At 42.5% G+C, this 140,692-nt stretch overlaps 2 protein-coding genes across 5 annotated transcripts; one reads left to right on the top strand and one right to left on the bottom strand.

Annotated features, from left to right (window-relative positions):
* The first annotated feature begins 7,452 nt into the window (after positions 1-7,452).
* Positions 7,453-9,339, top strand: FAM181B (family with sequence similarity 181 member B). Its single transcript, XM_032680799.1, has one exon. It carries the CDS (start codon positions 7,497-7,499, stop codon positions 8,535-8,537), a length of 1,041 nt encoding a protein of 346 aa, XP_032536690.1. The 5' UTR covers positions 7,453-7,496; the 3' UTR covers positions 8,538-9,339.
* Positions 9,340-19,714: 10,375 nt separating this feature from the next.
* ME3 (malic enzyme 3) lies at positions 19,715-138,039 on the bottom strand. 4 transcript variants are annotated; one of them, XM_032679958.1, is made up of 14 exons: positions 137,750-138,030; positions 73,231-73,364; positions 71,660-71,809; positions 53,245-53,320; positions 49,737-49,898; positions 46,863-46,966; positions 36,925-37,034; positions 25,445-25,542; positions 24,162-24,275; positions 23,431-23,536; positions 22,707-22,849; positions 21,344-21,517; positions 20,818-20,916; positions 19,715-19,998 (listed from the first exon to the last, which is right to left on the bottom strand). In XM_032679958.1, the coding sequence occupies exons 1-14, from the start codon at positions 137,942-137,944 to the stop codon at positions 19,837-19,839; spliced, it is 1,827 nt and encodes a 608-aa protein (XP_032535849.1). In that variant the 5' UTR covers positions 137,945-138,030; the 3' UTR covers positions 19,715-19,836. The 4 variants fall into 4 exon arrangements, with proteins under 4 accessions (XP_032535849.1, XP_032535853.1, XP_032535851.1 ...); XM_032679962.1 differs by lacking the exon at positions 137,750-138,030 and adding an exon at positions 128,782-128,823; XM_032679960.1 differs by lacking the exon at positions 137,750-138,030 and adding an exon at positions 88,774-88,880.
* Positions 138,040-140,692: the final 2,653 nt, after the last annotated feature.

Here is a 140,692-nt window from a genome sequence, read left to right as displayed (position 1 = left end):
TGTCTTTATGTATTTATTTGTTCATTTAATGAACTAATTTTTTTAGATACTGGTACATGGTGCTGAACAACACTTTTACAGATGACTCTGCTGCAAATATCTCATAACTGTAAGACAAAGAGCAAACTTTCCTTTAGGTAAATACCTGTGAGAAGAGGGATCTGTTGTTGTGTGCCATGACGTCACACATAGAATCATAGAATCACAGAATGGTTTGGGTTGGGAGAGACCTTAAAGATCATTTAATTTCAACACTATGCCATGGGCAGGGACACCTTCTACTAGACCAGGTTGTTTAGGATCTCATCCAACCTGACCCTGAACACTTCCAGGGCTGGGGCAGTCTGAGCTTCTCTGAGCAATCTGTTCCAGTGCATTACCACCCTCTGAATAAAGAATTCCTTCCTAATGTCTAATCTAAACCTGCCCTCTTCCAGTTTAAACCCATTACCTCTTGTCCTATCACCATATGCCCTCATAAAAAGTCCCTCTCTAGCTTTCCTGTAGGACTCTCAGGTAATGGAAAGTGCTGTAAGGTCTCCCTGAAGCAGGCTGATTCATCAACTGAGCTGCACCAGGTTTGATTGAGACATAAAGGCATAAGAAGAATTACAGTAGCATTGCCAGGGTCACAGATACCTGAAAGCCACCTCCAAGTCAAAGAGGAGTCACCTCCAAGTCAGCATGGCTGAAGCATCATTTGGGAGTTACTTAGAGTGGGAGAGAAGGCTGAACCCAGGCCATGAGAGGGCTGGAAGGACAAGCACAGTTCAGCTCATAGGTACATGGAGGGAAGATGTCACAAGAAGACTTCTCTCTGAAGTGCTGTTGCCAAGCTGTGTATGACCACACGATCATACACCAGACAGCACCTGGCCCTCCTGTGCTCTACCCTGTGTTGTGGATGGATCTCTGAGAAACACCTCAGTGCCTTTGGTTTCAGTGGCCATTTGGAGATACATGAAGGCTATTTTGCAGCATTTGCTAAATCCTCACTATTTGCATCAGGTAAGATTTGAGGAGTTCTTGTCCTCCCCAAAGCCATGCGGACCCTTCTCAAAGCCATGTAGCACCTCTCCAAAGCCTGTCAGGAACAATGAGATCAAACAAACTGGTTCCTGACAAGCAAAAAGACTAGAGGAAGGACAGTTTGCAGCAAACAAGGTGGTACTTAATATTACTTGCTGTTTCATTGCATTTCATGTTTTCTTTCTACTCAGCTCTTCCAAGCAGCACCCTGCATGACTAGCAAAAATAAAGTAAGGATTTTGATCCCAAACCCCATGCATTTACCCTCAGAAATGTCTCTAACTGAAGATAAAACCCTGAACATTTCAAGGAATACACATGGACTGAGGGAAAAAACCAAGAAGAAATATTTCTCAATAGTATGAAAAGTGATTACTTTTCTTATTATTTTTTAGTATCTCTGAATGTTTCTTCAAAGTATATTTCTACCAGTAGTCAAGTGTCAGACTATGAGCAGGACCTAATTAAACAAAATTACAATTTCAATCCCCAAACTCTTTCCTGAAGAAGTAAGTGGTGTTTTTTGCACAGCTCTTGCAGTGGTGACAGAGTCATCAGCACAAGAGGTGGCTTATCAACTTATCAACTGCGCTTTTTTTTTGGCAGACAAGTTCATGTTTTCACAAGTTTTGTGGGATTTTGATCTACACCAGGTAATTTATAATCAAATTTTAAATGATTATGGAAATTTAGGTGGAAGGCTGATACACTTCAGGTAATAGTCTTCCTGAATGCTCTATTTTGAGAGAGTACAAAAAATATTTAACTCACTGAAGGCAACTTCAGTGAAGAGCTGAAAGCCTGATGCCATCACCTTATATATTATATACAAGATTTGAACAAAAATCACAATTAGTATGAAGAAGATGAGGGTTTCTGCAATTGAGAAGTTTATATAATGAAAAAAATAGCTAAGTTGTGAGACAGTGAAAGCAACACAATTTTTTTAAGGCCATGCTGAGGTTTCTTTTCAGATGAGCTGCCCCAGGAATTAAATTTGGACATGGTCCCTTCTCCAGTGCATGCTTCTTCTGATCTTCTTGTCCTTAAACTTCCAGTCTACCTTCACATAGATTCTCTTCACAATATTTCATATATAAAGTACATAACAGAGCTGTGGAACAGTATTTGTAAATGCCCAGATGAAGGAAGAGCTGATTCACCATTAAGCAACCCCACTTTTACACTGGAGTAACCTCACTGAAATAAGGAATTCCACTCTTTTAAATCCAAGAGTTGGGTCAGGCTCAGCTGAACGACGGACTTTCCTATTCATCCAGAAGATTAAATATAATCCCCCCACGTGTGTCCATTTTTGAGCTGATTCCTGCACACCTGATATGGGCAAAACAACTATTGCCTTATGAGCAACATGATCCCAGAACTGGAGGCTGAAGGACTTGATTGCATAACCCCCCGAAATTTCAGGAAATACTGGCAAACTGGAAATAAAGTCTCTCCCTAATGACTTTATGAACTCAGCTCCAGCGGAAACTTTGGCTATACGAAGTTGATTGGATGAGGGCTTGGAGTGACACTTTATTTCTTTTCCAAGTCTAAATTGAATATTTTTTTTTAACTTTCTTGCTTACAATAAGCATATAAAACCCCCTCAGGTTAAATGTGTCCACCTCAGACGCTTGTGTTTAGTTTAGAATACTTTGCTGAAACCCAGAAGACTCCAGTGGCATCTTAGAGCTCAGCCCCATCTGGGCAAGGACCACAAGAGCCTATATGGTATCTACTGATGGAGCAATGATCCCCTAAACAGACAATACAGCTTCATGCTTTACGTTTGTACAGCTATTTCCAGTGTGATGCAGGGCTTACAAACACATATGACCCACTCACCAGTGCCACCATAGTTACCAAAACCTGCTTTGCCCTTTCTTCTGGAGGGAATATATTCCAGGAGAACCTGAAACACTGAGATTGAAACAGGGGAAAGGAAACGAGACAACGGCATCCAGAAGCTGCAAGTGGAAAGCAGGGCTTTGTTTTCAGGGTGCTTAGTCTTCAATCCTGTGTTCACTAATAATTTAATTTGAATAAAATAGCATCTCAAAGCAGCCAAGACTGTTAAGGAAAGAACCATGTATGAACACACATCACTTGAAGGAGTCTACAGTGATTTAAGGCAAGTAAAAACTGGATCTACATAAGCCACGCAATCTCATATCTACAAAAAAAATACTAAATTTAGGTTAAGGGGACTAAATTTGGCTTAAGTAGAATATACCTTTCATCCCTCCTTCTGATTTTATTGAATATTTTATTGCAATTCTTCTATCTTTATTAGTGGGGAAGAAAATTGGTATGTTTTAAAATCGTTCCCACTGTTGTGAGTATAAACTTCCTGAAGATTTTAGCCTGTTTGCAAGAGATTGAGTAAAATAAAGATTTTTTTTTTTTTTTAGGTCAACATTTTCTTCTGGCAGACTGAGCCTGAAGTGCACTTTATTTCCCTTTAATTTAACAGCTCCAGCAGCTTTTCCAGTTAAATCGACTGTTCATTATTGAGCCCATTTATGAAGGGCTGTGCAGTGCAGTTTAATGAATCCCTGGCACAAAGCTCCCTTTCAGTGTAGGGAAAGAATAGCAGCCTATTTAGGTCCTGTAGGGCTGTATGTCAAAGGCTGCCTATAATACTTGTCAGGGAAGGGCAGAAATTCCCACTGATATAAGAATGTGCAAGAAATCAACTTTCACAACCAACTCGCCGATTAAGACACGATCAGGAAATGAGACTGTAGGTTGGGAGTGGTGACACCTGTTTGGGCAGCCAGATTTTCCCATAACTCGACAACCATATGGGCCATACGACCAGGAAGAGAAAAAAAAAGTCTTCTCTCCCCTGTCACAGAGATTTTCTTACTTTCACGCTGCCTTCCTGATGCCATGATGAAAGGAAAATGAGTGTTGTGAATTGTCAGGGCTGTGCTCAGTGCTGGATTTGGTTTGCCTTCTCTAGGGGAAAGTTTTTTCTAGTGTTCATAGAATCATGGAATATTTTGGGTTGGAAGGGACCTTAAAGATCTAGTTCCAACACCCCTGCAATGAGCAGGGACATCTTCAACGAGGCTAGATTCCTCAAAGTCCCATCCAACATGGTCTTGAATATTTCCAGGGATGGGGAATCCACCACCTCTCTGAGAAACCTGTGCCAGTGTTTCACCACCCTCATTGTAAAACATTTCTTCCTTACATCAGCCTGAATCTACTTCCTTTTAGTGATGATGCACAGCATGAGACGTTTCCTTCAGGCTGAATCCTAGTGGGATCCTGCCCCTGCATGGCAAAGGATTTATCCTGGTGTTGGACACTGAGACGGGCAGTCCCACAAGCGTCAGGAGGGCAGACAGAGTTTCTGCAACTGTCTGTAGTGAGGAACTGCTCCACACAAGTGCTGGCACTAACACAGCTCTCAGATGTGCAAGGCTTCCTTGCTTCTCTAAGTTGCTCTCTTCTTTCTGGACAGCTTGGTCTGTAAGGATAACAAATTGTCTTTCTTGCGAAGGGCTTGATCGTGTGGGCGTGAGCTCAATCTGTGTCCTGTGCAAAGCATTAGTGACCACGGCATGTCACTGCTCCCTTTGCTTCACTGAGTGACTCTGCTGCCACTCTCTCTAAAAAAGGCTTAGATTGGTGCCAAGGGCATTGCTCTGGAAAGCCTTGTTTCAATTCCCAAAATTGCTTGAGATGATGCTCACTACAATGAGCAAGAAAATGAAAAAAAAAAAAAAACGGATAAACATCCTACACAAAAGTGGGCAAGAAAATAGCAATAGAGCCCCTGGAGCTCCTTAGTGAGTGCTCAGTTCTCTCCTGTGGGATGGAGGTTTGTGAGGAGGGAAGCACTTCTCTCACCTCACTCACCTCAGTCTGATGGGGGAAGAGTGTAGGGACAAGGATATTCTGGTCCAAAATTTTCGCTTAGGGTTGGGATTATTTTGTGGGTCTGATCCCAGCACTTCCTGGACATTAGACCCTGCCAGTGAGCTGAGATAGATCGCTGGTGGGGCCTGAGAGTCACCCTGCATGGGCTGAGCATCAGCATCCTGAGGGAGCAGAGGCAGAAGACAAGCATTCACTCATACAGTTGATGGAAATGAGTTTTGCAGAAATAACCAAACTGCTATTTTCTTGAAAAAAAATCAAGTTTCTTTGCAAGTTGTTGACATCATGTGGCTTAGCAAATTTCCCTCCAGGCATTGCCCAACTTGGGGTAATCAGCTCTGCCTGAGAGAACACAGAGAATAAGCATGTTTAATGCAATTATGAAGGCTTTTTAAATCTCCAGATTGGGTTGAGAATATGTAAATTTGGCTGCTTAGCACAAGTGAATGCAAACTTTCCTTTGCATGCCTGACAATTGTTTTAATACTCTCCAAGTTTTAGGAGGTAATAAAGTCTCCTGCTAAACCGTAGCTGAGCTCTCAAAGCTGTTTAATTGAATGAATTCAGCCTTACAGAAGAGAAGCCAGGCCTTTCAGCTCTTTTTTATCTAAGCCACCGGATATTTAGCCACTCTGCATATAATACCACGCAGACTCATTAACAAATCCTTTAGACAGGGTTATTGCTGGAATATTGCTGCTATAATGCTGAAGCAGATACTAATTTGAGGACAACTTCGTTGCTGCTCTATTTGAGTCATTTCATGTTGCTTACATAAGAAAGGGTCCCAAACTGGTTGTACATCCAGCGAAGAATAGTGATCCCCATTTTCTAGACCCATGTGCAGTTTGAAGTAGCCTCACAGTGGATGCAAAACTATCTAGTGGAGCACACAGGGGATATATATGTTGTTCTTTACATTTCCCCATCAATAAGGGAGCTTGGAGCAGGCTGCAAAGCTTGACAGGGCTTGACAGGGCCTGAGGGTAACAGCTCGGGTCACTAATCCCCATCAGTTGTATTCGAGCTAAGTAGTTTAAATCCACCTTCTGTGTAGACATACTCATTCTGACATGGACAGATATATAGATTTCCCATAGCCCTCTGCCTACTAGGTTTTTTTTGCTTCAATTACACAGTTGTACTCAGAGCAACTCCCCAGATAAGTGATTCTGGGAGGTTCCAGTTGTTTTGCAAAGGACACTCGGTCCAGATCTGCTGGCACCAGAGCCAAGGCTGTGCCTGGGACTGCGAGGCTCTCCCTGCCGCTGGGACCCTGCTGAGACCTGCTGAGATGCTGGTTAGAGATCAAGAAAATCAGCATTTTTGTTTTGTAGAGGATCTTGAGCCTTTTTTTCCTCTCATGACATATGTGCTTTCTCCTCTTTGCTTCTTGCAATACTTGCTTTGCATTCAACAAGTGTTTGAAACCACAGTGAAGTGAATTTGGCTGATTTTTCCATTTTACCACCAAATACAATCCTAGGAGCCTGTTTCCCTTTCTTTTGCAGAGTTTTGCTTTCTGTTTTTATCTTCCAGTACAAAAATGCTGCATGAATTGATATAGACCACGAAAATTCACTTTATTTCATTCACAACCAGATATGAATTTTTATTCAAATTTGGATGTATAAAATCACTGCAAATAAATCCAGAGCTGAATTGAGGGTTGTTCTGCATCAATGTAAGAGTTTTCTGAAGGAAAATAAAAAAAAATACCTTTCCCCCCCAAAAAAAAAGACAAGATAGTTCCTTCAGGAGCCACTTCACTAATTTTTCTATCTTCCATGTGATAGTTTTATACCACTGTCTCACTAAATCCATGCAAGACCATAAACAACCTGGTCTAGTGGAAGGTGTCCCTACCCGTTGTAGGGGTGTTGGACTAGATGATCTTTAAAGTCCCTTTCAAACCAAACAATTCCAGTATTCTGTGATTTTAACTGAATGCACCCCAGTAATTTAAAATCTCTACTGGATTACAGCACTGGATTTTCTCAGGACTTGCCTAGGAACATACAATATTCCGTGTAATGTGCATACTAATGAGCTTGGAAAAAAAACACCCTTTACAAAGTAATTTTGGTTTGTGCATCCTGGCGGCCGTGAGGGCAAGAGCATGTCCCCATGCCGTAGCACCCAGAGCCGTGCAGGTGACCCAGCACCACCGGGCTGACCCCAGGTGAGGAACACGTTTTCTGCCAGCTGAGCAGCTGCAGGACTGGGGACAAGACTGATGGGGTCTGGGGGATGCTGTGCACCTGCTCCGGAGTGACTGTATGTGTCTGCTCGGGGGACGCCTGTGTACCTGTCCCAGGGGGTGTGTCTCCGTCCCGGGAGTGACGGTCATCCCGCCCCGCCGCGGCCGATGTTGCCGCTCGGGTCGATGGGTGGGTGGGTGCAGCCGGCCCGGCCCCCGGGCACCCAGCGAGGGAGGGCCGGGCCAGCCCAGCTCTGATCCCTCCTCCTCCTTCCCCGTCCGCCGCCTTTTCCCCGCTGCCGCCGCCGCTGCTCGCCCGGCGCAGCGCGGAGCCCGTCGGAGCTCGGGGCGGCGGCGTTCGCCGCCGGCCATGGCCGCGCCTGCCGCGCTGCTCAGCCCCCACCACCTCCTGTCCTTCTGCTTCCCCGCCGCCGGCGGGCTCCTGGGCTATGCCGACCTGGAGAAGGGCTACGAGGGCGGCGGCGGCGGCGACGCGGGGGACTTTAGAGAAGCCACCCGAGACCTGCTGAGCTTCATCGATTCGGCCTCCAGCAACATCAAGCTGGCGCTGGACCGGCCGGTGAAGTCGCGGCGGAAGGTGAACCACAGGAAGTATCTGCAAAAGCAGATCAAGCGCTGCACCGGCATCATCGCCGCCGCCGCCCCGCCGCCCGCCTCCTGCCCGCCCGCCGCCTGCTCCACCCGGCCCCCGCCGCGCCGGGAGCCCGCGCAGGCGGCGGGCAGCAGCCTGCAGAGCAAGAGCCTGGCCGCCCTCTTCGGCTCCTTGCAGCGGGGCCGGGGAACGGCGGGCGGCGCCGAGGCCAAGGCGGGCGGCGGCGGCGGCGAGAAGGCGGCGGGCGGCCCGCGGAAGGTGCCGCTGCGGGACCGCAACCTGCCTCCCTCCTTCTTCACGGAGCCGGCGCTGCCCGCGCCCGCCGCCCGCGGGCCGCCCGCCAAGGAGCCGGAGAAGGGCGGCGGTGGCGCCGCGGAGGCGTCCGAGTTCTTCGAGCTGCTCTGCCCCGAGTACGGCGCGCTGCTGCCCGAGCACGCCGCGCCGCCCGATGCCTTCGGCGGCCGCTTGCCCGCCGAGCTGGGGCTGGAGCACGGGCTGTACGAGCTGCCGCTGCCCGCCGGCCCGCACCCGCTGCTGGGCGGGCTGCTGTACCCCGAGCCGCCCTGGAGCCCGGCTGCGCCCTGCAGCCCGCCCAGGAAGGCGCCGCCCGAGCCGCTGCGCCCGCTCTACGCCGGCGGCCCGGAGCCGGTGCCTGGCGGCGGCGGCAGCACCGAGGAGCCGGGTGGGCACCTGCCCGCGGGGTTCGCCCCCTTCTTCCCCGAGTGCCCGCTCGCCCCGCCGCAGCCCCCCTACGACTACGGCGCTGGGTACCACCGCGCGGGCTACCCCGGGCTGTAGGGCGGCGAGGCTGGGGGTCTGCCGGGACGGGGAGCGGAGCCCGGAACCCGCCCGCGGGGCTGACGGACGCTGGGACAGCGCGGAGGCCGTACGGGGATCCGCAAGCCCGAAACCGCGGCCACGGCCCCCGCAGGATCCACCCTTGTGCACTGCCAGTCGCCTCCTCCTGCGTTTTGGGGGACGCTGCAAATAAAATGTGAAACTTTGGGTTCCTTCAGGTGTTTTTGTAGCGGCCGGTGCCCCCCTTTTTCGTCCTCCAGGCCAGGACTTGGCTGGCTCTAGGCAGGCGCGTTGGTGTACTTGTAGGTGATGTGGGGACGGGGGCTGCGCTCCTCAAAGGCCGTGGTGACCGCTCGTCAGTGATTTCAGTCTAAACCTAAAGCTCACGTCAACACTTGAGGTGCGTTTAACATTTTTCCCAGGCTCGTGTTCATCACAAGTGCTGGCAGGTGTTCAGCTGAGGTCACAAAGGCAAGAAAATGAAAGCGAAGCAAAATTTAAAATGCTGCTACCAAAACTCAGTGTCCTGAAATTTTAACAACGTCTTGCAGGATCTTGCAAACGGCAGTTTAAAGCGATACGTAAGTTAATTGATGGCTTAAGTTCGGGACAAAAATTTACTGTAACCACTACGGCCATGTGATTCCTACAGACTGCTGGATTTCTTCCAGGAATGTGTCAAAGCTCAGAAAGCAATGCGGCTCTGTCTCATTATGTACAGGAGATTATTTGATAATCATTTAAGTTATGTAAAAGAGTCTATGATAGGTCCTATAAAAATAAAGCTACACAATAGATCCGAGATCTGTGGTTGTTACTGCCGTTGAAACGCTCCGTTCACGGGGCTTTCACCGCGCCTCCATCCTCTGTAATGGTTTCTTGGCAGGAGTTAAGACAGGCAGTGGGGTTTTGTCTTTCCTAAATCTTTTGAAATGCCGTATTTTACCCACAGCGACCCGTGCTTGTTTTGCCTTCATTTGTACCGGCTGTTTCTGTAACTTAGTAGAAAGAAAGGAGCAATAATACACTACAAATCCAAGGGATGAAAATTGTTACAGTTATGAAAACAGATCAAAATACTCAGAGGTTTCCTATTGAGATGCAAGTTTTCAAAGGCAATCCTGCAGTCTGGCTCCCTGCCAGCCCCAAGTGGATTGTTTGTTTTTGAAACGGGATCCACATACGGATCAGCTTGGGGTTTTACCTTCGGTGGTGACAAATCCTTATGCCTTCTGCCTTTTGAAAGATAATGTGGAAGGTAAAGCAGTTTTCTTCATTCTTCAGCCCAGATTTAACTTTTCAGGCACTTAGGGTCAAGATGTGGAGAGGTGAAGCAAAATCTTTTGGAAATAAACTGAGGTAATTTTTTTCAGAAAATGGTTTAATTTTACTTTTAAACAGCAAGAGCTGTAACTGCTGCTGCCAATTTCCTCCTCAAAAGCTGCCCAAAGGCTCCACAAACTGTACGCAAAGGAACCACTGTGGCTGAAGGTCCACAGCACTCCAGCGTCTTGCTAGCTGAGTGCTGTTAAGGAAATGCACTTTTCAAGAACGGTTTTGCAGTAGTTTATTTCACTAAGCTTCGCAAGAGCGTGTATGAGGATAATTGGGCAGCCTGTCCAGCCAAGGTAGCTACAAATTAGGTTAATCCTATCCTGCTGCTGGTTTTGATGATGGGGCAATGTCCTACTCCGCGAGCTCGGTCCTGCCTTCTTCATTTTGGCAAACCTCCCAGTTTGCATTCGGGAGCTGTGTGCTGCCAGCTCCCAGCAGAGCTTGCGCCTAACCACATTTGAGACTACCTAGGCAAGACTAGCTAGGGGATTATTTGTTATTTCAGGTGATGTGGTTTTTTTTCTTTGGTTTTTTGTTTTGTTTGTTTGGGGTTTTGTTTGTTTAGCATCTGCTTCACACATGTGAATTTGCAGCATATATTGGCAGCTGCTTGGGGTATTTCAGCTTGATGGTGCTGTGCTAATAATCTTGTTGCCCAGTTTTCTCACCTGAGTTGTCTGCCCAAGATCTGTGCTTTCAGCAGAACAGACAAAGGATGGGGATGCTGATAATGCAGTGGCCACTGCTAAGGAAAGAAGCCTTTTTTCACGTAGGATGTATTTATCTCACAAGCTCAATATGCAGATGTGTGTTTTAACTGGGGAGCTAATCCTAATAGACCTTACAGCCTGTCCTCTCAGATCTCTGGTTTCAGGTGTCTTTCACTGACTCTCAGGTTTCAGCAGGATTTTGTTCAAATAATGTCAAAAAGAGGTCTTCAGGAATAGATTCTGGGATAGACATTGCAAACCTGAATGGTTTGGTTGCCCTCAAGTCTCAACTTTTTATTCCAAGGGGCCATGAAGTGCCATATATCTGACCTGCCAATCTTTTTTACTCATTTGGTGTTCTGCTGCCTTATAGGTGGTGCTGTCATGCTCAGAAGCTGAACATCATCAGCCTTCTTGACTTAGACCTTGTCTACAACCAGTGGAGAAGTGGCTCTGTGGGTGTCAGCAGAGCCGGGCTGGTACAAGGCTGGTGTGGCAGCCCATTCCCAATGCTGCCAGGTTGGAAGGGTTCTTTGTGGGTTTGCAAGAAGCTGGGAGCAGGATTCAGGAGTCAGCCTGACTGAGCAGCAGTTGCAGATGTCTCTTCAGCTTAGCCTCTATCCTGCAGCAGTTCCTCAAAGGGGGATGTTTAGTTTATAGGAGCTTGCAGTGAAATAAAAAAAAAAAGAAATCTAGCATCAGTGTTCTTCAAAGTATGGCTATATTTCTGCCAGAAGATGTATTTGTATTTGAGGAGTACCTGGCATGAGAAGTCCAGTAAGGCTGGAAAGGAGCTGACAACACAGACCAAACAAAGGACTTCTGTGTAACTCCTGAGGAGCACTGGAGCCCCTCTCCACGCTCTGGAGGCAGTGAAGGCACCCAACCAGCCCCGGGGTTGCCATCTAGTGAGGCTGCATCTTTGATCTCCTTTGTGCATGTGTGGGCTCTTTTTGTTGGTTGTTTCCCCCCCCAGATTGAATAGTGCAGGCACTGAAAACATCACCTAACAGTCTTACTCAGAAACACCCTTGAGAAATTGTTTTCTCCTCTGAAACACTGAAGAACATCATCTTAAGAATCTGCAAGAATAAAAGCTTTTGTAATTGCGCAAGATATTTTGGGGTTTTTGATGCACTTTTACGAGGAGTCTGTCCCAATGAACTAAAGCTGATTCTTTTTAGCTTTTCTCTCTTAAAAGAAGCGTGTCCCTTTGAAAGGAAATGAGTGCTGTTTGGTTGGATCGAGGTCAGACTACCAAACTATTTCACTTTACAAAGCCTGCACTGAGTTCCCCAGATACACTAAACTCCATTTTGTTGCGGGTGTGTTTTACACATATTACCTAATTTTACTGGAGATTTTGATGATAAAACATACACGTATTAACTTCATGTGCAGTCAAAGTTGATAAAGGGGAATGACAAGAACCCTTCATTCTCTTTTTAAATTAGGGAATCTTACTTTTCCTTAGTGGTGATTTATTGATGAATAACTAAGGGTTCACCATGAATAGTGACTACTGCATCTCAGGATTTTGTGACTTAAACATCTGTGTTTTTCCCAAAGCAACTTCCAGAAAATGTTTTTTAAAACAGGCTCATTAACTATTTCATGGCCTGAGCTTGGGATTGCTCTAATACAGCCTGACCATCGATGATTGGTCACCTGGGATGAGCTTACATAGTTGATAAAATCATGTTAGTAAAAAAGATACAGAAGCTTATTGTAAACTCTTTTTGTTTTCTGACTTTTTAAATAAACTGCATTTGGCAACAGTGCAAAAACTGAAGGTAATTCTGCAGTTATTGGCAGCGGGAGAGAAAAAACGTGGTGGAGCAATTCTGTAGTGATGTGCAAGAAATTCAGCTGGGAATGTGAGAGTTCAGGACTACAAACCTCTTTGAAATGAGAGTTGGGAATGCTTTTAGGGTAGCTTTGTGTCAGCTGAAGAGACTTGTGAACACTTGCTTAAAATCCAATGGTTTTTGTAACATATTTACATAAAAGAGTAAATATACAGTTTATTGCAGTGACCCCCTCTCCCAAAATCTGTGTGGGTAAAGATTGGCAGAGGATTGCTGAAAGGTGATGCTATGAATATGGAAGGTGAGGGGAGAACTATTTTCTCTGTTTTATGATATTTTTCAATATCTTACCGTAACCTTGATTATCCCCTCTCTCGCTGGCAGAGAACTACTTCACCAGCCTGTAGGTTTTTAAGCTTTTTGGATCCCCTCCATATGAAAGGTAAATGTACTGACAAAGCCTTATTTTTCAGGTTGTAGTCCACAGACTCACAGTTGTCCAGAGATCACAGACTCAACATCACTGCGTTGCTGTCAATGGGAAGTATTTTTAATTGCTTGAATTGGCTGGTGTGGGATTTGAGGAATATGCAGCATTTCCCAAATGATCTTTCATCTCTCCTTCTCTGAAACGGGGGATAACATCTTATTTATACAATCTGTGTCACTCTTCCAGAGGCAGCTAAAACTCCATGATAAACCCTGTGCTCCCTCTAGGTATTCCCCAACAATGTTGGGCATATAAGAAAATGTGGACTTGTCAGTAGTAAGGGAGGGATGAGAGGATTCAAGCTTTGTAGTAATGGTTTCTGCTGCTTCTGTCAGTGCATGTTTGGTGTGTTAGGATGTCTCCTGGTGGGCATTTTAGACTGCCTCAGCCTTAGCAGCTAATTGTAATTCAGTCTGTAGGTTCTGCTGAACAAATTCTGGCATATCTTGCTGTGCCAGATGAAGAGGTGACTGTCCCCATTTTCTACCCTGCCTCTGCTGTAGGTGCCTCCCCTTAGCTGTGTGCTGAAGGGAACTATACCTGTGCCTCCATTACTCCAGCCTATGATCAGTGCCCAAGTGAATCTTCAAGAAAGAGTTAGAGTGAACTGGGGGCTGCATGGCAGCCTAAGAATGGCTGGAGCTCAGCTCAGCTGTTTCAGCCACAGCTCAGAGAAGCAAATCTGCTGGCAGACTGGGAATGAGTTAAACCTAAGTCTACTGTAAACCTAAACCCTACTGTACTGGGTACAGTAGTATCACTTTACTAATAGCTCTACAGCTGTTAGTAGAATATAGGGAATACAGACTGCTTTCTGTTGGAGAAGCAGGGCATAATTGTTACAAATTTTGTTTAGCTTTATAAAGGATACAGGCCCACTGCTTCAACCCTCTGTGTACCTCCACAGTGGTGAAAACTCAATGAATGATTTTTTAACTTGATGTTGCCAAGATACTCTTCAAACAAAAGAATCCTGCCTGAGAAGCTGCTGGACCAGGGACGGTGGCACAGGAGAGGCAGTGGGCCAGATTTTGTCTCTTTTAATTTTCTTAATTGCAGAATGTGATACAGGCTCTTCTATACCAAACAATGAAGGATGAATTTATAGGGACTGATCCCCATGACTCATTTCAATGACGTAGCAGACGTGACCCTTTCTGTCATCCAAACTGCACAGTAAAGAGCTCAAGCCTGTGCCAAGTGTACTAAGATCTCTATTTTGGGTTCAGGTGGAGATATCAATCCAGGGTGGCCTTGAGAACTATCATGGACCCTCCTGTAGCACGACATCCATGCTTCTTTCTCCTCCCATGTCTCTTTGATGTGTTCAGCTCCTAAGCTACCTGGAGTGCTTCTTTGGGTATTGAGGCTGAGTGCTCTGAAAGGTGCTTGAGGTTCACAGTCAATCTGTGAGATCTCTGGACACTCCAGTGATTTTCCAGAACAAGCTGCAGGAGTTACAGATTAAAATAACACTTGCTGCTCTGACTGCTGGCTGCATGAACACAACCTGTTCACAGTCACAGGTGACTGTGAGCTGAGCTGGACTCTAGCAGATCTTGTTTCAATAATACTGGCCAGTGTTCCCCTCCCATTCCAGCAGTCTCCTCGCTGTCACTGGCTTGGCAGCTAGATTCGTTAGTTCTGGAGTAAATGGCAGTGTTATTCTCAATAAACAGAAAGCAGAGATCAGAGGGGTAATATTTGGTATGAAGTCTAAATAAAGAGGAAATTCCATCCTTCTACCACCATTTTTCACCAGCAGGTAACTAATAAGGAATAATTTTTTGCATAGAAACGCTTCACTGTAGAACTGGACTCTAAAGAACAGCTATAATTGCTTCTGTGCACTCCAATAATTGAATATAAATCAATTACCACCATTTTAGGTATTTGAACAGCTTGCTCTATGAAGAAAAACCTTTCTTTCCTGTTTAACAGCCAGACCTTTAGCTTCTTTGTTTATCCACATATCTGGGACAAATGATTCAAACTCAGTCATTAATTAGTGATTTTATCAAGATTTTCTTTTCAGGATGGAAAGGTCAGTGCACCCTTGAAGCGTCAGCAAAACAAATGTCTCCCACTTCCACACAAAGTCAAGGCTTGTGAGGAAGAAACCTCAGAACATGCCTTAGAGAGTAGAGGCTTAATTTGGTGTCACTGCTTGTAAGAACACGCCTGGTGTGTTAAGTACAAAGGTGATGGCCAGACAGCCTGAATTTTATCCAAAAGTCTGTGATGATCTTTTTATGGCTTAGATAATCCTTCATGCCTAGAGCCAGCTGACAGAACATCAAGCACAGGGGTTAAAGTAAAAGTCAGGTCAGAGGAGCATGGTCCTGACTTCAATATAATTTACTTTTATTGTAGTGTTCAGAGCCCCTCTGGTTGTCAGAGCTGCACGCTGGCTCCTGGATGAGCCCACGCTACAGCCTGTGGCAACTGCAAGAAATGTGCTGTCTAGGCCAATAGATGAGCCCTGCCAGGGAAGGAAGAACATGTTTTACTGCAGAACAAATGCTACCTACAAATGACTAATCCAGACCAGATGGGATTATAAGTAAGATACAGTTTTGTTAAATAAGATGAGACTCGAGTGATGAAGCAAAGAGAAGTGAACAGTTTTTCCTGGCAGAGGTAATTCAGATATCAGGCTTAGTGTCATGTTTGGATGCCGCAATGATCCTTTCTAAACTTGAAATAGGTATTAATATTGCCATTGATATATTTTTCTTGTATCTATACTATTTTTATCACTGGTTTCAAATCACCTCATTTTTCAAAAGAAAAAAAAAAAGAACAATTTAGGAATAGAGACATGTCCTGCTGCTGAGAGAAGAATTGGGAGCAGATGGAGAAACCCAAAATGAGCTGCTAGAACTATCCTTGCTTTAAATTAGAAGACAAAACACAGACAGCAGCTAAAAGTCCTACAGTATTCAACTTGAGTTTTTCCTACACTGATTTAGTCTCTTCTACTAGGAGATGTGCCTTGTAGGTCAGGCAGCCACCAGCTCTGATTCCAGTAAGTATTCCCTCTACAGCACATTATTCTTGTACAAGACTGGACAAGAAAAAAATATTCATTACCCCTGCTTAAGTCCCCGTAAAATGTGAGTTACCACCGACAGGAGCTTCTTAGCTAGGGAAAAGCTGCGGATAGAAGTCCTCTAGAGCCCTCAGGTGGTTCACTTTGCATCCTACATGTACGGTGGGAACACATCGCCACGGGTTTTGGTAAAGAAGCTCCCAGACGGGGCATAGCCTTCCCTCCCAGAAAAGGGTCCCACCCAACTTGTGTGCTGTCCCCAGCCTCCTCTCCCCTTCCCTTCCAGCCCCACCAGCGCAGGCAGGATGCGCTGTCTCCCGGCAGGTTCTTCAGCTACAGGGCAAGCAAAAGCACAGAACGAGTTTCAGATGGAGGTGCAAAGCACCTCCTCAGCCCCTGGAGAAGACAGAGGCAGCTGCTCTGGCAAGTCACTGACCAGGTCAGTGTGTGCCCACTGTGAGAGAGTGACGTGACAGCAGGATACCTGAGGGAACAAGTGTGCACGCTGCCAGACTGTGGACTTTGGCTCTCCATGTCTGGCTCCTTCTCGTAGGTAATGATAGGGAAGAGCGTCTGACTCCTGCTGTCCTCCAGCTGTCCTCCAGCCCGAGTGCCGTGGGCTAAAACTGCCCCAGAGCTGCTGGTCATGGATACCAGGTGGAAGGGGCTGTGCTGCCTGCCCCAGGGGCTGAGGGCGGACAGAGCCAGGAGGAGTGAGAGCTCAAGTGATAGAGTCGTTCTCTGCTGCCTTCTCTCCCTGTGTGAAGCATCTGGGTGGGAAGGCAACTGGAAAAGAGAAAGGAAGCCCTGCAGGAACACATACAAGAGCAGCGCTGTGGAACTCTTGAGGGAGGCTGAAGAGGAGCTGCTGTTCTGTTTGAAGTCTTTCCTGCAGGGGTCTTCTTCCCAGTACCAAAAGACCCTTCTCACCAGTACCAAGAAGTCAGTGCTGCTGTCCAGCTGTAAGCAGAGGAGTGCATCCTGAGCGTTTCCTAGGAAGAAATCCCATGGCTTAGTGAACAACAGAGTTGCTACCAGGTGGAGGGTTTTGCAATGTATTTATTTGCAGGAGCTGGGAAAGGAAGATGGGTTATCAATCCCCCATCCCACAGGTTTTTGTATAGGATGAAGCCAATGTGTGGAGTACCACAATATAACAGTTGCCTGAATGGCCTCTCCCTTTTGCAAGGAAGCCCAGGTGGACCCGTCATCCTGCTCCAAGCAGCTTTTTGTCTTGGCTCAGCAGGCTCTCTTCTTCCTGAGCTGCTCACTGACCTGTCCCTGTAGCCTGGCATCACTCCCTGTTTGTTCTCTTGGCCAAGGCCAGGGAGGTCTTGGGGCTTTAGGAAAGGTAAGGCTTTTTTTTTAAGGAAAACTCATCTTTGTGGCAGGCACAAGAAGAGCAGCACCAATGGCAGGACCACTTCCTACACAAGATCACTTTCTCTCTTGCCCTGTCACCCAACAAAAATCCCCCTCAGGAACCTACCCCGACATTTTGGACCACCCAGCGGTGTCTCATGGAAGTGGCAAGAGAAGACGGATGCCCACCCCGGGTGCCTGTCTGTGAACGGCCCGTACTGGCCGATCAGTCCCGAGGGAACACCTGCCCCTGAGCGCCGCGAGTGCCAGCGCACAGCTGACAGCACAGCTCAGGGCTGCCGCGCTGTCCCGCACCGTCCCCCTGCAGCCCGTGCCTTCGGCTGCACAGCGTCTCACCGTGCGGGGAGCACAAGCTGAGGAGAAGACTCTTCCAGCTGTGTGTCTGCAGACTGCTGCCAGCATGGGGCTCCTGTGGGATGCCAGAAGGGCAGCAAGGGACAGAGCTCGGATGGAGACCTCTGTCTGAGATGGACACAAGGGAAGTGGAAGAATACCTCCTATGTGTCTGTGTCATTAGTGTTCATGTTTCATGAAGGAGCAGCAATAGAGAGCAAGAGAGGAGAAGAGTCTCTAGGCTATTTCCAGGGTCACAGGGAATAGTTTTAGAGAGGGTCCAGGCACGGGAGGGAGTTTCAGATTTCCCCCAAAACAGCCATGGCCTCTGCCACAGGAGCTGGGGGCTCAGTAACCTTGGACAACTGCATTCCTGTGACATGATATAGCGCTGCCTGTTCCTGCCTTCCTCAGAACATTGTACTGCACTGTGCTCAAGAGACCCTGCTTTTTCTGTTTTACAGTCTGGCAAAAAAAAAAGCAGGCATTGAATTAATCTATAAGGACATTGTCCTCCTGTTCTTCCACGGAATTGTGTTTTACTGCAAGATTTGTAAATTCTGCACCCTGGATTCATTGGCCACCTGCTGAAACCTCTCTTTGATGTGTTCCACTCCACCAGCACTGCCATGGGTTCTTGGGAAGTGCTCTGAAAGGCCATTGGCACTGACTTCCCCATGTGGGTTTGACTCATCTCCTGCTTGAGACAGCTGTGCCTTGCCCTTGCACAGAGCCAGGCAGTGCTCCTGCCCAGGTACAGGTGCTCATGGGGTAGCTCCTGCTGCTAATAAAGAGGGGCTGATGCTGAGGAGAGCAAGCTTTTGACAGAGGGCAGCTTCCTGCTCAGCAGCCCAAGGCTCACTGCCTTGGTTGGCAATGCAACTCTCTCCTGGGAATGGTTTCACCTGGAGCTGTCTCCTGCAGAGGCCAGGGACAATGGGTTTGGCTGTTTCAGACAGAAAGAACACCTTTCCCAGATGGCTTATTGGTTGCGTGTTTCCCAAGTAAAAATGTTTTCTTCTTCTGTCTTTGGCTGCTGACTCTGACACTGCTGGCCCTTTTTCTCAGCTTCTTGGGCCAGGTTGTGCCAGGGCATGCCCACTGGTCAGAAAGGAGTTGTAGGGAGACTTTTTCCAAGGACTAGATCCTGTTGTCTTCTTGTTTCCAGGACTAGGGTCTATGTAGCACCTGGGAGAGCTGTGGGAAAGGGCTCTGTGTGAGCAGGGAGAACCGGGAAGGGAAGAGCTACCAGCAATCCCTCTGTTCTATCCCAGTTACGGTCAGGAACACTGTCATTCCACTGGGACAGTATTCAGTGGGGCATAAAAATTTTGCAGGGCTGGGAGAGGCCTCCCTGGAACTCTGTGACACAGATAGACTGAGGAGGGCCCTTGGCTGGTTGCAGTGCTTCCTCAGCAGCATCCAGCAGGAGATGCACTGATGATGTGATGGCTGTATGTGGGTTCAGGGATACGCTTGGTATACCCGCAGGGACCCTGTGGGTCCCTTGACTCCTGTTCCCTTGGAGAGCCACCTGACTTGTGGAGGGGAGGGAGTCTGTTGTCCCCATGGGGTTGAGGGAGGTTTTGGAGTTTGTTTCCATGGTGGGTGGCAGATGGCAGTGCCAGGCTGTGTGACCCGTGCACTAGCTTAGGTTGGTTGAAACTCCCCAAACATCAAGGACTTCGGAAGCAGAAAAGGGTAGTACTCCCCAGCTCTCCCAGGGCAATGTATACACTTCCTATCACATTCAGAGAGCCACAGGCAAAGTGTGGCTGTTGAGTGTGAGGGATGACCATACATGCAGCTGCCACCTATGGAAGTGGGGGTCTGAACTTCTTGTGGGCACTTCCACTAGGAATGGGACTATGTGCTTCTGAGGTGGCCCAGGTAGCTTATCCCAAGGCAGCTGAGCTGAGAAGGGGCAGTACGTTAAGCAGTCAGCAATATGCAGTGCTGACTGACTGGGATGGGCTACAGCTCTCTCCTTGGAGTATTCCCTGTCCAGCTTGGAATCTGTTTTATTCCCTACTGACATGTTCCCACAGAGAAAAAGCAGCAGCAAATAAAAAACTACTTGGATTAATTTACTTTTACCATTCTGCAAGCCTGGAGGTGCATTTATATCAGCAATGACATGAGCCATGGGATCTGATGGCAAAAATGAGAAAACAGTTCTCGCAAAACCTTATATATTTTGTGTTTTCATGGCTTCGGGGGGCCACCTGTAATCATCAAGAAGAAATGATTCATAATCGGGACTGTAAATGAACTGTTTCACAAAGGCCTCCTTGTCTGCTGGCTCGGGGTACCAAGAAGCGAGGCCTTGCTTGTAGGCCCAGTCAACAATCTGCAAAAAGATAAGCAAAGCGAACTGGTAAAACAACATTGGCATATAACAAAGTTGAAACCAACTGCAGTTTGGCCCTGGCTGTATTTTCCCTCTTCCCTTCTCTCAGAATTGTGCCCTTTTTTGCTTTTTTTCTCGCTGTGCAATACTCTGAGTCAGCTGCACTTCAGGCCTTCACAGGGAATGGAAGTTGCCTGCAACTACTGGCTGGTAAGAAATGCACACCCCAGCCCTGGCAAAATGGTTGGGGTGTGCAATTGAAGGGGAGCAGCCCTTTAACCACCTCCGCTTGCACCCTTAAGCTCCTCAGCTACGCTATGCATCCATCAGTAATCTCAGCAGGCCAATGTGATTCTCACTGGGTGTCTCTGAATGGGAATTACAAATTTGATGTAAACAGGGAACCAAATCCATAATTAGACAACAATCCCAGATCTGAAATAGTATTTAGTTACTTAGGCCCCTATTAAATAGAGAAGGAAAGGTTCAAAATAGCAATTTGGAACCTAAAATCTTTTGGCAACTTGTGTCATGTTTGAATTTGACTCTAAATCTCATTTTTTGAAGTCCTGAGTTCTCACAGCTTCAAGCAATAAAGCAGAGCTGTGTGAGCTGAGGCACCCAGAATGAGAATATATTTTTCACATTTGGGCTTTAATGATGGAAGAAATCAGAGCAGCAATTCTGGCTAGAAGAATTCCTGAGAATCATTGCTCTAGGCTTTAGAATAAGTTAAAAAAACCACTAAGCAAAAACGATGCCAAGGCAATTCCTGCCCTCCCTACCAAGAAAAGTGGAAATAAGAGTGGAAGTACTCACTTTCACAGCAATTTTGCGAGACACGTCTCTGATGCTGCCCAAGGGGGGATAGAGTCTTCCTTCTGCAAGATTCTGCTCAGTCACCTCAGCAGCAATAGCCTAGAAAGAAAAGCAAGCTAGTTTATAGAGACGGACTCAAGCACATACCACATTCCCTAGCATATGGTAAGTGGCTGAAACCTCAGCAGCATCAGAGCTCGGACTATTTCTGAGTGGGAACTTGTGACCTGTTCAAAATACATGCGTGTACTCATTTCATTACAGACTTCAAAGTGGAGCCAGAATGGTGGAGGTGCTGTGCTAGGACAGCAGTTGTGGAGAAGGAGGAGAATCCTGTCATGGCTCCTGCACCTGCAATGGAAACTTGAACTTTCCCTGAGCTGGAAAAAGGCTGCAGCTTTTTGCTACGCTGTGCCATTTCCACTCCATTCCTTGCCCTGGGCCAGGTTCTTGAAAACACCTGAAGTAGGTGCATGTGCCTCTTATTATCTTTTCTTAAAATATTAGTTAAATGCCAGTTGCAAACCTCTGCTGTCATGAGGAAGATATCATCAGAGATGTGCCGGACTCCGCAGGCAGTGACTCCCAGTGCCACTCCTGGGAAGACATAGGCGTTGTTTCCTTGGCCAGGGAAGAAGGTCTTTCCATTGGGCAGGGTTACCTTTGGGAACGGACTCCCACTTGCAAATATTCCCCGTCCCTGATCAAAGAGAGAGAAAGAGGCATCCAGATTCAGAAGAGAAATCTTAGTTTTGCTGCTCACCATGAACTGTGCTTGAGGGACATCCGTGACTAAGTGGACAAATCTCCAACCAGTCAGTGAGAGGCATCTCCACCAGAGGCACCGCCAGCTGACACTTCTGGAGTACCTTGTCCCCAGAGCCAGGAACAGGGCCATGGACAGGGCCACTGAGCACTGAGTGGGTTTTTGCACTGCAAGTTCTCTGACCTTCTGAGGAGTTTCTCTATCCATTTATCAACCATCTATGGAGTATGAAGAAGGACTCATGAGGGATAAAGGTCTGGGGCTGTGTGATTGCTCTGGCCATAGGCAGGTGGTGGGGAGGGAAAGGAAACACTGAGACAAGGAGTCCTCTCATGCCAAGTCAATCCATATGACAATAATTCTTCATGCCAAGTCAATCCATATGACAATAATTCTTCAGTGACATTGGGTCTAAGTTGGGTGATGAAACCATTACATAAACAATTAGGTGACACAAACTGCTAAGGATGAGACATCTCAGACAGCTGTGGGTGAAGGAGGCAAACACTTTCTTTATCCAAAGTAATTTCAGTTGGTAGGGACCCAAATCCTGCTCACAGCAAGGTCAGCTATGATATCAGACCAGGTTGTTCAGGGCTTTATCCAGTCTGGTCTTAAAAACTTGAAAGGTCAGAGACTGCAGAAACAATCTGGGCTTCTCTTCCACCTCCTGACTCTCCTCCTCACAGTGTAAAAGTTTTTCTTTATGACCAACTTGAACCTCTCTTATTTCAACTTAGGCACACTGTCACTTGTCTGCCCACCATGTACCACTGTGGTTTTCCTTGGTACAGTCATGGCCACAAGTGTATCCAGAGCACCCAGCTTCCCTCTGCTGAAGTCCAGTACACAGAATAGTTTGGGTTGGAAGGGACCTCTGGAGATCATCTAGTCCAGTCCCCACCAAGGCAGGATCACCTAGAGCAGGTGACACAGGAACGAGTCCAAGTGGGTTTTGAATGTCTCCAGAGAGAGATATTCCATGACCTCCCTGTACAGCTGGTTTCAGTGTTCTGCCACCCTCAACATAAGGAAATTCTTCCAAATGTTGAGGTGAAACTTCTTGTGGTTTAGTTTATAGCCATTTCTCCTTTTCCTGTCACTGGGCACCACCAGAAAGTACCTCGGTGAGGCGGTAGCACTGCTCCGCTGTGCACTCCGCTTTACTTGTGGGGTTGCTCAGGGCAAACACAATGGGCCTCTCATTGAAGGCTGCCATGTCCTTCAACAGCTTCTCAGTGAAAGCTCCTGCAACAGCTGCGACACCTGAAACAACAACAGCAGAGTGAGGCAGTGCTTTCTGACTGTCTGACTTTAGTGCGTTGGGCTGATCCCACTGGAACGCCTCTACTGGAAAATGAACCATCGGAGGGAACAGGCTTAATCTCTGGAGATAGAGGTGAAGATGTTTCTTTCTCATATTATGGCGAGATTAAAAGCCTGTCTCAAAACAAAGCCCTCTGCTCCTCTGGACAGAGTGGGTGACAGTGTTTTGGCCAGTCTGATTGCATCACTCTGACTCCCAAAGACCTGCCTGAGGTGCCTGTTGTCATCCTTGTCCTGCCCAGCCTGCCAGAGCCATGTTTGTTGCTGAGAGCCTCAGATCCTGCCTCCCCTAGCACCTCCCTCTCCAGCCCTTTCTGGAAGGGCTCCTACAGCTCCAAAGGAGAGGAAGCCTGTGCCCCAGGGTTGAAGAGGAAAGGATATGGAGAACTCAACTGAAAAAAATGGGGGTAAAAGAAGCTCATTTTGTTTTGACTAGGAAAACAAAAGGAGACTCTAGAAGAAAGACAGAAACTCTCCTAAGAACTGAATTGACATGAAAATTTTTATTAAGTGAACTCCACCTATAATTGCTGTAGGTTTCACTTTCTGCACAACCTCTTCCAATGAGTCCACACTGGGATGATCCTGGGCAAACAGTTCTTTCTCATGGTTCAGGTGGCTCCTGCCCTGTGAGAAAAAAGGAGGAGTCAAGCTTTGGTCTGTTGGCAAAAGTTGGAGACATAACTTAGTAACTCATCTTCTTCAGTTCATTTCATCTCTCGGCCCTCTACCTGAACCAGATTCCACAGAGCAGGACCTCAGCATGAGCCAGTCAGGCATTGAGGTGTTGGTGTAATGTCACATTGGGCTGGTCCCTGCTCCTCTCACCCACCAAAGTACATTGTGTGGCTGGCATACACTTGTACGTAAAATACAAGTCTCCTCAAGTCTGAGGAGGGACAACTCTGAGAGGACACAGGGAGTGCAAAACGCAGCTGGGCCAGGCTGGGCATGACGTCGCTGTTCTAATACCCCATATGACATGCAATACTTCCAGCATTCCTTGGGACTATGGCTAGCAGTGTACCACTTTAGATGCCCAGCCCAAAGCGTTGCCTTTAGAGCAACCAGTGCTGCTGGCACACTGTTGTCCCCATGAGACCTAGTCCTCCGAAAGCAGGAACAGCTCTGCAATAAAACTGCAGCCTTTACTCCAGGGCTGAGCAGGGGTCCAAGGTATCTGCCTGCTCTGGCCTCTCTAGCTGGCATGGCATGGCAGGGGAATGGGGCTCAGCTCTGAAGACAAATTCACCTTCACAATCAGTCCCTTGGAGTCTACCATCCAAATTTTTTTGATGGCATCATCTCGTGAAATTCCTTCCTTTTCCATGGCCATGAGGATGAGATGAGCTATGCCCATTGCAGCCTGAAACACAGTATATAAACACTTCATTGGGGTATCATCATCTTTTGTGGGGGAAGATTTTAAATGAGAGATGGGTTGGGTCATCCCCCAGCACTGCACAAAGCAGAGAGACTTTCTGCTCCATGGCTGTACAGTGCCATGGCATGGGGCTGATTTTAGCATTGTAGGTGCTGCCATAAATAAAAAACCTCACAATCATTCAGTAGAGTAGGCTGCAGGTGGAGCTGGAGCAGTGGAGTTGGTACCGTGACAGGTAGAGGCTGTCTCCATCATTTGAACCAGCTGCTGCAGGGGGGGGAAAGGGGCAGACACTTAACAGTGTTGCTGGAGATGCCAGTACAGAGGAACTCACAGCCAAGTGGGAGTCCTGTAAGAGGAAAGTCTTTCTCCCATTTCTGCCTGGGAAAGCAGCCCTGAACATGCTGTGTGTGTGTCTGTGGTCCTACAGCTGTGCCTGGCCCTCCTGCCCCATGGGGACTATAACAAAGCAGAAGGGTCTCTGCACCACAGGGATGGTGACCAGCACAGACGTGTCTGCCAGCAGGGGTGAAGAAAAAGAACAAGCCAGCTTTGTTTCACTGTGGGATAGAAAAACAGTAACAGAGCTTCCCAAAGTTCCACCATGGGCAAGAGCTGAGATAGGTCCTGAACCGTTAGTCCACAGATAAGGCTTTAAAGGCTTTTTCTTCCCCCTCTCTTTGAGCAAGGTGCCATACAGACTACCTGATGTCTGCCATGGGGCAATATGACTGACTCCAAAAAGCAAGTTGTGCTCTCACAGTCCTGTGAGTCTGAGTCCTTTGAACTCTATCACTAAAGAAGTTCTGGTTTACCCTAGATACCAACCCCGAGGACTCAAACCAGCCTTCTTAATATTCTTGTGGCACTCTGCCTCATAAATGACTTCTGTAAAGGTAGTCACTGCATGGGCAGCCTCGTAGTATCCAGGGAGTCTGCCCAGGACTTGTGGGCTAAGAAGTCATTGAAAGATGGTTGGTAACTTCCACCTAGCAGCAAGATCCACCTGTGGGGCCCAATCCTGCCCAGTGACAAGGAACCTGCTTCTGTACTTTGTTTTCAAGAAGTCAAGCCTTGCAGGAAGTTTCATAGTTGACTTTTCTCTCTCTAAATTTGATCATATTTAGGAATGAGCTTAAAAACATTCTTACCTCTCCAGCTCCCTGGAAAACAAACCTCTGGTCAGAGAGCTTGTTCTTTGTGATCCTTAAGGCTGCAAAGATGCCAGCGACTGCAACAGATGCTGTGCCTGAAAGAGAGAAACACCATGAGATGGACATGCTGGCAAATGGATTGTCTACCCTGCTGACACACTGTTAGAAAGACTGTGGTAGAAACCATTCTTAGATTCTGTCATTAAAAGATCAGAGTGCCCTCCCTGTGCTGAAATATTAATATTCAAATTTCCCTGCAAGGCAGAAGAACACAAATTTCCCTCGATGTAGAGTCAAAGGGACACTGAATCCTAGAATGTCAGAAGAAGTTAATACCTGACTCCCAAGGGTTTAAGATGCATGTGACTTGTCTGAGGTCACATAAAACATCTGTAGGAGAACTTGGGGCCCCTTGTCTCAAAATCCTTTGTGATCATGGAGTTACCATCCTATTCTCCTATTTACCTTCACAGCCCAGCATCATCATTTTTTTTTTTACTCCCCTAACACTCTGATACCTCGACTCAAAGCCATCATGCCTTGCTGCCAAGCATGAAGGAGTCATTCAGAAAAGGAGTGAGAAATATTGCAGTAAATGGAATGCAGAGTCCTGCTGTTACAGCCACCATGATATCTACAGCTTTCCATCCTTCAAGGGAGGCAGATGTCCAGACAGAATAAAGCTTTCTTTACCCCACATAAATCACATGCAGTATTAATCTAATGTCCTATCCCAGATGAAGGAACATGGTGGGAAGAAATCAAATAAGGCACAAGCTAATAAGGATTCAAGCACTGGTGGTATCTCAGGTCACCTGGGCAAGCTGGATGCAAGTGTTAAAGGGGACCTAGGAATGAAGGAGGAAGTTTGATCACAGAATATGTAAAGCTGGAAGGGACCCATAAGGATCATCCAATCCATTGGTTTTATTCCTCAGCATTTTAAAGGATACCAGTTTGGATGTGCCCCAGTTCTGATCTATCCCCAACTCTAATGCTGGTCTCTACAGCCTCATCTTTAGAAGCTTTGTGAGAAATCAGGGAGTCCACAAGTTAACGAGTTTTGTGTGGGTGGTCATGGGAAGGGCAGGCAACAAACACTTTTAGGCTAAAAACCTGATTTCACCGAATTTCCAGCATTTCCTATTTTCTTGCCTATGTAATCAGCCAGTGCATCAGGGTTTCAAGCAGCCAGTGCTTCAGTGAGGTCCCCTGCCGGGTCCTTAGGGCCTGGGGTGCTGCCAGGCAGCAGGAACAGGCTGGCTGGGAAACAGCAGCTCATGAGCAGACATGACCACAAGCAGTGACACCAGCAGATGGAGCTGCCTTGTCTCTCAAGGACCCAGAAAACAAATTCAGCTCTACCTGCTCCTTTTCTTTAGTGTAAAAACTACAGCTAAGCTAGGAATCTACTGGTATATCACTGGGGAATTATTCACTCTTTTATTATTTCCGTGCAAGCAGAAAACCTAGTGGGAGCATAGTTACTCTGCCAGAAACGTAATTTAATTGACATGGCTCATCTTGTTTAGGGAACCTGTATAAGCCACTCTGACGAAGAAAATCTTTATTGGCCAGACCAGAAGTATTATTTAGTACCATTTGTTCTCCAACATTTTATGCTTATAACTCAGATGAGTTTAGTTCTCCAAAAATTAATAATTAGCCTCCCTTAAGAGTGATTCTGGTTTAGCAGAGGTGACAGTGGCCACATTCCTGCAGCAAATGTTACTACCATGGTGTCCACACTGGTACACCAGTTGCAGAATGGCAGCATCACTTCACAGAATCATGGAATGGTTTGGGCTGGAAGGGACCTTAAAGATCATCTAGTTCCAACTCCCCCTGCCATATGCAGGGACACCTTCTACTAGATCAGGTTGTTCCAAGCCCTATCCAACCTGGTCTTGAACACTTACAGGGATGAGGCATCCACAACTTCACAAGGGCACTGCAAGAATTCATGTCTTAAACAAAAAATAGACTAGACTAAAAGTTGACAGCTTTGTAAGCTTTTTTCTTGCAATGAATCACTTGAGACACTTGCTTCAGCACCCAGGATGAATTCCCTCCATTAGCTCAGAAAATAGTTTGTATCATTACATTTCCAGATCCAGACAACCTGAGTCCAGTCCTTTTAAAAGGGAGTTGATCAGGAGGGAACCAGGCACTGTGTGCCCTGCTGCTTCAGTATTACCATGTCAGACAACTGAAGCAAGTGTATAAAGGATTTCTTCTTGCTTCTCCTGCAGTAAATCTCTGCCTCTTAAAGCTATATTTAGAGTAATGTATTTGCCTGGTGAAATGCCATTGGACTAGAAAAATTACAGAAAAAGATAATGAACATTCAAGGAATTTAAAAGAACACCACAAAATTGCCTAGTTTTTAGATTTTGTGTTTTATGGGTGTCACATATCTAGTCCATGCTCATTCTTTGTATTTTGGTAAGTCTGTAATCGGCAGGACTGCTTGGTGTGCTGCCATGCCAGATGCTAAGGATGGGAGTCTAAACAAACATGTATTATCCTGCTCATGCTTGTGCTGAAGCACACACCTGAACTGGGTCAAAAGAAGTGCACCCTAGAAGAGTAACTACCACCATATTTTTGTAAGAGAGACACGATAACTGCAATACATGTAGATGCTTCTGTTGCAGACATCTGAACTGTGCAGGAAGGGATCCCACTGTGGCAGTTTTAACTGCAAAGAAATGGGGAGAGACCAGGGTCCCACAGTTGTCAGCCATGCCAAGCTTGTGACAGGCAGTAGAGTATGAACATCTGTGTACACTCACACATGTGCACACACTATCTCCCAGGCCTACTTTGCCTAGAAATCCCCACATCCCTTTGGGGGTGGGAGTGTGAAAATGATCAGAGTTAAAAATCCAGAAGTAAAACAATTACAGTGTGACAGTGTGTCAGGTCACAGCTAGAGCAGCAATAAATGCCAGGAAAATATTTAAAAGAAGGAAATGTAGCTGGAGAAATACCTTGTTTCTCTTGGTCCTGACCCAGGAAAAATTTCTTTATACCCTGTGATTGTCAAGAAGTCTGATGGGACAAATGCTGCCATCTGCAAACCCATTTAAGTGGAAAATGCTCTTGGGAGATTCAGTAGAGGGACTTGAGGTATGTTTTAAAGATTTCACTAGCACAAATTTGAGAAGTGAGGTGTAGGGAAAAAAAGGGGGCATGGATTCATTCTGCAGGATAGCATGCATTTTACAGAGCAGGGACCTGCGGGACTGGGTGTGCCATTACTCATCCCCCTGCACTTGCACTGCAGCTCTAACAGCAGGACTCTATTCAGCGTTGCCACTCCTAATACTCCTACTCTCTCTCCAATGTTTTTCTAATCCTCCACATCTCCCAAACTGCATCTCACCCCCATTACCCAAGTAATAAAGTTTCTGTACCTTGGCCTTAGCTCAATATTTTTCTTTGATAATTACAATTTCTAAGCATGGAACAACAGAGCATCTCTATGGAAGAGAGTTCACAGCTGGTTCATGTAATGAACTGGCTAATCACTGTGCTTCAGTTCTGAAAGAATGACAAAATCAGACTGGGGCAGGGAACTCCTCACCATGAGTTGTGTCAATTAAAAAACAGTCATCCTTTGACATGCTGGTCTATCTGTTTTCCAAAGAGACTGAATGCTGCTGTTGTGGATAACTGCTTCCCTAAGTAACTAGCAAGAGCCAGCTTGGCTGGTCTGTATCTGAGGTAAAATATGGAGGGGCAGAGAGAGAAGAAACGAAAGTGCTTGCAAATCTTCCTTTCTGTCCAAGACTCAAAGTGAATACTGAACACAGTATCACAAAACAGCAAGCAGACTGCAGGAGACACTCTGCGAAGTCCAGAGCAACAGGACTAGCACAGAAGAGAGGCATTTAAAACTAAGGTACACTCAGGAACATGGCCATCCCTGTTGGAATTAACTTCTGGCACTCAGGCACATTCAGAATATTGTAAAACATAAGGAAACCCCCTCTGGTTTGATATTGTTGATGTTCCACATCTAAGTGAAAACAAGCCCCAGTAGATGTCAGTAGAGCTACACTGGAGTAAAACACGGGAAAAGGATCTGCTCCACACTGCACAGATGGAAAAGGGTGCAGCACAGAGGCACCCATGCCCGGGGAAGTTACCCTTCCTCAGAGTGGGGACAGCAGACAGAGGGATGAGCAGCATTGCACATGGAGTCACGGGCAGCACTGGCATGTCACCAGGGAAAGTACAGCCCAGTGAGGATGTCAAGGCTGTGCTCTGGGTGACAACACCCAGTGGCTAAGCAAGGGACACGGGGGGAAGCATGGACCCTGTGGGTGCTTGGAGGCAGGAGTCCCCTCACGTTAAAGGCTGTCACTGCCCAGTCCCCTGGCCCAGAGGGCTGACTGAGGTGAGCTGAGCATCCCCACCTGATGCTGAATCCTTCCGACAGCAGCAGTGATGGGAACTGCAGCAATACCACTGCCTGTTTCTTCACACAACACCTGTGTGGGTGGTTTCCCCTTTTCCACAGCACACTGGTGGAAGAGATGGCCAAATTCAGACTGATCTTTTATTTTTGACCTTTGACCTGCCTGCTTACGATTTGCCCTGTCAAAACCATGCCAATATGAGGGCCCAGAGAACAGCAAACTCCAGTTTAACAGCTCCAGGAAAGGGCAGCCAAGAAAATATCTCTAGATTTATGGATGAGGAGGAAGCATAGGGCTTTTCCAAATCCTGGTTCACATTAACTCCCTGCAGCAATCCCGCCCATTACTGGAAAGCAGAGTGGAGCTTGTCCAGATCCACTCCAAATACATAATTAAAAGTCAAACACAACAAAGCTGGAGCAAAAAGCTGTCGAAGTGTTTGCAGCTCAAGGTCTTCCCCTACATGGCTGCGGGCTAGTGTTAGCCTTCCCTCAAAGGGCCTCTGTAAGGCATTAAGAAAATAAACCTAGAAATGATGTGGAGTACATCAACAAGAAGAGAGGTAAAATGCAAAGCATTGATGCTCAGGAAAGAAACTCTCTCTTTAATAACACCAGGGACACTGGTGACCCAGAAGATGTGGTGGCATGAAGAAGAGCTGCCTGACAATGGAGAGGCCTAACGTAGGTCATCTCTAGGTGCCTGCTTTTAATCCTTCCACTGTAAAGTGCTAGGACTATACTGTGCCTCACCATAACCACAGGTTATAGCCACCGCAGCACTGTCCGGCAGCACTGCCCTCCTTCCAGCCTATGCAGTGCCAGCCTGCACACCAGTGTGCCAACCACAGACCAAGCCCCCGAGCCCACACAGGCAGAGGCTATCAGGCATGTCAGCACTCTGCAAAAAAGAATCCCTGTCCCCATTGCAGCAGCAGAAATTCTGTGGATGCTGTTCCATAACCACAAGCTAAGCTAAATCAGAACACAGCCCTGTTCTTCTGTTCATTTTGCCTCTTTAGTCTGGACTTAAAATATCACAGCTTAACACAGAGGTGATCTGTGCTGCTCTTCACTGTAAAGGAGGAGTTGCAAGTGGCATCCAGTGAACAAGAAAAACAACAAACAAGAAAAGCAGGAGAGGGAAAGGAAACAAATGTCATAATCCCCAACATGACAGAAGATCTTTACAGAGCTGCACCACCAAGCCCAAGAAATGGGGGCCCATTTACAGACTGGACTCCCTACTGTTCTGAGCTGCCTGGGCAGCAGTCAGTGTGCGACTTCAACACAATCCTAGGAGCCGGCCCTTAAGTAGTAAATGTAGTAGCACCAAGGGAAAACACAGGAGCCTCTCTGCTGCAGGGCACAGCAGGTCCAGAGGGAATGGTAATGGTGAACCTCTACAGGACTAAGAACATCTCCTCACCTATCTCCAGGCTGGGTAAATCCCCAGGGAAAGTGTGCTGCTTGAGAGTTGCCTGGCAGGACATTGCCTGCTTTGTCCTACAGTTTGGTATTGTACTGCACTCCCTTCCTATTGTGTTTCCCCCCTCCTCAGCTTCCTGTGATAATTACCAATGCATTTTCCATGCCAGCTGAAACAACAAAGTTAGAAACTGCACCATTTTAATCTGCTGAAATTAGTTACTGCTGAGCCAAAAACTCCTTTCACCTGCTTCTCACAGCACATGCAAACATGACTGCGAAACAGGCCACATTTGCACAGGATTGATTTCCAACTTGCCCAATGTTTTAAGTTGCTCAGATTTGTGGCACTGGAGTCAGCCTGTTCCCAGACTCAGCTGAGGTTTGGAGCACTGTTTTTTCATCCCAGACACTGTTTTCCGAAGTGTCCTGGAAAGGTTATGGAAAGGTTATCTGCTAGGATAATGAGAAAAAGTGGTTGGTGGGTCAAGAGATTTTTTGAGGCTCATGAGCAGTCACATGTCCAACAAACAAGGGGAATCATTGCTCTAATGACTAGGGAAAAACTCAGAGAGGTTCTGTGAAAGGGAGACTCTAAATGTTGCCTGCAGACTACTTTAGTTGTGGAGGGACTAGGGAAATACAAAAGGCCAAGGGTTTTTAATGTGACTAGTGATTTGGGGGATCTCATCTTGAAGTGCCTTGAAGAGGTCTCATTTGAATGGTGTAGGTGTTCAGGAGTTTAGAAATCCAGTTTGTTTAGTGTCTCAAACTATATACATCTGAAACTCTCAAATTGGTGGTTCTTTGAGATAAATCAGTTATATTTTTATCAGGTCTAGTTTTAAAAGACTGCTAAAGATGGCCAGAGCCAGGAGATAACATGGTTTATGCTTTTGTGCACTGTTCTCTCTGCCTTGCCTGTATGCGTGAAAGGCTTTTGAATTACATGATCAGATACAATTAATTAAATAACAGAGATTTCTTCGTTTTTCTGCAATTCTGACTAAATTTGCAGAACAACTTCTGCTGTTCAGTACTGAGTGAGCACCACAGAAAGCAGCTGAGTCAGTCAGGAATTATTTGCCTTGGGAGATCCATACTGTTCTCATTCATCTTCATGTTCCTAGGTGCACCTTCCAGAAGATTCACTTTGTAATCCCCAGATACTGAGGTTAGGTTGACTGGGCTAAAATTCCCTGCATCCTTCTTCTTGCCTTTCTTGATGATATGTGTGACATTTGCCTTTTTTTTTTTTAGGAATTAGGAATCTCTTTAATTATCAAAACCTTTCAAAGAATGACTTTGTAATGCTGTTGGACACATATCTCAGATGCATCCATAGATGCATCTCATCAGGTCTCATGGACTTTGCCTGTTGAATAATCCCTCCTAAATAGGCAGAAGTCCATAGAAACCCTGTAACTTTGCACACCTAAGGTTCTCAGCACAGAACTAGGACTCTGTGTGCTTTCTCTGATCTGCATGAGGCCTTTGAAATCATCTTCCAAAACATCCTTGTAGCCAAACTGGAGAGATACAGACCGAACAAGTGGACAATAAAGAGGGTAAAAAAGTGGCTGGGCTGTTAGACTCAAAGGCTTGTGGTCAGTGGTACAAAGAGGCCAATACTATTTAAGTTTTCCTAACAACCTGGATGATAAGACAGAGTTCACTCTCATAAAGTTCATGGATGATCATAAATTAGGGATAGTGACTGATATAGTAGTAGATATAACAGTCTCACAAGGATCACAGCAGGCTGGAGAAATGGGCTCAGGGAAACCTCATTAAGGTCAGCAAAAGCAAATGCAAAGTCCTACAGCTTTGCAGAAGACTTTGGGGTAGTGGTGGACAGCAAGCTGAAGATGAGCCGGCAATGAGCCCTTGGGGCACAGAAGGCCAACAGCCTGCTAGACTGTGTCAACAGAAGTCTAGGCACTTTTATTTCAGCATTTTTGAGGTCATCCCTAGACTAGCATCTCCAGTTGGGGGCTTTCAGCACAAGAAATATATTGAAAAACTGGAGTAAGTCCAGAGGAAGGACACAGATATGACCAGGGTATACAAGGAACCTGAGTTTGAATGGGCTGTAGAAGACTAAGAGGGTAACTAATTTCTGTTTACAACCACTTAGTGTTTGTAAAGAAGCCAGATTCTTCTCAGAGATGCACAACAAAAAACTGATAGGCAACGAACACAATTTGCATCTAGTGAAATTCCAAACAGATATTAGGGGAAAACATGCACAAGGAAGATGAGAAAACTTTGGAACAGGCAGTACAAAGAGATCGTGAATACCCAGCCTTGTAGACATTGAAAAACATTTGGCTGGACAAGGCTCTGAGGAACCTGATCTAATGTCAAAGTTGGATCTAAGTTTGAAATCATCTTTTATTTGAGTGATGGCTGGGTGATGTCCAGAAGTCCCCTCCAAACTAATGTCTTCAGTAAACTTACGTAATTTTTTGTATGAAGCGGGAATCCAGAGATGCCTCCTTCAGGGATTCACCAGACTCGACACCTTTGTAAGAACTTCAAGTTGTCTACTTTCTGTTTATCACTGTGAACAACTAAGTGGATCAAAGAGCAGAAAGAGAAAGAGAAGGAGCTAAAGCATTCTTATGTCCCTTAGATTTCTTATGTGCTTCACAGCTTGCCCTGGTACTTTACTGAGAAAAATGAAGAAGTGACAATCAATTTTCTCCCTTAGAGCTGAAACTGAAGCTGTTGCCCCTTGCATGAACCCAGACAGAGCTGGGAAAGGAGTGATGTCATCAGCCCCATAGAGGAAGGAGAAGCACTCCCTTAATGGGAGCTCCCACGTGGGCACTGTGAGCCAGCTCCTGCTAGCTCCCAGGCTAATGGCTTTCAGGCTAAGAACAATCACCCTGTCCCAGTTTGTGGTACCTGGCAGGCATCCTGCTCAGCATCAGCAGGCTGGCTCCAACTGGAACGAGTCTGAGTCACTTTCATTCTGTGGGGTTAGGATGGGTTTGGTAATATGGTAATTTGTAGGACAAAAAAAAATAGATGTTAATATTAAAACTGTTTTTCTGTTTGTGTAGGCCCTGAGGCAGCAAGAGGGAGGCCTAAGGGAGCTTAAGAGAAGCAAGTTATACTTCTTTCCCACATCGCAGCTCTGTGTGTGTGTAGACACACTGCATCCAGAGTCCCATTAACCAATGGGCAACAAGTTCAAATTATTATAGCTCAGGCCTGATCTAACTTGCACTGCTTGTACCTAAGATGTGTTTTTAAATCAACATACTGAAAACAATACTGGCTCAGAAGCTGGGATAATTCAGGCTTAAGGAGGTCTGTTCCTGTTTCATTTAAGTAAAATGAATCAGGCCTGCTTAAAAAAGGCTTTGTATCATTCTCATTAATCATTTAAACACCATTTACATTGAACTCTCCCACTTCTTTAAGTAGGCTAGTCATGAAACACCAAGTCTGAGGCAAACCCAAAGAACTGGAGGGTGTAAGTGACAAAATGCCACTTTCTACCCTTCTCATATCATATGTGGATGCAGAGAGGTGTATTAGGGTGGGTAAATCAGACTACTCATCCTAGCTTCAACTCTATTATCTCTGCCATGACTCCAAGAGAGTTAACTGTGTACATCCAGGTTACTTCAGCTTCCCAAAGGTCCTCAAAACCCTGACCTGGATTTCCCTTTTCTTTCTGACAGTTACATAAAAAAAGTCTAAACCAGTGGCTTGCTTTCTTTGACTCATCACTTGTTGTGTAAAAGATCAGCAGGATTTCTTCCCTTATCTACTATTGTGAAAACAGTGACAGCTAAATGCTTTATTTGAGAACATAACAAAGTGTTACTACTAAGAGGTAAAATCTTACTGTTTCAAAAGGTGGAACTCCAAAGATTTTTCAGGGGACTTGACATCCGTGTGCTGTGACACACATTTAACAGGGGAGAATCAGATAAAGTCCATTCTATGGCAATACTGTTTTAGAGCATCCTCTTGGATGTGGTTTGCTCCTCAGCAGGAGTCATTACCAAGAATTGTCTGAGGCATTCAGCTATGACATATGGCCAAAAGAAAACTATAAAAAATACAGTCTCCTGCTTCCCACTCAGAATGTTCAGTTTAGCATTAATATGCCCTTTTTTTTTCCTCTATTAATCCAAAAAACCTTTCCAATTCACTAAGAAAGTTTTCCAGCTCATTCTAGTTCTGCCTAGAAAACCTACATCCAGGCCTCGATGTGTGACTTGCCACATCACTTGGCCTCTTTTCTTTTTCACTGCTGAGTCCCCTTTGATTTGCTGAGAGAGCAACTAATCCAAAATAAATCTTTTCAACACTGGCTTCTTATTAAGGCCTTCATCTCCCCATCTTCAGAAAAGTTTGAATTGTTGGTTCCTCCTTTCAAGACTTCAATTAAAAAATGTATCTCTGGGTTCTCTTTTTCTGTGCTTCCCTCTTCACTGAAAGTTTCTGTGAGTGGCAAGAATACCTGATGAATCTTCTTTTACAAGAGCATCTACCTCCCATTCTCTGAAATGCCTTAAGCTCCTCTGCTTCTAAACGCTCTTCACAAAAATGTCTTCAAGCAGGTCCATGCATCCCATTACACCAACCATATTCCCACAAGCCAGGGTCTTACTCCTTCTTGTGCCATGACAGATAGGAAGAAGCTGCTACACACACTGCCATATATTGCTAGATAAGTAGAAGATGCAGAAATAGCACTGGAAAGTCTGCTCACAAAGGAACCACCACTGTGTGAAAAATAACACTGATATTTCTTCCACTCAATTCCACGTACAATTGAGGATAAACTCAGTGTACTGCAAATAATTAAATACACCACTGGAAATTTCAGGCAGGACTAAACAAAAGAAGAGATGAGGGGATTCACAGGAGAAGAACTGGTTGCTTGTAATCACTTGGGAAGATCCTGTCCCTGTCAGATGGGCAAACAGCTCTTCCAATAGTTTAAAGCAAAGTCAGCACCAGACCAGGATGCAGATTGCATCCGTCTGGGCATTTGAGCAATCCTGTTGACTGCTGAGCCTCTCAGGGCCTGGGAGACATGCTGGCTATAACCCCAGCTTTGCTGCTGTCATTTCTCTTTGACACTGGAAGAGTTATGTTAATCACTCCAGGGGAGAACAGATTTGTTCTCAGATTACTGCAGAGTTAGCATCCATGGAGAGGAAAGAAGCTGGTTTACCTTTACATTTGTTCATAGAATAAGGAAGACAACAGCAGAGGGACAATGCCAGGATCAGCTAATGACCACCTGGCTCATGGAAATGGAAAGCCTTGCAAAACTGTTAAAACATCATCATTGTTTTAGCTAAATTATAGAAAATTAACGGAATTCTCTAAGTTACCGTAATAATCTAAAGCACATAGTCCATTTTCTCCCTTGAACAATGTCTCTGCAATGAACAGCTAAATCCCTAAAAGTAATGGAGACTCAGTTTTCAACTCAGACAGCTGTGCTTTTGGTTGTATTTTTAAATGCTTATGTCTAAACTCTAAAATTTGTTTGACAACTGACTATTGTATAATAAACAGTCTTGTGATATTAAACACCTCTTCTCATGACAAGGTGAAGGTTAAATTTGATTTTCCTAACAGTACTTACCCTGAATATCATCATTGAATGTACAGTATCTGTTGCGGTATTTATTGAGGAGACGAAAAGCGTTAGCATTGCCAAAATCTTCAAACTGGATCAGACAATTCATGCCGTACCTGCAAGGCAAAGGGTAATTTAAAATGGATAAAAATATTTACACAACATGGGATAATACACACCATCTTTCACTAGGTCAATGTAGCTAGAGACTCCAGTGCAGAGATAAAAGTATCATGAGAGAAATGCAACACAGTAACAGCAAACAGGATCACACCCTCCCCAAGGTCCACACACAGAGAAATGTGGAGTCAACAAGAATAAACTGTATTCATAATTCAAGTGGCTTCTTAATATGCATACCTATATATATGCATCTTTGGACTTTCGGTACAAAAACTTTTCAGAGGAGCTTTTTAAATCAAAAGAGATGCTCTTTGGTATTGCAACTGCCATGTCGCAATACAGCGACTCTGACTGCAAAGGGAACACCAGCTAAAGGGACACCACCGAGTGCCCACTTCAAATGCAGGTGGCCAAGAGAGACAGAAAATCTGCCCATAGGATGCCATGGAGTGTGTGTTTCATGGTGCGACTGAGTGCTTCCTGGTGTGATTTCAGGGTCACACTTCTGCGCTTTGGAAATGTTTCTCTCCATTGAGGTGCTTTGCAGGAAACCAGCATGCAATGACAGCTAGTGACCTGTAGAGTGAAAAAGCAGGAAATATTTGCAAACTTTCCATAATTTTCCAGTAATTTCAGGACAAGTGTGCTGTTCATAAATTGCGTAATATTCAGAATGCTCCATATCTATACATGTTCAGCACTTTGTATGACTCTAGTCTGCATTAAAGCTTTTCAAATAAAATCTAAAAGGGCCATAAGTCCTCATTTCTCACATGTAAATGTGACAGGGCAGTGAGAGATGCTCAGGAAATGAGTAATGCAACTATCAGCAACTTCTGGGTTGCAGGCAGGTGAAGGGGCTCTAAATAGCTGCACTTTGTTAGAGACCTAAACCATTCAGGGACTGTAAGTAGCGCACAGGCAGCATCACCTTACATGCCTCCCATTCAGACTTTCCTCCTTTGCCACTGAAATCTGAGGTAGGGACACCACTGCTTTAGCCTAGAAATTGATACTGGATAAAACATACTCCATTTGAGAACCGTGGCTTCTGTCATGAAAAGGTCTTTTCATGGCACTCACAGTGTGGGTAATCAGGCTCTCCTGGAAGGGCCTTGAATTTTTTATTATTATTATTTTCCATTTCAAGTATGTCTGTCAGTAAGGAGACAATGATAAGCACATGCATTGTTCTCCTTTATTTGTCACTATGAGAAACTCACTTCATAAACCTCCTGGTCTCAAAAAGGGACAAGGGTTGGCTCTTACTTCATATTATCTTGTGCTTGCTTTTAGAAAAGGATCACAATGGGGACAGAGTTTTTAGTATGGCCTGTAGTGACAGCATAAGGGATAATGGTTTTAAACTAAAAGAGGGTAAATTCAGACTAGATACAAGAAGAAGAATTTTTACAATGAGAGTGGTTAAAGACTGACACAGGTTACCCAGAAAGGCGGTGGATGCCCCATTCCCAGAAACAGTCAGGTAAGGTTAGACTGGGCTCCAAGCAACCTGGTCTAGTTGAAGATCTAGATGCTCCTCTTATTCATCATTTGAATGTGTAAGGAAAACATGGCTAAGATGGAGATGACACAACACCCAGAACAGTTGCTAAGATCTCATAGCAAAGAATGAGAAAATCTTTATGCAACTTCAGTTGCTATAGAAACTATTTCTCAGTCTTATTTATTCATATCACTGAGGAAGTAACATTACTGACTTGCTTAACAAAACCAATGATCTCAGCCAGCATTAATGTATGTGTGCCCAGAATACCCAAAGAATATTTGGGTAGTATCTAAAAGTAAAATGTAGCCAACTTTGGACTGGAGCATGGAAGACCTTTAATATGCAACGTTAGGAAAAAGTCCAACTCAGGTGAGAAGGTGGAGAATACTTGTTATTGCAAAGGGAAAGGGTAGCCAGAGAGCCGCCACATGTACTGTAATTCAGCCAACAAAATACAGTGCAGAATGGGATTTCTTCCACTACTTTTACATATCTAAAGGTTGGTTGTGTAATGCTCAGCCGGACAACTCTGACAGCCCTCTCAGACACTGGAGAGAAAAGGCACATCCAATAGCAACTCCTTTGAAGTAGTCTAAGTGGAAAATAAAGTAGATAACAACTCTGGAGATGCTTCTTCCTTCACAGTCTCTGTGAAGACAGACTAAAATGACCAACTTAAATTGAGATGTCTAACTTTAGACACCTAAATTAGGAGAGATAATCTAATATTATCTAATTATCACAACTTGTTAGGAAGATCTTAAATATATGTCATGCACTGTAGGTCACTGGCTTATCACCCTTTCAACTGCAATGCTATGCTGCCCTTCGGAGTCTGCAATTTCTTTGTTGATCTGCTCTATGGAAATTGCCCTGGTCTGTTCCTTGTGATCCCCTGTCAGCACACAGAGAAATACTTGAGGATGGAATTAATAATACTGGCCAGTCTTCTTCCATCATAATATTTTTAAAAAGAAAACTGGATTTTGACAAAACTGATTTTGCAAAGTTGCTGTTTCATTGGAAACATTGTATTTCCTATTAAGAAACCAAAATTAATGAATTCTTTTTGGAGGAATCACTTTTAACGAGGTAGGCTTTCAGTGAACCATGTAAAAAATTTTGCTCCGTTTGACCTGTGACATTTGATATGAATGCAGTCCCAGTTAGTACTCACATGATTGCTGCCTATAGGTACAGGAAAAAGTGATTGTAAAGAGAGTATTTGAACAAGGATTTCTGAAGATCCCCTCCAAGACATATAAATATTCTTAAATTTACAGCTAGATTTGAGGCTGGCCCTGCAGAGAGATCTCGTAAACTGCTGTGGTAGAGAGAGACTCCTGAGGTCAGTCTGGTTGGCTTGTTGCCAGTTCTCAGAGATTCTTCCCCCAATCCATGTGACTCCTAACTTTCAGCTCAGAGCCTGAAGGAGATTTTGAAGCCAAGAGCAGCAGGTCACATCAGGACTGAATGTTTTCCAGTCCAGGAAAGGCATAGCCAGCTAAGGTTGGCTCCCTCCAGTAATCTCATCCTGACTGTCAATGACTCATCTTCTCTAGAGCATTCTATCATCTTCTTGGCATCTGGGACGTTATACAGCCAGGATCCGACTGCCTTTATCTAAAAGGAAACCTCAAATGTAGACTATCAGGATTTCAGACTGACAAGGTATATTAAAACAGAGTAAGTGTCATTCTCCACTTTGGTTTCTTTCATTCCCTAGTTCTTTCTCTCCCTTTCAAAAAAGGAAAGTTTTATTTCTTGATTGATTTTGGATTCAAAGCATTCCCATTCCTCTTGGGCAGCCTGTGGTGTGCAATTCTTGGGATTTCTGCAGTTACATGTCTCCTTGTGGAACTAGAGCTTTCCCCTCAGCATGAGTCATTCCTACACTTGCAGGCTGTTGAAAATGATGCTTGGACAGAAGTGTTTTTGAAAGAATTCAGACATGCTGAAACTTGTAACTGGTGACACTGCAAGAGTCATTATTTAATACCATCACCATGTCTCCTGGTTCACTGTCGGCTGCCAGACCACCATCTGGGGCACCCTGTTCTCTGCCATCTCTGGAATTAATTTACCCATTTTATAAAATTGGAAACAAAAAGATATGCTTTGTCAGTTCTTCCTCATCCAAAAAAATTACACTGGTCTTTCATGGTAATGATTATATTGCTGTCTCATTAGTTTGCATATTTTGTGATTTTGTGCCGTACATAATTATGACCCGAATTCTGGCTCTCTTACCTTGCAAAAATCTTCCTGTAAAAATAGCCTCCCTGGGAAATGCTTTATAGAATGGTCCCATACACTAATTTTAATCCAATCACCAGCCTTTGCATAGCAAATCTTGTACAAGCAGTGCTTTCAATGAAACAATATACTATTGATTAAAATAATAGTACAAGACAGTCACCCTAATGAAGGGTGACTTTAGGAGCTAAACACTTATAATATTACCAGTCTGTTGCAAAAATTATCACCTGAAAATCTTTATTAAAAAATTATCCAATTTCTGGAAAACACACAAACATAGGATTCATGCTTGATTATCACTGTATTGTTGTTCTGGTACTGTTACTATCAGCCTAGAGCTACGCAGAATCTCTGGGCTATGCTAAGAGAAAAGATGCTGTTAGCAAAGTCTCTATCCCCTGTAGAGGATAATACACATTTCTCTTGGATGACCACATGGAACAAGTGGAGGAACAAAAGTGTGAAACAAAAGAGCGTGAATCCCAGAAGAAGGAGGCAGATGCTTTCCTGATGACATTGCTATTAGTTTCTTCAAAAGACTTCTCAGTTGCCTAAACAATCTCATTACGCAACTTTATCCTTTCATCCTCATTTGTATGTACCTCTTTGAGTTCACCCAGACTCATTACAAGCCATGAGATCAGAGAGTTAAAAATTCATGAGGCAGCAGGTACCATTTGAGAAGCATCTGACCAAAACGGTACAAGTCAGAACTTCAAGGGAGGCCTGAGGACTGTGCAGCACCTTTGCTGACCAAAAGGGCATTTTCTTTGACAATGATCGGGGAGTATAATATATTCCTACATGAATGGAAAAAAAAATTACTTGCAAGAAGGTCCGGTTCCTTTATGGAAAAAATTACAAGAAGGAAGTTCCAATCCCTGTCTGAATTTAACGGTTTGTAACACTGTTTTCAGTCATTCATGATGCAAGGAATCTGCTTTGAGGAGCTGCAACTACTACTCATAGTCTTAGATAAAACCAGGCAGAGAAGAACCAAATTGATCTTGCCCTTGTCCAGGGTATAAGCAGGAGATGCAACCATATGAGTGCTGACCCTCAGATGTAGCCTTGAGCTACCCTCTGACAGACAACAAGGAATGGAGCCTCACCACCTGCCTTCTGCACAAACAGAGCTTCCACAGCTGCATCTTTCTGAAACTGCTTTGTTAAATCTGGCTTAGGTGGAAAAGCACAGATAGAAAGCCTGGAGCAAAGGCCTTTGTGATATCTGTAACTGTGTTACCCCAAAGGATTTGAACACAGGGTAATAAAAGTCCATTGCAACAGTGATCCCATTGCAGCACATCTGGAGCTCAATCATTCCCCAGTAGCAGAAAATCAAGCTAATGAAACCTAAATATTGTTCTTTGACTTAAAATATCATCTGGTGACTAAAAGCAGATTACAGATGCTGGCTGATGAGCTTATCCCACATCAAGGCAGGATAACGGAAGAGCTGGGGTGGCTCTTCCCATTATCACCACTTCTCCTTCATGGATAGTGTCAGAGTCCCTCTGGCCATGGTAACTGGGGTAGATGGGCAAGGAGAATATCCATCTTGTATTCCCATGAGGGCTGGAGTTGGTCTATACCACCAGCCCTGCCGGGGCACCAGTGATAGATAGTGTGCAGGCTTCCTAACAGACGCAGATGCTGAGGAGCAACTTAGGGTGTTAGCAGTATACATGAAGGCTTTGTTGAGGGATCAGAGCCTAGAAACTTAAGTCTAGTCTTTCAGGATCAACTAACCAAGTTAACTACAGCATGTGAAGAAATAACATGGGGGCACCTGTACCGCTGATTTTGTTTCTGAAAAGTGATGGTGAATTTGTGATCCATGACCCTGGAGAATTGCTGAAACAGAAGTCGCTTCTTTTCAAGCAGGTTCTGCTTGTTGGAGAGCACATGAGACCTGACTTGGTATGTTAGTGGGTAAAAGTACTGGGAAGGGATTAGACAAAGAGAAATCAGGTATAAAACAAGCACAACAAAAAATAAACTCAGAAGAGCTTTCTTTTCCCATTTTGAGAAACTGAATGCTTGATGTCCTGATGCCTTCTGTGCTCTACCTTATGGCACAGGCCTGTAGAAAGTTTCTGTTTCCCTGGTCACTATGCTAATAAGCAGTGATGGGAAAGGAAAGGGGAGTAAAGTTATAACAGGTTAATGAGGCTTCTGTGACAGAATTTGCTGGTGTGCGGAACTGCATTTGTAGAGTCTCAGGCTGCACGCTCCATATCTGCCAGCAAGTGACTGAGGCTGGAGTTCAAAATAGAGGCTGGAGCTCTGGGACAGGCCATCCATCAACACGTCTGGCCCCTTGGAGCCACCAAGTTGTACTGTAACTGTATGATGAAAGCTAGAGAAGGAGCAATTGGAATAGGACAGATATGGAACTGGTCTCCAGTTTCCATACCAGTTTAGGAAAAGAGGAGAAAGAGGGAAACATTTACAGAGGTAGTTTGCTTTGAAAGAGAGCCTGAGAATTAATGCATATTGTTACTGTAGATGCTGGGCTGAAGTCCTTCAGAGCCCAGAGAACACACTTCAGCACAACACATCTCTCATGGTGTTTTAATTTCAACATTAATTTGCTCATATAGTCAAGACCCAAAAATCCTGTGGTTTATTTCGATTATGATCCTTGGACAATTCAGGTGAATATTTACTTCAGCCTACAAAAATGTACCAGTTTAAGAGTAAGAATAAATTGTCCTTTGCCACAGTAACTGAGGGAAAACTGAAGCAGCGCATTTTTCCGTGTGAAGCATATTACTCATTCTGAGAAAACAGCAATTTGTCAGGCTGCTTCACACAAATACAGGTAGGCCTAATGGGCCAAATTCTGCATTTAATTGCCTTCCAAGAGAAGCAGAATGGATAGCTTGGAGCTCTCCTTAAACAGCTCAGTCAATTCACATGTTTTAGGTGAAAGAGTAATGAACAGAGGTTTAGGCATCAGGAAAACATGAGAAATGTATCCAGCTTTTTCGGAAAGGGCTTTTCTTTCTAAAATTGCCCAGAAATCACCCTTTATTTCAAAATACTGGAAGTGCTAACTCTGAAGCCTCTGACACACTCCTTGTTTTATTACTAGGCGGCTATTATGAGACCAGGAGCCCTTTCTACTGACTGTATAGGTCTCCAGCAATAGAAATTTGACATCTGTTTGATATTACTATTCCATTAGAAAATTAAAGCTTCATTCCCCTGGCCTTTTTTGTGGGCTCTGACACATTCCACTTCAGTGACAAATGTCTCTTGAGCCAGGAGTGATTTGACAGGGTGCGAGGTACTCCTGCAGAGGAACTGACAAACGGTTTCCATGAGAAGTTGAAGTACCCTCAGGAAGTAGACAGAATTTCTGCATAAACAACAAGGAGAAAAGGAAACCCCCCAATTGCACAGGATTTGTGGCAACCCAAAAGGTTCCTCCCCAGACAACTGAATTTGCATGTGACATTACAGACTTGCATAACAGATCACAGCAGCTCATATTCACAGGTTTCCTCGTAAGTGGAAGCAGCATGTTCTTGACCTTCTGAACAATTTCTACTTCCTCTTGTAACAGAAGCAAGAGCTCCTACTGGGTTGAATCCAGCCATTCCAGTGGAAATTTGAGACCAAATGAACCTGTTTTATATGAGTTTGCCAAACCCAGGCTGATAGAAGGATTATTCACCATCCCAGAGCTCCCAGAGGATCACACTCCAATAATGCTTTTCAATACGCTGGTGGTCAGGATGATAATAAAGGGTAATGGTTCCTTTCTCTCAAGAATTTCCAAATACTTTACAGATGTGAAAGGAGAAGTGTAAAGCAGAATTTCCCAGTCCCACTTTGTTGAGAACTTTGGGGGGGCTTACTGTATTCAAGCAATTCATCCTGGCTAGGGGAAACAGAAAAGCTGTGACAAAGGCCCCAGGAACTTGATTCCCAGTACTTGGATGAAAGCCTTAGACATGACATCACCTCCTCACAAGATAAGAGTTCATTGTTTCATGGTCTTCTCCCTTCAGTGTAGAGATTAGCTCATGTAAACTAAACACAGGAAAATAACATCCAATCCTTCCTCTCCAAGCGCAAGCACAGAAAAGGCAAATTGTCTTTCTGGCCCTTTCACAAACAGCACAGGAATAGTAGGTGCAATCAGCTTTGCATTCAATATCGCGAGCATAAATCTCAGAGCCAAATTTATGATGGCTGAGACCATCATCTGTGTTGTCATTCTATTGTTCCCTTTCTGTCATCAACACCTACACCAAAACACCCTCATGGTCTTCAGGCCAGAAGGAAGTGGGACAGTTTCCTTGATGGATTAATTAGTGACTACAATCAAAACAAACAGAAACCCCACAAATCAACCCTGATGACTCTTAAATCTTTTCTACTTGCAGAGTCTCTTGTGATTTCTTAGTTGTGTTTTCTACGCTCTAAGATTTTCCCACTAGATAACCCACAAGCGTCTAACGTAAGACTACCCTGTAATAAAATGGCATTTCAGTCAAGCTTTTTTATCAGAAATAAAGAAGAACAAACCAGAGCACAAACAAGGAATTCTCTCTGCAGTCACCTGTATGTATTTTTAATCCAACAGGCAAGGCAGTGTTGTTGTGTTCACATTCACAGATACAGGGGCTATAGCAAATATCTTTACACAGTAAGTGGGCGATCGCAGCTGGGCAGGTTGAGGCACTGGCTGGCTGTCACATGGCACATGTCTACACTGTGCTGCTGAACAGCAGAGGAGAGGCTTCTGCCTAACCCCCTGGATGTGCACAGGGTGCACCATAACACTGCACAGATGCTCAAACTCTCCACGACACACTCGCCCTCCTCAAAACTTGATTTGTCAGTTGTGACTGAATGGTCTTCTGCATTTCTGCCCCTATTTCCTACATCCCTTCACCCATAGCCAGCTCGGCAGTCAGACTGTGTGTGTAAAGATGTGCTTCTCAGTGGATGGGTAGGTGCTGTCATCAGACACTGGTCACGATGTTTCCTACCTCCAAGGAGACATGCTGAACTGCATGCTGATGACACACGTACCACCCACTCCCTTCCATTTGTGCAGGAACACACACAGTCCAGCAGCCAGCTGGAGACACAGACAGAGGGAAGATCAAACATAGCTCCTTCAGCTGTGAAGAAAAGACCATAGGACACATAGGCAGGCAGCAGCCTGGTAATCAGGCACAGACTGCAGCTCTCTGCTGCTCCTTATCAATATCATCTGCTGCTTTAGGGAAGGCAAAAAAAGCTGCTTAGGGGCTTGGAGTTTTCCAAATATTAATCTTTTTTCCTTAACAGTTGTCCTCACTTTCTTTCTTATGGTAACCTCTCCATATAGTCATGGAGATTTTAATACATTTTCTTTTATTTTTCAGAGAGAGGTGCACACACAACAGGGCTGAGGCAGTGCTTCTGTTCTTTCCAAATAAAATTCCGCGGTACATCAGAGACCCTCTATCCCAGTTAGTAAGTAAGAAGGGAAATATGCAGTTGGTCTGTCCCACCACTAAAAGGCCAATGCATGTAATCCTGGCCTTCTCACTCCACAGACTTAAATGCCAACAGGGAAGTTCCTATTTTAGACAAAGCAATAGACAGGCAGTCTGCAAACTCCACACCGTGGGAAGGAACATAACCACTTCCATTTAGATGATTTCCTTCACGATGGTAAGAGCTAGAAACTTCCTTTATAAAACGTAAACAACCCAAAGTTTAGGTTCTGACTCTACTGAATGAGGCTCATAAATGCATGATGGAGGCCAGATACAGCCCACAGGACATATGTTTGACACCTTTGGCCTATAGGGACAGGAAATGGTTATAAATAGTCAGTCCCATTTCAGTTCTCCGAAGACAAATATTTTTGACATGAAGTGCTCAAGCACAAAGAGTCATTTGCAGACCACCCAGGAGACTTGAATTGAAATGACCTTCCTCTGCTTGGATGATCAATTATACTAATGTTTATTTCACAAGTTGCAACATTTGCTCTTAAATGGAAGCAGCCCAGAGGAGCCATGTATATAACCCCACTTACTTGTTGGTAACTGCCTGCATAAACTCATCAATCAGTTCGTCGTACTGTTTCCCACGAACCCTCTTGTGTTTCAGTCCAATATAGAGTGGATCACTCAGGAGAGCCTAGGACACAAAGCAATTCTGTTGACATCTTCTCTTCCACGGATGGATAGAGATTTATGTCCCAGCCTACCAAAAATGTTTGTCTGATATGGTCGTATTAATTTTACTTACTATGCAGTGAAGGCCAGCTCACACATCTCTTCCCAAGCAGAAAGTGTTTCCATAGGAAGCTACGGACTATCTTGTCTTGTAAATAAAGTCAGAGGGATATAACACTTCTAGACTGCTGTAGGAAATGCATCCCTAGAACAGCTCTACCAAAGGCTCTCTGCCAAGGTGCCTTGCTCCTAGTGAATAAAACTGACCTTGCGTGGGGAGTGTTCACTGTGGATTCAGTTCTTAATTTTGCACTGAGGTTACCAGGAAAGTTGATCATAAACAGTGCTTTGAGAATGAAGATCGCCTCAAGTAACTTGAAATTACATGCGTAGTTTAGGCCTTTAAAGTGACAGCCCAATGTTGACCACAATCAGTGATCAGCTACCAAAATGTTTCCAAGACCTGCACCTACCTAGCACTCACCTCGGTTATCTGGTAGGTGTCAAGGAAAGGTATTTTCATATAACAGATAAATTTACATTTTGGCTCCCAATAGGACCATAAAAACAGGCCATTCCTCCAACCAATCCAGCAGGTGTTGAATCAGGACCCATAAGCCACCTATAAAGGACTGTGTCAGCATGGAAATAGCTTATATTTGGGAGAAAATTACAGGACAAACAGTGGCAGGAGACAGATGGGCCAAGATTTCTGTGAGTCACTGCAAAGCAACTCTTTCCCGTCCAATATCAGCAACCGAACTATACACATGATATGGGCATGAGCCATCTCAAACCTATTGTCCTGCAGCCATATGGCTGTAAGTATTGGCAGGTATGCTAATACCAGATCTGTTTTTACAGCCATAGCTGTTTTCCCTTAGAAGGAAAGATGGAAGAGATTTTCCTTTGAGTTTGATACATTAGCTCTTCAGGGCCACGGAACAGGAAGGAGACCCACTTGTATTCCTTCACTGATTGCTCCTACAGTACCATGTGCTTTGGGGCCTGTTCATGGAGTATAAAATTCTCCCACAGACAAAATTCTCCCACAGACAAGCTGAGAAGTGCCAAGATCAGAAAAAAGACTGATTTGCTGAAAGTGTATACAATGTATTATGGACCGTCAGAAAAACAAACTGGCAACTGATTCTAAAAATATAATACAACTGCTGTACTTACTGTGTTCTACCTGAAGTTCCTGTGTTAGCAACAGGGTCACCCCTGGCTCACCAGATATTAATAGGCAGAGATGAACAGGATGAATGCCTATAAGAGGTGTCATATTTATGCACTGATAAAGGAGCTTATTTGTGGGACAGGATGGGCTAGGATGTGCTTAGGGTTCAGTTAATCTGGGCTTATGCACAAAAAAAAGCCATTAAATAAATAAACAAATTATTTATATTGTGAAGAAATATATTGTTCATATTGTTGGACATATCTTAATCTCAGATGCAGAAATTACCTCAACAGAGAAGTTTCTGGACACGTAAGTTACATCTGATCTTGGGCGGAACAAAAGTTCCCAACACCGACTCTGTGATTCCTTTTTTCTGATGCCATCTGACCCTTGGAGAGGCCTAAAAATCATTGGTGCCACTTTGGATTTTAGTGTCCCGTGGATGCTGAGATAGAAAGAGATAGTCATGCACAATCAGAAGCTTCCCTTGGGAAGGGAAGCACTTTCACCCAGCTCCCTCTGGGGGGAAACTCCAGCTGGGGGGCTCAGAGCATGCTAGCACTGGTGGTGTGCAGACCAGCATGGAGGAGAGGGAAGAGATTGTGGACCCAAAGTCAAGTACAATGCTCTACTGACTAGAGACTCCAAAAAGTGAGAGACTGAGACTTAATTCCCGCTTTAGCCTCAGAGGGTCCAAGACCAGAGTTCCCCCTTTTCAAGAAAGACCATGGATCAGGCTGAGATGAGGACACCCTATATTCCGTAAGTCCATGACAGGCCACTATGCTAAAGGGACAACATGAGGAAGGAATTAAAGCTCTTATACCCCAAATTTGTTATTCCTCTCAAGAAACCTGTGTTTGGTTTACGTGAGGTCATGTGAGGTACAAGTACATTCTACAAAAATGGACAGACCCAGGCCATCACAAATAGCTATAGGATATTAATTTTAAAAAACACATCCTCACAGATGTCCATTCTGGCATTGCTAAAATGTTTCACTTTGGCCTTTCTGAGCCAGAGTCATAAGGTAAAAATCTGCAAACAGATGGAGTCTCCTTGCTTGGTTATCATGTGCAGTAACATGTGCAATCTGACAAAACAGTGAAATTAATCATTCCCAAACCACTCACCAGGGATTCTCCATTTCTGGAATATAGTCACCTCTACACAGAAATGAATATCTGCCTGTTTATTCACAATTACCAGAGGAAGAATAAATCCAGGATTTCCCGCAAAAAGCCTATCAACTCACCTTGCCATGCTGAAAGATGGAGCTGACCCTTCAGCTCCAGCTGGTAACACTCTAAGTCTTCTCACTGGGGGACCTTGAGTCTATTTAGTGTTTATTTCAGTTCCTCATAAAAGTAGAAGTTTCTCATGCATTAAACAAGAATTAAACCTTCCCACTTCCCTGCAGTGCTGGTCTAGTCATTGTCTCATCTTGGATGTCTCCGGCTTTGCCTCCATATTTAGGGAACTGGACTCAGTTAAGCATTAATCTCAATTCTTTCTCCCCCCATGCCAGATTTATGAAAAACTGTCTTACCTCATTGTCTGTGCCAACATCGAGCAGGACAGGGAGACACCGTTGTGGGTGAACTCCACCACAAGCTGTGTACAAAGCAAGCTTCCCGACTGGGATACCCATGCCGTAACTTCCTAGGTCTCCTAAACCAAGAATCCTCTCTCCATCTGTCACCACGATAGCCTAGGAGGATCAAAAAAGACTGTTATATGGGGTTGCCAAGGCTCTAGAAGCAAAACCAGCTCCACTGTTTTCACACTAATGCCATTTGCAAATGCATTGCATGGTGGGTATGTGCTCCTTTTACATGACACATGTTAATTAGCTGTTAGGGACAGGGGGCTGCTCATTTCTGGGGGTAGAGAAAATGTGGTTGATGGGTAGCTGCTCACAGTGTGAGAGAGCAGCAGCTCTGCTTGCCAACACTTCGGTTTGCTTGTAGCAAAGCCCAACCAGCATGGCTTTTTGTGCATCCTCAGCTGTATAACAAGAAGCATCACAAAAGAGATCTGGCCTTGGTTTTTTCATTTCTTTTTCTAGAAAAAGAAAATGTTCATGCTTATGAACTGCATCTGTGGAAGAAACAGGCTCATGTCTTCACACAGTTGTAGAGTAGCTGTGGAGTAGCCAACATCAGATAAACAAAACAGAACTCACTGTAACTGCGTGCCTTTGCCTCTGGTCTCCCTGACTGTGAGACAGGTAGAGAAAAGCCATCATCATGGGCAGCACCATGGACTGCAGAGGAGCTCCCAGACTATGTATTTGATACTAGGTCTTTTTTCCCCACCCAGCTGGGAGTTAGCAAATGCCATTTAACTCTTTGTGCAACTAGTTTTATGCATTTCAGCAATACTGTATGGTGCTACGTAACCAAAAGCTCTGATATATAATTTTAGGTTTTTCTTGTTATCATATAGTTTCTTTGTGACAAGAAGGGAAATAAAAGTCCGCATAATGCTGCCCAAATTAGAAGCCTAAAGTTGAGTTGTTCAACCCACACTGTACGTTGAGACCTCAGGAGGCAAATGACCACGAAAATCTGACTAAACTTCCCAATTTTTAAGTTCACTACTCCATTTGTTGGTTTTGTCCCATGGTCAGGAACTCTTTGGGGCAGTTCTGAAATCCAGTAAGTATAGGCATATATTGGAGTCCAGTCCCACTGTGGGAGAAAAGCTGTAAATACAATAATGAATTCAGCTTTCAGCACTGTCCCAGCAGCTCAGGTAACAGAGTGCTCACAGCAAATGGTTTATCAGACTGAGGGGGACTCAAGTGCACAGCTTATGTTGGATTTCAAAGGAGAAGACTGCAAAGAAGTTCTTAATTTGCTGATCTGCAAAGTTAAGGCTAAACTTAAACTTGGGACATACACGTGTGTGCTTTAGTAAGAAATAAGAGAATTGGAGATTAGAAACTATCTCAATAGATGTACTTCCTTGGGGAGTAGGGGGGTAATAAAGATGCATTGGTTTGCTGCTGTGATGGAGGAGCATTTTGTTGTTTAGGAATGGAATAAACCTCTTGCTGCACTTTCTGATTTCAGGGAGAATTGTACTCGTCTATTTCAGTGTCCTTTCTTATTCAACAGAAACTGTACACACGTCCCATCCATTTTTTTGAACATTTTTCTATTTTCATTTCCTTCTGAGTCAATGTGAAGCATTAGCAATGAGAAAGTCTCTTTTGAGTGGCCTCCATCTGGTTTTGGGTGTGCACTCACTCTACCACACCCAGAGAATGCAATTGGGACCGAAAGGCAATAATGGGAATAGGAAGCAGCAAGCACATGCACTGCTACAGGTTTATCCTGAAATTATATGGAGTTAATATTTAAACTATGAAGAGAATATTTAAAAAAAAAATTAAGTTTTAATGAGTCAAAGTATTTCTCTGGAGCACCAATCCCCATGGTAGGATTCATTCACTATCCTGGAAGAGACACAAACCCCTCACATTCCTACATAAGTATGTCCATAAATGGTTTCTTCTTGCTTGCTCTGCTTCTGGCACTGTGATTCTTTCGGGGCAGTCCAGATTTGACAGGAGGGGTGAAGGCAGGGCTCATTAGAGCTTGGCTAAGCTTTGCTAGGCTGAGCAGAGCACCAGCATCCTTCCAGCCCTTCCAGGCAAGGAAATGCAGGCCTGTGGCCCAGATTTCTCTCTTCTACAGTGAATACTGTTGCCATGAAACTCTAATGAGCCACATGGCAAAATGTGGACAGCATCTCCAGGTATTTCTACACAGTCTTTAATGGAACTTAGAGGTGGTGGTGTTCAGCCTTTTCAAAAAAACTGAGTCCCTCCAGGGACTTAGGTACAGTCCAGGTGCCTCTCTACTTAGCTCAAAATCTTGAGTGTTCCAGTGCCTACCAGTTCAGGCATGGAGAATAGTGTGCACAAAGATACGGGGAACCCTGTGGTCCATAACAGCAATACTGATAAAATTAGCTGCCTCTGTAGTCTGGCAAATCTGGAAAGTAGATAGTCTGAACCTCTTTCATGCATCACTGCCCTTCCTATGGTCTGTTCTTGGTGTCAGAGAAGGCTCTTTCAACAACGGTCCGTGATCTTTCTATGCCAATTTCCCCATCTGCAAAAAGATGTCCATTAGCCATAATGAGTTCTGCTCACAGTCCTGAGTTGGAAGCAAATGGAAATACTGAGATCTTTGGACAGAGCAAGGACAAAATACCTAGTTTGCATCAGTTCTCCACAGTTCCAAAGTTATATGAATGTGATCACTTTTTCTGAAAACATGTTAAATTTCTTTCTTTTTTCCCCTTAGAAGTGGAAAACACTTGCAAGATTTTCTCAGCTGCCAAACTTTTTTTTCTGAAAGAAGCAGATGACTGATAGGGGACTAAAGCTCTGTCAATAGCCAGGGAAATTCCCAGGCACATGTACTTTCAGACTGATAGAAGGAGGTGAGGTGACTGGCAAGACCTGCTTAAAGTGTTGACTATTTCATGCCAGGGACTTGCCCAGCCCTGAGCTCTAGTGAAAAACACTTCACAAGAATACATTTTGGGTGGGGTGTCAGTAATATTTTCAGCTGCTGGATATCAAACATGATTTGCAGAGTCGCCAGTGTTCTTGATGCTGCATGACTCACTGGATTTGGGAAGGAGTCCTACAGAGATATCTTAAAGAGCTTTGGTACATCTAACAAGTTACAAGTTAGCCACACAATTCTTCAACACACATATCTTATTTTTTCACTAGGACTCCTATTCTGTACAAATTTATTATCATGACCATTTTTTTTTGACCAAGATCCTGCTACCTTAGAAAAAGTTGTTCTTGACTGCATACATACATAACAAGAGTCTCTGAAGTCCCAACTGGACTAGAAACTGAAGCTCAACTGGAATCCAGCCTGAGAATTCTCTGAGGAAGGGAGTAATTCTTTGCTTGTCCTTTTAAATAGCCAATTCTGAAAATGATGCCAAGCAGTTACATTAAAAACCCCATTTTGCATCCAACTCCCTGTAATTTCCCAGTCTGCAGAAGGCATGACACATACCTTAACGTTTTCTTCAGGCCAAGAGTTTAGCATTGTTGCAATATGGCCTTTGTCATGGATGGTGATAAACAATCCGCTAAGAAAGAAAAAAAAAGAAAGAAAGAAGAAAAATAAGTCTTGTAATAAAATTAATAACTCCAAGATAAAATAAAACAGGTGAACTTGAAAATGCAGGGAAGTGAGCTGCTGAGCAAGAAACCAGGCAACTCTCTGCATTTAACCCTTGTGAAACATTGCTTTGGGAGCAAACTCTGCCTTAGCGCAGAAGGGTCTTCTAGTTAAACCAGTTCTGATGAGCACAGGGGAGGCTTCTGGTTTTGCCATATGAGTTGTTACATATGGCTCCTCTTTCCTGAGGAGCTTATAGCTGGCCATTCAAACAGTGAAAGCATGATCCTTCTCACACAGTGAGAAGCTACTGCAGAGCTAGAGATTTTGGGTCCCCTCTCTAGTGAACAGAACTCCAATTGGATCACTTGCTATGGCATTTGCTTAGATGAAGCCAAGCCTGCTCTTGTAACACTGCTTCTGTTTTTTTCATTAAGATCTGATCCTAGTTTTTGACACTGACCAAATGAAAACCATGAAAAATTAGAAGTGAAACAGAAAATTAAATGTTTGGATGTTACTTCAGTATGGACAACAGCATACCTAATTGCACTAAGGGTAATCACTTCTCAATGCAGAGGTCTCCAAGGTTTAACCAAAAATGCCTTCTTTTTAATAAAATTAGGCGCTGAAAAAGATCATTCTTGAAACAGGTTTTAGACTTGTGGCTTACTTTTTTGCTTCTTTGCTATTGTTACCAAAAATAGTAACCTTAGCAGGGATTCTTCCAATACCCAGGACAGCATTATTTACATTGACTGATCTCTGCTCTGATATTTTGGGATTTTTTTTGAAGTTCCTTTTAGGCTACTCTAACTCCAAAAGAACCAACCTCCTCCATACCTGTCTCATTCCTTACACTGCTCGCAATGTTGTCTAATCAGCACAAATCAAGGGCTCTAACTTGAGGACTCCCCTTGGCAGGAGAAGGCATCCATTTTTCTTGCCTTGTTATCTACTCACAAAAGCAGGAGCTGTGCCAGCAACTAGTAACACTTGGAACAACACAAAGATGAATTTTTGCTGCTTATATCTGTCACTATTGCTCAGCCCTGGAAAGTTCATATCTGGTCACAATTTGGGGTTCTAATGTGAAATATTAGGTAAAAGAAGCTTGAAAATAACCTCCATTGTAAGTCCATAAGAGTGATGGATAATCAAATATAATTGGGCTACTCACTCTGGCAAGGGCTTATCTCACATGACTCTTCTAGGGGGCAGATATCTTCCCACAGTCAACTGAGGGATTCTTAATGAAAATGCCCTTTACTTCCAAAAGAAGAGAAAATAAAAGTGCTGACTTCAACACTGATCAAGTCACAATCACACAGACAGATCAGAAAGGCAAAAAAGGGAAAGTAATGGTTCATTTATTCAGCATAATTCTTTAACACTGTGCCAGTAACCAACGAACTAATCACATACACATGGCCTGTCTCAAAGGCAGTATTCACAGATGTCAATCTTCATAAAAAGGGAGTACTGTACTGCTGCCATCTACATTTAGAAAGCAGTTACTAACTAGGAATGAAAAGTATAAATTAGAAACAACGTTGCAAATAATTGAAGTTGTGATATGCTTTTAAAAAGAATGGTATTGTTTTAAGTTAACTTTTTCATCATGGCTAGGCTTCGCGAACGAAGATTTGGGGAGTTAACTTTTTAAATACATAATAAAGACACTTATTACCTAAGTGTCTAGCCATGTGCCTCATATATTCACATCTCTTCAGTACTGAAGGGAGTCCACCAGCTATTTAACCTTTGAAAGACATCCTCTGCTCACAGCAGAAGCTGAACCCAATTGTTCACCCACCGCTGGTCCTGTGGCTCAATGGAAGGGTGAGCTGGTTCATACAAAGTGGAGAGAGCAGATACCCATGGCCCCCTGACTCTGACCTTGTATGAGGAGGGCAGTGGGCTGCTCTCCAACCCCTGCTCCAGATATGCCAGTAGAGAGACTTTAGCCTGGACCTTCCAAAATCTGATGACTGCTCTCACTATACTCCTTAGCTTACACAGCTGTCATTGGCTTGGCTTAGATAACTAGGTTGGTGACTGAAAGCCAAGCATGGGTAGACACCCCTGTCAGAATTTGCATTCCTTCCCTTAATATTATGTATTTGATGTTAATTTCTCCTTACTTTCCTTCAGGCAAAATCAGATGGCTTAATTTGGACTAACAATTAACAGCCTAATGGCACTACCAGCTTTGAAAGGGAATCCTTCAGGAGCAGAAATGGTGAACCATCTGGGGAAAGTGACCTCTCACTGACACAACCACATCACGAAGTGGGCACGTATCTAAGCAAGCCTCTTATTTCACTAAGGCTGAATCCAAGAGCCAAGGGCCCAGTTTCAATAAAACACAAAAGTTTCCAATGCCTTTAGGCATCCAGCTGAAGCATTCCTGAACCTGGCTGAGGCTCTGTGGACTCCCATTAGGTGTTCAAGCATTCAGAAGGGGATCCTGGTAGTGGTGAGCTGGAAGTCCCTTTGCAGAGTGAGTATGCAGTGAACCAATTCTGACAAGCAGTTGAGCGATTTCACAGTGTTTTTAAGATGCAAAGAGAGGTAGACACATGTCAGACTTCAGAGTCAGGGGTCACAGGCATGTCCTCCTTTCGTATGATCACCAGGAGAGCGGTGCTCTCCCTCCTGACAACAACCATTACCCACAGAGATGAGTTGGCCAACTTGTCAAAATAACATGCCTCAAATTGGCAGAAGGTTAATCTTTCCTAAAATCCCTTCTGCAAGGCAGGCAGAAGGAACAGACAAGATCCACAAACTTAACTCAGCAAAAGTTTTGCTGATGACTGAACAGGGAAGAGTAGCAGTCAGGTTTCTCTCAAGGATACACAGATTCTTTATTATGAGGGTGGTGAGGCACTGGAGCAAGTTTCTCAGAGAACCTATTGATGCCTCATCCCTGCAGGTGTTCAAGCCCAGGCTGGATGGCCTTGAGCAAGTTGGTCTAGTGGAAGGTGTCCCTGCCAATGGCAGGGGGCTTGGACTAAAGGTTCCCTAACATCTTTTCCAACCCAAATGATTCTATGATTCTCTGATTATAAGAAAGGTAACAGGAGCAAAAGATTATTTGTGCCTTTGAGAACAGCAAGGTAGAGCTCTGAATACTACAAGTTGGTCTGTGTGGACCAGTAGTAAATAAGAAACATTCAAGTGGCAACAAAATGAATTAACTTGATTTTTCTGCAGAAAAGATGCAGCCTCAACATTCTGAAAGAGGAATGAAACCTCAGCAACAGATTCTGCCTTTATCATCATGCCTTCTTGATCTCTCTCGGGATTGCAGTTGATAAATTGCTTCAAAGAAACAAAAAGAAATGAAGCAGTTTTCCTTTAGTTTCCTTGGGACTCAATAACAACGATTCAATTAAAATAAAATGCTAAAAATATAAGTAATTTTGATCAAGTCATGTAACATGGGCATTGTGTGGAGTAGAGACACAACCTGTTTTTCCAGACCAGAAAACTCACCTGTGCCCAGGAACCTGCCATTCTACATGGGTTCAGTCATGCACGGGGACAAAAAGACAAGAAATAGAGCTTAGTAAAAATTAACTGCCCCAGCAATTTCAAGTCAGAATATAGACACTGTATCACTATTTCTGGTTAAATAGTAACCTTCAGAGAGCTGTTAGCTTTGTGGGGGTAATTAAGAGTGGGGAGTGCTTCAATCTGCATCCATTAGGGTTTCAGAGCTGCAGTCTCACATTCAGTTCAACAACATCACAAGTTTCACTGTATCTTTTAAGGTGGAAGTCAGACTAGATGTTATTGTGCCACTGAGTACATCTGTAGGAAACTTCAAGGACAGTTATAGCTTCTTAATTTGTCACTGAGGCACTATTTCTGTGTGGATGTCAGGCAGTCCAGTCAGGCTCCCCGAACTGGCCTGCAGGATCCATCAAACTGCAGGTCACTGCAGAACCCATCAAAGGGCTTGAGTATATTCACCCAAACTATACAAGACCTTTTCTCATCCCTAAGCCAGGGACATCATCTTTTCTGGTGTTGTCCTGACTGTCTTTACAGAAGTATTTCAGGAATACTAAAGCTACACAATGTACCATGTGAGCCATGAGAAGAATCCTGCTCTGGTTCTCAGTACTGATTAGATCTTGGCCATCCTGATGAACTTCTGAAAGTCTCACGATGAAGACAATCCCTTAACTGCAAGGTTCACTTTAGAAAGAGTTTGGAGACAAGGAAAACATGGCACATTTGATGCCCAGAGGAAGTGGTGCTAGATACTGGTGATACCTTTTTAGAATAACATTAATATTTTTTTATAAGGACATGTAGTGATAGGACAAGGGATAATGGCTTTAAACTGACAGAATGCAGGTTTAGATTAGATATTAGAAAGAAATTTGCTACTGTGAGGTTGGTGAGGCACTGGAACAGTTTGCCCAGAGAGTCTGGGGACTCCCCATTCCTGAAAGTGTTCAAGGCCAGGTTGGATGTGGCTTTGAGTAACTTGATCTAGTGAAAGGTGTCCTAACCTATGGCAGGGGGGTTGGAACTAGATGATCTTTAAGGCCCCTTCCAACTCAAACCATTCCATGATTCTTTTAGACATTTGGGAAGGAATTAGTTTAATATCTCAGATATTAGGAAACAGAATTATTCTTTAATCCTTTCATTCAATAAGCAGTTACTTCTTTAAAAAGGCTAAGTAGTGTGCACCAGATATTCCTGGTCAGCAATACTAACCTGTGAGGTACCTCCCATTACAAAAAACAGTGAAGCCAGCAGTGCTATCTCTAAAGTGCTATTGTTTATTTACAGGGAATGTTCATTTCCCAAAGCACAGAGGGGAGTGAAAAACATTATGCAACTTCTTTCCTCACATATCCAAATCTCCTCAATTCTCTCCTACTCAAAGTCTCCCCCCCTCTCCTAATCACTTTTCCTTGGCAATTACCAGTGCTTCTGTGGCTGTGTTTGCAACCCTCCTGGTGTGGTCTTGACTCACTTTTCTAGCCCACGGCTGCCTCTGACATGAAATCAAACAGAAATTCAATGCAATCAAACGCAATCAATGTCTTTGCTTTATCAAGCCCCATAAAGTATTTGGCTAATGCTATGCTCTTCTTGCAGTCTTGGCCTGTGCTGTGGATTTGGGCAGCACTCCCGTAACTTCAGTTCCCTATTTATAGTTATACAATTAATGGCCTCTTTATACTTACCATATGTCAGTAAAAGTCAGCAATTATACCTACCAACTTTACATCACACTGGTCAAAAGCCATGAAAGAGAAGAACAGATGATGACACTGGATCACTGATATGTACAGTAGCATGAAGCGAAAGGATGAGGATGCCAATCTTTGCTTCACAAAAACTTCCCTTAATAGCTGAGATATAAAATTATTGTATATTTATGTCCCTGTGGAGGAAAGAGACACCACTAGAAGGACCTCAAAATCTCCTGAAATTACAGGAATTGAAAAACACAGTCCTCCCAACTCAACTATTGCAGCTTCATCCTTCTTTTTCTTCCTCAGTCCTCCAAAAGGACTTTTCCCTGGAGAAAGAGATACTTCTCCAGTAAGGAGGAATGTATTTGCAGCATTATTCACTATTTACTCACACTGCAATGGTCAGGCTTGCTCAGGGATTGGTATATAGCATGATGAACACAAATAAACCTCAATTGCAAACTCCATGTGCTTTTTGCACAGCGATCAGTCCACCGTTTATTGGATCTCAGAAAAGAGATGTCTTCTTTAATGGGCTACCAGGCTTTGCCTTACATAATTACTTGTTCCTGAGAAGAGGAACTGATGAAGGGAAGCAGATTAAAATAGTAGTTGAGGTCCCTGATTCTCTAGATACTTACACACTGCTTCTCATTCAGCCATCAAATGGTCCTTCCAAGGAATCCGGCTCCTCGTGTGTGTGCTGCCATACCAGTATGGAGTGAATTGCAGGACTAGACCATGAATATGGCAACAAAAGTCAGGCTTTGTTACTTAATTTTCTTTGCACTTATTAATTTCTTGTTGGGTGCTATCAGGGGAACTTGTTCCATAAGTGAGGAGATGATAAAAAGTATTAGGTGAGTTAGCATTTAAGGAAGTGCACATATTCCCAATACTTGTATCAGACAAGCAGGCATCATGAGTCAGTGTTTTCATCTGGATAGGAATTGCTCATTCTCAGAACAAAAATGTTCAGGACAAGGGTTAAGCGTCTCCACTTGCAACCTGAAGGTGAGGAAATTCTGTGCACAGAAAAGTCCTTGAGTGTTTTAACTTAATAGGGCCTGGACTTCCCTTAGAAGACACAGGAAGTCAGTGGGAAAACATGGCTTAAAAAAGCAACAAACAAAAGAGATGAGTCAGATTTTTGCCAGCATCACAGCCTGCACCAGGCTGCTGTTGAACAGCCATAAAAAAGTTGTGAGACAGCAGTCAGAAACCTACAGTGAGGTATAAGGTTGGACAGAAAACAGTTCTGACAGGTATGGCACAAGTTGACCTTCTGATCACAGCCACTGCCTTATAGAAAGGCATGATGCTCTTGGAAAACCACGAGCAAGACTGTCTCAGAGTAATGTTGAAATGCATATATCAAAATTATTTTAACACTCAGGAAATTAAGAAACAAGTTGGCTTGCTGGTGTGGAAGGATGCTGACTGGTGCTGCATGCCACTGTGCTCTTTGCAGTCTGGCTGGATTATGCCCCTAGCCCAGCTGACTGGTATGTATTTTGTCTGTCCAAGGCTGCAAAAGGGACACACGCGAGGGAGGGATCAGCTGATGGACTCGGCTTTTATTGCACACTAACCACAGAAGATTCTCACTGCTGTGCCAGAGAACAGGCTGGAGAACCCTTCTCTGGATTACAGGTCAGCCTGTGCTAGAGATGCAATAAAATGTGCTTACAGTAAAGCCCTACATTTGGATTTATTTAAATACACTTTCAAAAATCATACACAAAATTTACAGGTTGAGCAATACGAGTCTTTAGAGACATTTCCACCAGCTGTACCCCCACTGTTGATTTTTTTTTCTTCTGGTCTCTGCCAGAACAAGACAAAAAGCTTCAGAATAACAAAATAAACTTTGAAATTGCTTGGCTGTTTTAGGGAGCTTGAGATTACAAATGCCTGTGGGCTACAGGCTTTGGAGAGACAGTATGTGCTAGCATGCACTGATTTGTCTAAATACAGTACAATTAATCATCAGATTGGACAAAATCTCTGTGGTGATTCATCAGCTATATTTTGCAGATTTGTTTATAATAAAAGCCAAGAACTTTTTGTTGTTTTAGATAATTTTCTTTGTAAATTGTAGGATGCTGAACAGTACCCTGAGGTACTGATGAAAAAATAGAAACCAAGCACAATCAACTATTAATGATATCTGTACAGAGATTTATAAGGCAATATATCTATAATTTAAGTACACTAAAAGATTTAATTTCAAATGATCTGCAAGGTGAATGATAGCATTACTACTATAAATTTCCTTAGTGTTTTCATCATACATTTTAGGCAGGAAACCCAAAATTCAATGTGGAATCCAGAAGATGCAGGCTTCAAGGTACAATAATGAAAGATACATTATCCACACAAACCCCACAAACCTACACAGGGAAATATCCATGATTCCAAGGGATGGCAAGCTGCTAAGCTGTAGGAAACTGCCAAAGAACAGGGAGATCTGAATGAGTACATACAAGCAATTGCACCCAAACGCAGAGAGCAGTGCACACAGGCTTCAGTGCAAGCTGTAGTCCTCCTCATGCTTTGGTATACTCCAAACCCTGCCACAGCAGATCAGAGCCTAAAATAAAGCTTTTGGATCTATCTCCTCATTTAGCAGGTACTAATTTTAGTAGTTTTTTTTTTTTTTGCCAGGAAAAGGGCGATTATAACAATAACACTTTGTCCTCTCTCTCCTGCAGGCTCATTTCAACAAATTTATCAGAAAAGCAAAGGTCTCAAAGATGTTTGTTCTTACACCCTTTTATGAAAATTACTCTTGAGATAAAAAGATAAAGGTGTTCATGTCCCCATCACTCTGTGGAGAGGAACACACACCTTCCTCTGATAATTATTCTGACAGTTGGCCAAAATGACAGCTTGTAGTACACCCCACATGTGCTGCTTCCCACCCAGTACCTACTAAGGCCTCACTAGCTCAGCCCTAGCAAAGCATCAGAGCTTTCCTGGGCTGCAGGACGAAGCAGAACACAGAGAAAAGGAGGAAAAAGGTGACTGTAGAGGGAACTAAATGAAAAAAAGGAATGGTTATGGTGCAGGATCAAAAAGGTACAGGTAGGATATCTGAGGGGACAGCAAGCAGAGAACTGAAAGCTGTGCTCGCTGCTCCCTAAGGAACAGGTGAGGGAAGGGGAGAAGCACAAGCTGGTACGGGTGGCTATGACGCAGAACAGGTGGATATGGAAAAGGGATGAAGGAGATGTGGAAGGGAACAGAAGCTGTCATAAATATCAAGTGCTAGGGGACAGTGGACAGAAATCAGGAGGAATCCTGGATTTATTGGTTTTGCTAGTCAGGAAACAGCCTAAAGAATAAATAGTCCTTTCTTCCTCTCCAGGGCAGAGTTGATGAAGAAAGACCAGCTCAGTAAGCACTGTTATTGGTCATTATGCAGCAATCTCAAAATACAGAGGGCTGTAATCAGGTCCCCCATGGATCTCTGCTATCCACATTCTAGCATTAAGGAAGGAGGTAAACAGACCCATGTTGCTCTTGGCTTGTCATGAGCTGCTTGTCCCTACTATATTCTCAGGACTGCATTCTCTGGTTGAACCAGAGAACTGTCACGTCATAGCATAATTTAGGCGTTAAATTCTCCCTGTATTTTAAAACTTAACAAACTGAATTTTTCCAGTGTCCTTTTCAGTAGTGGTGTTTTGATACTCATGTTTAGGAGGGCCTCTGAGAAGGTCTATTTATGTAAGTACTGAGCTGCTGGAGCCAAGGGCTGGGTAAGAGCCCAAGCAGGTTTGCAGCATGGAGTCTGACTGACTTACCCTCAGCACCCAGAGCTCCCTTCTAGCTGATGTACAGAAGGTAGAGGGAGAAACCAGACTGTCTTCTGTCACCCACACATAAATTTACAGATGCAGATGGGTAAAGACCAGGCTTCGAGGTGAGACGTAAGTTCCCACCATCCAGGGGTTCCACTAATGAGCAAGTGTGGGCATTTCCCAAATTCAGTATCCTTTGGTGCATTTAAGCTCATCATGCTCAAGGGGCTTGAAATCCTTTGTTCAAAAACAACTTTAAGTGTAGGAAAATCTGACTGAGCCTTGATTTTCCTCTGCCTTTTTCGAGGTTTAGCCCTAAACCTGTCTGTGTGTTAAATCCTGGCAGTATCTCAGTAATCAGAGCTACAAAGAGAAACAAGCTGAGATGGGCAATTAGTGCTGTTGCTCAGTTGATATTGAACAAGGAGCCCTTATCTGTTTTCACTGCTAAGCACATAATGTATTGTGTTTGACTTGATAGTACAGAGGTTAAGGTGGGATCAAAAATCCCCGCAAAGTTAAATCTGAATATATTTCCTTCCTGCACTGTGTAAATTCTTCCAAGATCCACACCTTCACTTTTAAAAAGTGCACTGCAGGGATCCCCAAGAATGAACACACAAGTAGGACAAAGTTTGACAAAGAAAAGAGAGATTATTTTGACAATACCAGAGCAATCAGCTTTCAGATAAATTAAATATAACTTGGCACACTCTTAGCGAACTCACCTAATTAAAAAAATATAACTTTTGCCATAAATTGCAGCGAATACAGAAAATACCATCAGCTTTTAAAGGAAGTCTTCTACAATCATGTTATAGAATCATAGGATCACAGAATGGTTTGGGCTGGAGGGACCTTAAACATCATCTAGACCAAACCCCCTTGCCGTGGGAAAGGACACCTTCCACTACACCAGGCTTCTCAGAGTCCCATCCAACCTGGTCTTGAACATTCACAGGGATGGGGCATCCGCAACTTCTCAAGGTAACTCTGCCAGTGGCTCACCATTCTCACAGTCAAAAGCTTCTTATATCTAATCTAAACCTACCCTCTTTCATTTCAAAAGCATCGCTCCCTATCCTATCACTCCGTGCCCCTGCAGAAAGTTCCTATCCTGCTCTCTTGTAGACTCCTTTAGGTTACTAGAAGATGCTATAAGGTCTCCTTGGAACCTCCACTTCTGCAGGCTGAACAACTCTCAGCCTGTCTTCATAGGAGAGGTGCTCCATCCATCTGAGAATCTTCGTGGCCTCCTCTGGACACTCTATCCAACATCTTTATGATGGGGCGCTCAGAGCTGGATGCAGCACTCTAGGTGAAGTCTCACCAGATCAGAGAGGCAGAAACACCTCCCTCAACCTGCTGGTCATGCTGCTTTTGACGCAGCCCAGGATATGACTGACTTTCTGGGCTGCGAGTGCACATATTATGGTTCGACCAACCCCCTCAAGTCCTTTTTGCCAGGGCTGCTCTCAATCCACCCTTTGCCCAGCCTGTTTTGGTGCTTGGGATTGCCCTGTTCCAGTGCAGGACTGTGCACTTGACCTTGTTGAACTTCCCAAGGCTCATGTGGGCCCACCTCTGTACTAATGTATGTGGCTTGACTTGTCAAAATGTTCAAACAATGTGCTTGCACACAGAGTTCTCCAGAAACAACACCCAAACACAGCAAAACCTAAGGAATATAAGAATTACAGTGACAAAGCACAGAAGCCCTCACTTGATGCAGACCTGTTGGGGAAGAATTTGGAAAATGCAAAGCAGCTCTTAAAGTAGCCCATCTCCTCTCTTTCAGAAACAAATTCCCTGAGCATAAGGGTGCAAGCTTGCTAGCTCTGACACAGCCATTACACAGCAACATGAGCTGCATCTCAGTCACTTTGCAGTGGCATATAAAAGTCAATATAAATTCTATAATAAAAATGTATAATTTATTAATATAAATGATAAATGAACTAAACTGTTAAAAGAGGATTATTCCTCATAAAAAATGTCTCTAAGTCACAAAGCACAGTCCACAGATACTCCACAGCCCAATGGATACTGCTGTTCAAGGTTTTCATGATAGTCAGCATCATTTCCCCTCCAATTTACATCCTGGTATTCATTATTTTAAATAATTCTCTTCCCTCCTCCCTGTCTTTGGCATTTTTTGTTTGAGGTGGGGTTGTTTCTTGTGGCAGCAGCATAGATTTATGCCAGATCAACGGAAAACACATCCTCTTGTATTTCCTTCACCAGGTCAATCTCTTTCGTTTGGCCACTCCACCTTTTCCTTTGAGCTTCTCCTGGTAAATCAAAGAATTTCAACAGACTTAAATCTAAATTACCTCTGACAGCAGCAGAAAGCCTGACCTTCATAAATTAACACGAGATTTGCTGTTAACTTCTGAAATTTTACCTCATGCCCATGGAAGTTTCTTGTGGTTGTTAGAGCTCCTGCACACATATTTTTCTTGGTATAAGAAGGAAGAGAGAGAGAGAAGACTGGAGATACAGAATAAGACTGTTTTTCTAACTAAAAAAATCAGAGTCCTTTTTCACTCCCATTGTGATGTAATAACTGTGGTAGGGCCTCCCAACATCAACAGTGTCCATCCCATTCCTCAGCCTCCATGAAGCCTCAGACCAGGACTGATACACCAGCTGTTCTCTCTGTATGCCCAGAAGCCAATCTGTCCTCCTCTCCTCATTTTGAGAAACACTTCACCAAAGAGGGAACAGAGACAGAACAAGGATGGGGGTACAGCATGCTGAAAAGACATGCCTGGAAAAAGTGGGGTGAGCACAGGGGGAACCTCTGAACTCTCACCTCTCAGAAGAAGTTCCACACAATCTGAGCCATTTTCAGCAGCCCTGGTCTCCCTCTGCACTAAATGCTTTCTCTTCACCTACTCCAACCATGGTCTTTCAATAATCTTGTCTCATACTAAGGACTGTCTCGCACCTATACCTTCTGCCAACCTCTTCAAGGTTTCTTGACTACACACGGCCTCCATGAGACTTTCCACAGACATCCCCTCCCCTTCAGTCTGCTACAAGACTAGTCTGTTTGTGGCAGTTACCTAAACACACTGTTAAACACATTCATCTTCTCATACACTGATTTCAGCTGCCTCTGAAAGAAAGTTGAACCAGGCTGGTGGCAAGAAGAGAAGTTGTGACAACCAGTGTTTTTATAAGAAGTAGAGATTGCCTAAAGGGGTTTCAAAAGAACTTTTCAGGACAATAATCCAAACCCCAGTCTTCTCACTCACTTCTGGTCTCCACTGTTTTATAGAAGAGGGAGTGCAGATAATTCTGTGGTTAGGGACAACTCTGTGGGATTTACATCTTTTTCTACTTCCATTTTGTTTGGGCTTAAAGTGTCTAGAAATGTCAGGAACTTTTCCTCCTGCTGCTCAGACTGCACAACACCATTAAAAAAAGCCACTCAGAAGAGCCAGACCTGCTGACAAGACAATTCTGTAGATTGACTGATGTTTCATTTACTCATTTTTCATCAGAGACACAGATCATTATTCTGTCAGATTTAATTTTCACACCATCTGCATCCTGTTAACTTTCATTCTCCAGGTTCAGCTTAATCCCAACATGTTTGGCATTGTTCTGCAAGCAGTCCTCAAGGATATTTACGTTTCTAGAAAAAAAGAGCGAACTTAGGCAAGTTTCTTCTGTCCTCATAACTTCCCCCCAATGTTGATACACCAACCTCTTCCACTCCTGCTATCAAGGGATGCCAAAAGCTTTTGAGGAGCAGCTGACAACTTTATACTTTCAAATTTCAGTATGTTCATGAATTAACCAGTGTCTCGAGAGACTGTGGTCTTATGCCACTGTAATAAACTATCCCTCCCTATCACAGAAGAAATAAACCCCTGATTCTACGCCCTCAGATAAGTTTCCACTCTGCTTTCTCTTTGTGAAAAAGTATAGTCTCTTTCAAAGACACTCACAATTAAAAGAGATCCTCAGGCTTAAAACATACCTTTTAAATAGCATTGCACATGTTCAGTCCTGTGCTGCATAAGGGCCCCCATGATATTAACTACATACATTTCATACTACATGAAAAAAAGAAGCAAAAAAAAGGGAAAAAAGGATCAAAATATTACCATGAACTTTTCTTTGTAGAGGCCTTTATATTCTTACTCTAAAGCAAAAAAGACTCTCAACCACGGTCTGAAAGCTTGGGTGGCAGAAGTATTTCCTAAGGAAAGAGTGACTCTATCTGTTAATGGGATTGAAGAACAAAGACTTCTCCTTCCTTCCCTCATTAAGTCTCAGAATGTTGCAAGCCCAGCTCTGTTATATTTCATTCTTCCCTTCTACCAAATTTCTGATGGGGCCTGGGCTTTGAAAAGCAAAAAAACACTTCCCAGGTCTGTGTTCCTTAGTACCTCAGTAGTACTTAGTTCTTTAGTACCTGTCCTTTGCTTGAAGCTAGTTGTGTTATCACTGCTGCACATAAGCAAACCTGCCATCCATGTGCCTTGAGCAGCTTGCTCCTGCTTCAGCACATCCCTTTCATCATGTTAGCACAACTCCTGTTGCAGGTGGCAGTGAACCGGCTATTTGGATTACTGCTAGTCTGGCCAAAAAGGGCTTGGATCTACCCAGATTTATCCTTGAACCAGATCACTGCATGGACATCTCTGGAGGCGGTGGGAGGGGTGGTGGGAGGGAAGAGTGAAGGGATGCCAGGGATGGATTGCAGGAGACAGACTGAAAAGTTGCTCATGTGCAGCCATAGGACCCGAAGCTGTACAACTCTGCAAGAAATCTCCCTTAAGTCTGGATCACCCTTGATCATCATATCTTGTAAAAGACAGTATGTGAAACAAGTCTTGTCACCTTGGAACACTGTTTCCAGTCATATCATTTGGCTTTGACAATGTGCATACATCTGAGTCCCCTCACAATCATTCCAGAACTTGTGATGCCAAACAGAGCAACTGATTTTTGTAACAAAACTGCAACCACAAGAAAGACAAACTGAGGAGGAGCATAACCTGACAAGCCCCGAAGAAGTGAGCATATTTGCTTACCCTAGACCTATACTCCTCCTGCTGCTGGCCACTGCTGCAGAAAGGATTCGTGCCTAGGAAGACTTCTCTTTAGACATGGTTACTCTGCTCTTGTGCTTACTTAATGTGTTTTGATCACAGGAGAGAGATTTTGACATTAAGGGTCCTTAATCGTAACTGTGACAGAGGTGCTATTGCTTGATACTTCAACCTGTACTTACAAATTACACAATAATTTATATTTTTTATTTCAAAAATTCAAAATACAAAATGAAACTGTACTTTAGCCTGAAGGTTGTAATGTTTATTGCATGGCTTTGAATAAACACATACTGTTAACTCACTAGGGAACTGCCTGGAAAACAAGATAGGAAAAATGTATTCAACATAGACACCTTCCAGCAAAAATTTCAGAGCTCTTGGACAACAGTGTCTTAATGTAATTTTTATTAATTTTATAGTTCCACCTCTATTTTGGTCATTCTAAATCCTTGAGGCTTCATCACATAGGAAAAAGTCTGAGGCCAAAGGAAAAAATCTTGCCTGAAGAATTTAAAGCAACTAGTGAAGAGAAAAGCAGTAGGACTTTGGGAAAGGCAGAGGCAGGAACCAGGGGCATCAGGAGCTCTGCCTGGCCTACCAGAAGTGGGGACACTGTGGGTATCACAGATAAGCATGAGAAGTGCTGGATATTTGTGGTTTTTTTCCTAGTAGCTCTTTTCTATTGGTAAATAGAGAAAGACTGTGCTTTTAGACTGCTGGCTGGACAGCTTTTTGAAAGCAAAGAACATCAGGTGTCTGATTCCATTTGGAGCAGACAAATCTGCTGGCAGGAAGGATGCTGGAGTCCTGACCTGGAAGTAGAACTCTGGAGACCAGCACCATAAAAGCGCAGCTAACAGATCTACCCTTAAGGGTTTGTAGGTAAAGACTAAGAAAAGAAAAAGAGGCATCGACTCCTGCAATTACAACAGCAGTATCTGGAAAAAAAAAACCACAGCCATGCAAACACTGATAAATGTATTCTGATGAGAGAAGCCCTGCTGGACATCATCAGACTGGTTAAGGATGCTGTTATACAAGAGTTGCTTTGTAAGCAAGTTACTTGCACTTTAATCTCTCCAGGCTCAACCTTTAAATATAAAGCCAAGCAGTAAAATGGGGCTGAGAAAGATCTCAACATGGGGAAGAAGCTAATTGTGTCCACAGGTCACTACTTGCTGCTGTTGTGGCCACAGACAGGCTGCATAATATTCTGCAGACTTCCCTCTGCACCATAAGCTGTGCTATATGGGCACCTCCATCCATGTTGGAGTATATGCAGGCTTTTAAAACTGAGATATATCATCTCTCCTCCCTGATTAACAGCATTAATTGTGACAGTTTGGATGAAAAGGTAATTGCTACAGCAAACATTCAAATCAGCTCTCTGCTGCCCAAAGAGTTGGGCTGGGAGTTGCAGCACTCCAGAGGACAAAAGACATTGATTCCATGGAGAGAATGACCCTAACACAACAGGACAGAGTTCACAGCAGGACACGTAGCGAGGAGAAATGCTAAGCACAATTCTAGAGTGGCACATATCTGGTGGGGTAATTGTCTCAAAGAACAGATTTGCAGGGAGATGACAAAATGAATTACTGTGACCAGACCACTGATAATGCCAAAAAAGGCAAGGGCATGCTGGGACGTGTTAGCAGAACTAAACTCACTGCTCTGACCTCTTCAACACTGCCAGTCCTCTGTGGCAAAGTGGTGCTCACTCTTCTGCAGCGTATTTCAGAAGAAATGTAGCCAAACAGGACACTCCAGAGTGGGAACACCAGGACAGTGCAGCACAAACTACAGGCAAGAAAACCACCAGGCTCAACATGATCTCATTCTTCTATTGTGAAAATGCTACTGTCAAGAGGGTGATGTTGGCAAAGAACATTTAGGTTATATACAAGGGGAAAAACACTTTCAATTTATCTGAGAGCTAAGTACTGGAATGGGCTGCATAGGGCAGCTTTATTGCAGATTTAAAATAAAACATAATCAGTTAGCAAACAATTAAATGATAAGGCTTCCTGTGATGGCTGAGCAAAACTGAATGGCTTGGACATTCTCTCCAGTTCCAGGTGCTATGTTCTTCCTAAAACACCAGTGAAACATATTGACACATGAGTGTCATTTTGTTTTAAAAACCTTCCAATACAAATAAAATTAGGTTAGAAGAATCAGCTTTTCAGACTGCCAGTGCACCTTAGGATAGCACGGGAAAAGCTAAAACTTCAGACTTAGATCTTAACTCCTGAGCTCCCCAAATCTGGAGGTCCCAGTCATTCTAGAGGAAAGTGTTGGCATCCTACCTTGAACTATGTATCTTGCAGGCAAACTCATAATGTATGGAATATGCTTCAGGAGAGGAAAATACATACTCCATGACAGTAAGAGTCAGATTAGGAAAAAAAAGCACATATTAATGCTTCCCATTTTAATCTCATCACTTTACATGATATAACAGCTCTTTTTGCAATAAAAACATTCTTCTGCTAAAACAATCTTGGTGAAAACCAAATCTGAAGCTAGGCTGAAATTCACTCTACATCTTCAGGGAAACAAACTCTCCATCATAGGAAATCCAGTGTACTAAGGGCATGGTCATTTGCCCTTTCCTGCAGAAGCCATGGGCTGGAAACAGCCCCAGCTCAAATTCAGCAGCAAAACTGTCAGACTAAGAGAAGAGATGTTCTCTTATACTGGTAAAATACTGTGGATTTAAAACATGAGGAAGATGTGAGTTACAGGAAGGGAAATTCTCCAACAGCAACAGCTGCAGAAAGAGTTCAGTATATGGAAAGACATCCCTGCTTTCCTGAAGATAACAATTAATGGAAAATAAAAGAAGCACAGCTCCCAAACATTGTTTCAACCTATTGCAAGGCAAAGGCAGCCTGGAGACAAAGACACAGTGGCTGTACAGCAGCAATTGCTGCATGAATATTGATTAGCTGAGAACCAGCAGTGTGCTCCTCCCTGCCTGACAGGGCTTACAGCTCAACACCTGGAGACACAGTCTGGGCTCTCTTATCCCTGCTACCTTTCACTCACGCCCAGAAGTAGTAAGTGTCCCCCCCTACAAACAGTAATTCCTTCTCTGGTTTCCTTATATCCACTGAGGAGGAAAAGGAGATATGGTCAAGGCTTGACTAGATAAACTACACCACAGCCCAGCAGATCCAGAAACTGCATATGAGGGCACAGAATGCAATTACCTGGGATAGACACAAGCCAAAAAACAATTCTGAGGAGCAGCTCATGTGAAGGAATACAGTGGCTTTACTAGAAATTTTGATGACAAGCAGGAAGCAAGCATGTTTGCCAAGAACTATCCATAATACATTACTCATTATCTGTCTGCAGAGTCCTTACATCTTCGAGGTCTGCCTCACGGTCCCCCGGCGACGTTGTTGAGTCAGTTAGTAGAACTTGCCTACCTACATCACTATTCTCACCAACAACACTATTCTCAGCTGACACTGCAGTCAAACCTCATGCTTGTAAAGTGCTTTGAAAACGGTATAAGCTAAATAAAATGTTTATCTGCCAATTGGTACATTTCAAGGACAAAAAAATAAAAAGTAGCAAAGAAAACTGAACCTTAGCATTGAATTTCCAGGCTAGGACTAAAATGTATTTCAGAATGCTAACGAGGGCTTTATCTAAGCATTAATCACGAAAAAGAATTATGTAGAATAGGGTCTTCCAATGTGGTACAGAGTGTTTAATGTTGCATGAATTTACACAGTAAGTGTTCTGAGCAGACAGGAAGGCACTAATGCAGAGCATCATCTCCTACAACAATGATTCTTGCGAGGTGGTTTGTGGAAGTGCATACAAAAGTTCAAAATCAGCACAAAGTATCTAAACCCCACCAATTACTCAAACGGCAGCAGTGCAGAAGGCACTCAGCGCTCCTGAGACAGCAGATGGAAATGGGTGCAGCCACAAGTTCAGCGACCTGTTTGGAGCTGAAGCTGCACAGACTGTACAGCACTGTTTGAGAACAAAACCACTCTGTTTATAGGAAGAAGGCAGAGCTATTCTCTACTCCCCAGCTCATCATCAAATGTACACACACAATGTTGCTTGCTGGTTCATCTTTTGATGAGAGATTGAGTTTTAGATGTTTTGAGCCACCCACGTAAAGAAATACTCACATAAAATTAAAAAAAGGGGCAAGCATAGTCTCTTCACTCACCGAGGTCTCCTGAAAGCCAAACCATACTGCTGACATGCCAGCCCAACCGTTGGGGTGTAAACAATGGGCATGAATCTCTCGATATCAGAGGTCAGCACTCGGTAAAAAAGCTTCTCATTCCTGTCTTGCAAGGCCATTAGAACAATATACCTTAAAAGTAAAATAAAATAGTTATGTATCAGTATTTATGGTTTTTAATAGTTTCACAAAAAGCAGTTGTTGGCTCACTCAGTATATACTCAGTTCTCCCAAGTCATGACACTCCTTGGTGCTAGATCATGAGCAGATACCCGGAGAAAAATGTCCCAGACGGCCTGATCAGCTCCAACCATCCTCACTGACAGCTCACGAAGACTCAGTAGGGCTGGAAGTCAGACCTATGCATAACCTCAGAATGTTGGAATTTCCATCAAAAGGTCAACAATATATAACTTGCAAGATCAACACAGGTATTTCTGATGCAGAAAAGCCAATGCAATTGTTCTACAGGCTAAGAATCCTGTTGCCTCAGTCCTCAGATCAATGACAGCTGAGGGACTTGGAGATGCAAACCCTACTGTCCATCACAGCAGGAATCAAAGAGCATCTTCCACCAATAACCTGGATGAACAATATTGGATGCAATGGAAACTCAGGAACAGAAAGATTAGTCAATATATATCATTGCTTCCATTTTTTACGTTTTTTCCTACCCACTGACAGTTTGTTTTGTGTTCTTCCATCCAGTATTTTAGTTGAGTGCATTGATGAGTGTACAGATAGGTAAATGCAGCACATATGTTCACTCTACCTCCAGTGCTCTGGAACAGGAACTGCTTTTTTGTTGTGCACTTGTGCCCAAAGTATACCAGAGCTCTCCAGTAATGTAGTGGTAGAAAAAAGTAGTATCAGTGGACCTGCTGGAGCAGGTCCAGAGGAGGGTCACGAAGATGACCAAAGGGCTGGAGACCACCTCTCCTACGAAGACAGGCTGAGAGAGCTGGGAGTTGTTCAGCCTGGAAAGGAAAGGCTCCGGGGAGACCATTTAGCAGCCTTCCAGTACCTAAAGAGGGCCTAAAGAAAAGGTGGAGAGGGACTTTCTTATCAGGGCCTGTAGTGATAGGACAAGGGGTAATGGCTTCAAACAGAAAAAGGGTAGGTTTAGATTAGATATTAGGAAGAAATTCTTGATTGTGAGTGTGGTGAGGCACTTGCATAGGCTGCCCCGAGAAGCTGAGGATTCCCTGTCTCTGGAAATGCTCAAGGTCAGGTTGGATGGGGCTTTGAACAACCTGGTCTAGTGGAAGATGTCCTTGCCCATGGCAGGGGGGTTGGAATGAGATGATCTTTAAGGTCCCTTCAGACCCAAATCATTCTGTGATTCTGCTTTGGGACTGGGATGGCATGTAACTGAGATGAAGGTGGACTAGACAGAATAAACATTCCTGCTGCTGGAGAGTATGGACAGTTGGAAAAAAGTGAGTCTGAAGGAAACATGTGCCCTGAAGCAGGATCCTCAAGTCTTCCTTTACGCTTTAAGGAATTGAAAAGTAAAGGTGGAGGGAAGAGGAAATAAGACATTTTTGACATACTTGTCTAGATCATTAGATTTGCTTTCAAAGTTTTTCATCACACGGAGGACTTGGACATCTTGGCTCAGGAAACAAGGAGGAATGAGGCCATGAATTCCCAGCTGCAGCCTTTCTTCAAGTGTAAAAGCCATTCCCTGAGAAGAAAAAAGAAAGGCACATTCAAATGGCATGATATGCACTATCAGATAGGATATCCAAGAAGAAAGCAAGCAATAGCATGCAGTCCCTGAGGGTCTGGAGGCAGTCCTGCCTTGCAGGGACTGTGGGGCTCAGACTATCCAGACCCTATAGATTCTGGATTAGCAGTCCCAACAGCAGTAGAGCTTTGATGACACATTCTTTTGCCATTTGAATTTGGTTTGTCTCTATAGTGCAAACTACAGTGCAACTTAATAGCATATATATTCTTACCGTTTCTTTTGTTTTACGCTCTTCTTATATTACTTCAGTAGATCACACCTACTAGTTTCCATGGCCTTCCTGGAAGTTCAGCAATCACACTTCTTCACAAATCACATAATATGTTTAGAATCATAGAATTATTTAGGTTGGAAAAGACCTTTAAGATCATCAAGTCCAACTGTTAACCCAGAACTGCCAATTCCACCACTAAACTATGTCCATAAGCACCACATCTACACATCTTTTAAACACCTCCAGGTATGGTGACTCTACCACTTTCCTGAGCAGCCTGTTCCAATGCTTGACAACACTTTCCACGAAGAAATTTACCTAATATCCAATATAAACCTCTCTTGATGCAACTTGAGGCCGTTTCCTCTCATCCCGTCTATCTATCACTTGTCAACTTAGAGACTGACCCTCACCTTGCTACAACCTCCTTTCAGGTAGTTGTTGAGAGTAAGAAAGTCCTCCCTGAGTCTCTTTTTCTCCAGGTTAAACAACCCCAGCTCCCTCAGCCACTCCTCATCAGACTTGTGCTCCAGACCCTCCACCAGTCCCATTGCCCTTCTCCGGACACACTCCAGCACCTCAGTATCCTTCTTGGAGTGAGGGGCCCAGAACTGAATACAGGATTTGAGGTGCGGCCTCACCAGTGGCGAGTACAGGGGGACAATCACTGCCCTGGTCCTGCTGGTCACACTAATTCTGATACAGGTCAGGATGCCATTGGCCTTGCAGGACCCAGCACTTTGCTTTGTTGAACCTCAAACAATTTGCCTTGGTCCATCAATCCAGCCAGTGCAGATCCCTCTGCAGAGCTTTACTACTCTCCAGAACATCAATGCTCCTACCCAACTTGGTGTTGTCTACAAACTTAATGTAGGTGTCCTTGACTCCCTTGTCTAGATCATTGATAAAGATGTTAAACAGGACCGTCCCCAATCCTGAGCCCTGGGGAACACCACTTGTAACCAACCATCAACTGGATGTAACTCCACTCACCATCACTCTCTGGGCCCAGCCATCCAGCCAGTTTTTTACCCAGCAAACAGAGCACCTGTCCAGGCCAGGGCAGCCAGTTTCTCCAGGAGAATGCTGCGGGAGACAGTGTCAAAAGCTTTACTAAAGTCTAGGCAGATGACACCCAGAGCTTTTCCCTCACGCACTAAGCAGGTCAGTCTGCCATAGAAGGAGATCAGGTTGGTTAAGCAGGACCTGCCTTTCACAAACACTTGGTGGTTGGACCTGCACATGTCCTGCACATGTCACATGATGACTCTCAAGATGATCTAGTCAGGCTGACAGGTCTGTAGTTCTCTGGATCCTCCTTATGGCCCTTCTTGTAGATGGGTGTCACATTTGCTAATCTCCAGATAGCAAACATTTAGATTTGGATACTGAATAGTACACCCAACTCATCATCTTCTAGTTTGCCACCAGACACAGTATGTATTAATGGCAAATTATCAGTGCAGAAGACAGATATGACATGTAGGATGTTTTCTCAGTGCTCTTTTTTTTTTGAATGAAAGTAGCACATAAAGTGCCACACGTCTTACTAAGTCACTGACACTGGTCCACAGCTGGAGTCAAATGCTAGATTTTGTAGGATAACCCTGCTCTTACAGGACAATTTCTTCCTTCCTAGACAGAAGCCTGAGCATGTCCTGCTCCTGTGCATGCAGGGCCTGATGTTCCAGATGACTAGTGCTGGACTCAGCCCAATGAAAAGCAATGGTAAATGCAGTCTGCAGTCTGTGAAGAAGATTATAAAGTTCTTAATTAATGGTATTTCTGCTATGCTGACAGCAGATTAGACAGCAGGATAGAAGAAAACATTTTCAGGAGTGTCTAAGGAGCTTAAATCCTAATGAAAACTTCACTAACCAACTGATTCATATCTGGACAAACAGCTGGCAGTAAAATATTCAAAATCTGTAATTATTGAACTATATCTACTCAAGCACACAGTCACATGCTTGATAAGATATAAATGAGCAGATTTATAGGTGCATAGTTGTTAAACTGCTATTTTCTACCATGGATTTAACACTTCTCTATGACAAATAACTGTTACTATCATTGCACAAGAAAAAAACGAGGACATATCTCAATGAACTTGATTCACCCTCCCCTCCTGTTGCTCGTTCCTGTCCCTGTGCCATTCCAGTGGTTGTGCCAGCATGAGCATGTGTGCAGTCACATGGTTAATCAGCAAGAGGAAGTACCTGGCTTAGAAAGAACCATGCCACTTGATCTCAGAGCAGCTTCCCTGGCTGATGATACATCATAGATGGCTCTACAGACACTGGCAAACCTGAACACAGTCACTGGGGACATACGGCCCTGGGAACAAACCACTGGAAGAGACATTCACCTGTAAGTGGTGCAGATCCTGGTGAAAATGTTTGTCAAACCATCAGTGATGCCAAGGAATCTGTGCCAGGACAAAGGAAAGAACTGAAACTGATTCTCCTGTTTGCCAGCTCCATGCTTTGTACCTAGTGTGACACTCCTTTCATTAGTAAAATATGCAGTAGTGCAAATTAAAAGAAAAAGCAAGTCTTCATATATTTCAGAAAAGTTATTCAGCCCCCAGGATATCTGAGAAGAAAACACCCTTATTTCACAAGCATTTTCATGGGATTTTTTCTGCTCTGTATCTGGATGGAAGCAAGTATTTTCAAAAATCTTTGTTCTAAGAACATGGCAGAGAGAAACTGTTCCCCTTCTAGTCAGTAGATGAGGAGTCATCTGGGAGGCGGGAGGTCGGGATTTTGTTGTCAAACCCAGAAAGAGCACTGAGGTCTCCATGGCTGTTGTTGAATGTTGTACCCAGGACATGGCTGGTTCTACTGAAGTGCTTGACATTTCTGACCCAAATTTCCTTCCTGAACACAAGAAACCTTCCCCCAAATGAATTTCATAGCAGAACTGGTACGTTCCCACAAGAGAAAGTTTGAATTTTTGTGAATCACCATGTCTGAATTAAAAATAAAGGCAACACATTCTCATCAAAAAACTTGTAATCATTTGCATTCTCCAGGTTGGAGACTTCTGATACTAGACTAAGATCAACATTGGACATCAGCTCTGCATTGCTATTTGGCTTTACATTGCCAATATTGTATCGTGTCAGGGAAAATACAGCTACTGTGAATGTCAAATTTTATCTGTAATGAATGGGGTGAAAAAAGGATATAATTTCAAGCCATTTATTTCCTGTGACCTTTGAATATGGAGGACAGATAAAGGTAGACAGAAATATTTGGCATAAATACTCCACTTGCTTGTCTAGAGAGAGTCACATCACAGGCTGGCTGATCAGGGTCTCAGACCTGACTCCTGTTCATCCCCTAAAACAGAAATGAAGCTCAGCAAACACAGTAAACCAGTGGCGGTTACTCTTCTGAAAGAGACAGAAAAGGCAGAAACACTGTCTCCTAGTCACTGCTGCATCCAACCACTGAAAATCTTCTTGTGGTATTTTTTCAATAGGAAAAAAAAGCCTTTCAGTGATTTTCCACTCAGTAAAAGAGTGAAAAGTTTCAATATTTTGTCAGATGATCACACAACCAATCTGAGAAAAACTTTCTGCATTGCAGCTCATTTTTATTGAAAGTAATACCATGATGCCTTACAGAAACAGCAGTCTGCATGGCCACTATAGTAATCCACTCATTGGTTTTCTGGTGGGTTGGGCTCTGCCTGAATGACATTTCCAATCATCCCACAAGATCAGGAGCATCCATCTTCCCTTTACCAAGGGGCAGTGAGAAAGCTGTAATGGAATTTCCTGGAAGACCTTATGGTAGCCTTCCAGTACCTAAAGGGGCTACAAGAAAGCTGGAGAGGGACTTTTGACAAGGGCACGTCCAATGGACAGGACAAGGGGTGATGGCTTCAAACTGAAAGAGGGTAGGTATTAGGAAGAAATTCTTTACTCAGAGGGTGGTGAGACACTGGCACGGGTTGCCCGCAGAAGTGGTGGCTGCCCCATCCCTGGAAGTGTTTAAGGTCAGATCCTGGTTGGATGGGGCTCTAAGCCACTTGTTCTAGTAGAAGATGTCCCTGCCCATGGCAGGGGTGTTGGAACACGATGATCTTTAAGGTCCCCTTTCCAACACAAACCATTCGATCATGCTATGAATTACAGCTTCCATGAAGGTTAAGCACTTGTAGTCGGGCACTTGCCCTTCAGTTCCCCTGGGGATTTACCCATTCACCCTCTTTTTGGAGGGGAGATCACCAGTCTGGAAAGTGTTCAGCCTATTCCCAGTGTGCTGGGAAACCTCTTGATGTTGTATTGGCAATTAATGTAATGATGTGTAAGACTGAAGACGATCAAAATGGAATATTTTGTGCACACCTTGGGCACAACTCTGCTCAGTGCTTAATTTGTAGTTTTTAGATCTGCATAGTGCCAGGACTACAATCTCCAGTGCCAACTCACTGTTTCAAGACACAGCAAATGCAAGTCCCTGAACTTGAATTTTAAGCATTTTGGAGATCTATGTGCACGAATGCATGTTTTTGGATTGTGATAGCAGCTTAAACTGCTTAAACACAACCACAGTTGTTCTGTTAACAAGGGTAAGCACAGCAATAGTAACACATCTTTAACTCACAGCAGTTCTGCAGTTATTGCATCTGAATGATCTATACCAGTGATAAACATCTTCATACTGGAACAATTGCAAACATGTTATGAGGAAGTTGCTGCCTTCACAACCAGTTAAATCTTCAAAGCACTTTTCAGAGCTGGTGCATTATACAGTGGTTCTGTGGCAGGGTTAGGAGCTGAATAGAAATTGCCAGCTCTAACATTAAGGCTGATTTCTGAAGTTCCTGTGAAGGCCTAGGAGTAGGACCCCTGGGTGAAGTGGTTATATCCTGTGAAACAGCACAGCATGAAATGAATTTGGAAACACATTCTGCTCCAGATCAAAAGCTGGACTTCATTGAGGTATTGCTATGTTTAAGATTAAAGCCTTTAGGCTTGGAATTTTTTTCTTAAGACTGCCTGAAAGCCATATTGTACCACTCTTTTTCTGGTCTTGAAAGGTTTAATGACTAGATGATGAGCCACAGTCCTGCATAGCTAAAGTCAGATGCTCCAATTCAATTTTAAATGTGTCTGAAATGAGTTGGCATGGAGAGGGCAGATGCTATGTCACTACCCAAAAACAAAGGCACAAATATCAGCTGCCCACAAGGCTTCACGCTAGGTAGGGGCTAAGTTTTGTTCTGAAAAAGGCTTACTGCAAAGAACCTCAAATGCTTCTATTTTCTTATCACTGACAGCATCAAGCCTGTCATGTAGCCTGTTATGTAGCAGGTCTCTCTTTGCAGCTCAAGCCCATAATTCACTTATTTTGGAAACTGAAGGGTAAAGTCAATTCACAGATAACAATTAGTTTTATCATCACTCTCCAGCAGTGAGAAGGGGGTGTTTCACTCAGAGCTGAATACAAGCAGGAGGGATGCTAGTATGTCTTGGGTTTATAATTTAGTTGTTACAGATCATTCTATATCAGGTGGGAACAAAGACACAAATGACAGTTCCTACAGTATCAGAAAACTGTTTTTAAGGTAATGGGTGCTTAATTTGCCTTAGTTAGTGCAGAACACCCAGAATCTACTGTGGCTCAGACAATCTCCATCTCCTCAGCATCTTTTTGGAGCAACGCCTTGGCTTACTGCATCTATACATATCCCTGTACTCTAGAGAACAACAAGCAGCCACAGCACAGGGAGGGGTGTGGGACTTCTTGGATGGCCAGAACAAGAAGGTTATGCAGTTTGTACAGTTCCAGGCCATTGCCCTCTCTGATGCTGGGACTCCAGCTGCAGTTCTTAGCCAACCTTTGGGACCACATTCTTTGTCCACTGAAAGCTGGTCTGGCAATCTCTGAGCTGAGTAAACAAGCAAACACTTCCAACCCTTTGGAAACAGTCCCTGGAACTGGGAACTTCCTAGTTTGGTAAGAGAAGAGTACTGGAAGGGCATGCAGGGGAAATACAGACACACAGGGATCACCACTGCAGGTGCTGCAAATTAATCCACTTCTCCTTTATTGCTAATATGTTAACAGCCTGTCTAGGAAGACCTAATAGTCGGGGAACTTAATAACCTTATTCCATACAGGTTTTTCCTTTAATGTGTTTTCCATAGATATTTTCATCTGTCCAATTTTATGGTTGGGATGTACTTTGACTATCTGCAAGCATAAGGGGTCAGCAGCAGAAGCTAAAGTAATCCCCACTGAGACTGCCCGCAGGAACTGGGGAGCAGAGAACAATGGCAGAAAACATCCATTTTCTACATTGAGAAAAATTTTTCTACAAAGATCAGATCCTACTGTGGCCTCCTTGGCCCCAGCTGACTTGATAACCCTCTTCAAAGTGCTCCTTCTCAGCTACTCAAGCTTCTCTTGCTAGTGTGGACGGACTGACACAGGCCCTGTCCTGCACTTCATCCTGCCCTGGAAAAGCTGTATTGAAAATATTATTTGAATCAAAAGTGGGAAGGAGGGACATCAGAGAGGCAATCCTTTATTTTCTCATTGTAAATGTCTTGTAGCTTTATATTAACTTTAATTCATACGTGTTTGTGCTCCTAAGCTTGGAAGAAACACAAACCCGTGATGCTTTGGGGCATGGGGAAGACATCTCTGAAACCTGGAAAGAAGAATTCCCACTGTACCTTCTCAGCAGTTATTGCTGGGCAAACCTTTTTTTAACTGTGATTTACAAACTCTTCTCACAGTGTCTATTCCTCTTTCTGAGTTCACAGGCACTAGCTGAAAAATCTCACACTCTTGGCCATCCCCTTTGTTACAAAATGATATAATAGTAGATTTGTAATCCTTTCATATCATTCTTCCTTCCTCTCCTACAGAGTCTGGGAACAGTAGGAAAACCTCCAAGACAAAGATAATTAAGCAACTCAATTTCATGTTTGTTTTAGTTCCTGGGGAACCATCTTTAGTGAGGTCTACTAGTTCAATTACAACATAAGTTGTCCCTACTATTAATGAGGTTTTACCAGTAACTCTTTTGTTTTGTGCAAGTAACTTCATTTCACTGGATTACAGGGACATATTTCCGTTATTCTTCTTAGTGACTTCTGACTTACACCAACATCAGACTGAGTAGAACTGTAATATGACAAAGCTCCTGTGCCAGAGGGACCCGATCCTGCACAGTTTACCTCAAAGGAGTAAATGCTTTCATGATGAGGACATTCCTGATGGGCCTGTGACAGGTAAGATGTGACACGGTCCCAGGCAAGCAGCAGCAAAGCCACACTGTTCCCACATGCTACAGGAGGTTTACTTCAATAAACAAAACTCATAAGACAAATGTCCCCAGGGAGTTATTCATTAATCCATAGGAAGAACTGCAGTGCTGAACTCCTCAAGCCCCGCACTGTGATTTCAGACTGCAGGGGTACAGCTCTATATCAATTTTACTAGAGAACTCATTACGATTTCCCACAGTTTGTCAGTCTCCAGGGCAGCGTTCTGTCCTCCATATGAAAAAATAAATCTATAAGCTCAAGACTGTATGTGTTTTGTTTGCAAACAAGATTCTGTCGCATTGAGAAAAACAGATTTTTAAAGATAAACTGAGACAAACTTCCCCAAAGAACAGTTGTTTTGGCAGACTGGCTTTGTGAATGATCTCTGAACTTTGCAGAGGGTTAAAAATAGCACCATTGCTCTATTGATAGGAAAGGTGAAAACAGACAGTTAATGCCAAGTTAGAGGTGAAAAGATACAGCTGTGTATTTTTAAAGAAACTTGTATTCTGGACAAAATTCAACACCTTGCTTCTTCCCACAAAAACAATATTAAGATTCTCATAGACTTCTAGCCAAGATAACGGGAATATTTCTTTGGCTCTACGGAGAAACAGGTGAGCCTTACATTTCTTTTGATTTTGACTAGATTCACAAATGTCTTTACATGCATAAAGTGTCTAAATACAAGCTTCATGTCTTTTGGTAAAGGAGAAGAGTAAAATCAGTGCATAGAGAACAGGACTGCCATACTACAGGAAAATTAGGTGTGTCATGGGAAGAAAACCCAGAGAAATCCTGAGAAATTAGGAGCAATAGAGCAACACAGAATCCCAAATGGGGTGGGACATACAGTGCATGTGTACATGCAAACAACAGAGCAAAAGACTACTCCTGCCTGGATGAACCTAAATCATGAAGCACTTTCTGGTTTCCTCCTCATGTACAGCAAAGTATCTGGTAGACAAGGGAGGCCTGATGGAGCACGCAGGAATGAGGACATAGGTTTCAGGCTACAGCCAAGAGCATGGGCAGAATCCTGAGGCAAACCCCAAATTCTCAGCCCCCTATCAAAAATACCCTATGTGAATCTAGCACACAGATTCTGGTGGACTGGCTTTCCTGAATCCAAAGAAAATGAAGACTCCCTGCTGTCTCCTCTACATTATTCCCAGTCTCCGTAAGTAATTCCACATCAGTTTTACAGCTATGACTGTCACACCTTTTCATGCCAATTAGTGAGTGAAATGAGCTAGTCCAGGATAGACATGAGAAGCTCAGTCCACATGGCTACATCTCAATTGTGGGGGATGCTATTCTTTCACCTTGTGAGGAAAGGGGGCAGGGTAAAACCAATTTCTGCAGGAGGTTTGCCAAGCACAAACCCCAGTACTTCTGCCAGAGTATGGCAATTTCTGTGGTGCTACAGACACACATTTCTTCCCAGTATGATGTTGCCACTAGACAGGAAGCATAAATTACAATGCTTGCATTCCTAAGCCTACGAAAACCAGCCTCCATCATCAATTTGAACAAGAAAGTATGTCTGAGAAGAAAGATCAAGGCAATTTTAAGGTTTAAATGTGATCCAAAACATTAAGAGAATACAGTTTTAAAAGCCAGTTTTACAATGTCTGGAAACTTCTCCCATTGTACATGCAGCTGATCATGTGAATTGTGGTTGCATATAATTTGGGTTTGGTGCTATAGAGAGCACTAATTTCCTTTTGAGGTTCCAGCAAATTACATAAAATGAGGCTTGTGCACTTACTGCTTGCACGCAAACTGCACCATGCTGTGAGTTTGGAGGATGGGAGCCTCTCTGAAATTTGTACCTCATTTGCTATTGCCACCCCAGAAAATGGGGTTGCTCCAAATGTAGGCCAGAGCTGGATTGCAGTTCATGGGTTATTGCTGATGGTTGTATTTGGTTAAACGTGACTGTAAAGTACTAGCTCAATCACAGAACTAGCTGTTTCACAAGAAAATTGCTTGGATGGAAGCTTAATCTGAATGAAACCAAGAATAATTTTGTTACTGACTTTACCAGAGATGTTTTCTCCAGTACCATTCATATGTCCTTGTATGCTGCCTCTACCAAAGCTCTGTAGAAAGGAATCATTATCAGCAGCTTCTTGAGCAGTACCAGATGTTCTTTGCACATCCTCATCAAATCCAGGACAAGTAGGCTTGGCTCCTGAACCACAATTTTGATCTAACATATGCCTACTTCAGAGCATTTGAGATGTTTACAAAATATTCAGATACTCTCTCAGATAAAGAATTCTAGAGAAAGGCAATGTTTTCTTTAAAAAATTAGGAACACGAGAAATAAACAAGGCTCTAAACAAGAAATTTGTCATCTTAGTAAAACAAATCTGCTAGAAAAAGCCCCACTAAACTCTCCTCCAATGATACAACCACTATTGGAAGGCAATTAAACATGCAGGTAAACACAGAGCATCTCGCAGGAAATCTGTGTGAGCTTCCATTTCCCTTTTGAGTAATTTGCACAGCTTTTGTTTTTTCCCTTGCTGCTTCTGCAGTTCATCTGCACAGTGAGGTCTTTAATGAACTTCAATCTAGACAGCTAATGCTGGGGCTCAACAGAGAAACTGCACTGCAGTGCCCACTGGCACTGTAGCACACCAGCTGAGAAGCATACAGCACTCTTTAAGTGTCCAGCTTCCCTTTGGAAGGCAACAGGAGATCTTTGTGCTGTCCTCATTTGGCAGCTCACCTTAGAGTTTAGCTGTGCTTTGCACCACGATGAAATTTTTCTTCCCAATTCTCAGCATTCCACAGGTTTTGTCACGCAAAGCATTAAGCAACTTGCTTCCCCCTCTTTACTCCAGCATTTCTACAGCTGCATTTCACAAAACCCCTTTTTAACACTGACAGGTAGCTAAGGCTGTATACACACACACACACACACACAGACACACACACACAGACGCATATCTCCATGTGTACACACACACACACACACATATACATATATATATATACATACTTAGCATCAACACATGTCCTTTTCCAATCCAGCCTCCAGCCAGCCCTAAGATGATCTCCATGCTGACCTTAGGGCTGTCGTTTTGCCAAGCACATGTTCTTCCTAAGCACATGTGGATCGGTCATCTAACTGTCCAAACTACTTTTGGCACCACCAGGAGAATAGCTAGCCTACGATGACTACCTTCTGACCTGTCCCATTGTCTGAATACTTTACTTCAAACTTTTTCTTCCTTTTGAACGCAGAGAGGATAAAAAGATGATGTATGAAGTGCTCCCATACGTGCAGTCTGACCTTTCGTGTCTCCAGCTCTCATCACCTTTGCGTGCGCTCACCCTGCTATCTTTGACTGCTGTCAACCCGATTTGAGCTGTTGCTGAATTGTACGCAGTTGAATGCACAGCACTCGGCACGCTTGGCCCCAATACCGGAGCATCTGGACTGCAATTTGTACAACAACACAAATACAAAATGATACATCCTTTCTATCAAACCTCCCCTCCAGGACCTCTAAATACTCTTCCAATGATATAGTCCTTTTATTTTCCACTTTCTTTGCTCCTCAAAATTTCAGTTCTATTGTTTCCATACGGTGTGAGTAGGCTATGTCCAAATACTCCAGGCGACCAAATACCACTAGTTTCATACAAGTGCTTTAATTTTTATCACTTTCTTGAGATTGAGTTTAACTGCTTCGAGTTTCAAAAGCACATGCTGTACTAGAAAGATATTTACACTAAACTATAAATCAAATAACTAATAAAGCTCCTGAGATTTTTCCAAAAAAAGTTAAAAATGAAACTCCCATCCTCCTCTTCCAACTGTTTTAAATCAAGGACAGTATGAAAAAGTTATCCAAGTTCAGAATGAAAAAAAAGTACCATTACTCTGAGATGAAATTTAAATATTAAAACCCTTTTGATTTCTTGAGCTGTTTGACAAACGTTTCTGTGAAACAGCAATTGCAGTAAGATGTTATGAAATATTTATGTCAGTTTGTAACATGCGTGACCACATTAGTCAAGACAGCTGAACTGTTCATTACTGCTAGGAAGCTCTAAATCACCCCTTTGGCAAACTTTCACATGAGTTTCGAAATAAACCGGTTCAGTTCTTGATTCCACTAGATGCTATAGCTTAAAACGCAAATAATATTATTCTTGGCATGCCTGCTGCCTGTTCACCTCGGCACAATTACTTCAGCCTCTCCTAGCTTGGATGAGTATTATCTGAGGCCAACGCAGCAGCTGCCTTCCTCCAGCAGAACGTCTGTTCTTCTGTAACTGAAACAATTTGGCTAAATGACACAAAGATGAAGTGTGACTGCAGTAAGGGTAACAAACAGAGTCCAGGCTCTTTGAATACACAAGTGTTATCCCAAAATAATTTGATATATGGATGATGAAGCAAAGGCAATGGCTAAAGCATTGATTTCACTCGTGCATCTCTGTTTTTCAGGAGACACCAACTGATGTACCAAACCTTGAAACCTGCTGTTCAAAGTTGGGTTTCAACTTAATAATACCTGCCTTGCTAAAAAGGGATGTCACAGTGTGGGGAGCATTGGAGGCAGAGCCAGAGTCTGCAAATACTGGGAAGGCTGATGTGATTTTCACTTATGACCTGCTGTAACAGACCTGTATGCAGGGCATATCTTTGGGAATAGACCCCTCAAACTCAGGTTTGAGTCCAAGGTTTTGATTCTCCTCTGCCTGGCATCACAGTCATGAAGCAACATGAGAGCAAGGCAAATGTAAAGTGATTTTTAACTTCTCAGTGTTTGAAATAAATGAAGGTCTGGATATTTAGAGCTGGAAACTTTGATGGATGCCTTCTACTGACATTTAAAAATAGAAAGGGTACCTATAGGAAAGATGGGGACAGACTTTTTAGTAGGGCCTGTTGTGATAGGACTAGGAGTAATGGTTTTACACTGAAAGAGCATAGATTTAGATTGGACAAAAGGAAAACTTTTTTTTTAAATAATATTAATATTTTTTAATATTCATATTTTTTACAAGGGGGAATTGCTTCAAACTGAAAGAGGGTAGGGTTAGATTAGACACTAGGATGAAATTCTTTACTGTGAGGGTGGTGAAACACTGTAAGAAGTTGCCCAGAGAAGCTGTGGATGCCCCCACCTTGGAAATATTCAAGGGCTGAAAAGGGATGTCACAGTGTGGGGAGCATTGGAGGCATGTTGGATGAGGTTTTGAGCAACATCATCTAATGAGTGTCATCCTAGCCCATGGCAGGGCGTTTGAATTAGATGATCTTTAAGGTCCCTTCCAATACAATCCATGAGTCTCTATTCTGGGGAAAACAAGGCTATAATTTAACATCAGTATGATTTTTTCAGTTGTCAATGGCTATATGGAGTTCTGTCACATACAGTACCTTCCTTCCAGGGCTAAAACTCAGAAAAAAGAAGTTATCACACTATCTATAAAATCCTGAAGTTGTAGGTTACCATTATGTTTAGTATTGAACAAAAAAGTCACATTCTGCTTTATTATCCCTCACAGTACAAGCACATTTTTCAGAGTATGTGTCCAAAAGGCATATCTTGTGTATGTTCAAAAAACCTTTGTCTTCTGTCCCATCAGTACACAGAAGTGCTGACTCTACTAGGTCTGTCATTAACAAACATCACATACTTTCTGGTAGTGTCTCTGCCTTGCCGCCACATGGCAGCATCCCTTCCAAACCTAGGAGAAGAGGTTGGCAGTTTTGACTGACTGAACCTGTACTGATGATGATGGTCTCAGAGAGAAGTCAACCCTGAAGCTGAAGGTACCCTAGGGAGTTACTGAGCAGTTATTTAAGAATGTGCATACAACTGCATCAGCAGCCTCTTCAATAAACAAAAGTCCATGAGCACTAAAGATGGAATCTCAGTCCTGATACCTGTGTGGGTCAACAGAGAGGGATTTTTTGGTGCAGCTCTCTAATACTATGCAATGGTCAGGAGGAAGCCAATGGGATACTTCAGCCACCACAGCAGGGTCATGCACTGCCCCAGGAGCTGACTCGGCTCCTCCAGGGCCCAAAGGGAGCTCCTAGAGAGTCACTTGGGCAATGGCATTTCCAGGTTCAATTGCATATCCATTCCTAAAGCAGTTTCTACTGCATTATCACAACACAGATGCAGCTTGCTCATTCTCTCTCTCTTCTGATTTTGTTTAACAGAAAACGCAAAGCAGTTCCGTTATCACAGAGGTGATAACAAATGGCAGATTATCTCATGGCAGTTGCTATTTCCAGGATGTATCACCCAGAGCTTTTCAAGAACGTCAGTGATCATTGTGTTTGGGCTGCAGTAGTGACACACTGTCATCGTATTTCCTCTGATGACTTCCTGAAGCAGGGTTTTTGTTTTTTCTAGCTGATATTAGATGTGTGCGTGCCAGAAGCTAAGGAAATGAATCCCATTAGTGCCAAACCTGCAGGATGAACCGAACAGCTACTTCAGCACACAGTAAAGAAAACCTGCACTAAAAGTTGATAATTTTCACAGTTTTTAGTAGCTTGTTATTAGTACTTTCATGAAAGCATTCTGTGCACAAATTATGTCAGTGATAAATATAGAGGATCCTTCAGTCAGTTCCTACACATTTGTTGTCCTAGGCTGTGTTAGGCAACTTGGTGCATACTGATTTGAAGATCACAAAAAAACTCCAGCTGGCACAGAGTGGCTACCTGCTCCCTCTGGGACAGTGGCTGTTGTGAGTCCACCAGCCTTCTCTTCAAGTGTATACACTGGTTTCCACCTTGAGTCTTGCTTTTTAAAGAAATCAATCTTTGAAGTCCCTTCCAACCCAATCCATACTACGATTCAATGGACTGATCCCTTGGTTACACAGATTGAGTTCTAACTTAGAGCTTGATCTCTGAATCACCTCAGCATCTTGTCTGCTGAGACAGGGCACATGCCACATACCACACATATACCCTGTGTAAATTGTCTGCAAGCTGCATACATGCTGTCAAGGACATCTAGCTCTGGAAGAGGCTTTCAGGGAATGTCAACTAGATCCTGGGTGTGACCTTATGGAAACATCCAAAAGCCCTTCCCTTCAGCAACTGTATCCCTCACAATTCTAAACCACCTTTTATTCCTAAAGCCCTGTCAACTCAACCCTTCAAAAACATAAAGCAGAATGGAGAGCCAAACCACAGATGGAGTCTGGACTCCCCAAAGGAAGGCAGCCAGCTTCTTTGTGTCTGAGCCCCAGGATATGTGATGACTGATATGAAGTCTAAAGATGAGCAACTAGGAGGATCTAAAAACAAAAGCATCAAGTTAATCCTTCTGCTCGAATAACTTTTAAAAATGAAAACTTCAAAGACAATTTCAGAAGTTTGTCTGAAAGCCATCTCTTCTGTCCTAGGCTTGATTAGTTCTGAGCCTAACGTAGGCCTTCACTCAGCAGCAGGCTAGGCTGGAAATTACAAAGTCAGCTTTAGGCCTGGCAAAATCATACCCTGTAGGTACTGAAATGGAAAGCAAAGTGGACTAAGCTTCCTTTGTTCCTTAGTCAGAGAGTTTGGCTTAGCACTCAGTATAGCTCTTCTTTCCAGCTTAAGACAAATTGGACACCAGTAGTAAAACCCTGGCTCCAGCGAATTACACAGCAAAACTCATGTTGAATCCAGAGGAGATCAGACATGGTAAGTCTTTGGAACTCATTTGCTAGACAAAAACATAAATGTAAACAATGACAATTATTCCATTATTATTAAAAAATAAAACCCCCTTTAAGTGAAAGCTGAAGCAATGGCAAGACATACCAAGGTTACACATATTAAATCTGCGACATACTGTGAGGAGCAGTGAGTAGGACTCAATGATCCTTATGGCCCCTTCCAACTTCAGAGATTCCATGATTCTATGATATTATAGATTTCAGGTTTTTAAAAGAAATACAGTTTCTGTAGCAAAAGAAATGTTATATTATTAGGCTACATTTCTTGGAAGGAAAATTCATGCTTTTTTAATTTACATAGAATCAGCAAAGTCCAGTATCAGATACTGGATGTAACAAATGCCAATGAAGTGTACTCTTTAAAATATAAATCCTTTAATTTCTGCTACTCTGATATGCCTCAACTTAGTGTCTTTGGACTTGAATTTAGCTAGAAGGTACAATATTTTCTTTCCATTTGGGTTAGCCACAAAGTTGGAAAACCAACTCATATTTGAAAAAGGAGAACTGGTTTTTTTCCTTCTCCATTTTTTTACAAAAAAACCCCCCATGAAAACAGAGTAATACTTTCCAGGAGTATTTAGGTACTTGTAGATGCATAAATGCATCTACTTGGACTATCAAAGATATATTAATAAAATAAGTCTCTAATAAGAAACAACAGATTCTTTATTGACTATATTTTATTTATTTTATGAATTTACTTTTCTTATAACATTATCCTAAGAGGGGGTGAGTATAGGCACACACGCACACAAAAAAAGCAAAATAAAAAGGGCCATTAAAAATGTCTCTAAAAAAGAGCTCTAATTTCTAGCCAAATAGCCCCAATATAAAGTCAGAATAAAAGCACCTGGAAAAGGAAAAAAAAGGAGAACATGTATGAATGGATCTAGACAAGCTACCTGGCTGCTCAACCAAAAACAATGTCTTGGGGCTGGCTTCTGATAACAAGAACTTGCTTACAGACAAATATGTGCAGAAGCATTGTCAGCCAAGGAGAAAGAACATCAAGGAAAATAAAGACAAAATACAAAACAAGGTTTCCTGCTGGTTAAATGTCAGGCCATCCCACTCCAGTGAGCCAGTACTTCCCTCCAGATCATTTACTCCAGCTGGATGCTGTTTCTGCACCACAGTTGTAACAGGTGAGTTGCTTCCACTACCAGGGTTCACTTTATTGCGGGGGCTACATGAGTTTTTCTAAATGTACATTTTGTTGGACAACCAAGGTCCTCGTCTTCTAATTTTGAGGCCTCCTCTGCAATTTCCAAGACTCAGAGCATCCCAGCATATTAAAAGGATGTGCACGTGTGTGGCATTTATTGTTTTGCTAATGAGAGAGTCCAGAATCACTGGGGGGTTAGTGTCCTAGCAAAAGGACTTAAGATAAAATAGCATTTTATCTCAAAAAGAGCCTCTACCAGTTGATTTCTTCTATTTAACCGTGAACAAAGAAAAAGAAAAGATAAAAGTAAATACACAACACATTTTTCACATGGAGCCATAGAATTGTATCTTTTCTGATTTTTTTTTGTTTGTTTGTTTGCTTAGAGGAAGAGGAAATAATGATGTGCAGACATTAAACTGTACCGAGGAGACAGACACATTGTGTTAGTGTGGTTTTGTCAGCAAACATTTGATTACTTGGAGCTTTCTTTGGAGCCTGGAGCAGAGCCAGGTGGTGCCTATTGATGGCACTGAAAGAAGAGAAACAGGGTGGAAGTCAGTCACCAGAAGAGACCTTTTTTTTGCTTCTGCTTTGCCAAGTTGCTTGACAAGGTGGTTGATGGAAACAGCTTCTTTTCATCAATTACAATGCAATTCTTTCAGGCTCTTTCTCAGCTTAGCCTTATTGTCAGCCCCTTACACGGGCCAGTGCTGAGTTCTGCAATGAAGTCACCATAGAAATGACATGATGAACATGTACTGACCTCCCAACTGTGTTTCCTGGTCCCGAAATAAATTTGAGCTCAGTTATTACGGTGCCTCTGATTTAATAATTGGCTTTTGGGAGACACTCAAATGCCTCAAATAGAATCTTTTCTTAAGGTTAAATCCTTTCCCTATTGTAGCCTATGGGAATTCTGCCACTGGACTTTAATGAGACAACAATTTGGCCATTAATCCATGAAAATTTGCTATTCTAGTTCACACTGCCCTCCCATTTAGGACCCTGTTGTTCAATTCACTCTGAACCAGCTTGTTTTCACTTTCAAGATAATTGTGCAGACCAAAGAGCAATTCAAACAACAAATTCAGCAAGAGCAGGCATTAGCTGCATTAACTGTATGGCTGCTGGCTAAACACTGCCAAACCCCATTGCAGAATCTTCCCAAACCTGCTAACAGTCACTAAGTCACTGAAAACATAGAAGTGTCTTCCCCCTCATTTCAACAAATAGACAACTAAAGACCTATAAACAAGGGGTTTCTATGGTGCACAGCCTGGGACCACGAATGTCTTTCACCTCCAAGAGCAGGAGTTCATTCTTTAGGTCAGGGAACACCAAGGATCAAATTAAAGTATGTCAGGGCTCACGCTAATGGGACCATACTTTAGGGCAGACCTTCCAAATTGCCTCTTGCACATCCTGACTGACTTCTATAAGCTCCTATCTATCATAAAACACTGCATTTTTGTAGCCTTGTTTGTGTTGTAGCTCACTGAAAATCTTCCAGCAAGATACAAATGTTGTTTTAGAAATGTCCTTACATTGTTTGCTGTTTAGCAGATGTGCACTTGTGCTCTCAACCACTCTTCACCAGCATGCTTAGAAGCAATTCATAGACTCATGGGGTTTGTAGATTAAACACCAGTGATACAGAAAATACAGCAGATTTTCAGAGGTGACCAAGGTCACAGTAACTCCTGCTAATGTTAAGTTTGCTAGCAAACTTTTCCTACCTTGGTAACTGCTCATCGCTCTTGTTCACAGCTAATTCTAAGTTATACTCTTGGACTTCATTCCTATGACACTTTGCAACACCTAGAGAAATACCTTTATAAATATAATGGCAGATTTCTCTGTGTGGAAGAGGATTGAATAAGAGAATATCCAGGTTTCTGCGTCTCTGGTTAATAAAACAAAATTTCCCTCCTGTTGCCTCGCATCAATACTGTTTAAGTGGTCTGGCACACTCTGAAAATGCACAAGGGTACTATTATGTACAGGCACTAGGTACAGCAGGTTTCACTGGAGTGTAACTGATTTGTTTCAGATGAAGGGATGCTGTTAACCACCACTGTGAATATAATTGCTTTGTTGATTTCCACATTCTTGTCATTGTTGGCCTGGCTACTGCAAGAACAAGCTGGTGAGGAATTCCCTAATGCTAGGTAAAAAAAAAAAGGAAAAAAAAAAAAAAAGGAAGTCTTCAGGTCAAACCAGGAGTTCATCCAGAAGTGCCCACACCAGAGGCAATACACATACGCCCTTTTGCCGCTTCACTGCTTGCCCTTTGCTCCCTTTTTTAGCCCAGAAACAACTGCAGAAAGAGAAACCCTCCAGGTGAGGAGGAATGGGACCTTTCCATATGGTCAAAACACTGAGGTGCCATCTCCAAGCAAGCTCTGGGATGTACAACATCTGATTCTGTCACACATGGCAGGAGGCTCAGAAGCCCTTATCTGACTTTCAGTACTAGCTGTTGCTTGAAGCCTGTCCTTTCACAAAGCAGAGCTCTGCTCCTGATGCTTTGCCGTTGTAGCATGTCCTGTGCTACTAAGTTTGTGGGAAAGCCCCTAAATGCCAACCAAGATCAGAGCTGGGTGCTCCCACCACAGGGCAAAGAAAGCCACAGTTAATATCATGCAGGGTCTTGATGGTTCTGGATTCAGCTCCCTCACCTCTCACAGGCTCAGAGCCATCCTGGAGTCTGGTGTCACCTATGGCCTCCAACAAAGACTGATGTCTGCCTGTGCCAGATACTATACACACACACGGTACATAGGTTCTGATCTAAAGCTTCTTGAGCAGAACAGCAGTGGGAGTGGGAATGTTATAGGGAAGGTTTTGCAAAGGTGTAACTGAGGAAGTGTGGTAGTCCATGAGTGCTGAGCATCCAGGTGACCTTAACCTCTACTGCCATTTCACACTAGATTTCTAATCCCGATTCTTTGGATTTTTGCTAATTTTGTCTCTCTCATGGAAAATTCCCCTGCATACCCTTCATCATCTGACTTAATTATTTTACAAACACCAGAAATGAAGGCCTCCTGATTTTACAAAGGCTTTGGACATGCTTTTTCCTTCATTTGACATGCAATATCAAGTGCACACATAATTCTTTATAGGCTGGGAGTCCTAGGCTTGCTTTCTTACCTTTTAACTTATCTCCTTCATAGTTATTACCTTAATTTGAGGTTTACTGTATTATTCATTTCTCAGTAAAACTCCTTTGAAAAATAAGGAGAAAAGGTAGTATTTTGAACATTTTACTTGGTCTAAGTAATTAACTAACATAAATTCTCTTATGAAAAAAAAAACATACCAAACAAAAAAACCACCATGGTGAGACACAGCCCTTTATAGAAACAGCCTGGCAGCACTCAGTATTGACAACTACACTTGCAGGCATTGCTTAACAGGAGCACAGACACATAAGCTCAATGCGCTCCAGGTACTGGGAGATGACTGTGAGTTGCAAACTGACTGAAAGAATGGCAGCGCATTTCATTTCAATAAATGTTAAAGTTTTGTTCTGGACTACAAACAAACCCTCAAAAACAGTCATATTACAATAGCCGTTGTCATATCACAGCCTTACGGTCTAAAGCACACTGTAAAAAAAGAAATAAGATCAAAACAAAGCAATAAAAGAAATGGGCTCCATCCCAAAGAGACAACCAGTAAAGAGAAGCAGAAGACAGCAGAGGAGTAGTACTGATTAGCATGATGAGCTTCATCCTCAGCTCAAGCCTCGCGGTACTCTCAGCACATCCACTGCCAAGTCAATAAGTCAGCTCAAAAATATTTGTTATGTTAAAGTAATCCTCTGTGCAAGTCGTTTTAGTGTAGGATGACATTCATCTCAGAGGTAAAACACAGAGGATCTTTGGCTGAATTCTTATTGTGAGTGACATGAAGAAAAAACCCTCGCCATAGGACACCGATTTATTGCCTATGGCTCCATTGAAATGTGTGCATAGAAAATCAAGCTACTCCCTTGGAGCTGCATGACACCCAGCTGGGCTGCCGTGCAAATGAGGAGCTCGCAGTGCCAGCTTTGGCAGCCACCAGGCCTGCTGTGGACAGACGTGGCTAAGCAGGACAATCATGCTGTAGCATAACAGCCAGCCAAGGGATGCTTCCTCTGAGGGGCTATACTGAGAGCAGACACTATGGATCTATACAGCAGAGAAGAAAAGAGAGTGTGTTGTTCTTTGTAAAAACAAGAAAGACTGAGCAAGAGATGCTCCAAATTTCTGCCTTACTTCATGTAATTGGGATGCATTACCAGCTGCAGGAGGCATGTAACCAGCATAAATTACTGCATCATTAACTACTTAATAGGCAACAGTTGCCCTCAGAATTAATTGTGTGAGCCAGCAAAGGCAAAATAAGAGTAGATAATGACATTGTATGAGATGTTTTCCTTCTAATACCACTCAGTAGCAGCATTAGACCACCTCCATTGAGGACAACATGGATCTGGAGGCTGTAAGGAGAAGTTTATACAGACAGCTCCTAGTAATATTCCATTGCCAGGGACATTGTATTTGAGTCTTAGTACATTCTTTCACATATTTTGTGAATACACCACTGATCCTACAAATCTGACATGCAGTAAATGGTAAGTTACAGATTAACTTATTTCCCCAATAGCTTACTCTCCATATACATTTTACTGCAAATGCAAAGGCACTTCAGCTTTCCAACACAGCTGCCATGCAAAGTTCACAAGCTGAATTTCGTAGTCTGTGTCTGAAATGTGTAAAATTACTTTTCAGTTTTACTGCACCAAAGGGAAGTTTTTCCAGACTGCAGAACTGCAGCCAAACATGGATCTTTAGTTTCAGCCTTGCAGGAAGGGCTGAGAAGCACATACAGACACTCCTACCAACACAGCCCTTCTGGGAGGTCACAGGCTAAAGGTTTACAGCACCTTCCCTAAAATGAGAAACTAATTAAGTCATTGTTTCTATACTGGACAAAAGGTTAAAGAAAGACTCAAAGGCCAGGACTCAGTGACAAGCAGATGGAGTCCACCAAATATTTTGTGAACTTCCTTCTCTCCTTGAATTACCATAGCACTCTAGGGGGCATCTCCATTCGTGAGACCCAGAGCAGTTTTCTTGGGGGTGGTACCAAGAGAGAAAAATCCGGCCCAAATATACTATAAAGGACAGGAAGTCCAGCTTCCAGGTCCAGACACACAGTAGAATACAAATATGTACTTGTAAGGTAAGCAATATTTTTGAGAGATGTGGTACTTAGGTTTAGTGGTGGACTTGGAAGTGTCATATTAATGGCTGGACTCAATGGTCTTTTACCATAGAATCTAAAGGATTCTATGATTCCGTACCAATAGCTTAACGTGGTCAAGTAGTCATTTTTTGAAAAGTTGGTTGATAAATGTGTCAGCTTTGGTAGTACTCGAAGTTCTTTCTAATGTGAGGAAAATGAGAGAAAGAAGAAAATATTACAAGGGAATGAAAGAGGCTCACGTTGCAGGCTGCTCTGAATCAGAAGTCAACATCTGACAATAAATAAAAGAAGTCATGCAGTGAGAATCACCTGTGAACTGCTCTGACTGCAAAGACAGGTTCAATTCATTATAGAAAAGTGCAGAAAGAATAGCAGCACACAGAAAAGCCTGAAACAAAGCAAAAATGCTTCAGGTACATTCTGATACAGAATTCTAAAAGCCTGGATGAAATTATACCTGTGGGACATTTCAGCATAAGAAAGACCATACATTAGAGACATACAACCTTTAGAGAGACAGAGAGTGCCTGCTCACATTGGGATGGAGGTTGATGCTGCTTACAGTGATCCAAAAAGAAGGGAGGGAATGAAATATCAAGTTCTCCATCTTAGGTACCCAGAAGCGAGATAATAGCTAGATAGCCCTTAAGAAAGGTCAGATAAGATTGTATCTGAAACAGGCTAAATTGTAGCTCAGAGAGAAAGGAATGCAGTTTGGAAAGAGCTTTGTGTGTGGGGAAATATGAACATAAGATGTACATCACACAAAGTGACAGTAATTGCACTTGTAGTTATGGTTAAGGTCTCTCAAAGATCCAGTGAAAAGAAAGGGACAAATGGCAGGAGATCTCTCCCCAAGAAGTCCACCAGTGAAAAGAAAATAAAATGTGATGAGAGAAGTATGAATAGAGGCAAATAGCCACAGAAGGCAAAGGATGTTGGGACTTCAGGAACAGAGAAGTCATGCACTTTGTTAAAGGTGGCAGATAGGAAGAGTGTAAAATACCGTCTTGCAGTTTTTCCTAAGAAAAGGTCACTAGAAATGTTTCTCCCAGCAGGAATATGCAGTGTGTACCACATAGTTATTTAGATCACAGAGAAATGCTGCACTTGATCTTTTATTAAAGAAGAAGAAACTTCTATATCACTAAGATCTGGTCCACTAACTTCCGTTCCTGGTGTCCCACCCATTCTCTCTGCAAAAAAGAAAACAGTGATGCAAAGGATTTATGGTTTTCTTAAAGCACAGCTCAGCTGCAGATAGAAAACAGGGAGAAATGCGGATGAAAAGAAGCACAGCAAAATGTCAGAAAGGGTGAAGTAGAGACAAAGGAATGACAATAATCTGTTCAACCCATGGAAATAGGTTGAACATTTTGATGTGAAAGGCTTGTATCAGCCTTAAAACAGCCATAAGGTATGAAGTCTTGCACTCCTTAGAAATAAATACTAGCCTTCAAATACCTTGCTGAGGAATCTGTCCTGTCTGAAAGCTCCAGGTCTCTGCATCAACCTCTAGCAATGAGGAGACTACTGAGGTAACACCACTACAAGCAGCAATACTGGGCTATCCCTTCAGTGAGATCTGAAGGAAGGTCTTAAGCTATGCCAGCAACATTCTGCAGCCAATGTCACAGCAAAAGGCAGCCGTCAAAAGAGGGGTTGGAGTCCTTCTCTCTTTCTTTCCCTTTTGATTCCTTCTGAATTCTGAACATGTCATCAGAGCAATTCTTAGAGCTGGACCCAAAACAATTTGAACACCCATAATGTGGAAATTATTGAACACTTCCCCCAATAGCACACATCTCTGTTTATAGTGCTCTAAACTAATGCAGGCCCTTCCCAATTCTGAACCTATAAGACTGCATATTTTATCAGGATATTCATTTCATATTGAAAAAGCATCCCTTAACTGTAGCCAGATGTCCACTGAACTCTGCAAAAACCCTTTTCTACCAGTGCCACTTGGTTTACTCTTACATCTGTTGCGTAGCTCAGGAATTAGTAGAATGTAAAATGTTTTATGAATTCCCTCTGCTCTCATTCAGTGTTAATATATTCAACATGTCTTTCTAAAACCACATGCACGTTTTTTCCATTTCTTCTAATTTACTTGCATAACTTAACTCCCAAAACTAACCTGGAAAATTCACAGGAATTGGAGACAAACTCCATTCACCTATATAAAAGCTCAGCCCATTTCTCATTCTATGGAGGATCATTTCCAAAGGGTGAAATCTGACCTGACTGAAGTTAGAAGCAGAAAGTTGAGGGGCTTCATTAAAAGCAAGTTTGGCTCAAAACTACCTCCAGGACTCTTCCCTTATCCCTGTTATTTATGGTTAAGACACACCATCCACTTTATATATCTTTGAATCAGTATTCAGGACTTTAAAGCTCCTTGGACTGTGCTTAAGCCTATGCACAGCATAATGGCATCACGATGGAATTATTAGATTCACAGTTGTTTTTTTCCTAGAGATTTATTTTCTGTCTGAGACTGAACTTTCCACCTTGTTTCCATCCCTTCAATCTCAGGAAGTAAGCATTGGTGTCAAATTTGCCAAAAAAATCCCAAATCATCTGGGTCTTTTGTTTTTTGCAAATGAGCGAAGGAAAAATGACAAACTGTAATTACCATCTTACTCCCTACTACGCAAAGCCCAAATTGCTTCATATTCAGCATAAATAGTAATTTTGTTCTCTAAAGTAAATTCTGACCTGATTTCAATTTTCTTCTTGGTTAAAAAGGCAGTTGGTTGTTGCACGGAAGAAGGGAGGAAGCAAGTGCTCAGAGCTGCTTATGTGGTACAGACTTAACAAGAAGGGTTATGAGAATCAATGAACAGGAATTTGCTGTTCTGGATGCTGTACTTCCATCATTTTGATCTCATGCTGTGCTTACAATGCCAACATAAATCTACAGGGAGCAGCAGCCTCTGCAAATTTTGTACTTCCAGCTGAACTTGCTACTTTAATGAAAGTGAATTCCCTTTGCACACTGTTCCCCCAGCTGAATGCTTCTAGGGTGAAATCCAGCTCCTCTCTCCTTGCTAGTGTCCTGCTAGCAGAGCCCACATAATGTCAGAGCATGTTGGCACATTGGCACAGGGTAGGAAATACGTCTGGAAGGAGATCTATGAACAATTTTGTAGTCAAGAGACAACTTTTTTTGCCAAATGCTGCTTGCCCCTGTTAGTTCTCCTGGGGTGGGGAGAGGGGAATGCATGATTATTGATCTACCTGAAGAGATTACATTCCCCATCAAGTGGCCTTGGGAGAGTATTCATTTCCTTCCCACTCGTTCAAGCCTCCATGGAAATATCTCACAGACAATATAACCCTTTGGGTCCAAGGTCTGCTCAGCTGCAAAGTTACTGTTTTTTAGTCACAGAATCAGAGAAAAAGGGAGAGCTGGAGGGAGCATGAAAAGGTCATCTGGCTTACTGTTCCACCATAAGGCAAGATAAGCAACACCTATATCTCTCTGTACAGACCTTTTCTTTAGTTCTCACAATCTCTCACATTACAAGTTCCATATTGCCCAACCTCCTTGTCCAGCTCACACTTGCAGTGAAGTTCATTGCTTCCCATCCTGTGTCCTACAGCTACATAGGAGCAGTGAGTAGTGAACAGGTAGGTAACATAACCATGGAGTCATTTTACTGTATCTTTTCTATGTATTGCATCAAAACCACACAAAGCACAAGCTGTTTGGGTGAACAAAAAGTAAGTACTGCAGGTGCAACTACCAGAGAAATGTTTGCTACACCTCACATTTCAGGAGAAAACATCCTAGACTGGATGATTGAAAGAGCAGCAGGTTCTCATCAGCAGCTCAGCACCTATTGCCAGAGAACCTCGGCACTGTGCTTTCAGGGGAACATTGCAGGACTGGAAAAAGCAAAATGGAACAAGAAGTCATTTGTTTAATTTGTGGTCCCTGGTTGTTATAAAAATATAAAAATCAGGTGGAAAAATGTCTCCAAAAGCATGAAACAAAGCAAAAAATGGGTTAAGGAAATGCATCTATGTACATCTCTGTTTTGTACCTATTCTCTGGCTTCCTGACTCTTCTTTCCTTCCCATTCCTTTAAGTTTAGGTGTAGATGTTACTACATTGTGGTGATGAACACTCTGAATTATCTTTTCTTCACACTACCATGGTCTACATCACAGCCTTGCGTACAGCATCCAGGCTGTTCACTGCTGTCAGACATTACCCTCCATCTCTAGACAACCCTCTCAGCTGTGGCTGCAATCAGCCAAGACAGCTCAGGGCTACAGGCAGAAGGGGCTGTCAGCTCACACGTGAAGCCAGCTGATGGCTGTTTCAGTCAGTTGAAGGACTTGTTTCTAATTGCAAAGTCCCAGCCAAGCCACCCAAAGCCCATGACTTCTACAGTTACCCAGCAAATCCCCTGCGCTGAAACGGAGAGAGATGCAGAGGACTTGGTACCAGTTCCTCTCCCCTCTAAAAAAAATTTTAAATCAGCTTTACCAGTCCAGTACACAGGCCTGTTATGACTGTGTACCAGCCAAACTACAAACCAAATCTTGGACACAGTATCATTGCATCCATGATCTGCATTGGGGGAGTGAAAACAAAAACTTCCCCATTCTATAACTTACAGATAGGGAGGGTAGACAATATAATTCAGCTTCAAAAGGCCTCCTCCTCTGGATTTGGACAATAACCTAGTGGCAGACAAGAAAAACTAGCAACAACCAGCATCTCCTGACTCCCTATGAGACCTGAACAAGAAACAATGTTAAGCTATGTTTTCCCATTTCCCCTAGCCTCTCCAAAGGCCAAATCAAAAAGGGAATAGGAAGCAAACAGCTCAGTGAAGTGATCCTGCTGCAGTACACCTGTCTTTTTAAAAGCTTGAGTCAGCAAGCTGTGGAGGTTGGAGCTTGGAAGGCCATTAGCCTCAGGGAAGAGTGCAGAAGCAGCAGCAGAGTGCCTCAGCAAGCCCCCCTCAAAAGTCCAGTGTCTCTGTTTCTGAAAAGCTGGGAACTGCAGTATGGGAACAGATGGGATGTCTCCTACCAGAGCTGGAGAGAAGGCAGGAGGTGCAGGCAGGATGGACAGCAACCATAGTGGCACAGCCAGAACAGCAATGGTGTCAGACCAATGACCCAAGAAGCATCCTGCTCAGGAGAGCAGGCTCTGACAACAGCCAGCACCAGCTGTTTGAAAAAGTGGGAAATTATTTGCAAAGATGGCAAATGGGCATCTGCTTTGCATCCAGTGGGTTTCCTTTCGAAGGTTTCCTTTTGAAGGTTCAGGTTTATGCCTGAACAGTCTGTCTGCACTTACATATATTTTGGCTGAGGCGTTCATGCACTTGGCTTAAGACGCTTTGGAAGTAGAAAATAAGGACTTGTATTTTTATTCTGATTCAGCAATGCTCCAAACCTTCAAATTTGTTCAGTAAATAACAGGAAAATCCGGGGAACTATACTAAGTCTCTTAAATCTCAACCTTTCTGTAACTGAGCCTTACTTGAGAAAACAGGTGATGTTCTTCACTTCACTGCTTCTTTCCACCTCTCCCTCCATCTCAGAGCAGCTACTGCTGTCTCTTCAGCATCTATCTCAAGCACAGCATAGATCCATCAGTGCTGGTCTTACTGCCTCAGCTCCACACCTCCAACATGCAAGCAGAGCTCTTCACTAGGCTATGACTCAAGTAGAGAGTACTGTACTTCTTCCTGGAGTCCAGTACCTTTATAATCTCATCTCAGGTAACTGTAAATACTATATAATATAAATACTGTTAGCTTCAACAATGTCCAGAGTTTCACCGGTTTTATAAGCAACTTTTTTTTTCTTGCAGCTACACTACTGAAACTGTGGCAGCAACAAAAATACTTAGAAATCTCATGATATGAGGAAGCATAAAATTATTTTTGTTTCACCAAAGAAAGGGATATGGGTAAAACATTTGAATACTTCAGATTTCTGTACACAGTAGACTAGGAAGAAATTAGCAAACAACTCAGGTTCCTACTAAACAAAGGACAGAAACAGGTCATGGCAGGTCAAATAGCTAAACTCAGCTTTTCAGGCCAAACTGATCTGAATTCAAACCAACGATGTCCAATTCTGTAATTTACAGCTTAGCAGCATCTCCCTCTGGAATGTCAAAATAGCAACTCAATGCATAGTCCAGTGCTGTCACATTTCCCTAATGGAGCTATTCACATGCTGAACAAAGCCTGAAAGGAGCCAAGCTAGGAGGAAAGAAGTATGAATCTCACAAAATATTCAGTATTTAAAATGCAGGTCAGAGAACACAATTGAGTTTAATTAGAAAACTCAAATGGAACCCTGCACGTTAATGTACTTGCTCACCGCTTGGGTTCATTTCAAAGTATTCCCATTTGATTGTCCGCAGAGACATTTGTGTTTGTATCTAACAAAGGAGATAAAAAATGACAGGAAATGTTTGTTCTGGGTGTATCTGCGTAAATCTGCTTGCAGTAAAGATGTTATTGCAGCTCTCCACTACAGCACTGAGTTCACGAGACAGGACTGGTTGGATACTCTGTGCTTTGTGAACCCTCTCCCCTGGAAAGCCCCTTACTAACCTGCATCCGTAGCAAAATGTAGTTTCCAGGGCACTGGCATTTGACTTTTACAACTTTGGAAAATTGTGTCAAGAATTAGAGCACTGACACAGATCTGTATCATGACCTGCCTGGAAATGATCAAGTTTTCAGTGCCTGGTGGCCAATTCCCAACTGCAGTGCACAGGGGTGCCACTTAAATGTACAGATGCAATGACGATGGAACTACAACCCAAAACTTTACATGCTTTTTTATGGTTATAAACAATACTGCTTCTTGAAATCACTCAGTGTACTAATCAAAGTAGAAAACCCCAAGTGTGTGAAGCACAGTCCCCACTGAAGCTCATCAGCTGCTCCTGTTGGTGCTACTGGAATATGATTATAGTGAAACAAGTTGGGTAGCATTCCTATAGATTATTTTTTCAAACTCTCTAAATTTAGCCCTTCACTATCTGTTTTTCAAAAGTTATCATAGAATATAAATCAGCAATTTTTACAGCTACGTTTAGTAAATGTTATATAACCAAAAATAAAGATTTGTTGTGCTTATGTTTCCTTAAGTTTATGACTTTTGTGGAAAAAAACAAGGGGCACAAATTACAGCTGAATTAAACACTATGAAATGTATTCAAGAAACAGTTTAGACTACTTCAGGCCAGGACTGATTTGAAAGGAGATACTAGGGGGTTATTCCCCATATCTTTATGAAAGATTTCCCTCTTTCCTTGCCCCTAAAGACATTACATAAAGTACATATATACACATACACATACAAGAAAAAAAGAAATTTAAATACTAACTGGAGGCACATAATGTTTGCAACAGACCTGAAAAACAGCTCAACAGGAATGGTCAAAAAAGTCTGTTTTCAGACTACTCCTATCTTCCTGTTGTGTGTGCAGTCCAAAAGTTTCAATGCTAAACTGCTAAACTGCTAATGCACTGGTTCTCAAATTTTCCACATGGAGATCTCTTTCCCTAAGAGACACCTGTCCTGACTAGAAGATGCAAACCGCTGCTGTTTGCATGGTGCAGTAGGGGATGGAGGGCTGAAGTTGCAGAGCTGGGGCACACAAGGAATTGAACTGGAATCAAAACAGATTATGAACAGAACACTGACCTCTGTAGATGCTTACTATTTCAGCCACTATAGCAAGTGACAGCAAACACACACACGTAAACTAAGATTGACAGTACCAAATATAATATGTAAATCATACTTTTGAGGAAATATTTAAACCCATTTTACAGCATTATCCACAGGTATAGACATAAAAAACCACCACAAATCACAGTAACATAATAAGGTGAAGATCAAGAGGAACATCCTCTTCTCTTTACGACTATCTCAGGCTCAAGAACAAATACAAGGCTGGAACATCAACGTGGGATCATTCTGTGTGACAACCACTTGTTAGTCCAGTGCATGAACTGTGAAAACTCTTATTTTGAGTTGCTTCAGCCTGGAAAACGCTGGACTTAAGTAGTTGCTTATTGAAATAACTGAATCTCCAGTTCATGCACTTGGTCAAGTGGTGGGTGTGGCTCATGCTCCTCCGTGAGACCCAGATCCATGGTGTAGGCTCAAGGAGTCCATTCAGAGTCCATTGCTCACCAGTGTCCTTCCCATTATCAGCACACTGTCGAACCAGCCATGGGGACCTTTCTAAATTTTAAGCTCAGGGGATATCTTATCCTAGACAAAGTCTGCTGCTGCTAAAGGCTGTCCCATGAGGGGCATTCCCTCCCCACATACACTGAGTGCTCTCAAGACCAGTCTCAATATAAGATCCACTTCCAACAGCTGCAGGATGGACTTGACAAAGGCACAACTCTTCACCTCATCTTCTTGCCTTTATTCTCTCTTTCGGTCATCAACAAATCCCATGCCTGTCGAGGACCAAGAATTGGAATGGGAACGATTCCAGAAATGGAAAAATATGTACAGCAATTGAACAGACTTTGTGATGCAGACTTTACAGTTATTATGTATATACACATTGTATGTTTCCCCAGAATTTGTATCTCCTAGGCATGGCCCAGCTTGTTCATTCCCCTTCCCCCCTGTTTCTCTGGTGATTGGCCGAGAAGCTGCAGAGAGGAGACAGCCCCCATTCGCCCTTTCCTTCCCCAGTCTCTCCTGCGCTCCTCCCCCTTTTGCCTGTGTCCCTATCCTGGTTTGTCCCCCCGCTTGTCTGTCTCATACTCCCCCCCATCTTCTGGCCCTTTCCCCTCCCGAGCTGATAAGAAACCCCGTGTGCGTTGGAATAAAGAATTTTACCTGCACCCTACCTTGTGTCTCGGACCTGTGCTGTGCCACCGCCCCATCTCCCCTTCGGACCGCGGTACATGCCCACTTGAGGAATCAGCTAGAACACTACATGGGACATTCCAAGCAGCTTCTTCCTAGGATGGACTAGCAGAGCTGCAGCATCTCTCCAGTCACCCTCTTCTGAAGAGCACACACTGCTCTCCAGAGAAGCAGTCTGAAACCTGCAAGTATTGTTAACCACCTCATTTGAGTAAAACCTTATCCAAAGGTAGTTACCCACATAGAACCAGAACCTGCTTTTAAATCTCTCACCTCCTAATTTGCAACTGATGATATTCTTTGGCTTGCAGATGCCTACATGCTTGTATTCTGCCTAATGCCAGACATTCCTTTTCCTGGCCTCAGCGATATACTGTGACAGTTCAGGAGAGGCTTCCCTCTCCAACAGCACAACAGCAATTTGAGGGCTGCATTTTTCTTTCCTAAAGGGGAGACAAAAGCTACCAAGTGTCTCTGCTCCTTTGAACCTTGCAGACAAACTTAACAAAACAAATCTCATTACTTGGGACATATTTTACCTCCTGCAAAGGGTGAAACAGGCCAAGTGAAGAGACACTTAACAAACCAAGCCAACCTCTATCTCTGCAAACTCACCGAAGCCTAAAGCATTTCCAGACATCTTCCACTGTGGGGAGCTACAGACCACAATGCCCCCGAATCACACAGAGAGAAATAAAATTAAGGGGCTTTAATACAGCAAGTAGGAACTGTATGTCGGGATTTCATCCTGGAGAATGTGTAACAAATGTTGTGGTGCACAGAGAGTCAAAGACATGGATACCCACATGGCAGAACCAAGCTGGTCCCCTGGGCAAAGGGCTGGCAGGTCCCCTGTTCCATGTCCCCATCAAGGCTGCAGGTAGCTGATGCCCTGAAGGAATGTGAGCTTTCCCCTCCCTCAGAAATGCTCCTGGTTCTTTGTGTGCTGCTCCTGATGGAGGAATTCTCTTCCTGACCCCCAGCAGGAGATCACTTTAGGCATGTGCACAGACGGACAGCCTGCTATGCCAGCCAAAACAGGCTTTCTTAAACCCTGCACATTGACATCAGATTGTGAGCTGATGTCAAAAAAAAAAAAAAAATAATCTGTTAGTTTTAAACTATTCCCTTAGTGGAAAAGCTCATAGTTGTAAACAGATGGCCCTGTTTCACCCAGTAGGGAGTAAGGGGAAAAATGAAATAACTGTCAGATGAAGACTTCACTGAAGTGAAGCGAAGTAGCACAAGGATTTCAACATGAGCAAATGCAGAACTGAGAGCTGAAATCAGACATGAGGTTTTGGGTCCCAGTAAAAAGCCTTACATAGAAAGGAGTGACAGTGCAACATAGAAAGCCCTGGCAGAGTGGCAGCCAGTCAGCCATAAGCAGAAGATGTTGTTCCGTAATACAGCTGCAGGGCTGAGTTGTATTTTAAGATTTAGCTTGAAGTCACCTACAAGACTCTTGGGTGCACCAAGACACTGACCTCTCAAAAGGTCAAATTCTTAATAAGCAGCAGAGTGAAGAAAGCACAAGAAACAGCCTGTTTCTAAATTCCAGGCGGGACAAATCCACCCCATCGGCACTGGAGTAGTGTCTGAGGGTGCCAAATTCAGCCTTCCTTGGGGCTGGACTTCTGCTGCTGGGCTGAATCTGATCCAAGCAGTACAAAGACACCCCTCCCCCCATACTGCTACTACTTTTCCACCTTTCAGTCTAGTTATGAAAAAATAAAGACCTGGTACAAAGAACATAGGTCAGACAAAGAAAAGTTGCTGCATCTGAAATTTCTACTGAGAGAGGCCTTCCTTTGTAGCAGGGAGACTGAACCAAGTTCACTTACAAGGCTGTTGAAGTTTAGGTTGGTTTATTTAGATTCAGAGTAGATGTCACAAAGTACAGAAAAAACATTCGCAGATACAGCAGTGAAAGCATTATGATCCCCATAGCTTTCAAGGTTGAATAAGAAAGTACTTTTCTCCAGCAGGTTACAGAAGTATAAAATCCTTCTTTCCTGTATTTTCATTGCATCTGGTGTGTTTTCACAACCATAATGGGGTAACTTGTTAAAAGCACACAACCCGATGATTCAGCAGAAGCACCGGTGATATTCAACACACATAAAATGAGGCTAAATTTCTATCAGTTCCTCCCTTCCATCTGCCTTATGGCCTCTCCTGCCTATTCCCTACTGCTTGTGCTGCAGATCCTTTCTTCTCCCTCTTTCTCAGCATCTGATTTTGGTAGATTATCTGGAGGCATCAACTTCATATACTTTTATAGGAGCTTCAGTTTATACAAATGAAAGAAAAATGACCAAACAACAAAGCTGCATTTAAACGTTAGCTCGTTACCTCTGAGAGGGTAAGCACCTTAGAGCAAATAGGTTTATTTTAAATACATACAGAGTTTGGTGGACCACAGCACTGCAGCATCATAACACCAATGCAAAACCTCCCTCACCCACTGTGGGAATGGCTCAGAGCTTTATTGAGTACACATAGCCTAAAATAGGATAGCTGCATTCTTGGCAATAGCTGTGGAGCTCTTAAGTAAACAGTCTTCAGGAAAAGTTGATGAAAGGAGACAACAAACACCCATTTTAAATCTCTGGGTAGTGCTGTCCACGTTTATGACATGCTGCAGCAATTCCTTTTTTACCCTCTTCCTCTTACTTCTTTCACAGCTCTGTGTTGAGTTGCCCTGGCTATATCAGGGTCAGAGAAGATGCAATAGGTATTTATATGCAAGACAGACCAAAAGTCAGAAAACACTTATGTTAGAAGCACACACTAATTTCCAGTTAACTTCAGCAGAACTGAAACCATGTTGACATGAGGCCACAGTTTATATCTCACTCTGGGTCTAACTAATATAAATAGTTTTACTCCCAAAATTGTATACAGGCACATGCACAGCTGCTGAAGGGGATGCAGGTAGGAAACACATTTACTGTGAAACTCTAAGAATGAGAAAAAATGGTTGGCTAATAGTAATTTTTCTCTCAATGGCAATACACATTTTAGCAACGTATATACCCAGGCTTTAAATGAATACCAGATCTAGAAGGCATACACGACCTTCAGATCTTTTGTTGGTAAAGCAGTTAAATTTTCAATGTTCCGTACACTGGAAACCCTCTATATTTTTATATCAAATGTACATGGCCAGATTGAATGAAAAGCAAAGTGATAACAAATCACAGGTGAGATACAGTACAGGTAGCGGACTGATACTGTGAATTTAACATTCATGGTGCATGTTGAGCATCTGCATTTTCAGCTTCAAAAGGAAACAAACTTTGGTACTGGCAGAACATAATCTTCTTATGCCTTAAGGAGAGTACACTCAGGTGCAACAGAGCACCTGGAAGCACAGGATGCTGTAATAGCAAAATCCCCCAACTAACACAAAGAAAGAGCAGGCAGGTGGGGGGAGTAATTTAGGATGGGACTCAGTGCCAAATCTGGCATATACATTAGTGTATTGTGTGTGAAGTATAAAATGCTTGCAGCAAGCACAGCTTGCAGCTCCACAGGAGAAATCCAATGAGATATGTGTACATTTAAATACCCTGGAATTTCTGAAGGCTGAAAACTTGGAAAATCAGCTTTAAGTAAGAAAAGATATGGTGACTGAGGAGCCCAGGGTAGTGTTAGTTACACAGGGTCAGGAAAGCAGAGAGAAGTCCAGTCTAGAAGCAGCATGGGGAATCAGTGTTCTCCCAGATGCAAAAGGAGAAAAAGAAAGACATTTTCAACATACATTTAATGCAAGTCCTAAAGCAGAATTCCTACTGAAAAGCCCAAAACAAGATACCTAAAAGGACAGAGAAAGGAGGATACATCATCCCATCTACAGAAGGCCAAATCTCACCCTGAGTGACCACAAGGTACCACAAGGTAGAATCAGCCCTTTGGCAGGGCAGCCTCAGGGAAGAGAAGGCAGCTGCAGTGAGCCAAGACATTGCTACTGAAAAGGCAAGGTATTTGCTAAATACTCCCAAAAAGGATATTTTCTTATGATTTTCTTTTGTACATGTTCAAAGTAGTACAATTGTAACTTATGATCATCTTTATGAAGATAAAGGTCATGAGTTATGGCTGGTACTAAAACAACTGCCCAGTGATCTGACAGTTGTGGGGAACCTTTGGGAGCAGCAATTCATTGAACAGGGTGAAGTGACAAAGTCTCTCAGATATAAACTAACTAGTTCTCTAAAGTAAGAGATACGCTTTACACCCCCCTCGCAGCAGCTCATTTAGGAACCAGTGGAACAACAGACAAACTTCTTCAGGTCTCTTTAGTGGGTGAGAATCCACTGCTTGAAGGCAAAGAGCAGGAGTGTGAAATCAGCCACTGACCCTAAAAACACCGCCTCATTCCATCATTCAGAAATTAATACGGTTAAACTGGACATCCTGAGAAGAGAAATAAGTCATTTGAAGGACACAATGGATAGTTTGGGCATTTAGGACTTTGGGTTGGTTTTTGAAATTATTTGCTGGGCATCTTGCAAAAATATGCCTTTCTGAGACTACACATAAAACAGTTGTGTGTTATTAAGTCTAAAAACTGGTATGTGCTTCAGAGACCTAAGTCTACTCAAGAGTCTTTATTTGTATCTTAATTACAGATGCATTGCCCTGGGACAAGACAAACATTTCTTTATTGAATGTGACCAACCTTCACAGTCTGATGATTGCAAAATTTAATTTTTTGGCAATTTTCATGGTCTTCAAACACAAACATTTGCAATTATTGCCTTATCTAGATCAACACTTTTAATACATAAATTAAAATTACTTAGTTAAGCTCACAATCTTGCCTAGCAGCATTTCCTGTTCAGTGATTCGGATCAGCGTGGGCTGATCCTTATTGGAATGCCTGAAACCTTTAATTGTATTGCACGTGAACACAACAGGATTTTATGTTCATGGCAATGACTTAATGTCCACTCCTCTTTAATGAATTAAGTCTTTTAAGTGATCCTTAGAGAGTAAGTTAACAGCTTTAATACTTTGGCTTACAGGATTCTCTTTACTGATCAGCATAAACCCCAATACTTCTGCAACAACTCTCACAGCAAATAAATGTCAGCAGTAGTTGGTCTGGTTTTGAAATGAATGCTGTTCTTCTTCTGGCTACAGTTAAGGGCAGTTTTGCCTTGGAATAGTGAGCCTCACTCTCATTAAAAACCTGATTTTGATATCCCTTATCAGCAATACCTGGAGCAACTCCACTGATGTTAATAACATAACAACGGGGTTAAATCAGGCTAAGTGAAAATAAGGACTTGGGACCACAGGCAATAGAAGTTCTGTGCTTATTTATATTGGATACAAGCTTGGCCCAGCCTATCTAACTCTCATGTCTGTTCATGAAAAACAAGTATGTACAACACAGCAGAGGTACCAAGTAAACTTGAAAGAGCACCCACTGAAATACTTTTGGCTGCTTCTAATCTCATAACTTCTATTTACTCAGTGAATGTAAACTGCTTCAAATAATATTTTTCCCCCCAATACAGAAACTCAAAAATTACTTTCCTCTCTTCCTTTTACTCTTGCAAGTCTGCAACATCTTTCAGAAGGCTACAAGCAATCTGGGAGCTATACCAGACACCTACATGAAAAAACACAAATTTACTGTCCTCACATTCCAATCTGAACGAACCCAGAGCCACTCCACTCTGGACATAAAGCAGCAGACCACTTCAGCAGTGACTAATGTGGCCACAGATTTCTCAAGTGGAGCCATGCTCTTTCTGGCTAGTTTTCTAGAAGAAGCAAGTAAACTGAAGTGTTTCTAGACCCAATTTCTTAGATACAACTTGTGTCTTAAAAAAAAACACCCAAGCAATACTCAGGAATTTGAAAATTGTCATTAATTTTGAGGATCGTCAATTTAGGATGTGAAAAATTAAGGACAGTACTAAGAAATGCAGGGGGAACTTGTGCCCTGTTTTAATTCCTGGGGATTTTCCTTCAAGACATACTTCATGAAAATTATATTCTACTTTTCATACATGCTGGGAAAACTAAAGTCATCTTTGTCCATCCTTTCTGTGCCACTCACAGTTTTGGAAACCAAACAATCTGGTCAATTGTTCCTTATATGGAAGCCCTGCTGCCCTTCTGGGGACCTTTGCCAGCACACCCCTTTTGGCAGGGCACTTATGAATGAGGCAAGCAGGACAGATCTCCTTCCAGATTTTACTGGTAATTCCATTCACCCCAAGCCTTTGTTTCTTATCTTTTAATTACTGATATAACCATGCCAGGATCTTCCCTCCTCTATCACAACTGCTTCACTTCCTAAAAAGCTTTTGGCAAGGGCTGCATCAAAAGCTTATCAAAATCCATATAGATAATATCAACCAAACCACATTATCTATGTATTTGTTGATCTCTTCAGAGAAACAAGGGGTTTCTGTACAAAACAAGGGGTTTACAACAGTCTTTAACGAAGCCATATGGATTGTTCCTCAGTGGACTCAACTGTCCAAGCATCTACTCATTCTACCCCTTATTAAGACAGACTCTGCTAATCTGCTGATGTTGCAGGCCTGTAGCTCACTACATTCCCTTAGAATCCTTTCAGGGTGAACATCCATCTCCCACCTTGAGGTCTTCAGACAACTGAGAAAGATTTAAATGATGATACATTTTACTGTAAGTAAGGCAGATACTTCACATTTGAGTTCCCTTGAGTTCTTAGGTGAACACCATCATGTTTTATTATCTACTGCATCATAACTTCTTCCACAGTAGCCTCAATATTGGGCATATTCTCTCAAGAATTTAACCCAAAATGCTCTATGTACATTTTACCTATTTCTTCCATAGTGAATAACAATGCAGATACTGAATTTGGCTTCTCTGCAATGGGGTGTCCATCATCTGCAGCCGATCATTTTAAAACTGTGATCATAAAGTGATCCTACAGACTCTCTGGTCAGCTTTTTGCTCTTGAGAGTTTGAAGAATTAATACTTGGTTTTGAGTCCTTTAGCTAACTGTTCCTTCTTTTTGCTGTACATTTTTGTATCTCCTTTGCTGGAGATTAGGAACCTTTCCCTTCTCATCCTTTGGACATGCTTTCAGCTTTTTAAAAAGTCTCTTCCCATCATTTCATAACACAATTTACTTTGCTGTTTAGTCTGCATTTGCTTCCTTTGAACATTTTCTAAGCCCTTATTAAATGATACATACTATTGATTCTGGTGGGGTATTGTTCAGCAACTCCATATCTCCTCTAAGTGTTTCTCTCAAAATCTCCTTTTCACATCCTTTTATCAATCTTCCTCATACACACATACTTAATCTTATAGAAGCTGAGCACAACTGTGGTGGATGTTTGGCCTTTTTATCTCTGTAGGGACACTGAATCTAAAGTGCCTTGTAGTCACTGCTATGAGCTGCACTTAAACTGCAAAATTTTCATCCAGCTCTGGCACCTTACTTAATGTCAAATCAAGGGCTGTATTTTCTTTTGTGGTGCACCTTGATCAGCTGCTGTGGGAAACAATCACTGGCACTGTCTTCCCATTTCACCTCTGGGCAAGCATTAGACAAGATGTGAAGCAACAGACACGATGCTAACTGGATTTTCCACATACAAGAGTATTTTCTGCCCCTGTGATTTCTGTATATGCAGTCAGAGTCAAGCCTTGGTTGAAGAGACAATAGTAAGGATCCAATGTTATTCTCTTCCTATTTGGATATGAAATTTCAACCTAGGTTGCACAGAATTCCTGACAACTCCTGCTATCAAACCTGACCTTTAAACTGTTTTGTGGGGGTTTTTTGACTGATCTCAAGCACTACAAATTCATGTTCAGGCTTGCACTTTACTGTTAATTTAAGCCCTTCCAGATGGCAGGTGATATCTAAACACTGGAAGTACAGTTGTTCTGTTCTCTCATCTCCAAACTAAACCTCTGACAGGTCTTCCTGATGGCCTTTAAAGACACAAAGGAATTGGCTATGTACAAATATTTTTTAAATAGTAAAAAAAAAAGTATGAAAAATTGTTGCAAAGTAGGGATTAATTTTTGTGTGTGATTCCTATTTGTAAGGATTTTATCTCAGTGCCAGTGAGAGATGAGATGGCAGCAGCTATCTGTCTGCTTGGTTTTCACATACACAAAGCACTGTCAGGAGATGCTATTCTCAGAATTATTTTTTCACATCCACGTAGTGCTATACCGAGCACATGGACTTCCATCTTGAGCGATGGCCAAGGTATTTCTAGTGGAAAACAGATCAAGTCCTGGCTTCAAGCTTTAAATGAGTGAGAGACTTTTGTGCATGAAAAGAAGTTGTCTAAGTACTTTTTGTCATTCAAGAGTGTGTTAAAGGTATCTGAGAAGAACTAGCTAGTAAGAGCATTGTGCTTCAGAGATGCTGTATGAATGTGCAGGGTTTTTTTACTTTTGAGAGTTCTATGCTGAAGAATAAGGAAGGGGAAATAAAACAATAATTCTCTTGGCACAGATTAAAAAAAAATACATCTTCTGCCAAAAGCTGTAGTTTAATTTTGGTCTCACTTTAAAAATAAACTTTATAGAACATTAAAATTCTACATTTTGTATCCCTGAGGTAGCAATAAAGTATCAATTAATGTCAAGCTAAATAAAAAAAAACAAAACAAACCAATTTGTTTTTAATACCTAGAAATTAATAGCTAGAAATGAAAATCTTCAACCCCTTAAGATCCTGGCTTCAATCACACGAACAGAGCTGCTCTTGTAGCTGTCCAGGTCAGCAGTGGAGGTAAAACTCCAAATGCTGTAATACAAAATATACTGAAGCAGAATCTGCCTCGATTACTTGAGTATGTCACATAGTCACAAAGAAATGTAGGTAGAAAGGGACCTCCAGATGTGATCTAGTCCTATCCCTGCTCAGAGCAGGTCAGCCTGTTCAGGATCAGGCCTCCTTAGTGGTTTGCAAAAACCAGGTGGGTTTGACAGAGCAAAGAAAATAAAGTGACTGAGGCACAACTCATCATTTAGATTCACTTTTCAGAATAAAAGAGATGAAAACAATAGAAAAATGAACATAGTTTTGGATACCCATAATAAACCACGTTTTGGTGTGGGTTTGGTTTTTTTTTTAATAACAAAACGACCAGAAACAGAGACAAGCAAAATATTTACTGTTGCCCAGAACTGGGACACTGTGCAAGGTGACCTGAACCAGGCATGCCAGACTGTCTCATCCTGATGAAGTTCTTCACTGACAGTCACTGACTGAGCATCTGCATCATTGTTCATCTACCTGAAGGAAGCAAAGTCAAGTGCCTCTTGATATTTAACTGGACTCTCTCCCATTCCCTGCTTCTCCTACGTGGCAGAGAACAGCAAAACGGTGTTTCTCACTGTCTGAATTAACAGAATTAGCACAATGAGACTCCAGATTATGTATGCTGTACACCTCTAGACAACACAATTACAGGAATACATTCACTTTAAGAATGATTTCATTTGCATATTTCCCTTTTGCCTCATTTTTCCTCAGATGAATTACTGAAAATCTCATCTGACTGTGTTCAGGGAGTGCCTGTAGGACCCTTGGAGGTTAGCTTTTGTTATTTAAACCTTATTTCCTCCTGTCCTCTTCTGTCTTTCTAAAAGAAAAAAATAAAAATATATATATCAGTTTCCTCCTCTTTCCATATCTTAAACTCCCTTTTAATTCTTCTAGCTTGAGCTATTAAAATAAAAAACCCTGCAGGATGGTAACAGGAAGAAGAACAAAAGCCAGTAAGTAGGCTTTTATTGTATTTAATGACAAAAAGTAAACCTTTTTTTTAAAGACTAAATTAAAAATAAGAGAGTTTTAATATTTAATTTTTTTTATCATAAGCTGGAAAACTTCTAACAAAAGCTTTTCACTGAAAGATTTTGAAAGATACTTTTTTAAGGGAAGAAACTTTTAATGCCAGATTTTTTAGTAGGGCCTGTAGCAACAGGACAAGGGGTAATGGTCTTATACTAAAAGAGGGTAAATTCAGACTACTTATAAGAAAGAAATTTTTTGCAGTGAGGATGGAACTGGGACAAGCTGCTCAGAGAGGTGGAAGATGCTCCATCTCTGGAAACATTCAAGGCCAGACTGAACAGAACTCTGAGCAACGTGATCTAGTTGAAGATGTCCCTGATCACAGCAGTGGGGTTGGACTAGATGGACTTTAAAGGACCCTTCCAACCCAAACCACTTGATATTTCTATTTTTTTCTATTCACAAGATATTGGTTTGACCCCTTGTCTGACACTACCAGCCCTACTGGAAAAGTTGACTAATAATTTTCAGCTGATTCCCAACTTCTAAGTAGACTTCAGAACAAAATAGCTCACTTCCTGCACTATACCACAAATCAACAGAGATCTGCAAAAAGAATTACAGGTCAAATTCCCTGGATGCAAGTGAGGTGAATTATGACAACCATAACATGGGCCCCAATAACAGTCTGAAAGAAAAAAACCCAAAACTCCCCAAACAGAAAACCCAACCACAGTGATGACAAATATTCAGGACAGATGAAACTGCACAGATCCATAGCTAGCTGGGGTGCAAAAGTTGACAAAATTGAAGTTACAATGATGCAGTTAGGAAAGAATTTTAGAGCCAAGGCTGAGAAGAACACCTTACCAGAGCTGCACCTCTCAAGAAAGCAGATAAGCACTACTGGTCATACCAGTCCTCACAAGGATCTTGAAGGGTACACTGTAATTCTGAGGCCAATACCCAAGGCTAAGTTCACAGCTGCCCTGACTCCCCTCAGGTTATACTCATGTGTCATCTCCAGCACTGTAGTGGAACAAACCTCCCTGCAATTCTGAAGGAGGCAACAGGGCTTTCCATCTCCATATTTCTCCAATCAGCAAAATTTTTCCTTGGTTCTAGGTCTCAGACTTACTTACTGTCACATTTTCTGCAGAACTGAAGACCAGTGTGAGATCCTCAGCACAGCTCAGACATATTCCTCAGTGAATCATATGAGTGCCCAGTAAGATAAAGTAGATGGGATTCAGAATGTAAATGAGCTTTAGGGTCTGCTCCTACATCTCCACAGGACATCCCTAGGGAATAATGAACTAGCTAGTGTTGGATTCACACCCTTACCAGCTAATAATGAACCCTCAGAGCCTGCTTTGCAGCAGAAGACTTCAAAACATGTGGAAACTTCGAGCCCAAACCGTGGTAGCACAGCTATTTATTTTAAATTAAAGCCAGGCTCAGAGTAAACTATTACATAAAATGGGCAAGGACTGCCTCCTTAGGCAAAAGTATATTTTACAGTGGTTTTTTTTTTTTAAATCAACACATAAAAACTGTTGTAAAGACCCTTAAGGCTTATCTTTACAGCTTTACCACCATGGTGGTGTTTACTCTTTCACAGAGCGATTGGTATTGAAATTCTATACTATCGATTTATTAAATATGTTTTGAGGCTGTGGAATATGTGCTTATGCACTGTACTTGAAGTTACAGCTTCAAATTATGGTAGTAATTTTCACTTCAGAGCTCTCTTCTAGACATTGCTTTAGAATTCTTCTTATGAAATGAGAAAAATTACTTTATATAAATGCATATTTCAAATTCATCTTCAAGCTCTATATCATCACACTAGGGCTTTTAAATATCAAATTTCCATCCTAATTTTGAATTTTTCACTCATTCCCCAAGAGAATTTAAGCAGCTGTCTGAAAACCAATTACTTTAAAAAAATTAATTGATTTTAGATGTGCTAATTTTTGGTAATCATCTTGTGTGGTGTTGGGGGGTATCTGTTGCTTGTTTGTTATTTTTTAACCTTGCTAAGACTCAAAATTAATCTGCTTCAAATGCAATCCGCATTTCCTGACTCTTATTCTCCTCCCTACACGCACTGGAAAAAAAAAATGGTGTTGAGATTGAGGAGGCCATGAACATCTGACCATTATTAATGTACTATATTAAGCAGAAAACTTGATCATAAAGAAGAGACATCCACCCTATCTAGTTAGCCTTAGTAATTGGATGCCCTAAGTCTGAGAAACTGATAAAGGCTAGTACATGTTGTTCTACTGCAGATCCTTCATCCCACCACCTCAAGGCCTTCATTAGTAAGGCCTTCAACTATCACCACCTCAGGAGCTGAGATTCTCTAGAAGTCTCTCTTAAAAAGTTGCTGGAAATCATATTTCTCCTGGAGAGAGACAAAGAAATACATGATTACTCCCAGTCTGTTCTAATAGAAGGGCAAGAATACCACCAAACTTCAGTTTCAAAATAAATGAGATATTTCTTTATACAACACTCAGTCATTTTAAAGAATTCCTTCCCTTTCATGTTACTTCCTTGAATATAGAGTTTAAAAGCATTCAACAAACAGGAGGGAAAAAATATTTTGAAGGCCATTAGATGCAATTATTTAAGTTAGTAGGTCCCTAAGTCAGAAACTGCTGGTGGCAGGAAACACTGTTGCTGCTTGCTTGACTATCCCTATTTTTCCCTAAGCATCTGCTGTTGGCTGCTATAAGAACAGGACACTGGAATAGTCTGGTCTAATTAAAGCAACACAGACATATCCAATGATATGAAATTGGATATGTCTGTGAAATTATCAAGGTACCTGAGATACGGGAGAAGACAGAATATGAAGAGGCATTTTGCTGGCAGAATACAAAGAAACCCCAAATTAGTTCAAGTTGCTCATGTTCTTTTTCTTACCATTTCTTGCTGTGGGGTTCTCCACACACATCTTTAGCTCTGATGCTCCAAAGCCAAGTCATTGCAGAGCTGAGGCGTGTGCCAGGGAATCTTACCACACAGTTTGTGCAGAAACCAAAGTTCTGCAACTACCAAGTGGTGGTTTGTAACAAGATCCCTTGAAAAGGCAAAAGTATGTTCTAATAGTTTATAAAGCACTGAAACAGCATCAGGAATGACTCGAGTAGCTGCACTCATGGAATTGATTCTTAACACCAACATAAGATTGCACTTTCTGAATAGCAAATTTCACACTGAAGTGGTTATAATTCACAGGAGAAGTGGACTTCCTAATGACAGAGAACTGGGAATGAAGTAGTGGTATCTCTGAGATTTCTTCACTTTTATATTTTTCCTTTCCAAACTGTGGAAGATGGGGAAACGAATCAGAGGGTGGGGGGAGGGAGAACAGAATAGAGTCAGCGTGACCAGCCAAACCCTGCCAACAAAGCCAAATAACATCCAGGATCAGTTACTGGCTAAAAAGCCCTACACTGGCTGTAGGGCTTCTGTAATCGAGATATATGTAGTTACAGCCACGATAGCTAGGCATAAATGCTGAAATAAACTCAAAGATGGTATAGGTAGTGCTACAGAAATAGCATGCCTGACACAGTGAAACATGTATGAATGGCTTTAGATGAACAGGCTGCAAAGAAAAAACTGAAAGAGTGCTTTTGCTATTTGAAACTGTTTGGATGTAACACCATAATACAAGGCTATCCAGAAGAAAATTGTAAGAAAAATATTAAGGTGTTAGCCCCCAAAGGAGGGCAATGAAGATGGTGAATAGCCTTGAGGGTAAGGTGTATGAGGAGAGGCTGAGGTCACTTGGTCTGTTCAGCCTGGAGAGACCTGACGGGAGACCTCATTGCAGTCTGTAACTTCCTCATGAGGGGAAGAGGAGGGGCAGGCACTGATCTCTTCTCTGTGGTCATTGGTCCTGAGGAAATGGCCTGAAGTTTGGCCAGGGGAGGTTTAGGTTGGACATTAGAAAAAGGTCTTCATCCAGAGAGTGTCTGGCTATTGGAACAGGCTGCCCAGAGAAGTGGTCACGGCACCAAGCCTGACAGAGTTCAAGAAGTGTCTGGACAACACTCTCGGTCACATGGTGTGACTCTTTGGGATGGTCCTGTGCAGGGCCAGGAGCTGGACTCGATGATCCTTGTGGGTCCTTTCCAACTCAGCATATTCTGTGATTCTGTGACATTATACTCTTAGAAAGCAAGATAAAAACACAGCTACACCATCCAGAGGTGTTTTTTTTCTTATATGTACATACACAGAGAACTCCTAAATGTATCAAGGTGTCCGGCCAGGAAGGGTCTTCAAGAAAAGAGGTTGGCTATGTCCTATCACTGGAAAGCCTAGCAGGGCAAAAACAACCTTTGGAATAGCATGAACCCTATCACACGTCCTCTACTATTAACATGTTTACATGTATCCAGCTAACAGTGCTTAGAGGATTTATGCATGCTTCCCTCAGATAAACAGTCAAGACAAAAACAATGTCTCACAAGCTTGTGAAGTCAGAAACTAACATGCAGCGCTTCTTGAAAAATGCTAAATGTACTTAAAAACTGAATGCCATTCTGCAGTGCTGAAGCATAACATAGCAAAGGTGTGCCAGTCCACTACATCCCATCCCCATGTCAGATATGTCTGAAACCCCACGCTACCACCTAACAACGCTTCAGAACTGAGTCTTGCTAAGCAAAACAGCAGACTTTCCTTTGTACTTCATGAATATGAAATCTGCCTGAAAAAAATACTCCCCATAATATTTTGTTTCATTATACAGAAACATGACCTTTACTTGCTTATAGTTAGGTGAGCAAGAGTTTACCATTTCCACATAAAGCATGAACCACTGATCTTCAACTGTGAAGAAACCAGACCTAAGTTTCCAAACTCCCTCTTTAACTCCAGAACACAAATTACCTGATTACTGAACACCGTCCATCTCCTGACAAGCACCATTTTTGGAAGGACAACGAACTACTCTGTGAAACACAACTCATTGGTTATTCTGGGCTTGATGAAGTACTATTTTTGGAGGTCCATCAGACTACTTGCCTTGTATTTGAAACCTCTTCCACACAGATATCTCAATGCAAAACCTTTTCTATGTACCTTCCAATCACACCAACATTATAGGTGTTGCAGGTAGAAGGCAATTTCCATCAGCTGGCCAAAAAACTCCAAGAGCACTGGCAATCACCAGAACCCATGGCACTCTAAGCAACCCTGTTTCAGAAAACAGATCTCATAAATGGGCTCTAGTTCTTCATCCTGCTCTGAAAGAGCTGCCCACTTCAGACGAGAAGCAACACATAAGACATGAGAAAATTCTAAATATTAGTGCAAACCAATTAAGAATGCAATATTTAAAAGACATTATTAGAGAATTTAAAAAGTTTGAAAACTAAAAAGATCAATGCAACTACATAAAGTTACCTGCAATTACTTTCTCAGCTTTCATACTAATTATGACCATGAAAAATTTGTTCAAGAGAAAAGTACTGTCATGGGGCAGTGGAAAACTTTCCAATTCAAAATGCCTGGCAACTGCATTAATCATTCTGGATTAACCATATGCGTTGCCATTCTCAGTATCAGACTTATGAGCTCCTGGAATATGTCAAGCACTGCCATTGAGTGTGGCTATGCAATACACTCAGGGGAAAACCAGTAAATGGACAAGCTTTCAGGGGTGCAAATTCTTCTTCAAATACTGGAAATTTCTGTTTACTCTAGACCACTTAACCAAGCTATAATTTGTCGGTTCAGTGCTGCATGATTCACCAACATTGAGGTGGCCCACAAGAAATATAATTTTCAAAGAATTCTTTAAAAATGTGGGTGGAAAAATCCCTGTTTCTTGCACAAGAAGTCTTCGATTCTGCTGTGGACTAGTGTAAAAATCCACAAGCAGCTGTCATACAGACCACACTGGATTCACACTGAAGAGGTGCAGGCATAGAGATCTGGGGAAGTGGAGCTGTACTGACCCTCTTGGGTGTTATTCTCCTTTTCCATATTTTAGCCACAATCTTTTAAGTCCAACTAAAGCAAGATGCTGTCACACAAAAAAGTAATTCATAATTTGCACATCTTATTCCAAAGCCAAAGCAAACAAACAGATATAATATCACAACTGAGGTACATCAAGAACAGTAAGACAATGTGAAGTGCTTTGTATATTTAGTATTTTAAGACTAGAATTAGATATTGATTCTGCTTCAAAAAGAAATTCTTCTGCTTCCAGAAGTTGCTCGTACAGGGATTTATACATCAGCTTCTAAGTAGAAAGCATGGAACAAAAGAAATTAAAACTTGGGGTCACAACTGATAGGGAAAGAAAAAGAAATCCACCAAACCAAACCAAACAAACACAACACTCACCCCCCTTAAAAAAACAAATTAAAATAACAGTATCGATGAAAACTCTCCCTATCTGAAAACATGGAAATAGTAGGGTGAAATGAAAGACTGAAGGCAAGCTGTAAATCAGTTGCAGAACTAAAACACTGGTTTGTATTTAGAGATTTAAAGATGACCTTGGTAATAAAAACTAAGTTGTGCTTTTGTTAATATCAAAAGTAGAATTGCACTTTCATAACAAATTATATTAAAAAGAAGTGTATGAAAATAATTAAATATATAACAGCTGCAGTATATTGAAAGCTGTAATTGCTAACACTGCATTTTACCCGAGAACCCATGGTGTCTCCAAATAACAGTAGATTCAAAACCTCTACAGCAGTTATTTATAGGACTAGTGATTCCTGGACTGGCCATTTGGGAGTTATGATGGGTCACAGAGCAGATCCAGTAAGCAGACCCATTGTTATAAAGGGTAAGACTTTAGTAGTGTGCATACAGACCTTGCAGCTGGCCTCAGTGGCAAAGAACAGCCTTGGGTATGTTTAATTTTGTTAGTACAGATACTGCCTACATCTGATATATGTCATTTGGAGTTTCTTGAGTTTTTACATCAGCAGGTAGAACACAACACTGAAAGTAGTCCCATTCACAGATAGTGTTGACTGATGTGTTCCCATGAGACAGGGATGAACTTGAGCTATAAAGCCTCCATTAGGAGACCATAACCAGATTATAAATGCAAACATTTAATTATGTCATTGAGACTAGTTCAGACGGCAAAGCAGCCCATCAGCTGTGATTTTAAATGAGCATCAGGATATCCTTGTCAATTAGTAGTGCAAGGAAGTCTGCTAGTGATCACAGTTGAGAGCTGGCAGACTACCTGGATACTGAGACAGGTAATAGATCACATTTGATTTTGATTGTAGAGGTCAAGTTACAACCTTCCTTGGATATCACATACACAGAAACCTCCAACTAGTTTCAAAAACATGTTGCCATTTCCTCAAGAGCTTATGTGTTATTATCTACAATACCTACCCTTTAAAAATAGTTACAAACACCACTTTCAACGCCATTGTACCACCAAAACTTGACGTCTGATGAAGCACAGGTATTTCTAATGGAAAATCCTCAATTCAAATTTAAATCAGATATTTTCCTAAAGTGTTTCTAGATGTATCAGAAGGCTTGGTAAACTGGGGGCAATTAAAGTAGTTACATGCTTACATCCAGTGAATGAATTTATTTGTGGCTAAAAGCATTTGGACTGGAAAAATTGTTTCTCTGTTCTTCCCTGGGTACCTGAACATGTTTCCAGATGAATAGGAAATCTTGTAAATCTTAAATTTGATTGTAAATGCTCACCACATGTTTAAGTCATCAAAGGGCAAGAGAGGCATACATATTCATTCTATCTTTGCTCTCCTGAGATATATTCATAAAGTTTAAAAGAATGATCCTCTCCTTGACTTCAGGCGCCACAAGGTACCTATATCTGCGTTACTGTGCTGCAAATTCAGAGAGCTACTGACACAGAATGAGGAGGCAAAGTACATTGTACTGCAGCTATATGGTATTTTATACCTGCAAACTGCATTAGGTAGACTTCACTCCTTTCCCCGCTGTACAGGATCAGGGTTTTTTTAAGTCATTTTGAGAGGATTATTTTTGCTTAAAGATGCAGAAAAGTAAACTAACTAGAAAGAAATATATTTTATACAAGACTTCCGAAACAGGAATACCACCTACTTCTACAATGTATTCCAAAAAGCCAGGTTCAAGGCCTGCTTCACCACCTGCCCATCTTGTTCATCCTCAAAAGCCCTCCAGGGAGCATTACCAGGATGATCAGGCTGTTATGACCAAGAAAAGATCTGAAGTACCATCTGTGCTTTACGTTACACTCAAGCATATGTCTATCTTCCATGGGGCAGCAGATCACTGTGAAGCTCAGATGCCTCCTCTCTCATCCATTTTTCAGTGACCTGGTACCAACAGACAGGACTGCACATGTTTCATTTTCAACAGGTTTGCACAAGAGTTTCAATTTTATGAACAAACTGAAGCTGCACTGCTTACCAGGATAAATGGACACACAGAACCAGGATCTGGGCTGCTCCAAGCCAGCACAAACACAGTACAAACACAGGTTATCACTTTTGCTATCACTCTTCATTTTAGTATAGGGCAGAGATTTTGCTTCTTATCTCCTTATTCTTGTACTCTTGATGATAAAAACACCTCTGTTATGTTAAAATTGTTTTCTGACATGTCATATTCAAAATAAGGTTATATTAATAGCAAAAAATGCTTCACACTTTTCTCAAAAGTGTTACAAAGAAAGCAGCTTCAGGTTTGAGGCTATTTCCAAAGCATTTCTATTCATGATCTACATCCAATATTCATAAAAGGAGAGCTCTAAAAAAGATGGGTTGTGCAAATACATCTAGAAGGTATTATTCAAAGCTGTTACTGCTTCACAGAAATGTTTTTAGTTGTAAAATAGAGAAGCAAAAAATAATGAGTTAATACAACATCATTTGTCCAACACCACAATACACAAACTGAAATATGAATTAGTGGCTACTAAGAAGCACCATAAATTAGCTGATGCTCACCTAACCAGTTGGTTACATGACAAGACATATTCAGTCCCTTCACTGTTTAACATATGATAAGGATATGCCTTTGAACATTTTTAAAAAGTAATCATATGCTGAGAGGTCAGAGTGATTTTAGCGTAGATGTAGGTGCTGATGCTTTGCAGATGGCAGTAGCAATGCCTCTTCCTGCAGGACACTCAGAAGAGAATTTCAGAGAACAGCAGGAGCAAATTAGGACTCAGAATAAAGAGGCCAGATTCTACCAAAAATCATGGTTTAAGCACATGCCTGTGCTCGTTTATGGGGGAAAAAAAGGCAGTTTCAGACAAATTTCATATTAAGTTCTACTTTGATGAGTATCCACATTATATTTAAGTTGTTCAAGTCCTATACTGTTGGGAATGTATATTATGTATCTACTTAAACCCTACTGCTGACTAAAACATCAGTTAAGTGCAGAATGATGTCCCTGCCATTGCACATTTTAAATTCGATTCCTATTACATGCAAATGTATGGAATCTCTATTAAAATTACGCTGGTCTCAGTCAAAATTTCTGCATAAAAGTTGCCCTGATGCTCCTACAAACCTTTTACTCCCAGAAAAAAATTAATGAGTTTAGCAAAGCTTGAGGTTACCTGAATAACTTAGAGATATTAAAAAAAACATAGTTTTTTTCTAAAAGCCAAAAGCTACTAAACTACGTTTATGTTGGAACAGCATTGCTAAGATACAGAAAGAAGCAGACATTCTGGGTTTATTTTTGTCCTCACTGAAAATCCATGCCTTGGAGTATTACTTGCACAGACCTAGTCATCCACATTCCTATTATTCACAAATCTCTCTACCACTGAATTTTCCCACTAAATCTCAGAATTTGTGCTTATCCTGAACCTGCTACCTGGTGTAAGTCTTTTTATATGGATCAAGGATACAAGATTCCACTTCCTGACTGGAAGCAACTGTATCTGAGGACCTGTAGGATCAAACCCCAAACATTTACACAATGCTGCTCATCTCAGCTTTTTTTTTCAAGAAAAACATGGACTTTTGTCTTGAAAATGTGTCTGGTATGTAGAAGAGAGATCAAGTTTGCCATAGTTATGGGGTTTTACTCCTTTTATCATACCTTACAGACAATTCTCACTATGCTCTTTGTTACTGCTACACTTTGTTTTTCCCTAACTTCCCAAAGCTAGGAACAAGGGAGTTGGGTCATGGGATTTCTGAACCAAAACAGCAAATGGATCAGAGTATGTTCCTTCACACCAAGACACAGTGAACCCAAATTTAACACCTAACTATTTGGGGAGGAGAATAGCTTAGAAAGTTTTGCTCTCCATGGCTTGGAGGTAGATCCTGGCTCCAAACGCCCTTAATTATATCTATTTTACCAGTCATACTTTAATTTTACTGCTCAGTTACTGCATAATATATAGGAAGGACAGGTCAGACTCCTACAGTAGCACTACCGAATGTAGGATCTAAACTCACTATTAATATAAGGGTCTGTCATACTGCTTTGGGATTTTTCTTTCTATTCAACCACTACTCTTCTGCTCTTCCTTTTTTTTACATTAAAGGAAGAAAGTGATTCAGTGAAAAAATTCCATGTCACCTCAGCAGTACAAACCTGAGAGGAAATTTATACATTCAAAAGTTTTAACACTTGAAGTAACTGTGTTTTACCTTTCATTTATTTATAAAGCGAATGCCAACTGGAGGCATCATAAGCTTTCTGAAGCTCATTCTGCAAGTTCATTTCATTTTTGCAGTTAATTTTCTTCTAGCTGGTACTCAATAATACAGATGGGTTATTGTTTTTTTAGTTTTGCTTCTCTTCCCTCTGAATGCAGAGCAGGAGTGCATCAACATTTGTTTACAACCCAGCTGCGCTCCTATAAATCCACTCTTCAGACAGGTTTTAGCCAGAAGACACTTGGAGTCTTAAGCAGTGGGATACTAAATCAAAAACCTATGTCTTAGTTCAGCAAAGCACTTTCTTAAACAATATGAAGCCAATAAAGCTATAACTTCACTGCAAAGGGCTGTAATTACTCGTTTGTTTCCCATAAAATTCAATCTGCTTTGGATTCAGTCCTAGACATTTGCTGGAAGGTGTCATTAAATAAAATAAGAGGAAAGCCAGGCCAATAATCTCTTGATTTCTAAGAAATCACTGGTTGTAGCATCTGTCCAGTCAGATTCTTGAGGAACAGCCACAGGGGGCCCACACATCACACCCAGATCTCTGGCCCACTAGCTTTAAGCATAAGTATTTACTCTATTTTCATTCTGCCTTTGAATTATTAATTATGCAGTCAAGGTAATAACCTCAAGTTTACAGGTATTGGCATCTGTAACTTATACATGATGTGACTTGAAGTTTTGAATTGTTACACAATAAAACCAGAAATTTTAAGTGATTAACTAAGAAAAAATGAAGTGAACTTTGGTAAACAGAATTAAAATAACCTCCTGTACCAGTTGTTTATCAGCACTTGTTTCCTTTGCACACAGCTTTTGGGAAATATTTCACAAAATGCTTTTCATGTGATACAACAACTCATATTTGATGGCCTGTATGGGATATAGCAGTTGATATATCATGTGTGTTCCTAACAGGCTGTAGTTGAGACCACTGTTGGTACAGACAAGAGTTTATATGATAAGACAACTGAGTAAACAGGTATGCTGGCTGAATGGTCAGGGAATTCTTTTCGAGAGACTCATGTTCACCTACAAATGTCCCATATTACCTTGGGCAAATTGAATTCAGCTCCCCAGTACTGAAGTACTGGGAAGTACTCCAAAAATAAATGTGAAATATGCCAATGTGATGCCCATGACTGGACGATCCTTTCTCAAATGTGTATCAGTGACTCAGACACTGCCCTCCACAACTGATAAGAAATGCAGTGGTGTTAGATGAAAAGCAGCAGTGTGTTAGGGCTCCAATAGCTTGAACTTGAATGTCTGAATAAATCTCAATAATGAAAAGCAGAAACAACAATACATGCCCTCAAAATCCCAAGAATTGGTAATAAGAAATAATAAGCCACAAATATCTCTCCCAGTCATGTCGCTTTCTTTTCTCTTTATTTAAAGTCTTTATGTTCAAACACAATAGTTCCTATGTTCCGCCACAATCTGGAAACCCCAACAAGGGATGTGTCTAACCATAGTCTCATTGGACTGAAAAAGTAATCTGTGACTCCATTTTAGGCTCAAGTTGGAGAAAATTCTACACATAAGTGATGCATTCTAGAAAGTAATTTAATTTGCAAAGCAATAAATAAGTACCTTTACAACTCCTAGTCTACTTTTTGGTTCACCTCTCATTTGTCAGGTGGATTAACAAGCATGTATAGAGATGTCCTCCCTAAAGAACAAGCTTGGAGATCTACTCTCTCATGTGCTGGGATCTCAAGGCATTCCCTCTGTTTCTACCTAGATCTTTAATTGGGAGAAAAAGGGAGAATAAGGATTTCTGGCTGTTGCCCCATGATTTCTGAAAATACAGAAGCTGGCTCAGAGCTTCAGTCTTACATGACATGTTAGTCTGCAAGTGGACAGTAAATGCAATGCATCCAAAACATGATCAGCCTTTGTGTATGTACAGACAATATACAAAGCAGATGCTGGATGCCCAGAAGTCCCAGCTACACGGCCCATCTCATCGGAATGGAGATGAGAAATATCTGCAATGCACAAAATGTATCCAGATGGTCCCACCACCATGGGAGCACCACAGATCTAGAAAGTCTCACATACTTGCAGATTCTCAGCTCAGGTGTCTCACCTCTCCTAGCAGCATTCTTCTGCCTGTATAGGAAAATGCAATGCTGTCCCAAAGCTAAGGTTGAAGCCTGTTTTCAAGAGACATAAAGCACCTTCCACAGTATGAAAGTACAAATCTGAAAGGGAAGAGGCTCACAGGACTTCAAGCCAATTTGGTTTGGGGCCCAAATCAGGGTTTATTGCAATCAGCTCACAGCTTGAGAAAAATTTTGCAACACTAGGAAAATTAAAACCAGTGATGAACTGACCAAGTGCCTGTTTTATCAACAAGTCTGAAGTTTACGCCTCCTACTAGCACACTCGATACAGTACTACAGTTCAGAGATTACATTATGATGATGCCAAAGAAAGACATTGAGAAAGACCTGAGAACAGTGTCAGCTGTTCATTGCTTTCTAGATGATTGGTAACCCTGTTCAGCACTGCTCTTTCCTGCTCCAACACTATGAAACATTTAAGGTCCTGTGAGATGTTCTATTTATTTTCTGACAAAACAAAAAAAAAGTTAAAAGCATCCACTTTACTGAATTTACTAATTCTCAGGAAATACTAATTGAAAACTTCTTGCTCTGTGTTACAAACTGCAATACAAATATTATGATTTTGTAAGTCAAACAAGATTAATATCTCTCTTTCCCTGCAGGAAATCCTAATATATGCTACAAGGGTTTCCAGCTTTGCAGGAAGTGAAACTGCTGGACTCTCATACACTTATATTTGGCTTCAGTGGGAAACTCATTTTGCAACCGCATCAAATACCAGTTACATTCCTACAAGGAAAACATTCCAGCTGCCAGTCAATAGGACATTCGACCTTGCAGAGAAACCTGAAAGGCACTTGTACAAAACAACAAGATCTGGTTACAGTTGCACTTTTACTGCCAATTCCATTAAAGCTTATCTTTAAAATGCAATGAGCTTTTTAAAAGTGACCCACACCAAACCCAATTTACAGCAGCAACTAGAGTCTTGCTGCTGCTTTCCAGTGCCTTTGCATCACTCCTTTTCTATTTATATGAGAAATATAAATAGAAATTTATTATTATCTTATCATTATCTTATAATTTCAAATACAGTTAAAATGTTAAATCCAAACCAGTTACTTGCCTCTAGGGAGAGTGGCCCAGTTTCAGCAAGCATGAGTCATGTATTCATTCTGGTTTCATATACCCCATTGCCCTTGATCAGTGGACATTTGGAAGGTCACAGTTCAAAAGCCCTTTTGTAAATTTTATTAAGCTACAAGAACTCTACAGGACAGCTTCAAGCTCTCCAAGGTATCTCACTTAGAACACTCGTTTTTCCTACAGCAGGTCTTGTGAAGAAGTCCAGCTCTTCTTGCCTGCATGCCAGAGGACAGCTTCTGGTATTGGAAAGGCATCAGTGAGTTGGTCACTCCAAAGCTCATAAGGAAGATGAAACATAGAAAATGCTAAAACAAAGAGTACTAAAAAGTACTTTTGATTTTCGGGACACACAACTATGGGAACAGCTGGACCCTTCATGGGATTCTGCAGTCGTAAAAATTGATGTTATTGGTAGATTCCACTTTTGCTTTGAGACTTTGGCTTAAACAATCCGTAAGCACAATTTTTCACATATGCTTTCATTTTAATTACCATTTATTAACAGAGGAAGATGCTGACATTTCACACTATACTATCTTTAATCTCACCCTTTTGTGATGAAAATGAACTTACATCTTGAACGGTGCAGCTGCTTACTCGTAAATTCCAAAAAGGCTTGATGTAAAGATGACTGAAATCAGCTGAAAGCCTCCCAATGACTTAAGCCTATGCTGTCTCTTAGAAACCAAAGAGCAATGTTCAGGCAGACCTCTGTGCTGTTGCAAGCACTTTTTTTCCCCCAGACATAAGAAAGTAAAAGCTGCTGGCATCAGCACATGGAGTGAAAGGCATGTCCCACATCTCCTTCTAATAAATACTGCTGCACATCGAAACCTGGGCAAGTTACCAAACCTAAGAGGAATCTGTTGAATGTGTGCAATGAGAAACAAGTCACAGTGGTACGTGCACTGAAAATCCTCCCAACTCAAGACGGAAAAAAAATTCTTTTATTACCTTTGAGCAACTATTTCCGCGTTTGAATGTGATTTACTTGACAAGCCTGTGAGACACCACCAATGTCAGCAAATTCACTACTGAATATAAAGTAGCAGACACTGCAGAACAAAAGCCACTCTGCATTAAGATCAGCAGTAACTTAAATGTTTTCTGTAGAGTTGCCTACCTGGAGCACATGGACACATTTATCACTGCTTTCCATTACTTCCAGCCACCAAACAAAGCCATCCACAAGGCACTGGAGGAAGAGAGAAGTTTTCAACTCTTCTTCCCAACATACTCATCATACCAAATACTTTGAGATCCACTTGTGAAAACGTTCTCTCTCACACAGAAACCATTAGAACTGCTAATCTATTCTAGTACAAGTGTCTTTCACACTCCTGTGACTGTTGCACAACACTTTCCCTACAAAAGTGCCCGCAGGAATTCAGACTTGACACACATCACGCTAGCACAAATTATTTGCTCTCCCAGTGGGTTTTTTTTGGTAAAATTTTAAAGAGAATCTTTTAGAAAAAAAAAAACACCACATCAAAACAATGGGAGGTACAATTCTTAGATTTATCTGTTTTTTCCACAATATTCAGATTTAGCACTTCAGCAAATAATTTTTATCATTTTATGGCTAGATCTAGAAACCTTCATACAGTATGACCGGAGAGTCTGTCCAATAATTGTAATCAAGGAACCTGATTTACAGAGGCAGTTGTTTTACCCCAAAATTTAGCTACAGACACAAATGACAAAATGAAGACATCTAATTCCTTGCAAGGTAGGAAATGACTATCAGGGAGAAGTTTTCATTTTGGGTGGATTTTTTTGTTAGTTTTTTTTGTTTGTTTCTTTATTGGACCAACTAATCTAGTTAGAGATAAGAAAAAACAAGTTGCTAGAAGAAGGACACAAAAATCCTTGGGCTTACTTCTCCCCATCTCCCCGCCTCTAAATCATTTGGAGCAATAAAAAAGATTATCTCTCTCTTCAGTCCCTGCTCTGGTTACATGCTTAGGTCATCTTGACAACAGAAACTCTTAATAATCGGGACACTTCCAAAAATGACAGGACTTGGCACTATAATCCATTCTCTCATTTGCAAATAATCACAGCTAAAATTACCTCCAGGTTTAACATCAAACCATTCAAATGAAGATTAAACAGAATTGAACAGTTTCCACAATAAATTTAACCACTAGGCAAAGTGACAGATCCATTAGCCAAGCCAAAGACACAAAGTTCAAGATGTCTTGTCCAGGAGAACATATCACCATTGTATTTGAAACAGCCAACTCCTACCTATCATGAGAAACACAGTGAAGCCTTAACTACGTGTTTTACGAGGTTGAACATAGCTAATCCATAGAGACATACTACAAGACAGACATCACTTTTTAAGCTAGACATACAGAAAAAAGTTCTCTAAGATGTGGAGCTAATCTTTTTTTTTACGTACAACACAGAAGTTTACTGAAAATCAGTTTCAGTTCTATGGTTCCACATGTCAAAAAAGGATACATGTGCAACAGAGAGCTGCAAAGTTCTGCAAAGCAGAAAGTGTTGATATGCAGAAGACTTGCATTGGCCTTATTTTCTTTGTCAGAACCATAGTCTCCGCAGTTCTTGTCTGAGTTTTGTGTTTGGCAGCTGCAGAACTATAAAAAGCTTTGCCATTTAAAACATTTTTAGAAGAACGATATTGTATTAGGCTGACAATACATAAGTCATTCATCAAAATGTCATGTTGTTTGGGGAGACAGATAGCAAGTGTCACCCCTGGCCTCAAAGAAAAGGTTAAAAAATGAAAAACATGCTCATCATCTCTACTCTCCATTATACACGGAAAGTAGTCAAGTTTGCTGTTGTGCTAAGCCTTCTATTGAAAGAGAGGGAATTATATGACAGTGTTTATTCTCCCCCAAGCAGCAAGGCCTGTCTGACCTGCTCACAACAGTTCTAAAGCTATGTCTGTCCTTAAAGAATTTATTTGGGTGAATGTTACAACGGCTGTTCATGGTTTGGTAGCAGGTCTGGTAACTCAGTGAGAAAAAGACAGAAAAATAAGTAACAGAGGAAAAGAAAGAGACAAAGCAAAAACTTTGGATTTTTTCAGCCTGACTTGTCTCCTAGGTTCTGCCAGAGTAAGAGCATTTCTGGATCCAGAACCTCAATGACAACTAAAATAACGAATTGCCCCTTAGGTCCCTGCTCCCTTGGTAAAAACAAACAACAAAACCAACTAACCAAACAAAAAACCAAACCACCAAACAAACATAAAAAAAGACCCCAACAAAATCAGACAATCTATACACCTGCATTTCATCTAATCAGAGAGAGGTACAGGCAAGACTTCTCCCATGCAGGGTAGCATCCAGCTTTCAGCTACAGCAGGCAGCACTGGTAGTTCCAGTATCAAACTCAAGGCCCGAACTCTGCGACGGGCTCAGTGCTAGAAATGCCAGAGTGCAGCCTGCACAGGAGCACATGCTGGCAGAGGTCCTCTTTGAAGCAAAGAATGAGTAAAACACCTAAACCACAGAACAGCTGTCAAAAGGTATATTTGCACAGTACCTCCCATCATCCAGGCAAGTGAGGGCAGGAAGGTAAATCAGCATAGTTTATTTTAAGCCAGAGAAAGTAAACTATCCTAAGTCCTGGAGGAGCCTAAATATTATAAACAATCATAACTGCCCCTTCAGCAAGGGGTATCAGTAGGCACAGTTATTCATTAAAGAACCATCTTCCCTTTTCAGCTCTGAATGAAGGTCAATAACAGCACCTAGTGTTCTTCTGGAGGTGGCTGTCACAGAAGCTAAAGATGAATTCAATTTACATTCTCTTTATCCAAAATCAAGTCAAATGGAATTTGTTCTAGGTCCAGCTTTGTCTAAAGAATGTCCGATCTGACACACCAAAATCAAAAATTCAGGCATCAAAATGTGCCACACAGCACTACAAAGCTGCCAGACAAATCCATTTGAAACCAAAACCAAACTATAAACCTATTGCTCTTCACTTCATCTTGTGAATTAGCACTGCCTTTCAGCACCTTCAGTTAAATCACTAATCATCACTAATTTTGACAAGCACCAATGGCTCATCTCAACACAGAGCAAGCACACAGTTTCTAACATCAACAACATCATGCTACTTACATAATACAAAGCTTAAAGTCTGCTGAGGTCAGCGGAGTGCAGACTGTTTACCCCACAAATAATATGCTCAGCCTTTCTGCCAACATCTACAGCGTTTCCAAAGTAATCAACTAGTGTACCACACATTTCACTAGATGCAAGCTACAGGAATGCTGAACAAGCTGTAATATTCAGCCCTAGATCCATTCTAAGTGCAACAATCTCAATTTTCATACTATTTATCAAAGAGTTTGTGTTACTTAAGTGCAAATCTAATGCAAGTGCCAAAAAACACTTAGTTCCCGCTACAAAACCAGAGCTACATCCATTTTTGGCTGTGCCTTACCAAAATATGCCTGGTGTAAAGATTAAGTCTTCTCCAAACAAAAGGGCATGATAAAAAGAAAGCAACAGCTTCAGCTGTCAAGTTGATGAATTTCCTCAAAGGCAATTCTAAAGGTATTTTTACAACATAAACAGCTCAGAAAACAGAAAGAAGCGTTTTGTTCCAAATCAATTTATTTTTATTAAAATCTTATACTGAGTGCAAGCACAAACTCAGCACTTATAAAAGCTGCCCAACCAATATTTCCAAGACCTTTCATTACATTGGCAAAATAAGAACCAACATATTACAGGGTTAATACAACACAGAAGCAGGGTCTGCATCAGCACCCTGCTCACCCTCCCAGCAACAGACTTCCTCTGCACTTCCACACTTTTGCACAAGAGCTCTACCCCCAAAGCATTAATCTCTCCTAATGGGGAGAGCAACAGTGTTGGTAATACGTTATGCAGGCAGATAGAAAGGCAGATGGCCTCTTAGTTTGGCTATGATAATGGAGAATAACTGGAATCCAAGCTGGGGGAGAAAAGGGACTTTTGCAGGCTGCTGCTAATACCAGAAGTACCAACAGATTTAGTTTGGGCTTAGTCTGCTGACCATGCCATAACAACAAGTTCTTTGGTATGAAAACATTATAGGAAATGCCCTTGCCAAAAGACACTCGGGACTCAGAAAAAGATACGCCTGACACTAACACCAAACAAACAAAAATGAAAATCCACATGCCAGGATAACAGCCAAAGCAAATCTAACTGAGCCATCACATTTCCAAACACCACCACATTTTCCAAAATGCTGAGCCAAAGCTCTCTCCTTGGAGTTTGCTTCCACGGAAGTCAATGGTGATACACGTACGCTTGACTGATCAAGCACAAACATGAAAACAGTCTCTCTGCTCCGGGCACCATCGAAGGCTGAATGCTCCAGCTCGCTCACATTTCAACTCTAGGGCAGTTAGAACCTGATTTGACAATGATCACTCTCTCAGCTTTGGTTTCACTTGGTCTGAAGTGCCCCTTTTGTGCTGCAGGGTTTACCCATGGAAGTGTCTTGTTTAATATCCCTAGAAACACGAGAGTCTCATCAGGTCAGTTCACCTATATGAGCATCCTATCTCCAGCCCCAGTCATAAACCTTAAGAAGAGTAAATAACACAGGTTAATAGGATACTCTACCACTGCATTCTTCTATCCTTTCATCATTTTCATTTTGTGGACTATCTAAGCCATGTGTGGTTTTAGAGTATTTAGTGGATTTTTTTGTTTTAATGAACTTATCCAGTCTAAAACTTGTCCCCTAAAACTTGCTCAAATAGTTATGAGCTCCTGAAAAATATGAGGGGAACCTCCAAACTGTGTCCACCTCACACGCTTACTTTGCAAAACATGAATAGGTGGCAAGTTAACAAATGCTGGAAGTCACACAGCCACTAAAAGCCATGTGCACAGCTTGATAGGTTTGTGTCTATCCAGACCTTAAGTTAGCCAACTGAAAACTCCAGCTGCAAGAATAACTCCAGTTGTAAGAATATAACCTTGTGGATTTAGAGAAGAGTTTCATTAATTTGAAAATAGAATCCTGCCTCCATTTGATCTTGCTAACTGCCATTTCATACACACTGTTCTTGTGCTCATTACCAACTTTGTTTAAATCCAATCATTTTACAAATCTAGCTAATTTTAGGCCTGTTTCACCACAGTTGCCAAGTGCAGCCATGTGCAAGATCGTATCATTTTTTTCTCAGCTGCAGTGGCAAATTACTGACACTACATTATTCAAAGAACCCTCAGTTAGCTCAATTTCAATCCCTGCAAAGCTGAAGGATAAACAGACTTTCTGCATTTTAACGATGCGTGCAGCAGTACATTCCAAAAACACCGCAGAAACCTACAGGAATTCTTAGAAATTTCATTCTTACAGACATAGACTAGTAAATTTGTTTTGTTAGGGTTGTCGGGGGTTTTTTTTGTTTTAGTTTGGGGTTTTTTTGTAATTCATTAAGACACATTCCATGAAAAACAACGGAGAGCATGCATGCGCATCAAAGGAGTAGAGAGTATTATCCAGAGGTATTCAGAGACCAAAAATTCAGATCCCTACACTGCACCTTGCAAGAAAGTTTAGTGTATTATCTCAACCCTTCAAATACAGCAGTATCCTGCCATTCTAAAAACAAACTGTGACCTCCAGTCCTGCATCTGTTTGTGATGGCAGATATCCAAGTAGGCATGATTTATCTCAAAATCAGGACTCCCAGCAAAGTGCAAGAAGTGTTGTCAACCTTCCAGTCAGATGTCACGAACAAAGTTACAGTCAATTTTGGACACAACAAGATTTTTGAGTCCTTGGAGGTGTGTGGTCAAACTGGGAATTGTCCAGCTCAGCCTGTGTTTGCTAAAATACAGAAAGGGCACATGGGTTTGACGGAGTCCCCAGAAGAACTGGAAATCATGAGCAGCACATCTGAGATGAGCAGAACTGCACAAATCTTGAGAACTGACAGCAGTGTCAGAGAGAACACAACATGGCCTTGACCACACCAAACTCTGATGAATAAGGTAGTGGATAAGGGATGCCCCATCTTTCCTCCCAGGGAATTAGCTTTTTGCAAGGCTGAAACCCCACAGTAGGACAGACGTATCTCTCACTGCTGCTGCCCTGTTGGCAAGCCACTTACATACGGCCAAAGCTTCTAAGAACTCCCCCGGAAACCAGTTTGCATTGGATCATCACAGAACACTCTTACCAGTTCTCTGTGGTTATCTGACATTGTTAACATTTGTAGGTTTTCCAATTTTGCAGCATTCAAAGTCTGGAAAAGAACTACTTTATGAGGCACTTCATGAAAGCACGCAACAAGCTCTTCACCCTCCTGTTATTTCTGAGACTGTTCTATCAACTAAGAACAACTCTTATTGCCTTTTAAAACTGCAAGTACCCCTCAGGAAAATGCTGATGTCCGGCCCTTGCATTAAACATGGGCTGTCACACTTTGCAACACAAGGAGGAACAGTATTTGAATACTAAAACAGTAAACAGTGTAGTACATAGTAAACAATGACCAAAGGAAAGAAACAACTGCAAATTTCTTACATCCGTAACCAGTTTTTCTGTTTATTTTTTTTCTTCTCAGGCAGCTTTGGAAACCAGGAGAGCTTCTCAGAGGACAGCCTGCTTTTACTCTTACTAATATTTACGGTATTACAGAGGACCTGTCAGCAGTGGCTTCTGAGTCTGCTTCTTCTTCAAAGCACCTTCAACCTAGTAAGCAAGCAAAGACTTGGATCAATAACCTCAGACCGTAAATCTGTCTGCAATTCTGCTGAAGGGACAGTCTTCTTCATTGAATAAATACCATACACTTCACAGCTTTAGACTGACAGCTTAAACTTCATCCAAAAGCTATAAAACAGCCAGGGTATTGAATAACGCAGCAAAACGCTGCCCAAAGTCTCACTTCTGAATAAATTTTTTCAGAGTTTCTTGGAGAGATGTAAGGACTATTCCCTGCAGAGCAACCTTCAATCAGTTGAAAACTTAGATTAAAGCTCTACTGCAGAAAAACAGTAATGACCCCCCCCACACATTTAGTTACTGAAGGGGTAAACAGCAATTGTCATGTGATGAGAGTGCAACAGCTGAAAACCTACCGAGATCCCTAATTTTGACATACACTACTGCAGCACAGCAGACCAAAGGGCCATGGATCACTGTCAACATATGAACTGCCTGAAATATACCATTTCAGTGGAGCACAGGTAATTCTTTAGAGACTACAAGGAACTGTTAAAAGACACACAGGAATAGAAGCCTGTTTAGAGAAGTCTTGAAAAAGGGCTTGAGCGTTTAGTAATGACTAGTTACCTAGGTGAGTAAACAGGCAGTCCTTATCTCTTACCACAGATGCTGGCCGTTTCTGTCCTCACTGGGATGTTCTATAAATGACTGTATCGGTGACTGTAAGATCTGCACTGACTGAAGAACATAGCAAACAGCAAACACCCATGTTGTAGACCAGCTGGGAGACTTCTCATGGCCAATTAAACATGGCACACTACAATATATTTTTCCTCTAATAGAAGCAGTTTTCTACCCTTCTCTCCACAAAGACCAGAATTCCATTTAGACTTAAAGAAAAATACTTTATTTCACTGGGAGGGTGAAAAAGAGAAGCCTCTAAAAATTACCAAGATTATCAAACAGGACATTCAAAATCTGCTTCTGTGGTAGCCAGATCCATTTAAAATATGTGATAGATTCAACTGTTTGAGTGTTATTATTGCATTACACTGAGAAAAGGTCAAAGTATTCTTTTTTCACTTCAAATCTATATATGTAAGAATACCAAAAACATTAGCTATGTCACTCTTTGTATCCATCATGGAGGACCCAAAAGAACATGCCAAATGCTGAAGAAAAACCCATCAAAACCTCTTGATGCTGACAAATTACTGTTATTTATGATACAGTTGTCAATTCCTCTTCTCTTCAGCCTTACAGACATGCACTGTATAACGATGCAAACCAGATTGCCTTCAAAGTTGTTGCACATCCAGTAACATCCTGTGTCATCATGTGCCTTGGGCCTTAGGGATTCATCTCTATGGATGTGAAATGGTACCAGGAGATGCAGCTCAGTGTACAGCATCTTACACAAAGTAAAAGTTGTCATCTGAAGAGTCTCCAGTCCAGAAGGCGGCAAAGGAAGCTCATGTACTGAATAACTACATACCAAGCAGATGATAAACAGTCACAGCCCCATCAATTCTCAATACCATGTTTAATACCTGCTTGTTTTAGGTAATTGATGCATTTGTAGTTATTTCCAGCAATATTAATACAAGAAACTGGAACCCAACATTCTTGGTTCTGACATATTTGATCCCAAAATTTGCATTCAGATTATTTTTTTCCCTTCAAATTACAGAAAAAGATAGAAAAGTAGTGTAGGGTTAAGTTACTCAGCCTCATTTTACATGCCTTGTAGACTTTGCTGAAGACCTTTGCCTAAAGATTATTATTTATTTTTATTATTATAATTATATTGTTGGTGTTTCCACAGTATTGAGAACAAATATGTCTTCAACCTGGTAAAACACACTGCTTTGGCAGCAAAGTATACATTGCTATGGGTATGTTAGGAAGATTTTAAACAAGAACAATTCCACGTGCTTGTTTTAACACGAACGCATAAATGACACCTGTTCCACTGCTACATGTGTAATACAACATATATAAATAACTCAGGTTTTGGTACTGGGCTCTGAGGAGAAGCCATGCCTTTTCCATTCCAATTTTTTGTGATTTTAGGCAAATTGCTTCAGTTCCCAGCCAAAGGCACTTCTGTCCTACACAGGTTCTTCCAGTGCCGCCACTGCAGCAGAACAGCGGTCAGAGGAGAGGCAGGGGACTGACTCCAAAGGCGGCTGCAGTACCGAGCCAGCAGGTGAATATCTATCAGACGCCCCGTCCCCTGCTCAGGACAACCCACGACCATTCCCGCACAGCAGCATTTCAGCCCTTTCGGAGCGGAGCTGGGGACGGACACGGGGCACGCTGCCAAGCCCCCAAACCTGGACGCCTGCGACCCAGGCCGAGCCCCTTCCCCACCTCCCCTGCCCTCCCTCTCGCCCGGGCCGCGCCCCCCCGGCACCCACCTTGTTGAGGTGGGGGTTCCTGGTGATGTCGTAGCCCCGCTTCCTGACGTCCAGGGCGCGCCCGCGGCCGCCGGGGGTGGTGCCCCCCGTCTGGCAGCTGCGGCCCCGGGCCACGCCGAGCAGCAGCGGGCCCCAGCCCGCACCCACCATCCGCAGCAGGCGGCGGCCGCCGACCCCGCCGCACACCGGCACCATCACCTCGGACTCCTGCGGGCGGAGAGAGCGCCCGGCGGGGCGGGACCGGCCCGGCCCAGGTGTGCCCGGCCCGGCCCAGGTGTGGCCGGCGCGGCGGACCCGCCGAAGCGAAAGGAAACCCAGGAAGCAGATTCCACCGCGACCCCGCGGGGGCCGCCCCTCCTCCGTTACCTGTCAACGCTCCGCGGCGGCGCAGGGCAGGGGAGGGGGAGCCGGCCGGGTCCGCCCCCGCGGGCACCCCGTGGCTCTGCGGAGGGACAGGGTGTGCCCGGCCGGGGCGGTGCGGCCCTCGCCCCTTCTGTGTCCGCGTTGTCTCCGTGAGCCGCCATAAAGGGCATCGGGAGAGAAGAGCCCGGGCCCCGCGGAGGGTGGGCGCTGCAGTGCCCGGAGATGGGGTCCCTGGGCAAGGACATGGGACCACAGCAGGACATGGGGCGGGGTGGGGGGAGCAAAGCTGCTCGGGGGAGTTGTTGGTCCTTAGGGAGCACCCTCAAAGGACTTTTCAGACCTTTCAGTCCTGGAGTGTGAGCAGCCATGGGTGGTTAAACACTTCAATCTACCTATAGTCTATGAATTCTCTGTATAAAATTTATACACACCGTATAGTGTATCATCATGGCTAGGCTTTGCGAACGAAGATTTGGGAAGGGCTCTACCCACACTTGCTGCAAGCGCACTGGTGCCTAAAAAGGCCAATGCGAGATAGACAAGTCCGGTTGCAAAAGGCACAGCAGAAAGACTCCTTGGATGATATCGGCAAGGCATGATTCTTTCTGCATTGTCTTTTCTCCTCGAGAGGCTTAGAGTAAATGCATTTACTGTGGCTTGGAGAATGTAGACAAGCTCTTCTTATCTGCTGCACCTAATTCCACTGTCCAGTGCTTTCTAGTGAAAAGATTCACCACTTAAAAAACTCAAATCAGTTCACTTTGCCAGTTTTGTAAAATACCATCTTGTCTTGGAAAGAGTACCCCAAAATTTTGTGATAACAGTGGTCTTAGAGAAGTACAGAACTCAACTTCAGTATAATTTGACTGTGTATGTCTAGGAGTTAACTAACACTGTTTTATGCTACATGCAGAAGGTCTGTTTGACGTCCGTGTGCTTATCACTTCTGCTATGAACAATGGAAAAAATTTCAGTTTTGTTAAAACTGGTTCATGAACTAGCAGCTTTAACATTTTGAACTGTAAGGAGTCAAAACCATCCTGCATCACAGCATTATGAATATGCGTCATAGGATGATGCACGGGCTTCAGTGCTGCCTCTGTTGTAAAGGAAAATCTTAATTCTGCATGATACACAAACAGTATTTAAAAACAATCTCCACTTCAACCTGAAATGTATTCAATGCAAAATTTTCACAAACTATTTTGACATTTTTAACCCAATCTCTGCAGACAGAAAAGGTTTCCTTGTATGTTGAATATTACATTGTCTATGCTGAGTGACAGCTGGACACATACATCAGCCCCATGAGAGAGAGAAAGAGAATTTCAGGGCTGGATAAAAACCCTTGTTGTGTCACTTTAAGTAGGCGAAACAAATAATTTGGGAGGATTTCAGATCTACAGTGGACTAATTTCCAACTTTTTGGAAATACAGAAGGGTCTATAAAAGTCTAAAATATTAAGAATGAATATGGTCTTTTTTTAGAGTAATATTGTTTTACTGATGAAAATGGGTGGTATCACAGAATATTTTCCTTTCTACAGAAATGTGCTGGTTTTCATTGAAGCAGAAACCCTAACTAGTCTCAATTTTCAATTAAAAGATCAATTGTAAGAAAATAATTTACTAAGAACATAGTTTTTAACAATTTCTTTACTGTGTGAATTTACTTTTGAGTTGATTTACTAAATAAAATGCATTTAACAAAATAAGTTCCAAAATTTCATCTGAAATAGATTTGAATGTTTAGATTAACCTAAGCAAGGATAGCTTTTACTGCTTCTTTTGCAGTAATGATTGCTTAAATTTACTCATCTGCAGCAAAATATTGAAGATATAATACTTCCTTCTCTGGGAGAAGGGTAGGACATTGCTCGCTGCTGTATCTACAAACCATGTAGCCTCCTAATCCTCTAAACCTTCTGGTGGACCTTACTTAATTTTGAGTAGAGAAGTAGATGACTATGTACTATTTTAAAGACAAGGTACAAAAGCACAGACATCAGCACAGCTGCCATGGAAGGCACACACCAATAATGAAAAAAAAATATTGTCCATGCTTGCTTGATATAAAACAGGGAACCTGTGGGAGAAGGAAATAAGTCATTTCCCACGCCACAGGACTGCTGGCTGGGCTGACAGCTTTGATCTGTTTGTGAATGGTGCAGGCAAGTGTTTCTTTATATTGAACCTCAGTAAGTGAAAGTAAATGTGGCACCTCTTTGGGCTGGGCTCCGCTTCTCAGGAATCTTATTCTGCTTTTTAATGTTCTTCAAGGTGTTTTTTCAGAACCCGTGAACCACTGCTTCTTTTTGTACAAAGATGGGCACAATTCTTTTTTTAACTAGGAACGACCATAAACTAGCACAGTGAGGTAACTGAATTAATTCACTATCATTGACATGATTTCACACAGTTTTCTCAAAAGTAAATCGTCTTCTCCTGCCTAATACTGTTCCAAAGCACAACAAAACAGAGGGACCTTATAGCTTGCTTTGGAGCTTATCAGGCAACATTCCCCCAAAGCATCAATCTGAAATTGAGAAAGCTCCCCTCATAGTTTGCTCAGCCTCCGGT

The sequence above is a fragment of the Chiroxiphia lanceolata genome, chromosome 2, assembly GCF_009829145.1.
Source record: "Chiroxiphia lanceolata isolate bChiLan1 chromosome 2, bChiLan1.pri, whole genome shotgun sequence".
Lineage (NCBI taxonomy): Eukaryota > Metazoa > Chordata > Aves > Passeriformes > Pipridae > Chiroxiphia > Chiroxiphia lanceolata.
This window is presented reverse-complemented; position numbering and strand designations above follow the sequence as displayed.

Bases quoted from the DNA above. Each gene is read 5' to 3' on its own strand.
- FAM181B (XM_032680799.1), top strand. From the start codon at position 7,497: ATGGCCGCGCCTGCCGCGCTGCTCAGCCCCCACCACCTCCTGTCCTTC.
- ME3 (XM_032679958.1), bottom strand. From the start codon at position 137,944: ATGGTGCCGGTGTGCGGCGGGGTCGGCGGCCGCCGCCTGCTGCGGATG. The intron at 71,810-73,230 runs GTATGTCAAAAA...TTTACTTTTAAG, and splicing joins AAATCTAATGATCTAGACAA to GTATATTGTTCTAATGGCCT. The intron at 20,917-21,343 runs GTTTGCAACTGG...TTTTCTTTCTAG, and splicing joins TCTTCCTCATGACAGCAGAG to GCTATTGCTGCTGAGGTGAC.